At 47.1% G+C, this 142,316-nt stretch overlaps 3 protein-coding genes across 3 annotated transcripts; 2 read left to right on the forward strand and 1 right to left on the reverse strand.

Moving 5' to 3' along the window:
* The first annotated feature begins 13,134 nt into the window (after positions 1 to 13,134).
* On the forward strand, positions 13,135 to 19,237 carry HAUS3 (HAUS augmin like complex subunit 3). Its single transcript, XM_009904244.2, has 4 exons — positions 13,135 to 14,049; positions 14,596 to 15,032; positions 16,288 to 16,516; positions 18,341 to 19,237. The coding sequence occupies exons 1-4, from the start codon at positions 13,135 to 13,137 to the stop codon at positions 18,605 to 18,607; spliced, it is 1,848 nt and encodes a 615-aa protein (XP_009902546.2). The 3' UTR covers positions 18,608 to 19,237.
* Positions 18,712 to 80,191, forward strand: POLN (DNA polymerase nu). Its single transcript, XM_054172088.1, has 25 exons — positions 18,712 to 18,742; positions 20,059 to 20,199; positions 22,950 to 23,011; positions 23,844 to 24,320; positions 25,191 to 25,381; positions 26,251 to 26,363; positions 27,326 to 27,483; positions 29,267 to 29,272; positions 30,683 to 30,745; positions 32,031 to 32,091; positions 32,558 to 32,622; positions 33,973 to 34,056; positions 34,515 to 34,604; positions 34,686 to 34,742; positions 35,720 to 35,773; positions 35,969 to 36,034; positions 40,759 to 40,816; positions 43,751 to 43,828; positions 44,710 to 44,824; positions 60,159 to 60,241; positions 62,955 to 63,086; positions 66,597 to 66,707; positions 68,940 to 69,018; positions 79,942 to 80,009; positions 80,181 to 80,191. The coding sequence occupies exons 1-25, from the start codon at positions 18,712 to 18,714 to the stop codon at positions 80,189 to 80,191; spliced, it is 2,454 nt and encodes an 817-aa protein (XP_054028063.1).
* A 27,902-nt stretch (positions 80,192 to 108,093) lies between these two features.
* NAT8L (N-acetyltransferase 8 like) lies at positions 108,094 to 136,815 on the reverse strand. The gene is made up of 3 exons (XM_009904220.2): positions 136,418 to 136,815; positions 134,826 to 134,990; positions 108,094 to 109,401 (listed from the first exon to the last, which is right to left on the reverse strand). Exons 1-3 carry the CDS (start codon positions 136,752 to 136,754, stop codon positions 109,034 to 109,036), a joined length of 870 nt encoding a protein of 289 aa, XP_009902522.1. The 5' UTR covers positions 136,755 to 136,815; the 3' UTR covers positions 108,094 to 109,033.
* Positions 136,816 to 142,316: the final 5,501 nt, after the last annotated feature.

Genomic DNA, 142,316 nt, shown 5'->3' on the forward strand with positions numbered 1-142,316 from the left:
TTGGGTGAAGCAAGGCAGATCAGTCTTCAAATCTCAGCTGATCTTTAGCAAAGGTCATATTTACAAGTCACTGCTGTACTTCAACACGGGGGAAAAGCCAGCTCTAGTAATGACTTCATGTGGGATGATCTCAACTGTCTTTTGCTTTCTTGTATCCAGTATCCAACCAGCAGCAAATCATCTTCTCCATGTTAACGGGAGCAGCACCGCGAGTTTAACCTGTTACTGTGGAACTGATGGCATCTGAAGCATTTCAGTGGCTTTTTTTGCTTTTGGGTCGTTCCTTTCGTTTCTTTGGCTGAAGAACACAGAACTCCAGTGCTCCACTTGGTGATAGTTAATCTTTTCCTTGCCAGGAACCCAAATCTCTGTTTGCTTGTATTTCTGAGGGTTGTTTGTTGTTGTTTTTTTTTCATTTCTTTCCTTCTATTTACACACATCAATACATTTTTACGCAGGGCATGGCTTACAGTTACAGTATTCAGCTAGGAGAGACTTAATTTTGTTTTCTTTTTGCACACTATAATTGCATTTTCTATTAAAAAAAAAGTGCAAAAAAAGAGAAAAAAAAGAGGAGAAAAAAGAGGAGAAAAGAGGAGAAAAAAGAGGAGAAAAAAGAGAAGGAAAAAGGAAAACAAAAGAGGAGGAAAAAAAGGAGGGAAAACAGAGGGGGAAAAGAGAAAAAAAAAAGGAAAAAAAGAGGGAAAAAAAAGGAGAAGGAAAAAAAGAGGGAAAAAAAAGAGGAAAAAAAAAGAGAAAAAAAAGAGAAAAAAAAAGATTAAAAAAAAAAGATAAATGTAAGCTGTAAAACAGCAAAGTTTATTTAGTCCTCATCAAGCTGTTCAGAACATATTTACCCAAATTGTAGCAATACTCTGAAGATGTATTTTTAATACAACTTCTGCTTAGTGAGGTCATTAGAGCTTGGCTTGCCGGGTAAGAAAAACAATTGGACCAGTTCTTTGCATTCTCTGTTTAAAGAAGGTCTTTTAAACACAAAAACCCTGAATAAAAAAGAAAAAAAAAAGAGAAAAAAAATGTTTAAAAAAAAAAAAGGAAAAAAATAAAATGGAAAAAAAAAAAGAAAAAAATGAAAAAGGAAAAAAAAAAGAAAAGAAAAGGAAAAAAAAAAAGCTCTAAACACTTTTAGGGAAGTGATTTTAGCAAGTGTAGTCTATATTTCCTGTAAGAGATTTTGTATTATATTTTCCTAAATGTTCTCATTTACTTGTATAGGGAGGGGAATGGTACAGACCCAGACCAGAGTCTCAGGGACTCTTCACCTTTGTCATATTGTGCCTTGGTGACCATTTATGTATGCCTCTCCTTTCCATTGTTTAAAGGACAACTAAGCTTTGTTTCTAGACCCCTCTTTTGGTAATGGTCAGTTGTCCACTTCCTTAGGGATGAAGCAGAGAGGTGCATCTGTACCTTCACCCTCTCACAGCTGAGTCAGCGTGGCTTTAAGTCACAGCGTACGATTAGGTTTTGGTGCGAGGGTGAATCGTCTCTGTGCAAACCCTCTCTTGGATTCTTCAGCACCCAAATCTCTATTTTGTTAGCTTATCAAGTCAGGGTCTCTGTGAGACCAGCGCTCAGTGGCTAGGGAAACACAATCGTGCTGTGTAAGGCTATGGGATGTCCAAGTGCGGTGCCATTTTTAGCACTGGGATACAAGACCTCATGACAGACTGACCATGACGATCAAAAACAAAGGTTCAGTTGTTCTTTCAACATCTGACATTCGTGTCCTCCCTTTGGCTCTTACAACACAGAGTAGAAACATGAATCCATTTTGTGGCAGCTTACAGATCCTTGTTTGCACTCTCGCTTTACTGCTTGGAATTTGCCAACAAGGAGAACGTAGACATTTAATTTACATAACCTAGTGGACGGCCACCCCTGCTTTGGCTCTGGGGACAGGCCCAAGGTTATAAACTCTGGCAGCTGAATAAGAAAACATCGAATTAACCTTTCTTTCTTTCTTTCTTTCTTTCTTCCTTTTTTTTTTTTCCCCTGTTTTGTTCTTTTTTTTTTGGTTGTTTCTGTTTGTTTCTGTGATGCAGGTTTTGGTATTACGTTCTGTACACCTTGCATTTACTAAACTCCTCATTGTTGGGGAAAGCACACAGCAATATACTCCTTGTGTGTAGCTGACAAGCAGCAGAAATTACTCGCTCCTTTGGTGCATATGTAACTAATTTCCAAATCATGGAAAACAAGGAAAAAAAAGAGAAAAAAAAAAAAAAAAAGACAAAACCAACACACACAAAAAAAATGAAGAAGTTTACTTTAACACATGACTGTTAACAGGGGGGGGGGAAAACCAACCCAACCCAACCGACGCAAAACCGGGCTTCGTATCTGGCTGTTCATTTATTCTCTAATGAACACGTTCATGAATTGTCAGAGGTGTTTCCTTTCATGACAAGCAGCTCTTGCACAGAACCTCCTAATGAAAAGAGATTTGAAAAAACACACAGGAAGAAAAACCAAACCAAACCGAGATTTGAAGTTGAGCATTCTTGTACCTTAGGTCGACCTGAAATTTTTCCTTTGAAAGATGAATGTGCTAACTTAATGAGTTCTTCCACGCTGGGTATCCATGGCTTTGTAGATCTTATATTTTCAATAAAAATTACTCGAATAATCTTGAGTGGAAATCAAAAGGCTTTATTTGGTGTGGCTTCTTCAGTTCTTACAGCTGATACAGTTCTTCTTATGCTGATAAAGGGTGGGGGGGGGGGGAGTCTCGATGGGCTTAAACAAAAATGGTTCTGTGATTCTATGGCCTCCCAACAGCTGCAGCCCACTTGAAGGTGGGTTTTAGACACAGCCCCTGTTGCACAGCTGGGCCAGGAGCAGCCCAGTTGAAGGCAGCACAACTGTTCCAAGCCTCACTTTGGCAGCTGGGTTGGGTGAGGCTGGAGACAGGTGGGGGTCTCTTCTCCCTAGTAAGCAGGATAAGAGGAAATGGCTCAGTGCTCTATTTTTATTCATTTTAAAAAGCTGGATACTGGTGAGTGTGCCTCGTGTGCGTGCTCCATGGGTGTGTGTTCCGTGGGTGTGCTCCGTGGGTGTGCTCCGTGGTGCATCCGTCTGCACCCTTCGTGGCCAGGTGGCTGCAGAGAGCATCCTGCCTGCTGCGAGATGCAATCTTGCCAGCGCGTGCCAGCTGTGCCAGCTTTGTCATGCCCATGCTTTTAGCAGCTGAGGAGATGCTGCTGCTCTCAGGCTATTTTTTCTGCAATTACCATAGAGGAAAAGAAGGAGTAGGGACAAAATGACAGGGCTGCCAGGTCCCTTCCTCTGTGGAAAAGGCTCCGCAGAGATGAAGTCATCGAGAACTTCTTTTTATGGAGCTGTAGAAGTCTGGCCTGTTTCCTGGTGGGAGAAGAGATGAAGGACTTTCCCTTGCAGCAGGCAGGTGCTGGGAGGGCACAGCCCCCTGCACTGCTCCTGGGTGAGCTCTTCCTCCAGCTCATGAGTGCGTTGTCACCACCGGGGAGAGGCAGAAACAAACAGCCTAAAGCTGCCAGCAGTTGCTGCAGATTCTGCGCCGCATTTGTGATCCTCTCTACATCCATCTTCTCTGCACCCAACAGGTACCTCTGGGCCCACCAGCTGATCTATTTACCTTCTGAAAAGGGCAGGGTTTGGCCAGCAGAAACTCTCCACTACTACTCCAGGCTACCCAGGGCCTGGTTCCTGCATTGTCCTGTGCAAAAGCAAACTCAGTTCAGAGTGAGTTCTACCAGATTAAAGCCAAAATAAAAAGGCTTCCAAAAATCCATGAGAACAGGTTTTTATCTGGTGTTTATAGATGAGTTTCTAGCCTAAATTCTTGGTGTAAGAACTGCAGTGGAAAATCAACCCTTCAAATCAAATACAGCTTGCATCTAACTTAGAGAATTAAGACTCTTTCTGCCCTCAAATGGTCAGAATTCTGCCCTCTGCACAGCTGGGTGTGGGTTCAGCTGTACCACACAGAGCCTAAAGTGATTCTGTGTTCAGAAAGAAGTTAACCCTGTTGATCTACAGCAAAAGGACTGTGAGAAGTGGCAGCCTTCGGAGCACCTGGGTGTGCACTCTGCATGACCCCTTCCAGAGGATGAATTGCAATGCCAGCAGAAGTGGGAAACAGGAAGAGGTGAAGCTGCGTGTGCCTGAGCTCCGCCTGCAGACCTGCTCCCGTTCCAAGCCCCGGGGTGTGTTTAGCTGCAGGATGTTCCTCTGCTTTTCTTGGACAAGTGATTATTTCACCATGTTACCAACTTTCTAACAGACTGGTAATTAGCAGTGACATTTTTCATCCTTGCAAATGAGCCCTTTGGAAAAGAAACACATTTTGGAAAGGAACCACATCATCATTTAATCGAGTCAGATTAATGTCATGCACTTCATTTTCTGATGGGGTTGATAAGAGAATGTCTGCAAAATAGTTTTTTCTTTCAGAAACCGCTTAATTCTTTCTTAACTAGTAGAGGCCATTGGTTGTGTGTGGTTGGAGCCCATCAGTGTTGATATATAATCCTCTAACTTCCACTTGCCAGAATGGAAGGAGAATTGAGTCCTGGAGCAGGGTGTCCAGCGAGGTTGCGGAGTCTCCTTCTCCGGAGAGATTCCAAACCCACCTGGACATTGAGATCCTGGGGGGCAACCTGCTGTGGGTGACGCTGCTGGAGCACGGCAGTTGGACTGCATGATCTCCAAAGGTCCCTTCCAACCCCCACCAGCTGGGATTCAGGAATTCTATGAATCTCTTTAGATGCTCTTTAGAGATTCTGTGATTCAAGGACTCTCTGAATCTTTTTAGATGCTCTAGAAGGGGGAGCTGCACTTCCTACAAATAGTGGTGTAGCAAAAACATCAGAAGTTAATTTCACCAGCAATGAAAGGAGCCTAAAGTTCCTTTAGGGACTGAGTAAATGCACTGTTGTTCATTGGTAGCTGAAAAAAACACCAAAATAAAACTCAAACCAACCAACCAAAAAAAACCAAACCCACAAATCCAAGTGTGTCACAGCCACCTGGAAGGAAAATGCAGGGAATGTGTGAGCTAGAGTAGAGCAGAAACCATTTGGTCACCTTGACTGCTATCTCTACCTGAATTGTTGTGAATTAACCCCAGCAAAGGCTTCCTGGGGAGGCACATCCAGGGAGAGTCTCACCTGATAGCAAAGCAGAGTCCAGGTGCTCCAGTCTCAGAGCTTCCACCTTGCATTTTCTCACAGAATCTCACAGTGGTAGAGGTTGAAAGGGACCTCTGCAGATCATCCAGCCCAACCACCCCTGTTAGAGCAGGATCACCTGGAGTAAATCCGGCTACTATTAGGAATCATTCATGGATATTAGTCAGCAGGAACTCTGCACAGAAGGAACTGTGCAACCCTGAAGTAATTTATTGTTACAGCTCCCTTAGTTTGGAGTCCTGCTGCTCATCCTCACCAGTTACCTCTGGCTTTCCTTCTGCCTTATTTTAAGGGAGCTTCTCACTCCAATGTCACTGCCATGAGGCAGAGCTATGAATCAGAAAGGCAAACTAAAATGTGAGCATAGAATGTGGTTTTGGATGACTCATGTCACTGAAAGGGTCTGTGCAGTATGGACTTTTGATGGAATGTTGGTGCACATGAGGCACTGACAGGCAGCCTGCTGCTTGCTGGGCAAATTGTTAGCTGAAGGTGTCAGTGAGGGTATTCTGTGCCAGGGCCAGAGGAAGGGGTGGGAGCCTGTGAGGTGTGTAGATTCCTTTTTACACGTGCACATTGTGCCTATTGCATTCTGTGGCACACAGAGCCACAGAACAGGAGGGGCTGGAAGGGACCTCTTTGGACTCGATGATCCTCAAGGTCTCTTCCAACGCTAGTTATACCTGTGATACTGTGAAATCATCCAGTCCAACCCCCCATGCCAGAGCCAGATCACCTAGGGCAGGTCACACAGGAACATATCCAAGTGGGTTTTGAGTGTCTCCAGAGAAGAAGACTCTACAACCTCCCTGGGCAGCCTGCTCCAGGGCTCTGGCACCCTCACACCAAAGAAGTTTCTCGTCACATTGAGGTGGAACCTCCTGTGAGTATTTCTGACAGTACTGGAGCAATACTTCACAGTGCATTGTGTTGGAGCATCATCTGCTCATAATATAAACACAACTTTTGATACCTTTTTGTTGTGGTTTTCACTTCTTTTAACTTCTTCATAGTTTGGGGGTTTTTGTGTCTGTAGCAGTTCCAGAACAGGGTCAGAAGAGTAAGCAAACAATTTTCTAGCACAAAAAGTGCTTTTTTCCATCACGTGCCTTGATGCATGAGTTCACCCAAATGTTTAGGTGCCTCTGTTATATTTATGGCATTGAATCCAACAAAGCTGAAGAAAACAAATCCCTTTGGCCTGCTTTTCTGGGAATAAGAGAGCCCAGAATGAAATCTACTGTTCCTCTAGAGAGAAGATAGATGTGCTGGTGAGAGGAAGCAAACTGGTGCCAAATTTCTGTCTTCTGACTTTGTTGTCATAGAAGTTCACACAGCACCTCAATAGCTGTGCTGAGTTCAGACTCACAGAATGCCAGGTTGGAAGGGACCCCAAGGAACATCTGGCCCAACCTTTAAGTTTGCTTAAAGCAGTGAGTTACTCCTTAGGGTGCTTCCAGAGAGTGGGTGCTACTCCAGCAGCTTGCAGCAGGGACCTCAACATCCTGCTGCTGTTTGCAGACGTGCAGCGTGATGCAAAAAGCCTCTACACCGTCACACTTTATCAGCTAAAACCCTTGTTTCTTCTCTGTGTGGTTTTCTTTTTTCACACAACAAAACCAACCCAAACCCTGCAGCAGTGATAAGCAAAACCACTTTCAGAACTGAGAGTTTTTCATCAGGCAGATGCGTCCCAGAGGGAGGGGTGATCCTGGCTAGCCGTGGTGCCGGCATGTTGGCAGCTGCACTCTGTGGCTATTTTCCCCCAGCCTTTGCCAATGGGTAACTGAGGTAGCTTCCCTCTGAGGTATCAGGCTCAACAATGTCATGTTTTGCAGTGGAACAAAGGCAACATGGCCTTGATGGAACAGTGCAGAGCTTGCAGACATCCTTCCAGAAATGTCCATGTCTTAATCTGCTGGAATCCACCATAAAATGGCTTGTGAAAGCAATATACTATCTAAGCAGCCTCGCTGGTTTTCGGACACAAATGCAAAGCAACTGCTCCCAGGATGGAAAAAAAGGGTAAGGTAAGCCTGCAATTATGTTTTGACTGAACACAACCAAGAAAAAATGAATCAGAGAAAAACAATCTTGACCCGTAGGGAGGTGCAAAAGCAAACACTGACACACAGGGCTGCGGCTGGGTGGGGAAAGGGACCATAAGAAATGTTGAAGATGTGTCTGTAACATGTGCAGGGGAAGGCTGGTGTTTAATCTCTGCCCTAAAAGCTGGTCCATGTTCTAGCAAATGAAAATTTGTTCCACATTAGAGGCTTGTTCTTTCAAAATGAGTAATGTAGGTGCATGATGTTCTGACCTAAAACATTTCAGTTCTAGCCTGAATTCCGATGCCAGTGGGGATTATGAGATCATGCTGTCTGCCATCTCCTCTTTTGTCCATCTGTTCCTCTCCTCCTTTCCTTCATAACTTTTGAACCTTCAGGCTAATTTTCACCAAATTTGATAAAAGCAGAGAGGCTGCAATCTAATCCACAGTGAAAACTTCCAGGAACATTCCATGTCTGGGTAGAAAGAGGAATTAATTGTTTCCTGCATTGATCATGCCCCAGGGCTGGTCAAGTTGAGCTCTTCACTCTTTGGAGAAGTGGCTACTGTCCAGCACACATGTAGCTCTAAACCAGCTACAGCCCAGCTAAGCAGATCATAGAATCCTAGAATGGTTTGGGTTGGAAGGGACCTGGAAGATCATCTATTTCCAAACCCCCTGGCATTGGCAAGGACACCCTCCACTAGACTACGTTGCTCAGGGTCTCAGATGGGGATGTCATTTTTGTGGAAGGCCATGAAGGAGGTGGGACATTGCATGTGTGTCTGTGGACAGAGGGAGAGGAAGTGACCATGCAGGGAAAGTGTTAGTTCCAACAATCCAGATAGCTGCTTGGATAGACAAAAGCTAAACAATCTTTTATTAGATGTGTCTTCTTTCATCTCAGATGTGGACTTCAGTTACAGACCTCAGCTCTCTCAGGACAGAAGAGCATTTGGAAGTTTTCTAGGTGTACAAATGTGCTTTTACTCAGGTAGTCTTTACGTGAGTAACACTCATATTTAGGAAACTGACCAGAAAACAATATTGTGAAACACAAGCCTCCAAAATACCCCTGTAGGACCAGCTGATATTAGTGCAAGGAACTGACACACAAGTCTCCAAAATACCCCTGTAGGACCAGCTGATATTAGTGCAAGGAACTGACACACAAGTCTCCAAAATACTCCTGTAGGACCAGCTGATTTTAGTGCAAGGAACTGACACACAAGTCTCCAAAATACCCCTGTAGGACCAGCTGATATTAGTGCAAGGAACTGACACACAAGTCTCCAAAATACCCCTGTAGGACCAGCTGATATTAGTGCAAGGAACTGACACACAACTCTCCAAAATACTCCTGTAGGACAAGCTGATATTAGTGCAAGGAACTGACACACAAGTCTCCAAAATACTCCTGTAGGACAAGCTGATTTTAGTGCAAGGGACTGACACACAAGTCTCCAAAATACTCCTGTAGGACCAGCTGATATTAGTGCAAGGAACTGACACACAACTCTCCAAAATACTCCTGTAGGACCAGCTGATATTAGTGCAAGGAACTGACACACAAGTCTCCAAAATACTCCTGTAGGACAAGCTGATTTTAGTGCAAGGAACTGACACACAAGTCTCCAAAATACTCCTGTAGGACCAGCTGATATTAGTGCAAGGAACTGACTGAAGTGCAGCAGCACAATCCTCTGAAATCAGTTAGTGAATGCTTTTGTTCCTTCCCCGTCAGCAAGGTGCAGTGAACCCTATCTGCAAGATGATTTGAAAACTTGAGCTAGGCTGAACTGCAGCTGCATATCAGGCTGTAATCTGATGGGGAGGAATTCAGCTCTACAGCTCTTTTCACCCCTGAGAACTCACTGCCAGCTCAGGGTTTAATTGAAAAAGGCCTTGCACAGACCATGTTATACCAGCGATCAGCATACTACACTTTGCAGGCCATCGAAGCGCTGGTTTTGATCTAGAACACCTCATGGGAGTTAGTCTTGGCCATGCTGAGCTGCGAGGTTGCTCCTTTCCCTGTGTTGACTTATTTCAACAATTGCATTAAGTCAGATTAGGGAAGCTGCACATTTAGGACTTGTAGTGGGAGGGCTCAGCCACCCACAGAGTGGGTCGGTGCCTCACCAGGGTGAAATGCTGAGACAACATTTCTGGATGCAGTAAGTGACTTAAAAATGAGTGGTCTTAGAAACCACCAGGAAAGAAGAGAGCAAGTCAAATCAAGCAAATGGTGCTAAATTCTAAGAAAATGACCTATGGAAAAATGGGGGGGGGGGGGAAGCCAGGAAACCCTACAAGAGTGTTCTGAAAGCAAGCAGCCCACAAACACCCAGAAGGCTTTAAAAACAGTGCAGTAGAAACCCAGGTAAAATGTCTGACACAAACAGAAAACCATGGCCCAGATGTTCCCCTGGCAAGGCTCAGTGAGAAAGGAGGCTCTGCTGAGGCAAGCAGGGAAGCCCAGAAAGATGTGGCATGTGCAGAGTAAACAGGAAGCAAAGACAGCTAAATGGGAGGAGTGGCTGATGAAGGATGCTCAAAGTGCTAGTGAAGAGTTTACATGATCCAAGCCGACTCCGCTCCAGCCCTCACAATGCAGAAGAGGTCCTGCAGTCACTGCTGAGAGCTTTCTGGTGGCTTCATAGCCAGCAGCAGCCCAAAAGCCAAGCAGACAGAGAGCATGGTCAGGAATGGTGTTGGAAAGAAGGACCTCACAGAAAGCCTTAGTGCAGCCTTGAGGACTTATGTGCAGTCCTGTCTCTGCACCTTCAGCAAGGTGCAGTCATGCTGTAAGAGGCAAAGAAGTGTGAAAAATGGAGGAAATGGAGACTTGCTTTACAGCTCAAGTATTTGAGAGAGGCCAGAGCTGAAAAATAGAATAGAATAGAATTAACCAGCTTGGAAGAGACCTTTGAGATCATCGTGTCCAACCTATCATCCAACACTATCTAATCAACTAAACCATGGCACCAAGCACCCCATCATCTCCTCCTAAACACCTCCAGTGATGGTGACTCCACCACCTCCCTGGGCAGCATATTCCCATAGCCAATCTCTCTTGCTGGACAGAATTTCTTCCTGACAGCCAGCCTAAACATCCCCTGGCACAGCTTGAGACTGTGTCCTCTTGTTCTGGTACTGGTTGCCTGGGAGAAGAGACCAACCCCCTCCTGAGTACAACCTCCCTTCAGGAAGCTGTAGACAGCAGTAAGGTCTCCCCTGAGCCTCCTCTTCTCCAGGCTAAGGAAAGGAAATGTACTGCTGGTTTCTATTGATTTAAAAGTCATAAGTAAGGTAAATGCAGAGGTGGTAGTCAAGAAATCCTGCAGTGCCACAGCACCATTGCTAAGGGCCATTTTATGTGGAGGTGGGTTAAAGAGTTAAGTATTTTGTGTGGACTTTTTTGTTTTGTTTTAAAGCAGTAGTGGAGTTCTGGAATTCGCTCTCTGTGAAGTTCTGGGTTTATTGGCAGGTTCAAAAATGGGATGACACAAATCAACGGGCATAAAGTCCACGAAGAAGAATCCCAGGAGACCTAGGCAGGGGTGATTCGCTGATACAGCAGCCGTGTGCAGAAGGGTGCTGGCCACCATGAGCCTCGCCTCTGGGCTACTGGGCAGTGGCCTGGCACACGCCTCTGAGGCCCGGTCAAAGCTGAGCAGCATCAAATCGCAGTCACATCTTCTCTGACCTCTCCCTCGGCACAGGTTAAAACGGGGAGCGCAGCAGCCGGGCTCAAGGGACCGCCGTGAGGAGCGGGACAACACCGCCCCTGCTCCCTGAGGAGAGACGGGCCATCACCCCCTGACGTCACTGCCCCCTCCGCCCCCGGCCCGAGCCGCCAGGCGCGCGTGCGTGGGCCGCCAGGCGGAAGGAGAGGGCGGGAAGCCGCGCGAGACTGGCGCGTGGCGGGCGTTTCGAGCCCTGATCTCGGCGCTGGTCCTGCCCCCTCTGGGCGCCGCTCTGCTCCGGCTCCCTCTGCTTCTGCCCCGGCTGGCAACCCGGCCTCTGCCTTCCTCCACGCCTTCTTCCTTTGCCCCCGTCCTTCTTCCTCACCCCCCAAGCCTTCTCTTGTCCTTCCCCCCAGACTACCTTTTTCCCACCCTTCCCGTCAGCGTTCCCTTAGCCTTTCCTCAGCCTTCCCGCCATTTTCTGTGTCGCGCTCTTCCTTCTCTCCTCCGCGCAGTGGCTGAGGCGGAGCGCTGCGGTGAGTACCGGGCGGTGTGGGGTCGTGGCTTGCTTGCACCGGGAGGGGAGTAACCGCCGCATCACCCCCACTCCCCTTCTTTTCCTCCTTCTGGCCTGTCACGCTGCGGGACGGCTCCTAGCCACGATCCCCTTGGGGCTGTAGGCAGCCGGCGGCTCATCGAGCGTACGGATGTTGGTAGAAAGCCCCCTGAGGGTCCCAGTCGTGGCGCTTTGTCTTCCCCGGGCTGGGGACGGGGATCGTGGGCAGCTTCCGAAGGGGTGTTTGTGGTGGCGGCTTGAGCCACGGCGTCGGCAGGCCTCACGATCTGCATACACCGACATACGGCTCTGTGCTTTTCCTTGCTTCCTTTTGACAAGGGGCCTCGTTTAAGCGTGGAAGGCTGCCCTGTGGTGTGAAACACCAAACTGTTTCCTATATAGCCTGCAGCTCTTAAGGTAACTTAGATACGCGCAGTATTCTAACGGGATGCTTTCTCATATTCAGCGCTGACGTCCTCCAGGCCGGCTGGCAAAGTGGCTTTTCCTAGTGGCATATGTTCTGAAAGCAAAGTATTAACTAACGTCAGACTCGGGGAAAAAACCCTCTGGATATTGCTAGAGCATTGCAGACAAGGACTCCTGATTTTATTAGTAATTTATCCTACTTTTTAGCTCTCTGTTGAGCTCATGGTGGGATCCCAAACCTGATGGTTTGTTTCCTGGGAAACGGCAAACTTACTTTTCTTGCTTACTTTTCTGACCTTTTTTTTACTTGCTTTTCTTTTCCCTGTTTTGACAAGAGTGTTTACACTGATCTGAAGTCAGTGCAGGCTTCAGACCGGTTACTCTGTTGAGCTATTTTTATGCTAAAGGATTTCTTGTTCCATTTTCAGAGGGAACTTTTAAATGAAGGTTCTGAAGACAAGTTTCTGCTTGCTGCTGAAGTAGGAAAAAAACCAAACGTTTTATGAGCAAGATCTTGGAGTGCAGTGTGGCGAAATGTGGCTCAGTTGGTAGCACATAAGACCCTTAATGGGAAGGTTGTGAGTTCAAGCCTGCAGTGGCCAGTAGTGGCCCCCCTACTCTAGTCATGAGGTCTGTGGTGACAGGTTGGACTCGATGATCTTTGAGGTCTCTTCCAACCTTAGTGATACTGAATACTGAAACTTCACTTTAGTTTTGGTTTTAGGGCAAGCTGAAAGCTGTCATTTTGGAAGAGCCAAAATGTTTGTGGGTGGTTGATGTTATATATTTATTTTTTTTATTAATGTGAGGCAAATTGCTCAATATTTACATCTGTTGATTTTTAATTGATGATAGTATTCCAATTTAATAATAAGTTTGTGTGGATTAAGGAAAAACATAAGTGCTTGCACTTATAAGTGCTTGAGGGACTTAGTTGAAGTAAAAATGTGTCCTGATTTGATGGACAAAACACATTAAGCTATCCCTGAAATAAAAATTGATTTCTAGTCTTTGAGTAGCCACTCAAATCCAGAACAGCATTCTTTTCTTGGCTGTGATCTGACACTTTCTTTTTCCTGTACAGATATTTTTTTGATTAAAATACTAAATACTCAGTTTAAATGACAAAAAGGGAAAATATGTAATGGACATAGTACACCAAATTCTCTTTTTTAAATCTGTTTGGCTCTTTTCTGCTTACAAAGAAAAAAAAATTGAACCATGAGCTGTGGGAAAGATTTTGTGGAAACTCTTAAGAGAATTGGATATCCAGAAGCTGATTCACTTAATGGAGGAGATTTTGATTGGCTTTTTGAGTCTTTGGAAGACAGAGCCTTTGTGGAGTGGTTTTGTGGCAGTGTAAATGAGCAGTGTGTGGTCTCTGAAAAAGAACTGCAAGATTGTGATAACCTTTTGAAGTCTGGGAAGCCCATTTTGGAAGGAAATGCACTGGACGAAGTCCTTAAAACCTTGAATCCTCTGGATTCAAAGAACAGGAGGCAGGAGGAGAAAGATGAGGAAATGAAGGAATTGGAAGATGAGCTTCAAACACTTCAGAAGTTAAAAAACCTTCAAATTTATCGGCATAATAAGCTTCAAGTTATGAGTTCTGCAAACAACCATTTGTTACAAACATTAAAAAGCCAAGAGGAAGAAGCACACAAAGATTTGAAAGGAGGACTGAATGTGTTTACTGTAGCAAATAAGAAGCTTAATAGGGAACTGCTGTCGCTCAAGGAAGCAGCTAAGAAATTTGTCTCTTTCTTCACTGCTCCAGATGCAGAGCAAAGGGCAGGTGTGCATCCAGTATTTTTTTCCCAACTTTCTTTGGATGAGTATTTGGCTGAGGAAGAGCAAAGCACTGCAGCAGTCACCTCTTATGTAAAAAGCCATTTTTGTCAATGTGTTTCTGAATGGCTTGAAAATTCCCCCGAAGGCAGCTGTCAGCTTGCAGATCTAGGCAACCAAGTCACTTGTCATGAGACCGATGAAGTTGGTGAAGAGAGGCAAGAGATAGCCAGGCTCCAGATAGCGCATATCTGTGCTCAACATCAGCTCATCCAGATGCAAGTGAAAGAGGAGAGCAGGAAGTCAGCTACCAAATGTGCGGAGGACATGCTGCAGTCCTTAAACAAGGTAAGCTGCAAAAGGGGGCGGAAAGTCGTGGATTGTTACATGGGCAGGTGTGTTCAGCTGGATCTAGTGAAAGGAATGGCTTTCTAATTCAGTTTGTCATTTCAAACTGTAATTGGCTCTCTGTTGTCTGTACAACAAACAAGAGCTTAATTTTGGTTGAGTTTTGTGGTGTTGTGGAGCTGGTATGAGAAATGTATTCCTGTTTATGTTCGGTAGCAAACTTGAAAAGTTGTGGTTCATGGACTCTTTTGAAACTCAACTATTTGTGCCACTTAAGTGGATCTGATAATTGAATCCTTAGGCTTAGGTTTGAAGGGACCTTAGAGATCATCTACTCCAACCTCCCCAGTCTCAACAAGTGAGTGACAAGCAGGTATGGCTACTGGAATTTAAGAATGTGTCACAACCTTGTATCTTGAGCCACCCCTGGGCAGTGGGGGAGATTGTGCTAAGATTCACTTAAGTACATGAATCTTGTGTGAACTGAAGAAACATCTGACATGAAGGCAGCCATGAGGATATTCACCACTGTTTTGTTTTATGCAGGATCCTAGGAACCAGGAAAACCTGGATGCCAAAATACAGAGTCTAAATGATCAAATCTCCACAATTAAGGAAGACATCACTCGGATAAACAATGAGGAGCTGCTTCCCCTTCTGAAAGAGAAGGCCCAGCTTTTTTGTACACCAGTAGTGAAAGCATGCTTGGATCATCAGATTGCTCAGCAGGAAAGTTGTGCTTCAAGACAGGATGCAGTGTGCAGGCATTTGATCAGACAGATAGCATCGTTTGAACTTCTTGAGCTAGCCTATGAAATAGAGATGAGGAAACTTAAGAAGATCTACTCTCACCTGGAGGGTTTGGTGGAGTCTCTGAAACAAAGCAGCGATGAGTTGGAGCAGAGACTGCAGGTGATGACTGAAAGAGCTCAGCAGGCAAAGCCAAGGAGCACCATCAGTTCAGAGGATGGGTTTCCTTGCAGGTGAGTGTAATAGTCACTGCTGAACTTGGACTGAATTTAAAATAATGCTGGGGAGATACTTTGGCCAGCTCAGCCTTTTCTGTTGCTAAGTCCTTAGCTGTTTGCTTTAATTAGTACCTTGAATTCTCCAGAATGAAACCTTCAAGATCTGAGCCTTGCCTCTTGCTTACCTATTGAAGTTCTTTTTAGGTTTGCCTGAGGAAAAACTATTCAATTTTCAATCTTGTTACTGTTGCTGAAGCATTCCCAAGCAAGATCCAGGAGATACTAAATATTTAAAGCCAAACCTTTCTTACATGATACCTTGATCTAGGACCTCTTGGAAGTTACTTTAGATTAAACACAGACGTAGAGAGCTGTTCTTAACAGTGATTTCCCAGATGGTGTGCACAGCCTTATAAGCTTAGCCTGCAAAAACCCCCGTGTGGTAGAGGAGAGGAACAGCTCCTGGAATATGTGAGCTGTGTTGAGATGATTTTTATTGCTTCATTTGCCATCTGGCTTCAGTGTCCTCTCACCCATGTAGGAGTTAGTTGTTTTTTTCTGTCTAAAAGTCTGCTTGTAGCTCAGGTGGTGCATTAGGAACATGTGCTGTGGTGCTGTCACCTCCAGACTAAATCTTTTGGTGATGTGCATTGGACAAATGGGACCACATGGTGTGTTCATGTCTGGTTTTGCCTCTTCCTTTCCAGTGGTGCTTTAAGTGCTTAAGTGATAGTTGAGTGTGGTCTTGCACAGTGAGTAACTGCAAGGATCAGGCAGCAGTTGTTTTGTTCCCATCGTGTGTTTGGCAACTTGTAATGTTTTTGCTCATGTTTGTTATTAGGTCTCCAAGTCATTAAATGTTGGCTGGTTACTTTTCCACTTTTTTTCCTTTTTTAAAGTTGAAGGAATTAGAATTCTAGGACCAAGTGATTGATCAAAATGAGATGGCCTCAAGATGCACCAGGGGATGTTTAGGTTGAACGTTAGGAAAAATGTCTTCCCTAGAAGTGTTCTCAAAGACTGGAACAGGCTGTGCAGGGAGTTAGCTGAATGCCCATCTCTGGAGGTGTTTCAAAGAAGCAGAGTTGTGGTGCTGAGACACATGGTTTAGCACCAGGCCTGGTAGAGTTATAGAATGATTGGACTGCATGATCTTCAAGGTCTTTCCAATCAAAATAATTCTGTGTTTCTGTGACCTTCTCTTGACTAATAATGACAGGAGTGCTTAGGAGACTCAAAAAGGCTTTGGTGTCCCATTCATGTGTTACAGGCTGTATAAGGCTCTGGAAGGAGACGATGAAAAGCCCCAGTTGTTTAGAGCATATGAAAACCTGGAGCAGATGGCTCGGAAGTTAAAGCAGGACTGTGATGCTGCCCAAGATCAGCTAGAAGCATCTTCTCGGGAGCAGGCTCTCCAGTTGTCCAAGCTAGAAGGTGATGTGGATGCCCTTTGGGATGCTATGTATCATGGAGGGAATCAGCTACAGCTCAGAAGTCCGGTAAGCCTTTGCCTGATCATTAAAATTATCATGTTGATGTGTGTCATGTTCTTTCCCTGAGTAGAATGTAGTATGAAGGCTGGAAGCACGCAAACTGGCTTCCACATCAGCAGCATTCATCAGCATAATGACCATGGGAGCAGTATTTAGATCCTTCATAGCAAATGTTCAGTTCACATTGGCAGGTCATAAGAATCATAGAATCAATAAGGTTGGAAGAGACCTCAAAGATTATCAAGTCCAACCTGTCACCCAAGAACTCATGACTACTAAACCGTGGCACCAAGTGCCACATCCAATCCCCTCTTGAGCACCTTCAGGGATGGCGACTCCATCACCTCCCTGGGTAGCCCATTCCAGCAGCTGACAACTCTCTGTGAGGAACTTTGAGCAGATTGTTGCACCTGACTTAGTTTCTGTCAAAGGTACAGAGTGTCCTGTATTAAGTTTATGGAGTGGAAATGATGTTGCTGGAAAACTCGCTGAAATTTCTCTATTTCAACTGGGTTTGGGTTATTTTTTTTGCCCTGTCACCTGTAATACCTGAAGAGAATGGTTTGACCATAGGACATTTTACCTTAGAGCAGCCTTCCAGTGTTTGAAAGGGGCTTCCAAGAGAGCTGGAGAGGGACTTTTGACAAAGGCATGGAATGATGGGATGAGGGGTAATGGCTTCAAACTGAAAGGATTTAGATGAGACATCAGGAAGAAATTGTTCCCCATGAGGGTGGTGAGGCACCAGAACAGGTTACCCAGAGAAGCTGTGGAGGCTCCAAGCCTGGCAGTGTCCAAAGGCAGGTTGGATGGGATGTTGAGTAACCTGGTTTAGTAGGAGGTCTCTTTGCCCATGGCAGAGGGGCTAGACAGCACTAGATGGTGTTGAAGATCCCTTCCAAACAAAACCATTTTAGCATTATCTGGGTGACTGATCTGGGCAAAGTAAGACCATCAGAATTTTGAAGGACAGATATAGCAGGACAATCCTACAGACCTCCCAGGTGCTGTGCTATAGCCTCTTTTAGATGGGAATAGGGTTGTTAAATGCAGCTTGTTAAATAACTTCAGATATCCCAGAAGTGGATTGAGGGAGGTCTTGTGTTATATAATACAGCCTTGGTTAAATACATAAAAATATATTTAGCACTTCCATCTGTCAAGTTAACTTGCAACATATAGAACAGTTTCTATTTAAAAAGGAAGCTCTGTAATTGGAACAATACTTGTGTAGGGATTCTTCCTTATTAAATCAGTCAAATACCTTTCTGTTGATTCAAGTTGCACCTTAAACCATAGTGACACTTCTTTCTATTGCTACCATTTCTCAAGTAATCCCTTTAATTAGGAAATAATGTGCAAGTAGGTGAGCAGCCTGCTTACCCTGACCTGAGAGTGACAGCTGGGAAAGTTGCAGCTGGTAATTAATGATTCAGCTTTAAAATTGAATTGGCTTTTTAGTTGTGGATTATTTTTGCTCTCTTTTATTGTTTGGCTAGGTCTGAGGACTTGCAATTGATTGAAAATGTCATTCAGCCATCTTGTTGAGGCTGGATTTTTGGTGGTCTGAACTCATCTGGTTTAGTAGCCAAGTAATGGACTCTCACTTTCATAACGTGCTGTCAGTACCATTCTGTGAGCTCAGAAGCTGCATATTGAGTGGAATCCCTTTATCACTGGGGGTTCTGGGGTTTTTGTGATAACACTTCAGTTGCAAACGAAAGTGGATTCCAAAAGGAGGGAAAAAAGTCTATTTCTAGTGAATTGGTGTATTAACAATATAAAGTAATGATTTTTTTTGTTTTATCTTGTGGTTTCTTTTTTTGTCAGGAACTTACTGAGCTGTTTCATCACCTGCAAGCTGATTTAAGTAAACTAAATGAACTCCTTACGGATCTGATTGCTGATGTGAAATCCAAAAGAGACTTTCTGGAGTCCAGCAAGCTCCATCAGATGGAAAGAGACTTGTATTTGTATTTTTTCAAAGATGAAGAGCACTTGAAAGAGATGGTGGAGCAGCTTGAGCAGAAGTCTCGGGTGAAAACCAGTGGTCTGGAAGATCAGAACCTCACAGCCAGTGGTGTTCTTAATGATTAAACTTCCCTGTACTCTTAAAGGAAAACAGATGGATGTGAACTGTCTATGAGTTTATGGAGTGACCAGTGTTGGCTTACCAAGGCTAACATTTGTCTGTCATTGCAATGCATGTTGAACTGGCAGTTACCAGCCTTGGTTTGTGTGCTGCTTTACGGTTCTTGGCATCTGCCTGCTGATTCCAAATCTCAGTTTTGTCAGTTCTTTGCTCTGAAGTAATCCATTAGTTTTTGGAATGAATTGCATTCAGGCTGCTCTCTGCCAGCCTGTGTGTTGATTCCCACTGCACAGCGCATAGTGCAAAAAGGAACATTTCACACCCTTGGGATAAGTTTTCTTGCATGCTAAGAACCTTTGCTATGTGAACTGGAAAATAAAGCAGAGAAGGCATTCCAGATTTTGGAACATGAGGGCATGTGCTCATTCTGAAGAGGGGAGTTTTACAAGACAGATATTCTTTGATTGTTTCCTTTCCAGTTCTCTTAAGAAGACTTGGCTTTGTTAGAAATGTGTTGGAATCTGTACCAGAATCTGTTTCAAGAACCAAGACCATCTGGTTTAAGACCATTCTGATATCTCTTAATGTAACTTGGGGCCTACCTTCTCCATTGAAACCATCCTCAGGCTGGTCTCTGCACAGGAAAAAAAATAATTAAGTTTAGCTTTTGGACTCCTGAGTTTGCTCTGTAATTGATAATGATAAGCATTTCAGTTTCATATTACTGCTTTCTTGGGCTTTGTTAGGCTGCTGATCACCTTTTCTGTGGCTTCTCAATGTACCAATGGCCCTAAAGAGGCTTTTACAGTATGAGAACTTCCAGTCTTTTCTGTTCTGCTGGGATCAGGTGCTTTTGCTTTTGGGCATTGCACATATTGATGAAAGTTACTAAATTAGCTTTAACTTCAATAACTAGTCTGAAAACTATTTTGGTAGCAGACTTTTATGGGAGTATAATTTATTTTTAGATGTTGAATTCACTTACTGGTTGGCTGTAACTCCATACATTCTAACTCTCTACATTGTGTTTATTAAATACCAAACTTTGTCAGCTCAGTGTTGTCAATATTTATGGTGACTCTGTGTGTTGGTTTTAGCCCCATTCTCATGCAAAGCGTTTCCTCTGTTTAGTTGATGGGTTCTGATTTGCAGCTGCCCCTTCAGGCTTTAAGTTTGCTGCTTCCTGCTCAGAGAAGTCAGGAGGGATCTTCACCCCTGTAGGAAAGAAGCATTGCTCTTAATTATTAAAGCTAGGGGGACTTGTTGGAGTTGGGGGGAAAGAAGAATGCTTCTGCTCCTGGAACATCAGGGAGAAGAAAGCCCTTCTGCCTCTCTGCTTTTCCTGAGGAGGGTGAATGGCTTCACTCTATTTTTGCCTTGATTTACAGCAGAGTGTAAGTGGGGATTGTTCTCTGGCCCCGATACAGTGCATGATTTGCATGTGTTCTGTGTTTAGGTTTAATCTTCCAAATGGAACTGGACACATACATAGGATGTGAGGTTTCTAAAGTGCCTTTGTCTGATATCGCTCAGAGGATTATGACAGCTTTGCAGTCTGTTCCTGTAGGAGTTCAGACTAGCAGAGAGAATAACCAGAGTGAGTAAATCTCAATCTATGTAAGTGTTTCTATTTTCAGCTGAAAACCTGAAACCCAAACAAACAAACAGTGTCAAACTCTAGTCCCTGTTTGAATTGCGGGGTGGGGAAAGTGAGAGTTTAGGTTTCCAGGTTTAGAAAAGAAACTAAGCTGAAACTGACATTTCCTGGGACTTTCCTGATTAAATGATGCTATGTGGGTGTGAGGAGTTAGGATATTAACAGCACCCTCAATTCATTGGGCTTTTTCTTCCTGTATCTGGTATAGAAGTAGATGAGGATTTCAGACTGTTAGTTAACTAATACTGTAAAGGAAATGTATGTGTTGACTCGATTAGCTATTTAAGGATCATTAGAGGTACAGGGACCTTGCCTGTGAACTCTCCAGGCTTCTGGATGTTCATTAGCAGCTCACCCCTTGTGAAATTCTAGGGGGAAGAGTGAACAGAGGTCTCACTGGTTGAGCACATTAGGTATTGTTAAAAGTGCCTCAGCAGATTTTGACTGCTGAACAAATCTTGTTCAGAATGTTGTGAGGGTGCCTCAGTCCCAGTTTATTTGTATTTTATTGATAGATCTTTAAAGATTTGTTTTAATTTTAGGTCCACCCACAGCCAAGCCCCATGTGACTGATTAAATTCTACCTCCAGGAAAGCCTTTTTATCTTTAGGAGGTAAATATTAGGTTCAAAGAGGACAAATATCTGCCACATTGAACTACGAGGTGCTCTTACCTCTCCACTCGAGCTTGCAGTGGTCCCATCCACCCTTAAGGAGTTTGAAGGCAAGGATGGCATTGGAATAGGTTGCTCAGGGAGGTGGTGGAGTCACCATCCCTGGAGGTGTTCAAGATATGTGTGAACATGGCAGCTGGGGACGTGGTTTAGTGCCACCATGGTATTATTTTCATGGTCGGACACTGTGATCTTAAAGGTCTGTGCCAACCAGAACAATTCTGTGATGGGTTTCTGCTGCCATCTGGTGATCTGTTTTCATAAACCAGAAATTTGAGGCTGCACAGCACTTAAGATACTGGGTACTGAAAGAGAGAAATGTAACCTTGATCATCATCTCTGGAGGATCAATTTCTCAAGAAGAATTCTCTAGCTGTGAAACAAGTCAAAGCACTGAATGTCAACTTGGTTACTGTCATTCCTAGGTTATAGTTTTATTGTTGTAGGAATTGTCAAGAAACCCAGATTTAAAATGTCTGAAGTTTCCTGGGGAAGGATATGGAAATGTTAGAGCAAGTCCAGAGTAGGCCATGAAGATGACACAAGGACTGGAACATCTCTGCTGTGAATCATAGAATCAATAATGTTGGAAAAGACCTCAGAGATCAAGTCCAACCTGTCACCCAAGACCTCATCACTACTAAACCATGGCACCAAGTGCCACATCCAATCCCTTTTTGAACACCTCCAGGGATGGTGACTCCACCACCTCCCTGGGCAGCACATTCCAATGGTGAATGACTCTCTCTGGGAAGAGGTTTCTCCTCACCTCCAGCCTAAACCTCCCCTGGTGCAGCTTGAGACTGTGTTCTCTTGTTCTGGTGCTGGTTGCCTGGGAGAAGAGACCAACCCTCTCCTGGCTACGACCACCCTTCAGGTAGTTGTAGAGAGCAAGAAGGTCTCCCCTGAGCCTCCTCTTCTGCAGGCTAAGCAACCCCAGCTCCCTCAGCCTCTCCTCACAGGGCTGTGCTCAAGGCCTCTCCCCAGCCTTGTTGCCCTTCTCTGGACATGTTCAAGTGTCTCGATGCCCTTCTTAAACTGAGGACACAGCACTCAAGGTGTGGCCTAACCAGTGCTGAGTACAGGGGCACAATGACCTCCCTGCTCCTGCTGGCCACACTATACCTGATGCAGGCCAGGATGCCATTGGACTTCTTGGTGAGAGCTGGGGCTGTTGGAGAAGGCCCTGGGGAGACTTTAGACCAGCCTTCCATGATTTGAAGGGGGCTACAGGAGGAGAGAGACTGTATAAAGGTATGGAGTGACAGGATGTGTGGTGATGGTTTCAAATTGGAAGAAGCTGCATTGAGATGAGACTTGAGGAAGAAATTCTTCCTGAGGAGGGTGGTGAGGCACTGAACAGCTTACCTAGAGAAGCTGTGCAGGGTCCAAGCCTGGCAGTGTTTAAAGGCAGATTGGATGAGGCCTTGGGCAATCTGGTTTTATAGAAGTGTCTCTGCCCATGGCAGAGGGGTTGGAACTGGATGATCTTGAAGGTCCCTTTCACAAAAGCCTGTCAGGTTTTGTGTGGTCTCACAGTAACAGGGCCAAAGGCTGAAGTTGTATCTGCAAATAGTGTTTTACTATCTAATGGCAGGAAAAGAGTTAAATGGTGAAGTGTCTAGTTTATTTTACATTGTTATTTCTTTTTCTTTCATGTCCATGTTCCCAGCTTTGCTTTGGGCTGTTTTGCCTTGAAAGAAGACCTACCCCTGTTGATGGTATCATAGTACTGCCTCTTCTAAAGACCATGGAAAATGCCTGTGTGCTTTGTGCCTAATTTGAATTAATTTTTACCTGATGAGGACAGAGCATGCTTTTGTATCTGGAAACCTGCAGGGCTCTTTTAAGAACGAGTGATATTGATTTAAGGAACATGGTTGTCATGGAACAGTTTCTTGCTGTTATTTCAGGGTTGGTGAAAGTGTCAGTAAGGTGACAAGGTTTGTCAGCTGAGTAACAGGCTCTGCTCTCAAGTTTTGTGTTGTAAAATGTTTCCCATTCTATTTTTTTAAAGGCCTAGAGAAGACAAAGGAAAACAAACTAGGTGACAAGGAGAAACATCTGAGATATGCAAAGGCAAGCACATTGTAAGACTGAAGATGAATAAGAGCAGTCTTTCTAGCAGATTTGGTCTCTCAGTTTCTTGCACACACTCATGGTTCACATAACTTTCTTGCATCTTATTTTTCACTTGATCTCTATTTACTTTTGAGAGTCTTGGCCCCACTTCTGTTACTCTGTTAGAGGAAGTTTGTCTTTTAAGACAGACTGATCAGAACTCAATAAGGTTGCCATGTTTAGCTGGCAACCAGGGTTTAAAAATGCTCTCAGACCTCTGTCACTGAGACATCACTACCATGTAATCATTGAGTGATCTGTCACATGAAAAACTGCTCTGTATCAGGAAGTTTTGACTTAATCACCTCTTTGAATTTGGCTTTATGTGGCTGCAAGTGAGTGCTAGTGCAAGAATGGGAATGGGTAACTGCAGCAGCCCCAGCTCAGGCTGTGCTTTGTGAGATCTGTGGATTTGACTGAGAAGCTGCAGATGCTGCAAGCATACTCCTGTTTCAGCTGCACACATCAGCAAGTCCACTCAGGCCACTCAAAATACAGAAGACTGCTTTCTCCTGTGGGCTGGGATAGTTTTGTACAAAAAAAGAGTAGCTCATAGCAGCTGGGGGTGCCCATGGAGAGTAGTGGTTCCCCTAAGCTGACTCTGGTTAGTACCAGCATTTTGTTCATAGAATATCATTTCACTCAAAGCTTTCTTGATGGGTTGGACGCGATGATCTTGAAGGTCTCTTCCAACCTGGTTTATTCTATGTATGTATGTATGATTTATCTACATTAACTCCTGTATGTCTCTCTCTCCTAACTGGTGCACTAAAATGCTCCATTTTCCCAGGAGACTCATGATTCCACAATTGCCTTGTTAAAAACATCTGCCAGCCCTGAAAAAGCCACAGCTGGTCAGCTAGTCAGGACAGTCCACACTGATGAAATCCTTTGCTCTCAAGATACCAAAAAAGTGAGCTATCACCAGGATTTAGACTGGACAAGGTGGGGATGTCGAGAAAGAAATCTTTCAGTGGAAGCAAAAAACCTGAAGGCTGGTGAAAAGAAGACAGCTGCTCCCATGAAAAGAAAGCAGGATGTGCCTGCATGTTGTTCAGAGAAAGCAAGGAGATTACCTGCAAAGCCTTCTTCACATGAAAGAAGATACAACAGTGGACAAGCAGTGCCTTCTGAGAAGGATCTTTGTGATACCAGCAAGCTGGGATTTGAGGGGAAAAGAGAATTGCTTGCATCTATAGAGCAGGCAGTGGCTTTTGTAACTGCTATGGTGTACCAAGATGGTTCTTCACAGCTCAGCTCAGAGCAGGTTAGTGAATGATTAGGGAACTGAACATTTCTCTGAGGAAAGGCTGAGAGAACTGGGGCTTTTTAGTCTGGAGAAGAACAGACTGAGGGGGGAATCTAATCAATGCTGATCAATACTTACAAGGTGGGTGGCAGGAGGATGGCACCAGGCTTTTTTTCAGTGGTGCCTGGTGACAGGACAAGGGGTAATGGACACAAACTTGGACATAAGAAGTTCCATCTGAACATGAGGAGGAACTTCTTTAACTGAAGGGTGACAGAGCCCTGGAACAGGCTGCCCAGAGAGATGGTGAAGTCTCTGTCTCTGGAGACATTCCAAACCTGCCTGGGCATGTTCCTGTGTGATCTTCTCTAGATGATCTTGGCAGGGGAGTTGGACTTGATGATCTCCAGAGGTCCCTTCCCACCCCTACCTTTCTGTGATTCTGTGTTGTGCTCTATTTAGAGTGCCATTTGCAGAACCATGTGAACTGTGCATGTAGCTCTGATAAACACAAACCCACGTTCACTGGGAGCTTAGAATCTGGCCCATTTTTGTATGCTATTGCTTGCCAAAATGTAAAATGAGGCAAACCTTAATACTTCTGACTAACCTAAAACATAAACAAAATAAACCCACTTGGGCTAAGTGGGAATTTGTTCCTGAGAGTGAGACTGTTTGCATTAGAATATTTCTCCCCTTCTTTTTGCTCTGTTGCTGTGGATTTCTGTTTCAAGGCTGAAACACTTGCATGCCCCTCTGCTGGGTCAGGGGTGCATCCACTAACTAATGTCTGTCACAGGTTTTATATTGTAAAATAGAAATGTAATTTTCTTCATGGGGTTGCATCAAATCTGTCAGAAGAAACGTTGTTGTGATTCTGCTTAACAGGCCTTAACCTCGGCACTGAAAGGAGTTGTTGTGCTAGTGAAGAACCAGACTGATCACCCTTGCCCTCCCAGTTGCTCCTCAGCTGACTACACTTGGAAAGCTGCTCATGAGAATGATAGATTAATTTATTTAAAAACTGAGTCATCATCCCTTTGGGAAAAAGAACAACAGGCTCACAAGAAATTTGCTTGGTAGGGAAAGATTGTTTGCTTTACAGGAGCTTTTAGCCACAGCGGTGTTGCTTATGTGGCACAGGGTTAATTTTAGACTTCCAGTTCACTGAATTTGGAATTAGCTGGTTCAGTTCTGTGCCAGGCCTGGGCTAATAGAAATCAAATAAGAGTGGAGTATTCCTTTGGGCCCAGTGTGTCACTAACTGCAGCCCTGTAGCTTTGGAGTCCTCAACACAAGAAGGACATGGACCTGATGGAGTGGGTCCAGATGACAGCCACAAAAATGATCAGGGGGCTGGAGCACCCTGGAGAAAGCTCCAGGAAGGCCTAATAGCAGCCTTCAGTACCTGAAGGGGCCTGTAAGAAGGCTGCAGAGGGACTGTTTCCAAAGGCCTGCAATGACAGGTCAAGGGGCAATGGCTAGAAATGACAGAAGAGCAGATTTAGACTGGATGTCAGGAACAAATTCTGCACCAGGAGGGTGATGAAACACAGTAACAGGTTGCCCAGGGAGGTAGCTGGGGCTCCCTCTCTGGAGATATTCAAGGTCAAGCTTAATGGGACTCTGAGCAGCCTGGTCTAGTGGAGATGTTCCTGCTGACTGCAGGGGGCTTAGACTAGATGACCTAGAGCCATGGGAAGGATTTCTTCCCCATGAGGGTGGTGAGGCACTGGAACAGGTTGCATGTCTCCTAGGATGTTTCATTTATTATAGCATGAAGCTTCAGGTATTACTGAACTGAGAAATTAGTATTCAAATACAGTATTCTGTCCTCACAGGGACAAAGAAATGTATTAATTGTTTAGTATTATGTGCTAATTAAAAGTATAAAGTACAGATTCACTACTGAGAGTCTAGTGTTTATTGACAAACTATTTCTGTGCAGGCAAGTGTTGTTTCAAATGCTTCAGTGCAAAGTTCCCATTATTTGCTTCAATGCAAAAGATTTCCTGAGGACTCTGCTTCAAGTTTATGGGGATGAAATTAGCTGGAGACAAGGTAATAATCTAATCTGTCATCTAATCCTGTAATCTCTGTGCTACTGATGTTGCTGTTAAAATCACTGAGTGCAGAAGCAACTAGATTGGTGGTTAAGTGATGTACTTGAATGTGTCCAGAGAAGGGCAACGAGGCTGGGGAGAGGCCTTGAGCACAGCCCTGTGAGGAGAGGCTGAGGGAGCTGGGGTTGTTTAGCTTGGAGAAGAGGAGGCTCGGGGCGACCTCATTGCTCTCTACAACTGCCTGAAAGGTGGTTGTAGCCAGGAAGGGGTTGGTCTCTTCTCCCAGGCAACCAGCACCAGAACAAGGGGACACAGTCTCAAGCTGTGCCAGGGGAAGTTTAGGCTGGAGGTGAGGAGAAAGTTCTTCACAGAGAGAGTTGTTAGCTGTTGGAATGTGCTGCCCAGGGAGGTGGTGGAGTCACCATCCCTGGAGGTGTTCAAGAGGGGACTGGATGTGGCACTTGGTGCCATGGTTTCGTCATGAGGTCTGTGGTGACAGGTTGGACTCAATGATCTTTGAGGTCTCTTCCAACCTTAGTGATACTGTGATACTTAATATTGGAAAAGAGAGTTTCAGTACCATGGAAAAGAACACCCTGTGATAGGACAGGGAGCAATGAGTACAAGCTGGGACACAGGAGGTTCCACCTTGACATGAGGAGACACTTCCTTACTGTGAATGTGACAGAGCACTGGAACAGGCTGCTTAGAGATATTGTGGAGTCTCCTTCTCTGGAGACTTTCAAAGCCCATCTGAATGTGTTCCTGTGTGACCTGCCCTGGGTGATCCTGCTTTAGCAGGGTGGATGGACTCGATTTCTAGAGATCCCTTCCCACCCCTAACATCCTGTGATTCTGAAAATGTCTACAGGAGAAATAGAGGGTAAAACTTTACAGGTCTTTCTCAGTGTGGGAGGTAATTTAAGTATTCTGATTCTCAGGAATAACTTATCCTTGTAGTTGCAGATAGTGTGGTGCTAGATCCCAGGATTGCAGCGTGGCTGATAAACCCCAGCGACACAGTTCCCTCTTTTGAGAGTCTAACACAGAAGTATTTTGAGAAGCCTGTTTCTGTGGGAGGAGTAAACAGAGAGGCAGGCACTCTGAGAAACACTGCAGTAAGTAGTTTGGTTTATATTTCTTCTGGTTGGGTTAAAGGGGGAGGGAAATGATGAAAGAATTGCTTTCACCATGGTGGTGGTGCATGGTTGGACTTGACGATCTTGGAGGTCCTTTCCAGCCCAAACAATTCTCTGATTCTATGATACTTTGGCCACATTAGCCCTCTGAGCTTGTTTGACTGGTAAAAATAAGGTGCAGCAACTTAGATGATGTTTGAAACCTTTCACTTCATCAGACCTGAGTATTGTCACATGGTTACAGAGCTTCTAGGATACAAATCCACAGATGCCAAGTGGGCTTAGCCTCTACAGAGGCCAGTTGTGTCAGCACATACCCACTAGTACAGATATTTCTGAGGAAACCAGAGCCAGTTTGAAACACCATCTGCAAACTGCAGTTGTTGAGAAGCTCCTGCATGAGTTAAGCTGTCAGTGTGGGGAGTGGACAGGGAAAGAGGCAGAAGCTATAAACTTGGTTATTTCTTTGTGATATTCCTCCCTGTGAGTCAGCAGCCTTAATTTTGTCTCTTTCCTTAGCTTGACTCAGCCTTTTGTTCTTCATATATCACATCTATTCTTAGTTGTCATGCTTAAATTTGGCATCCTGATTCCCAGCTTTCAGTTCAATATTGAAGCCTTATTTCCTTCCTGCCCTACTTCAGGTCTGGTTCGTTTCCTTACCCCAGACATTTCCAGTGCCTTTATGCTGACTTGTTCACCCAGGTCCCAGTTAATGCCTCCTCTAATATCCTGTCATTATGCCCCCTCATTCCTCATGCAATTAATTTGTTTGCTGGAGTCTTCCACTTTCTTTTTGTCTTCTCTGTTTCCTGAGTCCAGTTCTTCCTGTGAACAGATTTCTCTCTTCAGCCTTCTTGCTCCAGCTTTACTGGTGGGGTCCTAGCAGCCTTCCTTAAGGGACTCATGCCAACTGATGTCATGGCTTGTGCTATACTTCTTCAGTTTATCTCCTCTGTATTGTGCTAGCCTTGTCCCCCCAGCACAGTACATGGAATGATGCTGGTTTATTCTGTAGCCTGCTGCTCACCCACATACCCCTCTAGCACAGAATCTGAGCTGATTGCTGCTTGTCTCTGTTGGATATTGTGCCAGAAGGCTCAGCAAAAGGAGTCATAGTCCAGATGCCTTGAAACCTTTGCTGAAACAGGTGCTGAACACCATACTGCTCTTGTCCTTGCTGCATTTGCTGATGAGGAATCTCAATGTCAACTGGAACCTCTCATTAGGCTTACTTCTGCCTCCAGAATGGGACTGAGGAAGCTGCCTGTTTCTGAAAGCACAGTTATTTCACAGACAGCTTGTATGTTCCAGAACCAGGAGATGTGGATGGCTGATAGCTTTTCACTGGATTATGGGCCTGCTTAAATTAATCTTTCTGAGGCAGAGAGTCTTCACTGACAGGACACAGGACTAGACTGTTACAAAGCAAGGATGATCACCAGTGGATCTAACTGTTTCATCTGTGAAGAGAGCTCTCTGCATCCTACATTCAAGTGTCTTTTGCTTCTCAGTCTTGCAGTGCTCAAGTCTGCTGTAGGGCAAGAGGAAGCCTTCACAGTGGGTGCCCATGCTGTCTACTCACAGATCATAGAATCACAGAATCATAGAATCAACAAGGTTGGAAAAGACCTCAGAGATCATCAAGTCCAACCTGTCACCCAACACCTCATGACTAACTAAACCATGGCTTCAAGTGCTACATCCAATTATTTTTTGAGCACTTTTTGGACAGTGACTCCACTACCTCCCTGATGACCAGTATGAAGTTGTATGGGCTTGAGCTGAAGATGTATAGCCCTTGAGCAGGTGGGGAGCCTGCATGGGCTGTCAGTGGAATTCATTATCCCATTTTCACTTTGGGACTTTGCTAGGACATGCTTCTCACTAAAAGACACCAGCTTAAGTAGGATCTCTTTAGTTTTATCTGCTGTTATCTTGAGCCATCTGGTCATTGGAAGATAAAAACAGCTATGGCCCAGCAGAAGCATGTTCTGAATGCCTGAAACACTGCTGCCCCTCTGTTTTATGGGATGTGTCTGCAGCAAAGATTACCCCAAAACTTGGATAACTCTGGGTTTAACATGAAACATAGCTTCTTGTAACGAGCAGCTGTCTTCCACACTTCTGTTAGAGCTGATAATTCTCTTAAAGATTAGTTGGAGAACTGTGATAAAGATCCCCTGATGGTTCTTCCCCAGCTATACACCAGAGTGCAGGCCTCTGCAGCAATAATGTGTTATCATTTGTCCTAATAGGAAGTGATTTTCAGTCTGCTCTGGCTCTATTGTGTTTGAGCAGCAACAAGCAATTTGGGTTCCTTCTGCATTCTGTTTGAATCAAATAGTGAATGAAGCATTGCTCTTGTCAGTCTGCATCTGCTGCAATGCTTTGGTACCAGACTTTTGTTTTTCTTCAAATAATAGGGCTGGTTTGCAAACAATAGGCCAGAATCATGAGTTTGGTGTAGAAGGCAGATTTTTGTAGCCTGTTTGGAGGATGGAGTCTGTTTCCTTGATTCGTAGCTGACTCTTGTCCTGGGAGGGCACGGGATAAGGTGTGGAAGATATTCCAGTGTTTCAGTCCATGCCTACCCTCACTCTCTAGAAACAGAACCAGGAGACTCTGAGAGTCATCCTGAAGACAAGGAGGAGATAATGGCAGCTAGTTCAGGGAGTAATTCCTGCAGAAAACCCTATTCAGATGGGAAAAGTTGTCCAGGGGTACCTTCTCATAAACTCAGAGGAGCAGCTGTAGTGAAAGGAGGAAACAAAGGATTTTCTCCTCAGTTTGCAAGTAGTAACAGAATTCTGACTGTAAGGTCAAAGGCAGTGATGCTATTTCTCCAGACTCAGTCTGTGCAAAGTGCACATAAAGGAACAGCTAAATTCTTGAATATCCATGATCTGTACTGCTCTGCTGGTGAATTGTTTGTCAGACATCTGGGGATCTTGTCAAATGTGAAATATAACAGGAGACATGCACAAAAAAAGTATTTGCCTGCTCTAATCCCTCTTAAAATAGACACTATTCCAAATGGAATAGAACAGAATTAACCAGCTTGGAAAAGACCTTTGAGATCATTGAGTCCAACCTATCATCCAACACCATCTATTCAACTAAACCATATTTCTGATGGCATTAAAACTCTTGATTTTTTTAAATGTATTTGTATCAGAACTTAGGTGTGGACTTGGAGAAGCTTTATAATGTCATGATGGATCTTGCTCAGGACTTAAAGGTAAGATATAAAAAGTAGTTACTTGGATATAGCCTTGGATAGGTTATCCTCCATTAAAGAGAGTTAGTGATTCATACATCCATGGAATGGTTTGGGTTGGAAGGGACCTCCAAAGGTCCCATCCAGTCCAACCCCCCTGCAGTCAGCAGGGACATCATCCACTAGATCAGGCTACTCAGAGCCTTGTCAAGCCTGACCTTGAATATCTCCAGAGATGGAGCCTCAACTACCTCTCTGGGCAACCACTTCCAGCGTTCCCTGACCCTCACGGTGCAGAACTTGTTCCTAACATCCAATCTAAATCTGCTTTTCTCTCAATTCATACCATTGCCCCTCATCCTGTCACTGCAGGCCTTTGGAAACAGTCCCTCTGCAGCCTTCTTGTAGCCCTCTTCAGATACTGGAAGGCTGCACTAAGGTCTTACTGGAGCCTTCTCTTCTCCAAGCTGAACAAGTCCAGCTCCCTCAGCCTGTCCTTGTAGCAGAGGTGCTCCAGCCCCCTGATAATTTTTGTGGCCCTCATCTGAACCCACTCCATCAGGTCCACGTCCTTCCTGTGTTGAGGGCAGCAGAGCAGAGGGGCAGAATCACCTCTCTCCATCTGCTGACCATACTTCTTTTGATGCAGTCCAGGATGCCTTTAGCCTTCTGGACTGCAAGTGCACACTGTTGACTCATGTTGGCTTAATCTGGATATCTAAGTGACCCAGCAATACGATGAAACAATCTGAGGAGAGGTAATGGAGAAACACCAAAGGCACTTGCTGAGAGCCAGACTACAGGAGTTGTTTTTGGACAAGTGTTGCTGTCCAGTTGCTTTCAGTGGTTAGAGGGAAAACAGACTTCCTGTTCTTTGTAACTAAATTGGGTACATAACCCTGTCATCTCTTATTTTGTTCCTGATGAAAACCAAGTTATGAGTTCTGAGTGGCTGCTTAATTATTCAAGTGAATGAAGAAAAAGGGGATTGCTGTTTCCTGTTAAAATGGATCTGGCTCTGAGAAGAAACAATGTATAAAGATGAGGGATGTCTATTTCTTTATTCCTGTACCAAAAGATTGCTATTAAAACAATGGTTTCCTATTCCCCACAAAAAGAAGTGCTGATGGGCTGCAGTGTTTAGATATTATAATTTACACTAATTCATAGTTCATTCCACAAGCAATGGAAAAGGGAACTACACTGAAAGTGAGATACTGGAAAACAGGTCCACAGAATGACATTCCTTTGTTTTCACATAAAAATTGGCTGATACTGAGGAATTTGTTTGCATCTTGCTTTCCAGGTTCAAGGTTTGTGGAAATTATATTGCACGTTAGAGCTTCCACTCCTCAAAATTCTGGCAGGTATGAAAGTTCAGTTCAAAATATGGGTTTCACTGTTTAGGATAAGGAAACTGGAAGAAGCTGGATTGAGATGAGACATGAGGAAGAAATTGTTCTTCATGAGGGTGGTGAGGCACTGGAACAAGTTGCCCAGAGAAGCTCCAAGCCTGGCAGGGTTCAAAGGCAGGTTAGATGGAGCCTTGAGCAAGCTGGTCCGGCAGGAGGTGTCCCTGCCCATGGCAAGGGGTTGGAAGTAGATGATTTTTGAGATCCTTTCCAACCCAAACCATTCTAGAATTCCTTGATTCCATTTTCACACAGCTGCTGACTATGCTCCAGTAGAAAGTTACACCTCAGAATCTTAAATGTGATCTTACCCTCCTCCTGACAGCTGTGCAAGGTTGAGTTTCCATTTAGCAGCCTGAGAAGCAAGCAAGAGCAAAACTGTCAGCTGTTAAGCGTTGTCATTGTGCAATTGTATTTACAGTGATGGAGACACACCAAATCCATGTCAACAAACAGGAGCTGAAAAAAACATCAGAGATTCTGGGGGTAAATGTTGTCTTTATTTGTTTCTCTTGGAAATTGTATTGCATCACCTTCCTGCTTTTAGCGAGGGTAGTTGATTAAAGAGCAGAGGAAGCTTTTTGTCTGGTTCCAGCTTACATGACAGCTTGGGGTTTCCAGTGGTTTTTGTGATTTTAAAATGTATTATTGTTGTTTACTGTTATTATCTTAATTACTATTTATTCTATTATCCTGATCATTGTTATTATTGTTTTGTTGACACTTTGTTATTTGATTGATTGTATAATGGCTTCATTATATTATTGTATTGTGATGATGGTCCTCCTTCCTCCTGTATTTTGTAGCATTCTTTCCTATTCTGTAGCATAAAATCATGTGGTGCCATGGTTTAGCAGTCATGAGGTCTTGGGTGACAGGTTGGACTTGATGATCTTTCAGGTCTCTTCCAACCTTATTGGTTCTGTGTGATTCTGTGATAAAATCTGACTAGATATTCACAGAGTATTTCTCACAGCTCTCTATAGACTTTCAGTGCCTGAAGAGGGGCTACAAGAGACCTGGGGAAGGACTTTATACAAGAGCTTGTAGTGATAGGATGAGGGGTGATGGAGGGCACATTTAGGTTGGAGATTAGGACAATATTCTTTACAGTGAGGGTGGTGAGACACTGGAACAGGTTGCCCAAGGAAGTCATGGATGCCCCCTCCCTGGAGATGTTCAAGGCCAGCTTGGATGAGGCCTTGAGCAACTTGGTCTAGTGGGGAGGTGTTCCTGTCCATGGCAGTGGGGTTGGAACTAGATGATCTTGAAGGTCATTTCCAACCTAAACCATTCTAGTATTTTATGATTCAGGAACCTAAATGATTGCTCTACAAAATTAGATGCTTATTACTACAGCAAATCCCCTTCTCAGATGAAGACACTGTCTCAAGCTGGCCTAAACCTCAGGGGAGGTTTAGGCTGGATGTTAGGAAGGAGTTCTTCCCAGAAAGAGAGATTGGCCATTGGAATGTGCTGCCCAGGGAGGTGGTGGAGTCACCATCACTGGAGGTGTTTAGGAAGAGACTGGATGGGGTGCTTGGTGCCATGGTTCAGTTGATTAGGTAGTGTTGGATGATAGGTTGGACTTGATGATCTCAAAGGTCTCTTCCATGCCATTCCATGCCATTCCATGCCATTCCACGCCATTCCACTATAGATTAAAGAGCATACAAGCAATCTGCTAACCCGAATGTTGACAGCCAGCAGTGATTACACATTAATCAAGGACCCTGTTTGTAAATAGAAGTCCAAAATACTTGTTAGGTTAGGAAGCAGCAGATAGTGAAAGAAACAACCATGTAAGCAAAACAATTCTGCTTTACCCATTTCTAGTTACGACTCAAAGAGCTTGAGCAGGAAGCTCATCAGGTTGCTGGAGAGCGATTCCTTTTGACCAGCAGCACTCAGCTCAGAGAGGTAGTATTTATACCACTGTTGGTATGTAAGTCATGTCAATTGTTATTGATACAGAAGAATTACTAAGTATGTAAAATAGTCCTTGCAGTTCAGAATTCTTTTCCTTCCACATTAATGAGCTTGTTTTCTGATTTTTATTGGAGGACCTGTCAGCTTTTCATAACTGTAATGATAGTCAGTGTTTGGGTATATTTATAGCTGAATATGTATAGGATATAAATTGGATATGTATTGGAAATTGTGTATTTCACTTTAGTAAACACCAGTCTTTCAAGAGCTCAAAAATAAAGGCTTGGCCTTCTCCATCCCGTGACAGCTGTCTTTGCCACAGTGTGCTCTATTCTCCTTCAAATCTGCTTTCTAGACTTAAGTCCAGGCCCCACACACATGTTTTTCCTTTCTGTTTCAGCACCTGCCAACACTGGAACGTTTCTCTTCTGTGTGTTTTCTTACTCTAGGTACTATTTGAAAAGCTAAAACTGCACACACTGTGTGAGAAACTTCACAGGACTGAAATACAACAGCTTGTGTCCACCTCAGAAGTTGTGGTGAGATGAGGAGAGGGGCTCCCTCAGCCTGTCCTCATATAAATAAAGAGAAAAATATAATTCACAGTCTTTATTTTGCAGCTACATAAGTTGAAAGATCTTCATCCTTTGCCTAAGATAGTTTTAGAGTACCGACAGGTGAGCTGATATTTTTCATGTGATGTAGTTGCACTGATGCAAAATCAACTCTACCAAGGCTGGTGCTAAACCATGGCCCTCAGCACCACATCTCTGCCTCTTTCAAACACCTCCAAGGATGGGGATTCAACCACCTCCACTGGCAGCCTGTTCCAGTCTTTGAGAACCCTTTCAGGGAAGAAGTTTCTTATATTGTCCAACCTAAACCTCCCCTGATGTAACTCGAGACCATTTCCTCTTGTCCTATCACTTGTTACTAGGGACATGAGGCCAACCCCATCCTGGCTCCAGCCTCCTCTCAGGGGGTTGTAGGGAGTGAGAAGGTCTCCCTCAGCCTCCTTTTCTCCAGAGATGTAAAGGAATAAATTCCAGTAGATTACAAGCCCTACAAGGACAGGCTATGGGGGCTGGGATTATTTAGCCTGGGGAAGAGGAGGCTCAGGGGAGACCTTATTGCTCTCTACAACTACCTGAAGGGTGGTCATAGCCAGGAGAGGGTTGGTCTCTTCTCCCAGGCAACCAGCACCACAACAAGGGGACACAGTCTCAAGCTGTGCCAGGGGAAGTTTAGGCTGGAGGTGAGGAGAAAGTTCTTCACTGAGAGAGTCATTCACCGTTGGAATATGCTGCCCAGGGAGGTGGTGGAGTCACCATCCCTGGAGGTGTTCAAGAGGGGATTGGATGTGGCACTTGGTGCCATGATTTAGTAGTCATAAGGTGTTGGGTGACAGGTTGGACTTGATGATCTTTGAGGTCTTTTCCAACCTTATTGATTCTATGATTCACAAGTATCTGCAAAGAACTGGCTTTATTGCCCAGCCAAGCACTTCACTTATGCTTAAAGAAGACAAGTATACAGCCATTGTTTACTAAGATGAAAGTGTTTTGTAACATGGGTATGCAAAGATCTTTAGCTTGTGAAATCTCTTTATTTTTATAAACAAGCATTTGTCTGAACTACTTTATTTGTAATTCAGGTGCACAAGATGAAATCAACTTATGTGGATGGACTACGAACGTGCATGAGAAAGGTAGAGATAGCAAAAGGAGGATTTAAGTAGGTCCTAGAAAGGTGTGAAGGGATTGTGGTGTTTCCAGTTTAAGAACTTTCTTATATGGACAGTTATGAAGTGTTTCCTTCTGCTTTTGTAGTCCTGATTGCAGTGAGTTTGTATTGCTGATACTTGCATTGCATGAAGTTGTTGTTATCCTTTATTTCACTACAGGGATTTATTTCCTCTACATGGAATCAGACAGGAACTGTAACTGGCAGACTTTCAGCCAAACATCCAGTAAGTGAGCCTGTTAGAGGGTTTGGATTTGAATTAGATTTGAAAACTAATATTATTTATGTAAAATACATCATATTTTTAATACATGAATTGCTTGTGTTCATCTAAGCCTAGCAGTTGCTGTATTATATGCAAATGTGGGAGAGAAGAATCTTGTTAAATAGGTGTAGGAATAGCAGTAGAAAAGTAGTGGCAAACTACCTGTAGGAAGGTTCTGTTTGGTGGAGTCGTGGCATTTCTCAGCCATGGCCTGACCTCTGGCTCTGTGAGAGAGGGGGAATAGAAGCAGAGGTGGGATTTGGCTCGTGGAGGCTAGAGGGAATCCGTGAAGCTGTTGTCCTTTTAACTTGTGCCTGAAAGTCTTGTCACTTCCTTCTGGCTCATGTAGGTTTGAGGGCTGCCTGTCTCTCTGTGCAGGCACTGGCTTTCAGCTTCATGGCTACAAATGGCATTAGAGCCTTTCTGCAGGCTTGGGGAAAAAGGCCACAAAGATGATCAGAGGACTGAAGAACCTCCTCTATGGGGACAGGCTGAGAGAGTTGGGGCTGTTCAGCCTAGAGAAGAGAAGGCTCCACAGAGACCTTAGAGCAGCCTTCAGTACCTGAAAGTGGCTGCAGGAGAGCTGGGGAGGGACTTTTGACAAGATCTTGTCGTGATAAGATGAGGGGAATGGCTTTGAGCTGGTAGAGGGGAGATTTAGACTGGAGATTAGGAAGAAATTCTTTACAGTGAGGGTGGTGAGACACTGGAATAGCTTGTCCAGGCAGGTTGTGAATGCCCCCCTCAAGAGGTACTCAAAGACAGATTGTATGGGGCCTTGAACAACGTGTTGTAGTGTAAGGTGTCCCTGTTCATGGCAGGAGGGGTTGAACTGGATGATCTTTAAGGTCCTTTCCAACCCAAATCATTCTATGAATCTGTTTTCAGAGCTTGGTCCAGGAGCAGAGATGTTAGATTTAATGGTTATATTGTGACCACTTTGCATGGATGGGGTCATATGGCTCCTTGCAAGACCTGACTGGTGTGGTGTCTTTGGGTGTTCCAGCAGAAAGCTGTCCTGGGAGGTTCTCATCCTCACAGTACTGGTGACTTTCTTTGCTCTTCTTTCACCTGTCTTGACAGTTCAGGTTTCATTCATATCTTCCTACCTGTGGTACCTATTTCTGTTCAATTTGTCATCAGCTAATAGGAAGTGCTTCTGCTTTCTGCTGGGTAAAACAGAGTGGCTATAGGACTCTGAATTAACAATGGAAGGGAGGAGTGTTACTGCTGCTCCTGCTTCTCATGCACCCAGATGGGGAAAGTGGTGGGACAGGATGGAACAGATGAGCACAAAGGTCCCAGTTAACTATTCTGCTGTGGTGCATGGGCATTTTTAAGTTGGAGCTGAGCAGACAGCTGTCTTGAACAGCCCCAGCCAGCACAAGGTGACCTCTGGCCCACCATGCTAAAAATGGCACAATATCCACTTTTCTTCAAGGTTGTTTTTCTCCAAAATAATGCTGCTGAAGTTAGCATCCAGGGTTGCCTAAGGCTTTCTTTTCCTTCTAAGGAAAAGCATTGGCATGGCTGCTTTTTGTGTGAAATGTTTGTGGAACTGATACCATCTGTTTCTGAATCACTGATTGATACAGAAGATGCATGGCAGTGCCCAGCCACTTTACAAAGTGTTAAAGGATTGGGAATACTCCTGCCAGCAGTCATAAATATTGTAGCTGTTTCTGCATTGCCTAGCTCGTTATGGCAAATTGGAGCTGAATATCTGCTGAGGTAGTTTCTTTGTAACTGTGTTTTACAATGCTTTAAGGAGTGATTAAAGCAAACAATCAGGGTAAATCAGCTGAAGTGAGAAGTCAAGTACAAAAAGAATAAACCAAAAAAAAAACCCATCATAAGAAGGACACAGAGCTGTTGGAGCACCTCTGCTGTGAGGATAGGCTGAGGGAGCTGGGGTTGTTCAGCCTGGAGAAGAGAAGACTCTGGGGAGACCTTAGAGCTGCCTTCCAATACCTGTAGGGATTCTACAGGAAGGCTGCAGAGGGACTTTTCATAAGGCTGTTTGGAGACAGGACAGGGTGAGAATGGTTTGAAGCTGAGGGAGAGTAGGGTTAGCCTGGATCTTAGGAAGAACTTCAGTATGAGGGTGGTGAGGCACTAGAACAGGTTGCCCAGAGAAGCTGTGGAGGCTGCAAGCCTGGTAGGGTTCAAAGCCAGTTTGGATGAGGCTTTGAGCAAGCTGGTCTATCAGGAGGGGTCCCACTTAGTGCATGAGAGAAAGGCTGTGGATGTTGTTCGCCTGAACTTTTCTAAAGCCTCTGACACCGTGTCCCATAGCATCCTCCTAGTACCAAAACCGAGGGAGCCCTTCAGCAGAAGTTTGTATGATTCTGAAGGAAAATAGATGTCTGGTCTTTCACTAGCCACTAGGTGGCAATTGCAGACAAGTCAAGATTTGAGGAACGGGTGTAGACAGGCACGCAGGCTGCTACTGCTGTGTGACCTTCTTGATCTTCCTATTTCCTCTATTTAGTGAGCCACAAGCTGTGTTTTGAAAATTATCTTTTCAAACCATCCTTTTTGCAAGGTCTGAATGCACCTTCTGCCAGACCAGCTTGCTCAAGGCCCCATCCAGCCTGCCTTTGAACCCTGACAGGCTTGGAGCCTCCACAGCTTCTCTGGGCAACCTGTTCAGTGCCTCACCACCCTCGTGGGGATCAATTTCTTCCTCATGTCCCATCTAGATCAAGCTTCTTCCAGTTTAATTACAGATATATAATGGTGATCCCAAGACTGGAAATGACACTGTTCTGGTTTGGGTGGTTTGCTCTTTTACTTCTGCTCTAAATTTCAATGGCTTTTGCAGTCTGCTTAAGTTTAAGATAACAGTTTTGAGTTGAGAATTACACAGAAAATGATGAATCTGATTTGGACATCAGTTAGCATCGTTCCCATCTCCTGAGTTCACAGCATCCCATAATATTATGGTGTTCATCTTGCTCTTAAACCACTCACAAATCCATTCTGTGGAGCTACAGACATTGAGCTTGATAGCCATTACCTCTTGTCATCTGTTACCTTTCCAGATGAAGAGGCATAATGACATAAAATAACAGAAGGAAGCTCTTGTGTGTCATCTTTCATGCTTTACTGGAGCTGCATGAACCCAGACCTCTAAAGAAAAATCTGCTGGTTTCCCCAGCCCTCTGTGTTTGCTCACAAACTTAGCTGTCCCTTCAACCTTCTCTGATGTGCTGTGGCTAACAAAAATCTCCTTGATTTTATCATGCACCTCAAAAAAAAAAGTGGCAATAGATATTAGAAAAATGGCTTGAGCCTCAGGATCCTGAAATGGGTTGGCTTGGGAGGGAACTTCAAGATCATCTAGTCCAACCCCTGCCATGGGCAGGGACACTTCCCCACTGGCCCAGGTTGCTCAAGGCCCCATCCAAGCTGGCCCTGAACACCTCCAGGGAGGAGGCATCCACAGCCTCCCTGGGCAGCCTGTTCCAGTATCTCACCACCCTCACTGTAAAGAAGCTCCTTCGTTGGTTTAAGGTAGGGTTCACAGCTATTTTTATTCTACAGTAATGCAGCAGATCTAAAAATAGGTGTAAATAAGAAGAAAACAATTTTTATTGGGCTCCTAATAATGTCCTGTGGTGCATCCAGAGAGCAGGGTTTGGGAAGGCTGCCAGAGAGAAATCACAGTATCACAGTACCAGTCAGGGTTGGAAGGCACCACAAGGATCATCTAGTTCCAACCCCCTGCCATGGGCAGGGACACCCCACACTAGATCAGGCTGGCCAGAGCCTCATCCAGTCTGGGCTTAAACACCTCCAGGGACAGGGCCCCAACCACCTCCCTGGACAACCCATTCCAGGGCTTCACCACTCTCACGGTGAAGAACTTCCTCCTCACCTCCAGCCTGAATCTCCCCACCTCCAGCTTCATTCCATTCTCCCTAGTCCTATCACTGCCTGAGATCCTGAGCAGTCCCTCCCCAGCCTTCTTGTAGCCCCCTTCAGATACTGGGAGGCCACAATTAGGTCACCTTGGAGCCTTCTCTTCTCCAGACTGAACAGCCCCAACTCCTTCAGTCTGTCCTCATAGGAGAGGTGCTCCAACCCTCTGCTCATCCTTGTGGCCCTTTTCTGGACACCTTCCAGCACCTCCATATCCCTCTTGTAATAGGGGCCCCAGAACTGGAGGCAGTACTCCAGGTGGGGTCTCACCAGAGCTGAGCAGAGGGGGAGAATCCCCTCCCTTGCCCTGCTGGCCACAGTCCTCTTGCTGCAGCCCAGGATCTGATTGGCTTTCCGGGCTGCAAGTGCACACTGAGAGCTGACGTTGAGCTTCTCCTCCACCAGCACCCCAAGTCTCTCTCCTCAGGGCTGCTTTCCAGCCAGTCCCTGCCCAGCCTGCATTTGTGCCTGGGATTGCCTTGACCCAGATGCAGGACCCTGCACTTGGTCTTGTTGAACCTCATGAGGTTGGCTTGTGCCCACCTCTCCAGCCTGACAGGCTTCCAGTTTCGAAGAAGTATCTGTAGTTACCCAAGTGTGAAGATGCCTCTGAAAGGCAAAGTGCTTTGTCTTATTTATTATATGAGAGAAAAGACTTGTGGTCATCAGTATCACTCATGGTTTTTATGCTGCTTATAAACTGTTCATGCCCATGTTTTCATGAACTCTAACTGACAAAGCATTTCTGTTCTTCTTTGTAGAACATTCAAGGTATCTCTAAACACCCAGTTAACATTGCAAGGAGGCAGTACATAAAAGGTAAGCTGTGTTTTCATTAACATGAAGAGGCAATTTTATCTACTGATGGGACTGAGTTCTGTTTTACAGCAGATCAATAGCTCCAGCACTAAGGAATAGAAGGGATTCTTGATGCTGAGTTACACTTTAGCATTTAAACCAATTGCTTTTTGCTGACAGTTCCTCCACCAAATCTGCTGTTTCAGCACTGATCTAAATAGTCACAAACTATTAGATTTTTTTGTTTGTCTCCCTTGGCTATCTTACTGTTCCTTTCTCCAGATGTAATTCATAGAACCATGAACTGCTGAGGTTGGAAGAGACCTTTGAGGTCATCAAGTCCAAGCAATCGCCCACTACTGCTGCTAAGCTACTGCCAGCAAACCATGTCCCTCAGCACCACATCCATGGCTCTTTTAATCCACTTGAGAGATAGTGGCTCCCCCACTTCCCTGGGCAGGCTGTGCCAGTGCATGAGAACCCTTTCTGTGTACAAGTTTTTCCTAATATCCAGTCTGAACCTCCTCTGGAACAACTTCAGGCCATTTCCTCTTGTTCTATCACTTGTATGTGAGAAGAGACCAACTCCCACCAAACTCCAGCCTCCTTTCAGGGAGTTGCAGAGAGCAATAAGGTCTCCCCCCAGCCTCCTCCAGACTAAACACCCCCAGTTCCCTCAGTCACTCCTCATAAGACTTGTGTTCAAGGCCCTTCACTAGCTTTGTTGTCCTTCTCTGGACATCTCAATGCCTTTCTTGTAATAAGGGGCCCAAAACTGAAGCCAGTGTTCTAGGTGTGGCCTCAACAGTGCTGAACAGAAGGGGCCAATCGCATCCCTAGACCTTCATCTTGACTCCATTAAATAGCCTAGGGATGATTCTTGTGTGCATTCAGCCTATACAGCTTTTCCTGAGGAGAGGTTAAAGTTGGGTCATTTTAATCCAATTTAGAACACCAGTAAGTAGTCAGATCCCAGAATGGTAGGGGTTGGATGTGTTGGTTTTGCTAACAGAAGTGAATTTCAGGCAGATGATTCAGAATCAAAGGGAAGCCTAGAAAAGCATGGCCCAGTGATAAGGACAGCAACATGGAATGGTAGGCTCCTAGAGCAGAGAGATTTGCCAATATCAAGTCTCCTTGAGTGCCTGCAGACAGAGCTGGGAAATGCTGCTCAGCTGTTGCACTTGGTTGTCAGACAAAGGCAGACTTGATTTCACAGCTATTTGCTCTCTGCATTTCAAATAATACAGATCATAAACCAGGAGTCTGTTGCAGACCATGTCAAACTGTGACAGCAGTTTCATTTTTTATCTCCATGATTCATTTTTATAGGTTTTATGTTATAAAGAAAACCAAACTGTGTGAGCAGTGGCTGTGGAAAGCTGAGCTGCTGTGCATCACTGTGGCACAGAGGCCTTTCTGGAGACCACCCAATCTATTTGGTTAATGATCTTAGAATAAGTTTCTTATTCCTGTGTCAAGATACACTTCCCAGGGCTGGGCCAATTCCAGGCACAAATGTAAGCTGGGTGCAGAGTGGGTTGAGAATAGCAGTGAAGAAAGAGCCTTGGGGGTGTTGGCTGCTGAAAAGGTCCCCAGGAGCAAGCAGTGACCTCATGCAGCCCAGAAGGCAGCTGTGTGCAGTGCTGCAAGAGGAGTGTGGCCAGCAGGGCAAGAGAGGGGATTCTGCCCTTTGACTCTGCTCTGCTGAGACCTCACCTCCAATACTGCCTCCAGTTCTGCTGTCCCCAGCATGAGAAGGACACAGAGCTGCTGCAATGAAGAAGGGCCACAAAGATGATCCAAGGGCTGGAGCACCTCTGCTATAAGGATAGGCTGAGGGAGCTGGGATTGTTCAGCCTGGAGAAGGCTTTTCCTAAGGGTGTCTAGCAACAGGGCAAGGGGAATGGTTTGAAGCTGAGGGAGAGCAGGGTTAGCCTGGATCCTAGGGAGAAGTTTTTCAGTATGAGGGTGGTGAGACTCTGGAACAGGCTGCCCAGGGATGTTGTGGATGCTTCTTTCCTGGGGGTGTTCAAGGCCAGCTTGGATGAGACCCTGGGCACTTGAGTCTAGTTGAGAGGCAACCCTGCCCATGGTGTGGGGGCTGGAGTAGATGATCTCTGAGGTCCCTTCCAACCTGAGCCATTCTAGGATTCTATGATTTCCCTCCCCACACACACTTTTATGCTGATCAGATAATTCTGTTGTATTTCAAAGCACCATCTCTTTTTATACCCAGACAAGTGGTATTCTCAGGGTGCACTGAGTTTCTAATCCCTCCTCAATGTAATTTATTTCTCTGTGATATTACAGGGGATTAGAATTTAGATGCCTGTATCAGCTCTGCGTTCTCACTGTAGTATTCCCCTACCACCTGTAACTCAGAATTTGGTTATTAACACTTTGCTGCTGCATACTCTAAGATAAGAAAATGTATTTTTAGTTCATCTCTATAGACCCTTCCCTATCTGGATGCCTCCTTTATTAAGTGGTCTGTGAGAACTGTTAGCTGTTGTAGATGTTAGATAGTGTTTTGGGAAGGGTTTAGTCCAAACTTCAATCTAAGACCACCATGGCCATGTCCCAGAGTGCCATGTCCACACATTTCTTGAACACCTCCAGGCATGATGACTCCACCATCTCCCTGGACAGCCTCTTCCAAAGCCTGACCATTCTTGCAGGAAAGAAAATCTTTCCTAATACCCAACCTAAACCTCCCCTGGCACAATTTCAGGCTGCTTCCTCTCAGTCTAGCTCTTCCTCTCTATACTGCAAGCATGGCAGAGATAGAGGTGTTGTACATGACCCAGAGAGTAAAGCCATTGTGATGCTGGCAGTGCTCTGCTAAATTGTTTGCCTTGCCATTTGTGGCCATGGTTTGTGGGTGCAGTAGCCTCCTGTGGCTTGAATCACAATATTTTGGGCTTGGGACTTAAATGTCTATCTCCTCTCCAGGAAAAGAAGAGGAAATAGTAACAATTTCCCCAAGAACACTGTTTGTTTCCAAAAAAGGCTGCACATTTTTAGCAGCAGGTAAGACAGCATGCATTGTCATTCTCATGCATGTTAATGTTCAAAGTTCTGTCATCTCTTTTTCCCCCTCTCCTTTAGAATGTGTATTTTACCAGGCTGTCATACCCCTTTGTATCAGTTCATATTGTTGTATGATGTGTACTGATAGAGTCATAAAATCATTTTGCTTTCCTTTAAGATCATCCAGTCCAACCATTCTCTAGCTCCACCAAGGCTGGGGCTAAGCCATGTCCCTCAGCACCACATCTCTGCCTCTGAAACACTTCAAGGGATGGGGATTTGACCACCTCCCCAGGCAGCCTGTTCCAGCCTTTGAGAAGACTCTCTGGGAAGAATTTTCTTCCAATGTCCAATCTAAACCTCCCCTGCTGCAACCTGAGACCATATTCCCTCATCCTGTCTCTTGTTAATAACTAGTAGAAACCATGACCCACCTTTCAGGGAGGCTTCAGCCTCCTTTCAGGGAATTGTAGAGAGCCAGAAGGTCTCCCCTCAGCCTTCTTATCATAGAATCAGTCAGGGTTGGAAGGGACCACAAGGATCATCTAGTTCCAACCCCCCTGCCATGGGCAGGGACACCCCACACCTCCTTAGTGTGCTTTGGAAGTGGCTGATACATAAACCTTATCAAGTAGTAACAAAGAGCTAATAAGATTAATTCACCTCTGGATGCAGCGAAGGAATCAGACACTTTTTGATCTTGTGGCTGGAATCTAACATCTTCAGGATGAGCTTTTTACAGTCATCTGGGTGTGTTCTTTTTTGAGCATGAGGAAATGACTGTAGAGCCCAGGCTTGCATTTTAATCTCTGACAGTTTGGATAAAATGCAGATATGTTTTTATTTTAGAACAATAGATTTATTTGAACACTGTTTTCTAGATTTTTCACACATTGAGTTAAGGATCCTTGCTGACTTATCCTCTGAACCAGAGCTTTTGAAGCTGTTCCAAGAGCCTGAAACCACTGATATCTTTTCCACGCTGGCTGCTCAGTGGTAAGAGTAAATGGTGCATTTTGGGGGATAATAATTAGACAAAACAGTAAGAATAACTTCAACTCTTGTGGCCCAGTGTTTACAAAAGGCAGCATTTGCTGTGGTTAATACTGCTTTAACACCATGAACAACAACTCCTTTCTGTCTTTCTCAGCTTTGTCTTCTCCACTGTGATAATCACCACATGCCAGTGGTAACGGCCCTGTCGCCAGTGCTGCGATCCCACTGACCAGTATGAGCCTTGTGACTAAAGCTGGTGTAATAATGTGCATGCTGAGAACTCTCTCACTGTGTTCTTGTTCACCAATTCCTTTTAAAAAGCCAGAGCAGCAGTTCAGTAGATTATCCAGCTGAAAAAAGGTGCAGAGCAAAGTTGGTTATTTTAGTATATGTTCAAGCATTTTTGAACACTGCTTGGTAACCACAGAATGGCTCAGGTTGGAAGGGACCTCAGAGATCATCTGCTCCAACCCCCCTGCCAGGGGCAGAGTTGCCTCTCAACTGGACTCAGCTGCTCAAGGCCTCATCCAACCTGGCATTCAATACCCTCAGGGAGGAGGCATCCACAGCTTCCCTGGGCAACCTATTCCAGAGTCTCACCACCCTTGTACTGAAGAACTTCTTCCTAGGATCCAGTCTAACCCTGCTCCGCCTCAGCTTCAAACCATTCCCCTTTGTCCTGTTACTAGACACCTTTAGGAAAAGTCCTTCCCCAGCCTTTCCTGTAGGATCCCTTTGGGTATTGGAAGGCAGCTCTAAAGTCCCCCTGGAGTCTTCTCTTCTGCAGGCTGAACAAGCCCAGTTCCCTCAGCCTATCCTCACAGCAGAGGCATTCCTTGGATGATCTTTGTGGCCCTCCTCTGGACTTGCCCGAGCAGCTCTGTGTCTTTCTTATGAAGCCATAGGGTTTAGTGCTTCCACCTTCTGATGGATGATGTGATAGCTGGGGGAAAAAATGGTACTTCAGTAATTAAACCCCAAAACTATTTCTGATCATCAAGATTACTGATGTGGTGATACCAATCTGTGTGCTGCTGGAGGGAGGGATGTCATTCAAAGGGACATGGACAGGCTGGAGGGGTGGGCCAATGCCACTCTTTAAGTTCAACAAAGCCAAGTTCACCTGGGTTGGGGCAGTCCAAAGCAGAAATCCAGGCTGGGTGGAAAAAGGGTAGAGAGAGCAGTGCTGAGGAGAAGGACTTGGGGGTGCTGGTGATGAGCAGCTCACCATGAGCTGGCACCGTGTGCTGGCTGAAGTGTACAAAGAACCAAAATCATAGAATAATAGAATCAACAAGGTTGGAAAAGACCTCAGAGATCATAAAGTCCAAGCTATCACCCAACACCTCATGACTAACTAAACCATGGCTTCAAGTACCACATCCAATCCTCTTTTGAACACCTCCAGGGATGGTGACTCTACCACCTCCCTGGGCAGCACACCCCAATGGCCAATAACTTTTTCTGTGAAGAGCTTTCTCGCCTCCAGCCTAAACTTCCCCTGGCAGAGCTTGAGACTGTGTCCTCTTGTTCTGGTGCTGGTTGCCTGGGAGAAGAGACCAACCCCTTCCTGGCTGCAACCTCCTTTCAGGTAGTTGTAGAGAGCAAGAAGGTCTCCCCTGAGCCTCCTCTTCTCCAGGCTAAGCAACCCCAGCTCCCTCAGCCTCTCATTGGGCTTGTAAAATGGAGCTCAAGGTATACTCATTCTGAATCAGCACCTGAGGCATGTGAGAGTACAGGACTCAGGGTCACAGACATCCCAATAAATGTAGCTATGGAGAGAGCACCTTTCTCTTTAGAGTCACTTAGCAGCTCCGGATATTCTCTGGGTATTCTAATAAATTCTTAGCTTTAAGATGATATCACTGAAACCTCGTGATGGAGTTAGATCCTTATTTTAGTTTGGAGGTATGTTGCAAATGTATGCATGAAGATGAGTCAAATTTTGTCTCAACTCTGGGCAAGGCTCCAGAAATACCATTCTATTCAGCAACCTCACAGCTCCTGGCAGCCGTCAAGCTCTTAGAGTTGCTACACAGGAACTTTAAATTTAATGAAATATTACAGGCAAATATTTTTATCAGACAGAAGTGTCATGGTGTGTCTACAAAATCATTACATAATGATTCTGCTGACTCTTCCTTTGAGCTTCAGGAAAGCTGATGTGTTGAAGTAACTTTCTGCTGAATCTGTGTTAGAATTACAGAATGGTTTGGGTTGGAAGACCATCTAGTTCCATGAGAATAGAATAGAATTAACTAGGTGGGAAAAGACCTTTGAGATCATCGAGTCCAACCTGTCTCCCAACACCATCTAATCAACTAAACCATGGCACCAAGCACCCCATCCAGTCTCTTCCTAAACACCTCCAGGGATGGTGACTCCACCACCTCCCTGGGCAGCACATTCCAATGGGCAATCTCTCTTTCTATGAAGAACTTCTTCCTAACATCCAGCCTAAACTGCCCCTGGCACAGCTTGAGACTGTGTCCTCTTGTTCTGGTGCTGGTTGCCTGGGAGAAGAGACCAACCCCCACCTGGCTACAACCTCCCTTCAGGTAGTTGTAGAGAGCAAGAAGGTCTCCCCTGAGCCTCCTCTTCTCCAGGCTAAGCAACCCCAGCTCCCTCAGCCTCTCCTCATAGGGCAGGGACACCTGCAGCTTGCTCAAGGTGCCATCCAACCTGGCTTTGAACATTGCCAGGCTTGAGACCTCCACAGCTTTTCTGAGCAACCTGTTCCAGTGCCTTCTTCCAAGTATTGAGTTTACCTTCTAGTAAGTACTGGACACCTTAACTGTTCATCTGAGTCTCTCTGGCTTTCAGAGGCTTACCAAAGATGGCTGCAGAATAGAGGGCATAGCTCATTATTTCTTTGTAGCAATGACAATTGCTATCTCAAATAAGGACATGTGTGGCTATTATGGAATCCCAAGGGACTGATAAATTCTTTACCACTGCTAATCATTTTGAAAGAAGTTTCTGGCTGTTTTTATAGTACAAACTTGGCTGGCTGCCACTTGAAGACAGGCAAGAACCTTTAGCTTACACTGTCCCTGCCAGAATCAGAGCAGCCTGAGCTCTTGATTTCCAATCATCTCGAGCACTGCAGGCTGCTTGTAAAATGTGCTGACCATAAACATCCATCTTTCCTCAGCTGATGTCAGTGTGGGCTCATGGTAATACCTGTTGTGACCGATTTTGGTGAGAGGCAGACATGCTGATTTTGGAAATTGCTCAAGAAAAAGCCTAGAGAGGAGCAAAGCACAGAACTGCTTGGGATTGTCCTGTCAGAAGGACAAAAGCATTTTGTTTTCAATAAGTTAAACCAGACCTGAATGGGAAGCCCACGGTGCAGAAAGGTTTGTTTTGCTCTTTGCAGGCTGTCTTCCTCCAGGAAGTGAGGAGATTTTATTCCTTTACCACTTGCCAAGCAGGGGACCCACAGAACTGATGATATCTAATAATGGCAAGGGGGGCCAAACTGTTGCTGACTGGCAGTTGGTCTAGCAGGAACTAGGGCAAAATAGGGACTCTTGTTTATCCAGCCACTTGGCAGTTGGGGATACTTCCTGACAATAGCTCTATCTGTTGATATCCTGCTGAGTTCTGAAGAACACAGGAAATAAGCAGAGGTATTTTGGCTGTTCCTGAAATAAATCAAAAGAAGTCCTTGTGGGCTAAATGATCCCAAAAGATAGACAAAAATGATACAAGAGGTGAGTGCTCTGGGTCTGTTGGGAAAAGATAAGGTCAGGTGTGCACACATGCTTGGTCTTGGGGCTGAGTAAATACACAGGCATTTGCCCATAGGTGTTTGATACATCCCTGTTTCAAATGCATTCTTGATCAAATAGGTTTTTGATACATCCCTGTTTCAAATTCATTCTTGATCAAATAGGTTAAAGCTTCAGCCTCAGCCAAACACTGTCTTTTTGTTTAGGATACTTCATGTCACTGGAATAGGTTGGGTATTTTTAAGGCCAGGCTGGATGTGGCTCTGGGCAGCCTGGTCTAGTGGAAAGTGTTGCTGTGAATGGCAGAGGGGTTGGAACTAGATGATCCTTGAGGTCCCTTCCAACCCTGACAATTCTGTGACATATGCAGCTGGTGGCCAGTCACAAGTGGTGTCCCCCAGGGCTCAGTGTTGGGGCCAGTTCTGTTTAACCTATGTCAGTGATTTGGATGAGGGACTGGAGGGCACCATCAGCAAGTTTGCAGGCCACACCAAGTTAAGCAGCAGTGCTGATCTGCTCGGGAGGAGGAAGGCTCTGCAGAGAGATCAGGACAGGTTAAATCCATGGGCTCAAAGGAATGAGGCTCAACAAGACCAAGTGCTGGGCTGAGATTTTTATCCCTCTCTCCATAAGCATCACTTGTGAAATGTGTCTGGTTCCTGATGAATGATTGTAGTAGCTGTTACAGTTCTGCATTAAGATTTGTACTGATGGGTGCTCCTCAGAGGACTCTGACAGGAGGCACTTGAAAACTGTGGCATTTACAAATACAGCCTGTGTGAGAGCTGTGATAATTCTTGCTTTGCCTTTGGAATAGCTTTCTTAGGTAGCTCTGCCTCCACACATGGGGGTTTCAATGTATTTCTGTAGATGTGTTTGAACTTTCTCTTGAGATACAGGAATCAGATCTAGGTTTGAGCTTGTGGTGTTTTAATTATTGCACTGTGCTCTTCCAGAGAGCATTCATGTAGTGGTTTCATTTGGTAGCACTTTCTCCACCTACTCCTTTCTACTCCCTTGTCCCAAACTCCCACACACCTTCCCCCCACCCTGCACCCCCTAAAATAAAAATCCTGTAAATGCTGATGTGTAGTAAGAGAGGATGCTCAGTTTGCCTTCTCAGAACCAGGGTTTTAAAACACTCTAAGCTCCAAGTGCAGCACCTCATGGGGGTTGGTGTGGAATATTTTAACAGTTTTACTTCTGCAGCACAGCAATTTCTCTCTGTTTTGAATGCTCCCTTGCAATAGTTGGTATTAATGAAATTTAACACTCTGGCTGTGTGGCAGCTGGGGGAAATTTCACCTTATAGTTTACAGTCCCTTGGAGAAGCGCAGCTGTGACATTTGTTTAGACTAGCAGATAATAAGGCAGAGGGAATAAAGTCTTCAGGAAGCTTCGTGGCCTTTGTTTTCAGAAGAGCTAAACAACAGCTTTAAATAAACCAGATTGTTAACAACAAGTTTAACCAGAGAGCTTAACTTTCTGACACCTTGGCAGCTGATTATTGCACATTAAATGCTTTCTTAGCATTCTGGAATAGATGTAAAACAGTGTTAGAATTGTCACCACCACAACTAACACACAAAGGGGGGGAAGGCAAGCTCAGAGGAGACTGGGCAGTCTTCACTTGTTTCCTGGTGTCTGTTAACATTTGGCTTTGCTAATTTGGCTTGTGTATGAAAAGCCACCCCAGAATACTCATCTTCTTCTAGGCTGACCTTGACAAAATGCTTCATTTTATGACTCCAGAGCTTTGTAAAATATTTGTGTTTATTTCATTCAACTCAATTAACTTTAGATTTAGTGTCAAGCTATATCTTGATGAAATCAGGAAAGCAAAAGCTATTGCTTGAACACCTCCAGGGATGGTGACTCCACCACCTCCCTGGGCAGCCTGTTCCAGTGCCTCACCACTCTCTCAGTAAAGAAGTTCTTCCTAATGTCCAGTCTAAACCTCTCCTGGAACAACTCAGACCCAATTCCTGTCATCCTGTTGCTGATTACATGGGAGAAGAGCCCAACACCAGTCTCACTCCAGCCTCTTTTCAGGGAGCTGTGGAGAGCAATAAGATCTCCCCTCGGCCTTCTCCTCTTCAGACTAAACAATCACCTCTCCCTCAGCTGCTCCTGATATGATGCCCTCCAAACCCCTCACCAGCCTTGTTGCTCTTCTCTGGACATGCTCCAGGCACCTCAATGTCTTTCTTATACCCAGAACTAAACACAGTACTAAAGCTTTGGCCTCACCAGGGTGGCATACAGGGGCACAGACCCTTGTCCATGTTATTCACTAGGCAAGAGAGACTACAAAGGTGGGAAGAAAGCCCTTTCTTTTTGTGTGCTCCTGCAGGAGGGAAGGTGAGAACAGCTGAAGGTTGCAGGGTAGGATGACATTCATCAGTGTCAGGGACTCTCTTTTCTAACTGAAAGCTGCTCAGAATTGTGCATTTTTAAAGGGAAAAATCTCTATGTGGCCTTTTCTTTGCCAAGAGCACTGAAAATGAATGCTCTCTAATTTCACTTCAAAATCCAATATCTGGCACATCAACATGCAGGTAAATATCTTAACAGACAGAATGGATCACTTTGCTCCCAAATGCATCTCACAACAGATTGTAACTGATGACAGCTGCAATTTGCAATATGACCTTGCTGCAATTTCTTCCTCTGATTGTTTGCTCCTTCAGCCTATAGCATGAGGAGACTTCTGGCCCACAGAGCCAACTGCAGAGATGTGACTCTGTCTCTCTAAAGTGCCAGAGAGCTGGATCTCAGGCTCTTTAAAAGAAGGTTGAAGACTAATCAAATAAATCTTCATGCAATGGACTATAGAGGCTGCTCAGACAGAGTAAATTATTTTATGATTAACCATTGGAAGGACTTTCAAAATCCTAAAGTGTCTCTGGAGTCTTGAAAAAAAGAGTTTTAGAGGGGTTAGAAAAGCTTTCTCCTGGCATGAAATAGAGATTAAAACCCCCTAAAATGCTGTTTGTTTGGGTGGCAAACAATGAGGGAGAAGAGAGACAATGACAGAAGTGTGACATGGGAAGGATGCTCTTAGTGCTGCAGTCTTTCATTCAATGAAGCTGAACACAACTAAGAGCTTTTATAAAATCATCTAAACTAATTAACACAAATTTGAGCTCCCTGAGTGGGAGACTGTGACCCCCCTCTCCCCTCTGTGCTGAAGTCCATGACCCCTGTAATTACATGGGAGACCCATGCCAGAGATTTTCCAGCTCTGCCTCTCATAATGCCAGAGAGGGAATAAACAGATCTAAAATAGGGGGGTGGGGGGTGTGTCCCACCCTGTGTATTGCCCTTTAGACAAGGAGGTGTGAGGCATCTGGTGTACTAATGAAGACATCCCAATGCCCCGGGTCACTGATTCATTTATTGGTGCATGTCCTTGGGTGAGTGGTTTCTTGGTGATATTCTGTAATCTTACATGTCACTTATGCAAACCAGGAAAGACTGATTGGGTCTTTCCTCATAGGAGGGATGCTCCTCAGCATCTCTGTAGCCTTCTCCAGCAAGTCCCTGTCTTTCTTGAACCCAGGAGCCCAGGACTGGACCTGGTACTCTGATGTGGCCTCACCAGGGCAGAGTAGAGTGGGAAGAGAACCTCTGTCATCAGCAGCTCACAGCTGGGATCTGGATTAATTTGCAGATGCAGAAGAGTGGCTAAGAGCTTTGTGGCTGTTATGCCTGAGCTTGGCTTGTCTGGAATGTGACCCAGATCAAGGCAATGTGTGTCTGTCTGCCAGATATTGTGTTGGAGGAGTTTGCTCTGCCTTTTCCTGCACATAAACAGACGACTTCCGTCACCCTGCAGCCTTTCCCAGAAAGGCTGAAATGTCTTGGCACATTCCTGTGGAGGCTGATTTCCTTCCACTGCTACCTGTTCTCAAAGTTTTATTTTGGCATTGCCCACACTTTGTGCCCTGTGGCCTCTTGGATGTGTGTTGTGGTCATATGCTTTATGCTGTCTGTGCTCATTTCCCTGCATTAGTATTTGTGTTAATTCTTTCATTTCAGGGCTGTAGAGGTTAAAAAGAAAACCATCCACAGCTCAGCTCTGTATTGGATTTGGTTTTCTAGTTTGTAATTAAGCTTTGTTAAAACTATAGATAAGATTGCCATATTTTTCTTGGGTATAAAGAAACCTAGTATTCATTCATTTTAAGGTCTTCATAGAATCACAGACTGGTTTGGGTTGGAAGGGACCGTGTCCAGAGAAGGGCAACAAAGCTGGGGAGGGGTTTGGAGCACAGCTCTGTGAGGAGAGGCTGAGGGAGCTGGGGTTGCTTAGCCTGGAGAAGAGGAGGCTCAGGGGAGACCTTATTGCTCTCTGCAACTACCTGAAGGGAGGTTGTAGCCAGGTGGGGGTTGGTCTCTTCTCCCAGGCAGCCACCAACAGAACAAGAGGACACAGTCTCAAGCTGTGCCAGGGGAGGTTTAGGCTGGATGTTAGGAGGAAGTTCTTCACAGAAAGAGTAATTGGCCATTGGGATGTGCTGTCCAGGGAGGTGGTGGAGTCACCATCCCTGGAGGTGTTTAGGAAGAGACTGGATGGGGTGCTTGGTGCCATGGTTTAGTTGATTAGATAAGTTGGACTCAATGATCTCAAAGGTCTTTTCCAACCTGGTTAATCCTATCCTATCCTATCCTATCCTATCCTATCCTATCCTAAGATAATTTAGTACCAACCCCCTTGCCATAGCCAAGGACACCTTCTGAGCTGTCCTTGAACATCCCCAGGGAGGAGGCATACATAATCTCCCTGGATAACCTGTTCCAGAGTCTTACGACCCTCATACTGAGGAACTTCATCTTAAGATCCAGTCTAAGCCTACTTTCCCTCAGCTTCAAACCATTCCCCTCTGTCCTCTTGCTAGACCCTTTCTCCAGCCTTTCTGTAGGATCCTTTCAGGTATTGGAAGGCAGCTCAAAGTGAAACTTTTGACTTGAAATTAATTCTCACAGTACCCATTAAAACCAATTAATTATCAGAAATATCAATTTATTTGCAGAGGAAGCAGGCTGAAGAAGAAAGCCCACTGGGGATTTCTAATGTGGCTCATGTGTCTCTGAGAAATTGCCTTCCCCCTCCTCATTTTGTTGCTCAAAGGCTAAATAGCCTTCACCTCAGACTGCAGCAATGCCACTCTGTATTTCAGAAGGAATCAAACACCCTGAGCAGAAGGAAATCATTGTCCATGCAAACAGAAAAAAGCCCACATTTTTATTATTGGGGGGGGGGGGGGAAATGGATCATTTTGATTAATGACTTCTGTTTGCTCAAGCACTTGTGATTTATATGGCAATTTCACACTTTATTATTCCAGAATCCCAAGAATCTGAATGTGGAACATAAATTAACAGACTTGCAGTGCTAGATGTAATGCCTCTCTGCTCACATTGCCCATCCCAGGAGGGGCTGACTAACCATTTTGGGTGTGGGGATACATTAAAAGACACACAAAGCTCTGAAATTTGACTTGCTTCTCATGTATTTTGTGATCAGGAGGTGCTAAGTGACTGTTGTGATGCCATCATCACCTCAGCCAGGGATATCTGATGACTGTACCAGGCAAGGTTTTGTTTGGGTTGCTCCCAGCTGAAGCATGGGATTCTCCTCGTGGAGGTGCCTACCATGGGTGCAACCATGAGTCTGTTTCTGGTTTTCCCAGTCAGTGCTTTCAAGTTGAGGCTTGGATAATGCACAAACGTCCAGTTTAGCCTGGAGAAGAGAAGGATCAGAGGCGACCTCATTGCCCTCTACAACTACCTGAAGGGTGGTTGTAGCCAGGTGGGGGTTGGTCTCTTCTCCCAGGCAACCAGCACCAGAACAAGGGGACACAGTCTCAAGTTGTGTCAGGGGAGGTTTAGACTCGAGGTGAGGAAAAAGTTCTTCACTGAGCGAGTCATTCGTCATTGGAATGGGCTGCCCAGGGAGGTGGTGGAGTCGCCGTCCCTGGAGGTGTTCAAGGGGAGATTGGATGTGGCACTTGGTGCCATGGTCTAGTTGTGAGGTCTGTTGGAACAGGTTGGACTTGATGATCCTTGGGGTCTCTTCCAACCTTAGTTACTGTGATACTGTGATACTGTGTGAAAATCCTAACCCTTGGTTATGTGCACAGATTGGAGTTCTAGTTTCTTCTGTCACTGCTCAGGTTTCTCCAGAACCATCAGCCCCTCCCAGCAAGACTCTTGTCTAGTGTCTTCCTCAGTACCATGATCTGGTAAGTATGTGTCTTCCTCTGCAGATCTCTGTGGCTTCTTACTCATGGTGCCCTGTCTGTCATAACCCTTTGTGGTAGGTTGAGAGAGGGCTTAGCTCTCCCTCCTCCACAGAGTAAGAAACCACAGCTAACTCAGTCGAAGAGCAAAAGCTATATATTTACAAGCATATATGGAAAGCAGGTTATATATAACACAATATATACAGGTATTTACAATATATACACAGAAATACACAGCAAAGACAAATAACACAACAAAAATCCCTCCCTCAGGGAGGGATCCCCTCTTTGGAACCCCCTCTCTCCCCCCCTTACCTCCCTTTTTCCCCAAAAAGGGGTTAGAGAGAGAGAAAGGCAAGTTACTAAGGAAAAGAGTTGTTAGCAAGCTTCAAAAGCCCATGCAGGATTAGTGTTTGCTTATCTGAAGGCCAAGTCCAGCAGTTTGCAGAAGAAGCAGGCAGGGAGAACAGGCTGAAACACCAAACTCCCCCAACTCCCAAACCCAACTGAACTGAGGAAAAAATTTTCCAACCGCTTCACAATCTAAAGCTGAATTTTTGTTTATCAACCAATGAAATTCGTTTAGAATATCAGAATGTTTTGGTTCTAGTACCAAAAACATTAGCCAGTGTGTTCCAGCAGTGTTTGTTCTTAAAGGCACAGCCTCAAACGACCACAGTCCACCCCTTTCTAAACAATTTCATTGGCTGTTCGTACTGTCCATCCAATCCAGAACAATATTTACAGTTCGTAAGTTAAGTTCATCGTCCATTCCGGCTATACTCAGATGTAGATGATTCAGAAGTCCAAGAAAATCCAAAATCAAGAAAATGGAAAACAGTTTGTCTCTCCGCAGACGAAGCGAAGAAAAAGGGAAACAGGGACTCAGGGACTCTCAGTTGACTCAGGGCTCTCAGGGTTCTCAGGGTTCGTGCACCGTAGATTCCTCAGGGACTCTTTCCTTTGGACGCGCTGTAGCTGTACAACATTCTGAAATTAAACTCTCTCAGCTAAAGTTAAATCTCTTTGTGGAATACACTGAATTTCACCATTCTCTTGCATTACCCAATAAGTGTGACCCGGACCTTCTGCTGAAACCACCCCTCGGACAGGTTTAGCCTCTCCTGAGGGCGAAAATACCCAAACAGTTTTACCTAACAGATTCTTTTCCCTAACAACAGGAACTCTATCACCTTCTACTTTCTGTAGCAGATCAGAATGTGCAGGTCCAGCTCGGTTCACTGAACCTCTACTGTTCACCAGCCAGGTTGCTTGTGCTAAATGTTTCTCCCAGTTTTTCAAAGATCCACCTCCCATGGCTTTGAGAGTGGTCTTCAACAAACCGTTGTAGCGTTCGATCTTCCCTGCAGCTGGTGCATAGTAAGGAATGTGGAAAATCCACTCAATACCGTGCTCTTTTGCCCAGCTCTTTACAAGGTTGTTCTTGAAGTGAGTTCCGTTGTCTGACTCAATCCTCTCTGGAGTTCCGTGTCTCCACAGGATCTGTCTCTCCAGACCGAGAATGGTGTTGCGTGCAGTTGCATGTGGGACTGCGTAAGTTTCCAGCCATCCAGTGTTTGCCTCTACCATAGTAAGCACGTACTGCTTACCAGAACGAGAACGTGGTAGAGTGATGTAGTCAATCTGCCAAGCTTCACCATACCTGTATTTGGACCATCTGTCACCATACCACAAGGGCTTAATTCTCTTTGCCTGCTTAATAGCAGCACAAATGTCACAGTCATGGATGACTTGTGTGATGGCATCCATGGAAATGTCTATGGATCTGTCACGAGCCCATTGGTATGTTGCATCTCTGCCTTGATGTCCTGACGAATCGTGAGCCCACCGAGCTAAGAATATCTCACCTCGGTGTTTCCAGTCGAGATCAAGTTCAGAGTCCTTGTCTACTTGAGAAACTCTTGCAGCTAGATCTGCCTGATGGTTGTGCTGCTGTTCCTCAGTAGCTTTGCTCTTAGGAATGTGAGCATCAATGTGTCTCACTTTCACTGGAATTCTCTCGATTCGATCAGCAATGTCTTGCCACAGTTCAGCTGCCCAGATGGGTTTTCCTTTCCTCTGCCAGCCATTCTTTTTCCATTTCTTTAGCCAACCCCATAGAGCATTGGCTACCATCCATGAGTCGGTGTAGAGATAAAGCTTTGGCCATCTCTCCCGTTCAGCTACGTCGAGAGCTAGCTGGACAGCTTTTACCTCTGCAAACTGACTGGATTCTCCTTCTCCATCCTTCGCCTCTGCAACTCGGCGTGTTGGACTCCACACGGCAGACTTCCACCTTCGCTTGTTCCCGACGAGACGACAGGAACCGTCTGTGAACAAAGCATATTTCTTTTCATCATCAGAAAGGTCATTGTAAGGAGGAGCTTCCTCAGCACGAGTTACTCTCTCCTCTGGAGGTTTAGCACAGTTGGTATCTTCAGGCCAACTTGAGATCACCTCCACCAGACCAGGTCTTTCAAGATTTCCCATTCGAGCTCTCTGTGTTATCAGGGCCATCCACTTAGACCAGGTGGAATCTGTGGCATGATGTGGTGTGGAACCTTTGCCTTTGAACATCCAATTCAAAACTGGCAATCTGGGAGCTAAGAGAAGTTGTGACTCAGTTCCAATTACTTCAGAAGCTGCTTTCACTCCTTCATAGGCAGCTAGAATCTCTTTCTCTGTTGGAGTGTAATTAGCCTCTGAACCTCTGTAACCTCGACTCCAGAAACCAAGAGGTCGTCCACGTGTCTCACCTGGAGCTTTTTGCCACAAGCACCAGGTTGGACCATTGTCACCTGCAGCCGTGTACAAAATGTTCTTAATGTCTGGACCATCTCGCACAGGTCCCAGACCCACTGCTTGGACTACTTCTTGCTTTATCTGGTCAAAGGCTGCTTGTTGTTCAGGTCCCCAGTGGAAACTGTTCCTCTTTCGAGTCACATCATACAGAGGTTTCACAATCTGACTGTATCCAGGAATGTGTAGTCTCCAAAATCCCACTATCCCCAAGAAACGTAGAGTTTCTTGCTTGTTCGTGGGATTTGCCATGGTAGAGACTCTATTTACCACATCCACTGGAATGTGTCGGCGTCCATCCTGCCACTGCACTCCCAGAAACTGGATCTCTGTGGTAGGACCTTTCACTTTGTCTCTCTTGATGGCAAAACCTGCATTCAGGAGAATGTCCATGATTTTGTTACCTTTCTCGAAGACTTCCTCAGCAGTTTTACCCCAGACGATGATATCATCGATGAACTGGATGTGTTCTGGAGCACCACCTTCCTCCAGAGCATCATGGATTACTGCATGACAGATGCTGGAGCTGTGGATCCAGCCCATTGGCAGTCTGTTGAAAGTGTACTGGATTCCTCTCCAGGTGAAAGCAAACTGAGGCCTGCATTCCTCTGCTATGGGAATAGAGAAGAAGGCATTAGCAATGTCTATGGTAGCATACCATTTGGCCTCTTTGGATTCCAGCTCATACTGGAGTTCCATCATGTCTGGTACTGCTGCACTCATAGGCGGAGTTACTTCATTCAGGGCTCGGTAGTCCACTGTCAGACGCCAGTCTCCATTCGGCTTTCGCACAGGCCACACTGGGCTGTTGAAAGGTGAATGAGTTTTGCTGATGACTTTCTGACTCTCCAACTGACGAATCAGATTCTGAATGGGCAACAAAGAGTCACGGTTGGTTCTGTATTGTCTGTGATGCACAGTCCGAGAAGCAACCGGCAACTTAATGTCCTGAATCTTGTGTTGTCCCACAACTGCAGATTCATCAGAAAGCTCAGGTCTAGCAGACAGCTTCAGTTTTTGTCCATCAATTTCTACAGAAGCTACTCCAACTTCTTTTCAGAGAAGTGAGCAGCTAACAGACCCTCTGGTGACCCCTTGCCTCTCAGTGTCTCTAGCCTCAGATGTCAGTAAATCTGCAAGCAAACACTTGCTGTTCTCTCATCTCTTGCCTTCTCCAGGCCTCTAGTTTGAGTCGTGCAGCAGCAGCAAGGCAGTGTTGCCTTTTGTATTTTCTCCCTGGTTTCTGCATTCTTCAGTCTTAGTTCTGCAGCTCAGGAAGGTCCTCAGGTAAAATCTGCTCTCTTATCAGATTCTCTTTTCCCTCCTGGTTCTGGATAGGTGCTTTCTCAAATGTATGGATAGCTTTCTGCCAGGTTCTTCAGGAATTTCCTGCAGGTATTCTGCCAGAGGTTGCTTCAGGAAATCCTTTATGATGTCCAGCTTCCTAATTCTGAATTTATCATCTCCAGTTCCCACTTTGTCCTCTTACTTGGGTACATTCAGGAATCTTAACCTACTTGATTCAAAAGAGCCATGAACTTTTGACCTGGCATAACTAAGAAGGCAAGTTCTGAAAGTCTTCAATGACCAGAGTGATTGAATTAAGTGGGAACAGTCTTCATTACTAGGTATTAGGTTATCCAATTTTTCCCCTGTTTCTTATCCTATAATAAGCAGTGCAAAGTCCATGTTGTCCAAAGGGACAATCTGAGCTTCTACAAACTCAAAGACTGTGCTCACTGAAGGTTTGAAACCATATTCCATTGCATTTTTCCTCTTCCAAACTCCTGTGCTGCAATAAGGGCTTGCTTAAATCAGATTGCACTCAAGGTCTATTTGTTTGTCATTCAGAGTATCATATCTGTTACACCAGCACTCTGCATAGGCTTGGCTAAAATTAGTGTATGGGGCAAGCAAGGAAAAATCTGTGCCTCTGCTGATTCTCAGGGTGTTTGAATATCATCATTATGGTGAAAGGCTCTTCTCCAAGAAATACAGAGAAATATGCCATGTTCTCAAACATTGTCAATCAAATCATCTTCCATGGCTAAAAACGTCCTTGTTGCTCTCCACCACTCCCTGCAAGGAGGTTGGAACCCAGTGGGGGTTGGTCTCTTCTCCCTAGTAACAAGTGATGGGAGTAGAGGAAGTGGCCTCAAGTTGCACCAGGGGAGGTTTAGGTTGGATATTAGAAGAAAATTCTTCTCTGAAAGGGTTCTCAAAAGCGGAGCAGGCTGCCCAGGGAGGTGGTTGAATCCCCATCCCTGGAGGTGTTTCAAAGAGGCAGAGATGTGGTGCTGAGGGCCATGGTTTAGCACCAGCCTTGGCAGAGGTAGAGAGTGGTTGAACTGGATGATCTTAAAGGTCTTTTCCAACCAAAGCCATTCTGAGTCTGTGATTCCTGGCCGAAGATGAAATCCCTTAAGTGCTTCTGTTCCTACCTTACAAGTCTGTAGTTATTAAATGATTATTGACTTCAAATACAGTGTTTGTGGGGATGACAACTGACATAAGTTGTAACTGAAAGTATGTGATTCTTGTTTGTTTGCTCAGGAAAGAGATTCCACCTGAAGAAGTGAAACACTCAGACAGAGAGCAGGCAAAGCGAATCGTGTACTCCGTGGTTTATGGAGCAGGTAAGCATTTTCAGACCAAAAAAAAAACCCCAACCAGCTACCACAGATTCAAACTTTCTGCATAATTTATATCAGCAAAGTGAATTTGCAAAGGTGAATACAAGTTGGACAGAATATTGCATCTTTCTTTTCCTCAGGGATTATGAAATGATCCAAAATGATCCAATTAGCACAACCACACTGACACAGACAAAGCTGACTCTGATGTTTGGCTTTATTTGCTTCTGGTGTCACTGAAGCAGTTGTATTTGTCTCAAATTAATTTCATTTTGAGTGGATTTTGCAGTAGATACACATAGTTGAGAATAACTGAGATTTAATGCACTGGAATGAAGTTACAAATGCTGATACAGTCTCAAAACATGTTTATAGAATCACAGAATGGCTGAGGTTGGAAGTGACCTTTGAAGGTTGTCAGATCCAATCCTCCTGCTCAAGGAGGGACATCTAGAGCCACTTGCCCAGCACCCATTCAGACAGCTTCTGAATGTCTCCAAGGGTGGAGACTAAGTCACTATTCCTGGAGGTGTTCAAGAGGGGATTGGATGTGGCACTTGGTGCCGTGGTTTAGTCATGAGGTCTGTGGTGACAGGTTGGACTCGATGATCTTTGAGGTCTCTTCCAACCTTGGTGATTCTGTGATTTCGTGATTCTGTGACTCCACAATCCCCACCATTCTATGATTCTTTGTTAAAAACCAAGGAAGAGTCTCATTGTGTCTAGGAGTTGATACTTTACAGCAATTACTGAGAGGAGCTGCTGTGTTTTGCTTTGTTTGGAGCAATTCAATTCACCTTTTCTAATTGCCTCAGTCAGCTTGCAGAACTAAGGCAACCTAAACATCTGGAAGGGGGAACTGTCTTTAGAAACATGCATAAGGAATCAATTCCATTTAATAGCAGTATGTCCAAGCCCTAAACTGGCACAGAGGGATGTCAAGGTGTTGAAATGAAAAGCAGAAGAAGCAATTATATTTCTGGTTTTGGAAGATGACATTATAGAGTGGAGAACACTGAAACTCCCAGGCTGCACCTAATGATTCCCCTGGCACAGATAGCTCCAGGAGAGTGCTCAGGGAAGCTTTAAGCCACTCCTGAGCTCCTGTCTTGTGGAACATGATCTGGTGTAATTAGAAGGCTGTACATTCCTCACTTTTTGCTTTCCAGGAACTGCATTTCCCTGGAACCTTTCAGACTTTCTTACTGATGTGGTAGCTTCATTTTCCTAATATTTTATGCAATACTTTGCTCAGCATATGAACAGTTCCTTAAATGGCTGACATGGTCAAACCTGGATGTTACAGTTCTCCAAGGAAGCCACAGCCATCACAGTATCACTAAGGTTGGAAGAGACCTCAAAGATCATCAAGTCCAACCTGTCACCACAGACCTCATGACTAAACCATGGCACCAAGTGCCACGTCTAATCTCCTCTTGAACACCTCCAGGGATGGTGACTCCACCACCTCCCTGGGCAGCCCATCCCAATGATGAATGACTCTGACTCCTCACCTCCAGCCTAAACTTCCCCTGGCACAGCTTGAGACTGTGTCCCCTTGTTCTGGTGCTGGTTGCCTGGGAGAAGAGACCAACCCCCACCTGGCTACAACCACCTTTCAGGTAGTTGTAGAGAGCAATGAGGTCATCTCCTAGCTGTTACCAATATGTGCTTTAGCAGATAGATTTGTCATCTGCTGACCCAGGAAGAAGATCCAAATTAATTGGATGTCAAATAAAACTACAGACCTATTCTAGTTCAGCAAGAGTCACCCTGGATGTCTTTTGAATTCTTTCATCTAGTACTTTGTCCAGACTGGTGTTCCTGCAAACCCTGGCATGAGTGAGAACAAAATGCTCCAGAATTGTTCTGCAGTGCACATCAGAGTGACAGTGATGGCATTTAGGTGGCTGAAACCTCTTGTTCGAATATGCTGGGGAATTTTTCTTGACAGGTTTGCTGTGACAATAACTCTTCTGTGCCTTGGTGCCTCGAGACGTCGCCCCTCAGCTTATGTTCTTGTGCAGACACAGTGCAGGGCTTGTGTTGCTGTGCAGCTGACATAAATATCTCTGTCTTTCAAACCTCCTATGACTAATGTTGACGCGTGTTTTATTTTTGCTAGAGCTGTTTGGTTCATAAATGGGTTTGAAGAGTACCTCTTAGGTGAAGTTTCACACTCTGGAAAACTGCCTTCAGCTTTTCTTCCACCTTTTCCCATCAATACTCTTAGATCCAACATAGAATCACAGAATGGCTGAGGTTAGAAGGGACCTCAGAGATAGAGTAGAGTAGAATAGAGTAGAATAGAATAGAATAGATCATCTACTCCAACCTCCCCATCAGGTGCAGGGACACCTCTCAACTGGACTCAGCTGCTCAAGACCTCATGCCTTGAACACTCCAGGCATCCAGAGCCTCCCTGGGCAGCCTGTTCCACAATCTCACCACCCTTGTGCTGAAGAACTTCTTCCTAAGATCCAGTCTAAACTTACTCTCCCACAGCTTCAAACCAATCACCCTTGTCCTGCCCTGATGAAAAGTCCCTCTGCATCTTTCCTGTAGGATCCCTTCAGGTACTGGACAGCAGCTCTAAGGTCCCCCTGGAGTCTTCTCTTCTCCCCAGGCTAAGCCATTCTATGAACCTATGATTTCTATGATTCTGTGGTTTCTGTTCTGCTTTATTACCTTGTAAAGCTAATTTCTTTGCCACCAGGTAAGGAATGTCTTGCTGACCGCCTGGGAATTACTCCTCTTCAAGCCAGCCAATTTATAGAGAGCTTTATGCAGAAATACAAGAAACTGCATGAATTTACAAAGAGAACCATTGAAGAATGCAGAAACAAAGGTAAGCCAGAGTCTGTAAGCATGTTTTTGTTTACTCATCAGTGGGGGAGACAGAGATTTACCTTAACCCAAATTCAATTACAGGAGAAGAAAAAAAAAAGAAGAGGACTTTATTTCGTGGTGAATCAGGGTTTTTCTCTTTTTTAACCCTAAGCTGGTTAAACCTGTCTGCCTGTTCTCAGAAAGATGCTAACAGAATAAGACATCTGTTCTCAGAGTGAACCTGACCTTAAGTCAGACTGCATCATTTTGACATATGATGTACTCCAACAGAAAAAAGCCCAAGGAATCTTTTCCTGAATAAATATCCTACGTGGCTGCTGGACCATGGAAGTTAGAATGGAATGGAATGGGATAGAATAGAATTAACCAGGTTGGAAGAGACCTTCGAGATCATTGAGTCCAACCTATCATCCAACACCATCTAATCAACTAAACCATGGCACCAAGCACCCCATCCAGTCTCTTCCTAAACACCTCCAATGATGGTGACTCCACCACCACCCTGGGCAGCACATTCCAATGGGCAATCTCTCTTTCTATGAAGAACTTCTTCCTAACATCCAGCCTCAACCTCCCCTGGTGCAGCCTGAGACTGTGTCCTCTTGTTCTGGTGCTGGTTGCCTGGGAGAAGAGACCAACCCCCACCTGGCTACAACCTCCCTTCAGGTAGTTGTAGACAGCAAGAAGGTCTCCCCTGAGCCTCCTCTTCTCCAGGCTAAGCAACCCCAGCTCCCTCAGCCTCTCCTCACAGGGCTGTGCTCCAAACCCCTCCCCAGCTTTGTTGCCCTTCTCTGGACACCTTCCAGCAAGTCAACATCTTTGCTAAACTGAGGGGCCCAGAACTGGACACAGGACTCAAGGTGTGGCCTAACCAGTGCTGAGCACAGGGCACAATGACCTCCCTGCTCCTGCTGGCCACACTGTTCCTGATCCAGGCCAGGATGCCATTGGCCTTCTTGGCCACCTGGGCACACTGCTGGCTCATGTTCAGCCTACTATCAACCAGTCCCCCCCAGGTCCCTTTCTGCCTGGCCCAGCCAGTCAAAGAGTCAATGTACAGAGCCCTTTTCTTTTTTTTGTTTTTTAAACACATTTTCTTTTTGCATCAGTCAGAGTTTATGTTCTTGAAATTCAGGTGGTATCTGTGCTGACAGATGTGTGCAGAGTGCTTCTTGGAGCCAGCAGCTGCAAACTCTTCTTGCATCCAATTTGTTGGTAGTCTACATATTCATTTATATTTAGGGAATCCTGGGAGTGTAGTAATTAGTGGAGAGAAAAATATAGCTGCTTGAAATATTGTCTTTTAACAGCTAATTAGCAGAACTGTCAGAATCTTTTGTTGTTGTTGTTGTTATTTCTTAATAAGGGTAGACAGTTCTAAGGCATTTTGTAGAAACAGTAAGTTTCCAATATATTATTACCCATCATGGTATGTGTTGTAATAGAAATATGTAACTTTCAGTCATGAAAATGGGTAATATGCCTACTTTGTAGGTGTTAAAAATCTCCTGGAAGCATGACCAGTTGTCATGCAGTTGCATTCTTTTGCTCATTAATATTACTGAAGAAAAATTCAATGACTGAAAAGCTGCTTTTCAGCTACAATTAAGCTCAACAAATCTAGTAAGGTATGACACAGAATCCTAGAATGGCTCAGGTTGGAACCTGCAACCCCCCTGCCATGGGCAGGGACACCTTCCACTAGTCCAGGTTGCTCAAGGCCTCATCTAACCTGACCTTGGAAACCCCCCAGAGAGGTGGCATCCACAGCCTCCCTGGGCAACCTGTTCTGAGTCTCACCACCCTTGTACTGAAGAACCTCTTCCTAACACATCTGTGGAATGGTTTTGGTCTGCTGACAATCACAATAGTAATTTGGGATGAAGGCACTTCTGTTAGTGTGTTGGGATACATGTTCGGGAGGATTCTGGAGCTGGATTCAGGATTACATGGATCAGAATCAATAGCAGAAGGAGCAGAGTCCTCCTGAGACACAGACCAGTGAAGAGGAGGTTTGACACTGCTGGTCCATCAGCTTGATCCTGAATCACAGAATCATGACAGTTGGAAAAGACCCCTCAGATCCCCAAGTCCAACCGTAACCCGACCTCCATGGCCACTAAACTAAATCCTCAAGCACCACATTTATACACTACTTGGACACCTCCAGGGGTGGTGACTCCACCACCTCCCTGGGCAGCCTGTTCCAATGCCTGACCACTCTCTCAATAAAGAAGCTTTCCTTAATGTCCAATCTAAACCTCCCCTGGCACAATTTAAACCCATTTCCTCTCAACGGTTCAACTCGATGATCTCTGGAGGTCCCTTCCAACCCATACCATTCTGTGATTCTGTGGTCTCTAATGACAGCTCCTGGGTAGTCAAGGTGGTCAGAAGTCTAATGAAAGATTTTGTAATGCTATATTTTTAACAATGGTTAATTTTTCTTAGAGTAGATGTTGAGTTTTGAAGGCAAGCTGGGATAAAGCTTTGCCTGTGTTATTCTCACATCTCTTTCCCCCGCTTGACTCCTCTCACTTGCCATCCAAAATAGTTGCAAAATACATCCTAAAGCTCTACCTGTGTTTTCATGTGTTCTTTCCAAACTAAAACCCCCACCACTCTAGGGCTGAGGAGGTTTGGCTGTGAGAGGGACATAAAAATACTCCATATAGAAGATGGGGGGAGAAAAAAAGTGTTAGAACTTCCCCCCCCCCCCCCCCCAACCTATTTGATCATTTGGGGAAATATTCATTAATGATATAATCACTCTACAAATTGATTTTTTTTTTCCCCCCTCTTCTATTCCCAAGTAAACTGGAAATCTCTAATTATGGCTGCTAATAGATAGTTAATTCTGCTAGGTATTTATAGTTCCAGCTCCCACAGAAAGAGTTTGCTGGTGTTTCAAGCAGGCCTTCCTGCTGGAACTAGAGCTTTAATGAACACAAGATTTCCTTGTCTTGCATGTACCAGTTCTCTGAAGGAAATAAGTCACAGCCCAAAAATACAATAAGAATTGAAGGTTTAAATACAAGAAGCTCTGAATGTTTTCAGAGGGCTCTACAGCTCCCTGAAAGGAGGCTGGAGTGAGGTGGGGGGTTGGTCTCTTCTCTCTAGTATCAGGTGATACGAGGAGAGGAAATGGCCTGAAATTGTGCCAGAGCTGGTTTGGATTGGAGATTAGGAAAAATTTCTTCACAGAATGACTGTTCAGGCATTGGAACAGGCTGCCCAAGGAGGTGGTGGAGTCACCATCCCTGGGGATATTCAAGAGACCTGTGGACATGGCACTTTGGGACATGGTTTAGTGGCCGTGATGGTGTTGGGTTGGACTTGATGACCTTAGAGGGCTTTTCCAACCCAAACAGTTCCATGATTCTGTATTCCATGGACTCAGGCAGCACATAATTACTAAACTCCATGCTATCTTCAGAGAGAAATGTGGAGGTTTTCCCTTATCTTAGATGACTCTAAGAACACTGATTTCTCTTTACAACCCTGCAAGGCTACGTGGTTTCCATCATGGGACGCAGAAGACCCCTGGCTAATATCAATGCCCAGGATTACAAACTACGCACTCAAGCAGAGAGGCAGGCTGTCAATTTTGTTGTTCAAGGTAAAGAAATCTTCCTCCCTGCCTTCCTCCTTACCTCCCTGGCTCTTTGTGCTTGGCTTTACTGGTAATCTCAAAAGAATGAATATTCTAGGTGTCCACTGTAGGGGATCACTGAGGCAGGAGTTGGATGTGAAAGAGAAGTTAGTATATGTTCTATAGAAATAATAGAATGGAATAGACTAGAATATTTATAGCTATTGTATATTTTATCTATCACCCTCACTGGAAGGAATTTCATCCTAATCTCCAGTCTAAATTTCTCCTCTTCAAGCTTCAATCCATTCACTCTCATCCCATCACTACAAGCCCTCGTAAAAAGTCCCTCCCCATCTCTCCTGTAGCCCCCTTCGGGTACTGGAAGGCTGCTCTAAGATCTCCCTGGAGCCTTCTCTTCTCCAGGCTGAACAGCCCCAACTCTCTCATCTTATCCCCATAGGGGAGGTTCTCCTTCCCTCTGATTATCTTTTTGGCCCCCTCTGGACCTGCTCCAACAGTTCCACATCCTTCTTAGGCTGGGGGTGCCAGAACTGGAGGCAGTGCAGCATGTGGGGGTCTCAGTAGAGCAGAAGGGCAGGATCCCCTCCCTCTGCTGCTTCTCTCACTGCTTTTGATGCAGCCCAGCCTTTTGGGCTGCCAGTGATCGTTGCTGGCTCATGGGGAGTTTTTATCAGCTGACACCCTAAGTCCTCCTCCTCCAGACTGCTCCTGAGCCACCCCTTGTCCAGCCTGGATTTGTGCTTGGGGTTGCTTGACTAACAGTTGTGCTCAAGTGATGGCTGCCTTGGTGTTGTAGGCACCCAACTGTAGAATTGGAAAAAATCCTTCTAACATTTGCAGCAGATTGCTTGGAGCACTGGGCTTGTCTGCACAACCTCATCCAGAGCCTTGTGTCCAGGTCATCTGGGTTTCCATCCAGCTGGCCAGCAGCCCTCTCCAGTTGAAGGCACAATGCTTGAACCCTGCTGAGTGTACAGTGCAGCATTAATAAAACCACACAGGCTTCTGAGCAGCACTTGCTTGTGTCCATCTGTCCAGAGAGCTTGGAGCTGAGGCAGAGATATCAGAGGACTGTCCACCAAACACTTCCATGTACCTACAATCATAAGATGATCCTATTTCATTATCAGTTCTAATAGCAGTGGAGGACAGATCTGCTGAAAACCAGTGAAACTCTTACTCCAAACATGTCATATTAGAAGGTGTGATGAAGCAAGGATTAAACAAACCCCCAAAACTCTGAAAGATTCAGTATTCCCAGATTAAAATGAATTGCAATTTCATTCTAGACTACAATGAGCTTTGAATTTCAGGATTTCAGCTATAAGAGATAATGCTTTATGACTGGAAAAAACTTTCTAAATTAGGCTAAAACATTTTATCACAGTCTGCTAAACTGGATTCAATAAATGTGCTTTATAATTGCATCTAATGTATTGTTATTTCCCAGCAGAGGATCCTTACCCTTTGCCTACCTGGCTGGTTTTTATCCCTACTCTGGAAAGTGAAAGAAGTCAGAGTCCATTGAGTCTATGGGCTAGGAAATGGAGGATATCTGATGGGGCAGGAGGATTATGGCTTCCAATGCTTACTTAAAAGATTGTGTCTGCATTTCATCCAATAAATCTTTATGTAAGATACATTAAGCCCCTGCTGCATGGCTCAGAGCAGAGCCCCTCACCAAACTGCCAGCCTGGGGAATCATTTTGCCTCTTGATCACCAGGAATACGTCATCTCCTCTGTAACATGACACTGCTTTCTGCACCACTGCCCTTAACACTGGGGTGTAATGAATATACATTACCTACACATGGAAATGAAGAAGCATAAAATTAGGTTTCCAAAGGGAAGTGCAGCACTGAAACAATGTTCTAACCTTTTGTGACATGTGAAACTTTAATGGATTCTGAGGTAATTTTTAATTCCTCTGTAGATAATTTCAGACTTGTTAAGACAAAGACATTTGTCAACTCGTGACCAATGACTGACAAATTCACCTTTAATTAACACATCATTTCATGTGGTTGTTTTCTGGGTTTAATTACTGTTTTCTGGCTTTACTTACTGTTTATGGCTCTTATGACCTGGTTCATCGATGACATGAATCCAGTCCCCTAGTTTTGCAGATTACAATCCAGGATCTCCAGGTATTTGTCATTGCTCTGCCATATTTCCAAGAACAGACTGTTCCATTCACATGCTTTAAATTAAAAGCAGATTGCTTTCTCTTCTAGGCTCTGCAGCTGATCTCTGTAAGATGGCTATGGTGGAGATTTTTACCTCTGTTGTAGGTTCTCTGACTTTAACAGCCAGGTTAGTAGTGAAAGACTTACTCTGCTCTGGTGAGATCCCACCTGGAGTACTGCCTCCAGCTCTGGAAATCTCACCCTAGGAAGGACATGCATCTGATGGAGTGGGTCCAGAGGAGGCCATGAAGATGATCAGGGGGCTGGAGCACTTCTGAGCACAGCTGAGGGAGTTGGGGTTGTTCAGCCTGGAGAAGAGAAGGCTCCAGGGAGACCTTAGAGCAGCCTTCCAGTACCTGAAGGGGGCTGTTCCCAAAGGCCTGCAGTGATAGGATGAGAGGCAATGGTTTGAAATGAGAGAAGAGAAGATTTAGATTGGATGTTAGGAACAAGTTCTGCACCATGATGGTGGTGGAACACTGCACCAGGTTTTCCAGGGAGGTAGCTGAGGCCCCATCCCTGGAGATAGTCAAGGTCAGCCTTGACCAGGCACTGAGCAACCCGATCTCGTGCAGGATGTCCCTGCTGATTGCAGGGGGGTGGGACTAGATGACCTTTGGAGGTCCCTTCCAACCCAAGCCATTCTATGTTTCTATGACTGCAAAACTCTTTCCTTTTAAACCACCATCATTGCAAGGAATGTTTCTGGCATTTTAAGCAGCTATAGGAATATCATGTGTGCCTCTGAATCTTTTAACAAGCAAGGACTTGTGGGATGGTTTTATGCATTCAAAGTTTTGTGCTGAAATGGTTGGCTCTGTAAAACTATCCCAAGGCAATGAAGTGCCCTGGGGCCACTGAATCTCAGTCAGATGCAGTTCAGTGGCACTTCCACATCTTTGAAATCAAGCCCTCTGATCATATCCTTCCTCTATTTTGAGTGCATTGTATAATGGGAATTGAACATTCAGTGGGCTGGGAAAAACCCAGGGATCAGGAAACCAGTGCTCAAGCAAAATAAATGAACTGGGGTTTTTTTGTTCTTGTGTAGATGGCTTTCCTTTGCCAAAGCAAAGCTAGGTCATCATGATTTTGTTCTGGTGTGACTGCTCATAGTTGGGTAGGAGATCACAGACTGTCCTCAAGATTTTTATGCCACTGGCAGAAACAAACCCAAACAACTGGATTCTCATCTTTTGTGATGCTGTAGTCAACAATCCAGCAGAACATCAATTTTTGCAGTAGAAGGTCAGATAAAAACAGAGTTAGCAGGCAGTGCAGAGCATCAGTGTTTCTGAGGAGAGAAATGATGAAAACTTAGCTGTAGCAGCCATGGCTTGAGGACTTCAGTGGGAGTTTAGGTCAGTGCAAAGTAACAGCCTTTCAAACAGTCCATGCCATGAGGTGTAACATCTCACCCAGCCAATCCCCTGTGTGTGTTTGTGTTGGTATTTTTTTTGACCAGGGCTTCAAAATGTCATTTCTAGTTGCAAATATAAATTGCAGGTGCTGAATTCAAAGGTGGACTCACTCCTGTGCCCAAAATAAAGCCTTTTCTAAGTGTTCTTGGAAGGTTTTGGGCAAAATGCTTTGAACTATTACAAAACAGCCCGGGAAATGAGTGGTCTGCTAGTGTAAATCTGAAATGGGAAATGGTTCTTTGGTGGAGATACTGCAGGCATTCAACCATCCATTTCTGCCTGAAATGTTGGATCATGGCCTGTAGCATACTGCAGGCTATGTTTTGGGGAGATTGTCTCACTGAAAAGGAGGCTGAGGGGAGACCTTCTCACTTGACAATTCCCTGAAAGGAGGTTGGAACCAAGTGGCATTTGATCTCTTCTCTCTATTAACAAGTGATAGGATGAAAGGAAATGGCCTCAAGCTGCAGCAGGGGAGATCTGGTTGGACATTAGAAGAAGCTTCTTCCCAGAAAGGGTTCTCAAAGACTGGAGCAGGCTGCCCAGGGAGGTGGTTGAATCCCCATTCCTGGAGGTGTTTCAGAGAGGCAAATACGTGATGCTGAGGGCCATGGTTTAGCCCCAGCCTTGGTAGAGTTAGAGAATGGTTGGACTCAATGATCCTAGAGGGCTTTTTCAACCAAAAGAATTCTTTGAGTTCATGATTTCAACTCTTTGTGCTGCCTGAGTTGTGCAAAGAGACCAGAATCTGGCAGCTGGGGCCTGCTTGAAAGTTTCTTTAGCGAGTTGAACGTTGAGTGAAGTCAGTGACAGAGCATCAGCCTAATGAGCTGCCAACAGCATGGGGGCATGTGGAAGTGGTGAGAGGGCAAAGGATGTTCTCCCTTCTGCAGCTCCTACCTAGCACACACATCTTTAGGTTCAGTAACTGGCTGGTTGTTGTAAGTCTGAGAGCCCCACACTTTCATGACTGATGCTGTGTCTCCTAAAGCTTGTGAATGTTCTCTTCTCTCAGCAGAAAAGTTTCCTTGGGTTGTCCTTTCTCAAAATGATCTCTTTTAAAGAAGCAGTGTCACTAAATAGCCAAGGGGGAAACATGGGGAAGTGTTGAAGTTTTTACACATTGAATTTCCTTGTGTTGTGAAAGCAGACTGCCTCTGTGCTCAGCACTGGTTAGGCCACACCTTGAGTCCTGTGTCCAGTTCTGGGCCCCTCAGTTTAAGAAAGATGTTGAGTTGCTGGAAGGTGTCCAGAGAAGGGCAAGAAAGTTGGTGAGGGGTTTGGAACACAAGCCCTGTGAGGAGAGGCTGAGGGAGCTGGGGTTGCTTAGCCTGGAGAAGAGGAGGCTCAGGGGTGACCACCTTGCTCTCTACAACTACCTGAAGGGAGGTTGTAGACAGGCAGAGGTTGGTCTCTTCTCCCAGGCAGCCAGCACCAGAACAAGAGGACACAGTCTCAGGCTGCACCAGGAGAGGTTTAGGCTGCTGGTTAGGAAGAAATTCTACACAGAGAGAGTGATTGCCCATTGGAATGTGCTGCCTGGGAGGTGGTGGAGTCACCATCATTAGAGGTGTTCAGGAGGAGAATTGTTAGGGTGCTTGGTTGCATGGTTTAGTTGATTAGATGGTGTTGGATGATAGGTTGGACTCGATGATCTCGAAGGTCTCTTCCAACTTGGTTTGGTCTGGTCTGGTCTGGTCTATTCTATTCTATTCTATTCTATTCTATTCTATTCTATTCTATTCTATTCTATTCTATTCTATTCTATTCTATTCTATTCTATTCTATGGGAAATGGCTAGACCAGACATCAGGGAAGTGTCACTGCCTGGCCTTAACTCCTATCATAAATGTCACAGCTGGGAAGGACAACGCCTGCAAAGACATCTATAAGAGACAGACTGTTTTAAACTGGAGTGTTGAACTCCTGCCAGCCATTAACAGCTGGATGGCTTTGCTAAAGGAGAGAGCTTTTTCATAGTCACTAATGGCTCCTTGCTGTAATATTTAGCAGGTACTTAGAAGCCAAGCTTCTCTGGAAGGCACCATCAGTGCCTTTATGCACTCTGTGAACTTGGATGGATGATGGCATTTGAAAGCATCACTGTGGTCCTGCCAAAAGAGTATGGGACTGAAACTTGTCTGCCAGGTGACACTCAGTTATTTTTGCAGTGGTCTGTTCCCTGATTTCCTTATCAGTCAAGTCAGGATAATCCTTTGTACAGTGCTTTGACAAATATTGTTCAAAGGAAGCATGTACACAAGTGGTGCTGTTGTGGTAACAGTAGGAATGCACAGCAGCTCTTCCAGAATAAGAAATACAATCAGTCTCTTGTTGCCAGCACATCAGATCATGTTCATTCCAAAGACAGCACACTACTATCTTTGCTTGCATCTTCATCCCCTGGTTAAGTTGTTAAGTTTGGGTTGGTTTGGTTTTTTCTTTTGGTTTGTGGAGGGGTTTTTTTCCCCCCTTTTTGAACTTCTAATTTGGGAAGCAGAATTTTCACTGTGAACAGCATAGCAAAGCGAAATGTCTTTTGTGTGTGCTTTAGAAGCAATTTGGAACCCCAGATTTACACAGGGAGACAGGGTGCTCTTAGCCACAGCCAAGCAGTGCCTAACAGTCAGCATTCTGCCTTCCTTACCTTCAAAATAAAGTTTTTAAGAAAGGAGGAAATTCTGGATAAGATCACACAGGTTTTAGTCTCAATGTGCAGGTGTGTTTGTAATCTTGGCTACTGACAGCCCTGCATCCATGTTTCACACTCTGAAAGCTCTTCAGCTGTGAGCAAGCCCTGACCCAACAGTGTGAGGCTTTGTTTTTGTAGAACTAGTGGTCAGGGGGTTTTCAGTCATTGTAGTGGTCAGGAGATTTCCAACGATTGTTGGCACATCTGATACTGCCTTTGGAAGTCAGGGACAGGTACTCAAGTTACTTTTTCATGACTCTTCAGCAGAGTCTCCCTCTTGATGAAATGGTATAGTCCACTTTGACTAGTAGCAGGAGATGGGATGAGATGAAATGACCTCAAGTTGCACCAGGGCAGGTTTAGGATGGATATTAGAATAGAATAGAATAGAATAGAATAGAATTAACCAGGTTGGAAGAGACCTTCGAGATCATCGTGTCCAACCTATCATCCGACACCACCTAATCAACTAAACCATACAACCAAGCATCCTGTCAAGCCTCGCCCTGAACACCCCCAGCGTCGGCGACCCCACCACCTCCTCAGGCAGCCCATTCCAATGGGCAATCATTAGAGGAAAAACTCTTCCCTGAAAGGGTTCTGAATGACTTGAACAGGCTGCCCAGGGAGGTGGTTGAATCCCCATCTGTGGTGGTGTTTCAAAGTGGCAGAGATGTGGTGCTAAGTGACATGGTTTAGCCCCAGCCTTGATAGAGTTAGAGAATTATTGGACTCAGTGGTATTAGAGTTCTTTTCCAACCCAAGTGATTCTATGAAATGCAATACATGTGATAAGGATCTGACATTAGTGTGGCTTATCTGCTGGCATCACTGTTACCATCTCTGCATTTTGTGTGGCACTGACAAGCAATCAATGTGATTTCTTCAGACTTCTTCCATATTAGCCAGGGTTTTAAGATGCTGCTCTGCTGCTGATGGCCTAGCAGCTTGCTGAAAATGTGCTGCTGATGTAAATTATCCAAGTGCTAGCTTTTACCTGTCTGCTCCAATTTACAGAACCTCCACACAATTTTTCCTGCCAGGCAGATGACAGCAAAAAGAAAACCCCAACAAACCCAGAACCCAACCACAAAACTTCTGCAGTGAAATCAAGGCACAGAGTAGGAGCTGAAGGAAAAGTTTGTGGAATTGATGAGAGTGGAAAGGTACTTGGTGAACTCAGTTGTAGTTACAGTCAGTATTAAAAACATCAGTGGCAGACACAGAAACTTGGTAAGAAAGAACTTTGGTGCTGGAAAAATGTGGAAGAATTGCTGCCTGTAGCAGTTCTTGTAAAATTATCACTTTGCAAGCTGAGAATGCACTGATGTTTCCCAAAGCCTACCTGGCACTACATGGACTTCTCAGAGAGTCACTAGGGGTTATAACATCCCAACCACATGCAAATTAAGTTTAACAAGTCCAAAGAACTGTTGAGTAATTTGGTGTGAATCCAACAATTCAGCTTTCTCACCAATTTATTGTTCTTCCAGCACTGGACCTGTGCCACAAACACACAGCTTTAGTTCTCAGCATGTCTGGAGCCTTCTTAAAGGGACAAGCTCAGCAAAAGGCCATATATAAAGGAATGATCCAAAATGGATCTTTCAGTGCTTTTCAATAGCTGCAGATGTTGGAGGTTTTCAGAGAATCCTGGAATGGCTCAGGTTGGAAGGGATCTCAGAGGACATCTACTCCAACCTCCCCAATATGGGCAGGGACACCTCTCAGCTAGACTCAGCTGCTCAAGGCCTCATCCAACCTGGCCTTCAACACCTCCAGGGAGGGGGCATCCACAGCCTCCCTGAGCAGTCTATTCCAGAGTCTCACCACCCTTGTACTTAAGAACTTCTCCCTAGGATCCAGTCTAAACCTCATCTCCCTCAGCTTCAAACCATTCCCCCTTGTCCTGTCTCTAGACACCCTCAGGAAAAGTCCCTCTGCAGCCTTCCTGTAGGATCCCTTCAGGTACTGGAAGGCAGCTCCAAGGTTCCCCCAAGAGTCTTCTCTTCTCCAGGCTGAACAAACCCAGGTCCCTCAGCCTATCCTCATAAGCAGAGGTGCTCCAGCCCTTGGATCATCTTTGTGGCCTCCTCTGGACTTGCTCCATCAGCTCTGTGTCCTTTTGAACACCTCTACTATGAGGAGGGGTGGTGCAGATGATCTCTAAGGTCCCTTCCAACCTAAGCCATTGTGTGATTCTATGACTAGTAGTACCAGCAAAAGATTAATACAGTTTTAGTGTAGGATCATTGAGATTTCTAAGAAGAATCAGATCCAACATCCATCTGGTCCATTATGGCTGAGTGTGGCCAGTAGCAGATGCTTCAGGAGGAAGGTGTAAGATTCGTAGTAGGAGAGCAGTCTGCAGATTTTCATCTTCTGGGGATGAGCCTTAAGTTCTGTCACAGAAGATTTAAAAGTCTTCCCTCCCAAATCATTTAATGTCATAATTGCTGAATGTTCTTGCAATCCATACAAGTGTTTGTCACAGGAGCAACCATTCTGGCTGTTGCTGTTGAAGCACTTCATTAGATGACTTAAACCCCAATGTTGTATTAAATGTTACTTTATTAAGTACCAATTTGTTAAATATTACTTTATTAAGTATCTATTTGTTCAATATTAGATTATGAAGTACCCATTTCTCAAATTTTCAAGTCATTAAGTTCTTAGTTTTCCATTGCAAAACTTTCTATTTGCTGTGGTGCTGTTTGTTTATTTGTTTGGTTGGGTTTTTTTGACCTTTTTTCCCCATATTACCCTATTTATATGATTATTTTTTTTTAGTGTATTTCCTTGTAAACCCTTACCAGCTTTTATGCTCTTTGGGGAATTGTTTGTAACTTCCTATACACAAAGCTTTAAACATCTGCTCTCCTAACTGCAATTTTGAAGTCTCTCCTTGTCATAGGATTACAGGATGCTTTGGTTTGAAAGGGACCTGTAGAGATCATCTGGATGACAGAGTCATAGAATGATAGGGGCTGGAAGGGACCTTGAAAGATCATCCAGGCCAAGTCCTCTGCCAGAGCAGGGTCACCTAGAGCAGGTCTCACAGGAACACATCCAGATGGGTTTTGATTGTCTCCAGAGAAGGAGACTCCACAACCTCTCTGGGCAGCCTGCTCCAGTGTGTTGTCACCCTCACAGTGAAAATATTTTTCCTTCTGTGCCCATGGAACCTCCTCTGCTCCAGCTTGCACCCATTGCCCCTTGTCCTATCACTGGACATCACTGAATAGAACCTGGCTCCATCCTCCGAATGCTGCTCTGCACCCTCAGTTTAGGAAGGACATTGAGACACTTGAACGTGTCTAGAGAAGGGCAACAAGGCTGGGGAGAGGTCTTGAGCACAGCCCTACGAGGAGAGGCTGAGGGAGCTGGGGTTGCTTAGCCTGGAGAAAAGGAGGCTCAGGGGAGACCTTATTGCTGTCTACAACTACCTGAAGGGAGGTTGTAGCCAGGAAGGGGTTGGTCTCTTCTCTCCGGTAACCAGCACCAGAACAAGGGGACACAGTCTCAAGCTGTGCCAGGGGAAGTTCAGGCTGGAGGTGAGGAGAAAGTTCTTCACTGAGAGAGTCATTCGCCATTGGGATGTGCTGCCCAGGGAGATGGTGGAGTCACCATCCCTGGAGGTGTTCAAGAGGGGATTGGACGTAGCACTTGGTGCCATGGTCTAGTCCTGAGGTCTGTGGTGACAGGTTGGACTCGATGATCTTTGAGGTCTCTTCCAACCTTAGTGATACTGTGAGGTCACCCCTCAGGCTCCTCTGCTCCAAGCTAAAGAGCCCTCAGCCTTTCCTCAGCAGGGAGATGTTCCACTGCCTTCAGCATCTTTGTGGCTCTGTGATGGACTCTTTAAAGCACTTCCCTGAGGTTCTTCTTGAACTGAGGTGCCCAGAACTGGACACAATATTTCAGATGCAACCTCACCAGGGCAGCAGAGATCCTACCTCCCGTTATTATCCAATTAGAAGTTTCAAATTCAAAGTGAACCATAATGTTATCAATTGGATGATTATTTTACTCATTAAAAAAAGGGATGACAGAAAAGGAGAATATTTGGGATGTAGAAGCTGATGATGGTGCATCAGAGCATGGGATGAATTTCAATGATCAGGGACATGGTGCTGTTTTAAATAAGAAACCCATGTGTGAATGCAAAATGAGGGATTCTTTATTGCTAGATGTTTGTTGTGCTGCCAAGGGATCATTAATAGCCTTTTAAAAAGCAAAGTGCTTTCAGTAACTTTTAAAATGTTTATACTTTTAGAATTCTTACTATACCTGCAGAAAAATGTAACTATTCTCACTGCCTTCTGCTCCCAAGTCATGCATGGTAGCACTGCTTTTTTGAACTAGAGTTTTTACTCAAACTAATGAGCTCTGATGGATTTCACATAACTCAGCTTTTTCACTCATTCTCCAAAGAGAATCCTTTCCCTCTGCTTCAGCTACAATTTCATTCTCATCACTGCCAACAAGCTTTCTGCTTTGTATCAGGAACAGCGTGACCAGGGAAGGGATTGTCCCCTCTTGGTGAGGCCACACCAGAAATTGATGATGAATTTTTTAATGTATATTGTAAATTATTCTAAGAAGGACTTTGATGTTAGGAAGAAATTCTTGACAGTGAGGGTGGTGAGATACTGGAACAGGGTTTTGGATGCCCCCTCCTTGGAGGTGTTCACGGCCAGGCTGGATGAGTCCTGGAGCAACCCGGGCCAGTGGAAGGTGTCCTTGCCCATGACAGGGAGGTTGTAACTAGATGATCTTTGAGGTGCCTTCCAACCCAGCCCATTCCATGAATCTATGAAATAGTCAGAGTCCATAGTGCTCTGATCCTGTCTGAAGGCATGAGGCATTACTCTGCTGTGAGCAATCACCAGTCTATCGCTGTTTTATTGCACTGGTTTGATCAATGCAATTATTTTCACTTACTCCTCTGGCTCACAGTATATTCATATTTAATGTCCCCAGTTCTTTCTGATTTTTATCTTCTTCCATGTCATTTCAATGATTACAAGGAATCCCTTGCTTTAATTAATTTACTTGCATTAGAAAGAAACTTTTCATGTAGATTTTTTTTTCCCCCTCTTGCTACATCTGATCCTGGTCTTTTCATCTCTTTCTTTTTTGTATCCTGTGTCCCAATTTCCTATTAGGAATATGTTAATCTGTTTCACTCTGCTGCTGACTGTGTTGTAAGTGACTAATAATTTAAGATCTATTATTAGAGCTCACCACACTGTTAGTCAATGTCACATTGTAATTTCAGGCAGCGTGAAACTATCTTAGGATGTTTCCCTGAAAGCTGTGAACAGTTATAAGTAGTAACCAGCTGGATGTTGCAGCCCTTTGTAAGGAGTTATTTACTGGAATAACTGGCAGGTATTAAGCAAAGCCTGCACTGGGCATTTAATTTAAATGTTAGACACAAACTGCACAGCAATTTGGAAATAGATGGTACTGCTTCATGATTTAGGCTCCTACCTACAGTAATTAAAGAAGCAATAGATTAATCCTAGTAGGAATGCAGTCTAATCAGACATGCACTGAGTGAGAGCTACGCTCAGGGATTCTGTGTGCTAGATTCTATCTCTTCTGCTGTGGGTCTGATTCACCCCAGCACATTTGGTGTGGGAAGAGGTTGTTTTCAGATAGCTTTGGAAGGCTATAGGGAAGATTTGCCTTTGCTCAAATTAGAGAAAGCTATGTTTTGTCTTTGACTCTGAGGGGAATGTAAACACCTTGTGACTGAAGGAGAGAAACTGGGCAGAATTTGGTTGGATGTGTTAAAATAATTGTTTTGTTATTTTGACCTATTTTATGCCTTAATTACACACATGCCAGTAGAAAATGACCAATTAAGATGTGACACATGTGCCTGCTGATAGACTAGAGAACTTTGCTCTATAATGTAATGCCTGCTTACATCTTGTCCTGGAAGCGTTGCTCTGGGTGATTAGAACATCTACAGAACAACAATTTGGAGTGCTGCATCCAGCTCTGGGGCCCCCAGCACAAGAAAGACAACAGGCTGCTGGAGTGGGTCCAGAGGAGGTCACAAAGATGATCAGAGGGCTGGAGCATCTCTGCTGTGAGGACAGGCTGGGAGAGTTGGAACTGTTCAGCCCAGAGAAGAGAAGGTGCCCGGGAGACCTTAGAACAGCCTTCCAGTACCTGAAGGGAGCCTACAAGAAAGCTGGGAAGGGACTTTTTACAAGGGCTGGTAGTGATAGTATGAGGGGGAATGGATTGAAGCTGGAAGAGGGTAGATTTAGACTGGAAATTAGGAAGACATTCTTTATAGTGAGAGGGGTGAGACACTGGACCAGGTTGTCCAGAGAGGCTGTGAATGTCCAACCTTTCCAGGTGATAGTGTAGTTGACATTAGCTGGCCCAGCACCCTGTCAGGCTGAGTCTTAAAAGTGTTCCATGTCAGCATGAGGCCACCAGCTTTGCCCTGAACTGAAAAGATTCTTTCCTGGGAAGGATTCTACCTGCTGACCAACTAGGAGTTACTGTTGGTATAGCAGTGAGCCAACTACTCTTACTACTGACTTAGTTTGCATTAGTAAACCCACCCATTTGCAACCACATTTATTCCAGCTCAACCTGCATCAACCAACAGCCTGTCTCCATGATTTCTTGCCATTTTCTGCACATTCCATTGGCTTTAGGTAACATCCTGTCACATCAAATTCCTGGATGATCTTTAGGAGCTGGCAAGCACGCTGGTTCTGACTTTATGTTTTCACTCTGTGTGGAGTGGCAGTCTTTCTAACTGCATTCATGATGTTTTCATGTGCTTAGGGTGGTCATTTTACTTCTTCATAGCCATTGTGTGTGTGACACTTATTTGATGATGTGAATTGAAAAGGCTTTCAGAAATTTCTTGCATGTGGCATCTAAAGTCTCTGAAATTTTTCAGGTTAATTGCCCAGATTCATGATGAGTTGTTGTTTGAAGTAGAAGATTCTCAAATCCAGGAGTTTGCAGGTAAATACAATCTCTTGTTCTTTTTTTCCCCTACCCCATTTTTTTTTCTCCCTATAACCTCAGAGGATAACTAAATAGTGTAGCAATAAGAAGCACATTGATTCTCATCATTAAGAAAATGTGTGCTAAGCAGATTTCTCTGACTGTTTTCCACCACTGGCTCTTATGTAGATAAAACATGATGCACTCCTCATCTGGAGTTCATCACCATGCTGATTTGTATGTATTTTTCTTATCAAGGTTCCTTCATCCAATGTGTGAATCATGTGAAGTTCAATTGCAAAGCTTTCTCCAAGGTTTCAAAGGGTATTAGAGGGAAATAAACCAGTTTAAAAAGAAGAGCTTGGAAAGGAACTTCATAGAATCTTAGAATGGCAGGGAGGTTGGAAGGGACCTCAGAGATCATCTACTCCAACCTCACTGCCATGGGCAGGGACACCTCTGAACTAGACTTGACTGCTCATCCAGCCTGGCCTTGAACACCGCCAAGGAGGAGGCATCCACAACCTCCCTGGGCAGCCTATTCCAGAGTCTCAACACCCTCGTACTGAAGAACTTCTTCCTAGGATGCAGTCTAACCCTGCTCTCCCTCAGCTTCAAACCATTCCCTCTCGTCCCGTCTCTAGACACCCTTACGAAAAGTCCCTCTGCAGCTTTCCTGTAGGATCCCTTCAGTAACTGGAAGGCAGCTCTAAGGTCCCCCTGAAGTCTTCTCCAGGCTGAGCAACCCCAGCTCCCTCAGCCTCTCCTCATAGCAGAGGTGCTCCAGCCCTTGGATTATCTCTGTGGTCCTCCTCTGGACTTACTCTAACATCTCTGTATGGGGACACGAGAACTAGACACAGTATTCAAGGTAGGGTCTCACAGGAACTGAATAAAGGGGCAGAATCGCCTCTCTTGTCCTGATGGCAACACTCCTCGTGCTGCAGCTCAGGATATAATTTGCCTTAATATTCATAAGCTTCCTAAACACTGAGGCTGGCTACATAAAAAAGTATGACTTTCTTAAGAGTATAAAGCACTGTCACTTTTTAAGCTATTTTATTGCTTTTTTAAATATTAAGAGAACCTTACGATGGACCTTTCAAGGTTAAGGGTTAGTAAAAGTTGCTGCCCACATTTTTATCCTGTCATCTGGCTTGCTTTCAGACATTATTTCCTAAACCAGAGGCTGTCTCAGCATCTGGTACAAATTTAGTTAGGAAACGAGGGCACACAGGAGGCTGTTGGGTTTGTTCTCCAGGATTTGCTCCTGTAGGTATTAAATGTTTATTCACAAGCTTTGGTCTTGAGTGCAGCTCAGAAATACCTTTGGCTAAACCATTTAGCACAGTGGCACAAACATTGTAACTGAACCAGTGAAAAGAAATATTCTCTTCCATCCTAACCTCACCAGCTAAGAAAATAGTTAATTTTACCTTTCTGCCTTGCTTTCATTTAAACAGCACAATTTGCCACCTTAGTCTCATTTCATCACTGCTCCCTCTTGTGAGTATTAGTTCATCATGAGAACATTAAACCTCCATCTAATCAAAACAAAGAGCCTGGGAAATACTGAAGTTGCAGTATATTAGGGGCATTGCAATGAATTAGGTTAATACATTAACATTTGACCTCTAAATGCAGGGGGTCAAATCTGGTTTAAATTCAAGCCCCCTCCATACAGTTTATCAGAGACTGCACTGTCAGCTTAGAAAAGACCACTCTCTAAAAGTGCCACAGCTTTAGAGTCAGAAAGTGCAATGAGATCTGGAGTAGAGCAGAGAAGGATTTTTATTATCTTGTTCTACATCACTTTGCATCAACCCTTGGCAGCCCTGCACTGGACCTGGGCAATCTACAGGCCTGAGATGCCTTGGAAGTTGCCATTGCACTTGCCATAGGCTGCCCAGCTGGAGTGTTCAGGGTGGAAGTTTGTATCACTCTGCTGGTTGAAGATTGCTTTTCAGATTTATCTCTACTTTGCCCTAAGAGAGAAATTCTGCATGACAGCACCTCTCAGCTAAACTCCTTTACCTTAGAACAGAGGAGTGATAAAATGTCTTTTCCTTAATGCTAAAGACCAACCTAAGTCATTTATTTCCTTAATTTCTTCATTCATTAGTTTCCTTCCCCTTTATTCATCACTGGTGAGGCCACACTTGGAGTCCTGCATCCAGTTTTGGGCTCCCCAGTACGACAGAGACATGGATAGACTGGGGAGAGTCCAGTGAAGGGCCCCAAAGATGATGGAGGAGCTGCAGCATTTCTCTGTTGATGATCTCAAAGGTCTTTTCCAACCTGGTTTGGTCTATCCTATCCTACCCTATCCTATCCTATCCTATCCTACCCTATCCTATCCTACCCTATCCTATCCTACCCTATCCTATCCTATCCTATCTTATCTTATCCTATGCTATCCTATGAAGAAAGGCTGAGAGAGCTGGGACTGTTCAGCCTGGAGAAGAGAAGGCCATGAGGGATCTTATGAATGTATGGAGGGAGGAGGTCCCTAACAATTCTATGATTCTGTGAAACTCAGTCATTCTGTGTTTTGCAAATAGCTCTGCTGCTGGTAAAATAACTAATCCAAGTTGTCTTAAAAGTGGTTGTCTGAGGCTGGTTCTTTTTTCAGTCTCATTAATGAGGATTTGTTTGAAGTGAACAGGCAGCAAAGGGTGCTTCTGCACTGGCATGGGACTTCCAGTCAGAAGTATGATGATGGAGCACATCTCCCTATTGTCCCTAGCCCATGGTTCACATTACAGAGCAGTCTGAGAGCTGGTTGACCTAGATTCCTTTCAGATGAAGCTAAACTTGAAGACTCTTTTTCCTCCTAATCTTTTCCAATTAATTCAGGAGCTGCTAAGTGAGCTAACAAATCAGGTATGTGAGTTTGAAACCAGAGGATGTGTGTTCCTACAACACTTGAATGCTTTGAAACTCCAAATACAGATTTCATCCCTTGACCCAAAGATCTTTCTCCCTCTTTTAAGCCTCTACTCTTCTTAGTTTTATTTGCTGATATTCTTTAGCTGTCAGCTTTGTCTTTACATGTCTAATGAGCTTTTGCCCATTCAGAAACTTTACATTAGAGAATCTGCTGACTTGCAGTTTCCAGCCTGCAGCTTAATGATCCAGAGAGAAATCTCAGTTGTCCAGTCACAAAGCTCGGTAAAGGGAGAGATGTGGACTCAAAGCTAGTGTGGTGTTTGATGGCTTTAATGGACTCAGTTTGGTGTTGGGTTAGTCTCCTGCATTTAGTGTGATCCAAGCAGCAGTGGCCTCCCATTCAGCATGTTTGCATTCTGATTCCAGTCATGCTTCTGATCTGCCTTTTCAGGGAAGCAACAACAAATGTGTGTGTCTCAGATTTCTCATTTTCAGAATGGATAGAAAGCCTCTAAATACTTCTAAGATCTATAAATGAAGACTATGAAGCTAAACAGGATCATTTCAATTAGAGCCCAGCACAGAACATAAGCCTTCTCAGCAGCATTTTCCTTATGGAAGTGTGTCTTTTGTGCTGCTTTACAACATGCAGCCCAGAAAGCCAACCACATCCTGGGCTGATGCTCAGCAGCGTGCTTCAGCTCTTGGATCATCTTTGTGGCCCTCCTCTGGACTTGCTCCAACAGCTCTGTGTCCTTCTTATGATGGGGACAGCAGAACTCAACACAGTATTCAAGGTGGGGTCTTACAAGAGCAGAGTAAAGGGGAAGGATCACCTTGACTTGATCCATTCATAGAATCCTAGAATGGCTTGGGTAGGAAGGGACCAGTTCCAACCCCCTGCCGTGGGCAGGGACACCTCCTACTGGACCAGGTTGCTGAAGGGCCTGTCCAACCTGCCTTTGGACACTGCCAGGGCACACTTCCAGATTGTTCCTACCTAAAGAGCAGTATCTTAGGTATTTTTTAATCTACTGATACACATTTTTTGGCTCATGTACAAATTCTATGAAATTCTGCTGCAATTTTCCACTTAATGTGTCCTGAGGTGGCTGCATAAAAGAAGTGGTCATGTCCAAAAGGAGACTCAAGTGACCACGAGGCAGTGGCATTTTCTGTCCTCTGAGCTGCCTTTCTCCACCCTGTGAAACACTGGTGCCTAAACTAAAGATGCCTCCAGACAGCTTTCAACATGCAAAACCCCCTCTTCCACAGCTCATCTGTCTGGCCAGCTTTGACATGTTTCTGGAGTCATCATTTCATAGGTGAGTGAGCTGGAAAAATGTCTTCAGTGTGGTAGGGACAAATGAGCTTTTGTTCCCCAGCAGGCAGGCATGGCCTTGCTTTGCTCCTGTTTACAACACTTTCAATGAGCATATTTATTCTGGCCAGTAACAAGAAAATCTGATATATGTTAAAACATATGTTCACATTTCCCTCCCTCTCTGATCTCTTCACTGTGCTGTCACCAGGGGTTATTTTTAATACCTAATATTTTAACACTTAGCACTTTACAAAGCATTCCAGGATGAGGATAATCAACAAATCTCAGCATTGCTGACTCTGGGTTTTGAGAGAGAAGTTGCAGAGGTTAGGAGAAGAGCATTTTACAGATGCCATTGCAGTAGATGGCTGGCTGCAAAGGAACATTTCCAAATTAATAATTGATGTGCCCTAGATAGACTTCAGTGAACAGAAATAATCATTATCCCCAAAGCCTCCAGTCTAAATCTTAGGAAAGAAACAAGAAAGTAAGAGTGGTAGGGCCACAGAGATGAGGGATTCTGCATGAGGTGTGCAAGATCATCAGCATCACAGAATCATCATACAATGGCTTGAGCTGGAAGGGACCTTCAAGATCATCTAGTTCCAACCCCCCTCTCATGGGCAGGGACACTTCCTACTAGATCAAGCTGACAAAAGCCTCATCCAACCTGGTTTTGAGCACTGCCAGGCTTGGAGCCTCCACAGCTTCTCTGGGCAACATGTACCAGTGCCTCAGCACCCTCATGGGGAAAAATTTCTTTCTACTTTTCTTCCTACTTTCCTCTCCTACTCTTCCTGGGGGGTACTTTTGAGCCAATCTACCCTGCTCTAGTTTAAAATCAATGCCCCTTGTCCTAGCACAAGAAACCCTTATAAAAAGTCCCTCTCCAGCTGTCTTGTAGCCCCCTTTCAAATCCTGAAAGGCTTCTGTGAAGTCTCCCCAGAGCCTTCTCCTCTCCAGGCTGAACAGACCCAACTTGCTCAGCCTGTCCTTGTAGAAGTGCTCCATCCCTGTGATGATCTTTGTGGCCTGCTCTGGCCCTTCTCCAACTGACTCACGTTCTTGGGTGTTGGGAGCTGGTAGCATCCAGATGTTATGTTTGCAGAAAAGCTTTGTGCAGTCATAGCCTGGTAAGGAACTTACAAACAGGAAAAAATGTTTACCCAGGGCCTGCCTGGCAATCCCCTCAGCCTTCTGAAGCCATGCCACCTGGTTGGAGTGCCCCGACGCCTGCTGCAGTGCTGACCGCCGGGAGCTGGCAGCTTGTTTCAGCTCAGAGTGGGCTTCTCGAGATGGAGGCTGTCCAACACTTGTCTATGAACAGCCATGTTGACTTGGACTGGATTTTAAATGGATAATTATTTAGGTCAGCACTTCCCCTTCCACAGTCTGTGGTTGCAATGTTTGTTTCTGCTCTCCGAAAATGATGCTGTCCCCTACGCTGGACCATACACTCCCTCCAGTCTTAACTGAAGCAGGTATAAAGCTGTGGCTGTGCATAGGTGTGTCAACAAACCTCAGTTTCTCCAGCCTTGGCACTTCAGCTGCTGATCTTGGGAGTTACTCCAGACTTTGGACTTCATAAAATCATAGCGTCGCAGAATGGCTCGTGTTGGAAGGGAGCTCAAAGATCCTCTGCTCCAATCTCCCCCACCACAGGCAGGGACACCTCTCAACTAGACTCAGTTGCTCAAGGCCTCATCCAACCTGACCCTGAACAACCCCAGGGAGAAGGCAGCCACAACATCCTTGGGCAACATACTCCAGAGTCTCACCACCTTCATACTGAAGCACTAGGATCCAGTCTAACCCTGCTCTCCCTCAGCCTCAAACCATTGCCCCTTGTCCTGTTGCTAGACACCCTTATGAAAAGTCCCTCTGCAGCTTTTCTGGGGGTGTTCAAGGCCAGGCTGGATGAAGCCTTGAGCAGCTGAGAGGTGTCCATGCTGGCCATGGTGGAGAGGTTGGAGCAGGTGATCTCTGAGGTCCCTTCCAACCTGAGCCATTCTAGGATTCTCTGATTCTATGATTTGGACTAATAATAGATGCTGTCTCTCAGTAGCAGTGCCCATGGTGTTATGGCATGGTGAGTTGTTGAGTTCCATAAATCACTCTGAAGTTTAATTGTTTAGATTCTTGGTAACCTCTCTGTCCCATGGGGAAAAAATTCATTTTCAGTTTGGCTCTGCTCTTTTCACTTTGAAGAATAATGCATTTTAGACAATCCACACTCCTAGGATATTTTATTTCCTTGCTTATTTTAATTTTTAGATGGAGTTTTATGGCTGCAGAAGGAAGTTAAGAAAGATCTGAAACATATAGTTAAGAGCACTGACCCTGAGAGCTGAGAAACAGAAATACAGCACTCAGAGATGCTGTGCCTCTCTGTAAAACATGTTAGTGCTGTGCTTCTGTATTTATGGGATGTAGGACTGAAGTAATCCTCCACGTTTCACTCTAAAATTCATTCTAAACTATGGATTTGACCCTTCCTCAAGGGATAATATTGAACTTAAAATAAATCTGAAGAAATTGTAAATGTTGGAGTTTCTTTCATGTGGAAATGAAGGCATTGTATAACAGAGTGACCTGGGGCTGTTCAGTCAGGAGAAGAGAAGACTGAGAGGGGAATGCTTATCAATGCTTTTCAATATCTGAATCAATGCTTATCGATATCTGAGGGGTGAGTGTCAAGAAGAAGGGGCCAGGCTCTTTTCACTGTTGCTCTGTGACAGAACAGGGACACAATGGAACCCAGAAAGTTCCACCTCAACATGAGGAGAAACTCTTTGCTGTGAGGGTGCTGGAGCCCTGGAGCAGGCTGCCCAGAGAGGTTGTAAATGGAGACTTTCAAGACCCATCTGGATGTGTGCTTGGGTGACCTGCCATGCGTGACCCTGCTCTGGCAGCGGGGGTGAACTGGGTGATCTCTGGAGGTCCCTTCCAACCCCTCCCATTCTGTGATTCAGTGAATGGAAAGCATGTGACTGTTTATTTTCTATCTAACAATTCTAACATGGAAAATAAAGCTGAAGGGTTTCAATGTTACCTTGCAGCCCTGGTAAAAAGAACAATGGAGTCCCTGCAGCACACCACAGCCATGGAGGTGCCATTGAAGGTAGGGATGACTCTGGATACCCATTCCTGTCTCAGCCATACTTAGCTTTGTACATCATGGCAGGAGAGCGGCCAGGCAGAAAGGGACCTGGAGGCTGAACATGAACCAGCAGTGTGCCCAGGTGGCCAAGAAGGCCAATGGCATCCTGGTCTGTATCAGGAATAGTGTGGCCAGCAGGAGCAGGGAGGTTGTTCTGCCCCTGTACTCAGCACTGGTTAGGCCACACCTTGAGTCCTGTGTCCAGTTCTGGGCCCCTCAGTTTAGCAAAGATGTTGACTTGCTGGAATGTGTCCAGAGAAGGGCAACAAGGCTGGGGAGGGGTTTGGAGCACAGCCCTGTGAGGAGAGGCTGAGGGAGCTGGGGTTGTTTAGCCTGAAGAAGAGGAGGCTCAGAGGTGACCTTATTGCTGTCTACAACTACCTGAAGGGAGGTTGTAGCCAGGTGGGGGTTGGTCTCTTCTCCCAGGCAACCAGCACCAGAACAAGAGGACACAGTCTCAAGCTGTGCCAGGGGAGGTTCAGGCTGGATGCTAGGAACAAGTTCTTCACAGAAAGAGTGATTGCCCATTGGAATGTGCTGCCCAGGGAGGTGGTGGAGTCACCATCCCTGGAGGTGTTTAGGAAGAGATTGGATGGGGTGCTTGGTGCCATGGTTTAGTTGATTAGATGGTGTTGGACGATAGGTTGGACTTGATGATCTCAAAGGTCTTTTCCAGCCTGGTCTGGTCTATTCCATTCCATTCCATTCCATTCCATTCCATTCCATTCCATTCCATTCCATTCCATTCCATTCCATTCCATTCCATTCCATTCATCATATTAACAACCTAGAGGCAACTTCTTTTGCCTTTCACTTCAATAGTTTCATTTTAATATTTGCACGTAGTAATTCCCCTCCCCCCTTTTTTTCCCACCCCCCAATGACTATAAAAATCCTAAAGGAAAATAATTAAAGGAAACTGAGCTTCCACTTTGGAAAGTGTGGCTGGCTTCTGCTCTTTGTCTCAGCAATGCCATGTGGGGCTTTCAAAATCTATTTCATTCATTGCCATGAAGTTTCTCTCGGGTGTGGTAGAGTGAGAAATATGTGCCCCTAAGAGGCTGCCTAAATGTGCCAGGCATTCATTACTGCTGAAAAATTATTGCAGAAGATCTTTCTTCAGTAATTTTCACTTAGGAAATTGGTCTTTTTAATGTTTTCATGTGGGTGCCTGAGATACAGAGCAGACAAGGAAAAATCATTGGTCACCGTTTAAAGTGTAGGACATCATCTGCCAGAACATCATGTGTAAAAAGTGAGTGGGTGATAGCTCCCCAGCTGTTGGCTCTCTCTGTGCATTGGACCTAGCTGTAATTATTGTATGAAATAATTGTATTTCTCTGCCTCTGAAGATAGGCTGAGAGAGTTGGAGTTGTTCAGTCTGGAGAAGAGAAGGCTCCAGTCACACCTTAGAGCAACCTTCCAGGGGCTACAGGAGAGTTGGGGAGGGACTTTTTGCAGGGGCATGGGGTGACAGGATAAGGGGTAATGGCTTCAAACTGGAAGAAGCTGGACTGAGATGAGACATCAGAAGAAATTGTTCCCCATGAGGGTGGTGAGGCACTGGAACAGGTTACCCAGAGAAGCTGTGGAAGCTCCAAGCCTGGCAGTGCTCAGAGACAGGTTGGATGAGGTCTTGAGCAAGCTGGTCTAACAGGAGGTGTCCCTGGCCATGGCAGGGGTTTGGAACTAGATGGTCTTGAAGGTCCCTTCAAACCCAAACAACTCTTCATTGTCTGATTTCCTGATCCTACAAGGCTGGTACCCTTCACCCTAGCCAATTGCTCAGCTTTTGTGGCTTAATAAAGGATTCCTGGGACTCCCTATCTTATCAAATGAGCAACAGTCCAAGGGTTCCCAGTTTTCTGAGAAATGGAGTACTTGGTGTTGCCAGATCACTCCTTCAGCAGTGTCACAGGGACAGAAAGGAGTTAGTTTATTTCAGACATGGTTACACCACCCAGACCTGCACTAATGGAAACAGCTGGAAAAGAAAACTACTAGATCTGTAGTAAGGACTTGGAATAGGCAATGGAAGTATCTGGAGATCCATCTTTTACTAGCCTTGGTTTGTTCTCCTTTTCCTGAGCAAATTGCTGTAGGAGTCCTGACATACTTTCACTCCTACTGCACATCAGAACACATGCATCATGAAGATACTTCATCTTCCTCTCAAGCATCACAAGTTGATTGATGGCAGAGGCCAAACAGAAAAGATGAAGAACCAACAGCTTGATCTCAGGGAAGAAGTCGAGAGTGATGCTTAAAACCCCCCAAAATCAGTGTATTTGTGGATGTTGTTTACCTTTCTGACCAGTGAGGATGTGTCTTTTAGCAGTGAAGATCGAAAGCTTTCTGTGAAATGTGGCCAGCAGGAGTAGGGCAGGGATTGTCCCCCTCTATTCAGCACTGGGAAGCCACAATGTCCAAGAAGGACATTGAGGGGCTGGAGCATGTCCAGAGAAGGGCAACAAAGCTGGTGAAGCATCTGCAGAATGGGTCTGGTGAGGAGCAGCTGAGGGAATTGGGGTTGTTCAGCCTGGAGAAAGGGAGGCTGAGAGGAGACCTCATTGCTTTCTACAACTCCCTGAAAGGAGGTTGGAGTGAGGTGAGGGTTAGTTGTCTTCTACTACTTTTACTACTTCTTCTATTTCTCCCTAGTAACAAGTGATAGGACAAGAAGAAATGGCCTTAAATTGTGCCAGGGGATGTTTAGGTTGGAGATGATTAGGAAAAATTTCTTTGCTGCAACAGTGGTCAGGCACTGGAAGAGGCTGCCCAGGGAGGTGGTGGAGTCCCCATCCCTGGAGGTGTTTAGGAAATGTGTGGACATGGCACTTGGGAACACATTTGAATGGCCATGGTGGTGGTGGGTTGATGCTTGGACTGGATGATCCTGGAGGTATTTTTCCACCTGAAAATTGATTCCATGATTCTATAAAATGTTCCTGTTCCCCTTCAGCACAATTGCTTCAACCCCATCTGTACCGTGTGCTATGAATGTTATCTTTTAAATACATTTAATACAAATGTCACTAAAGTAGAGCACACACAGAGGCTTAATGGGGAGAGATTTCTTTTTCTTCTTTGAGGAGAAGGAGGCCTTATCTTTGAAGTTGCTTCTTTTCCAAAACACGGTCCTTGCTAATGAGGCAGCTTTCATGTCAGAAAGTCTACTGTGTAACAGAGCAGCTGTAACTGCAAGCCAAACTGAAACGCAACCAAAGCCACAACAAAACTGGCAACCCCCTCCCCCCTGGTTTCTTTGTGTTCCTGACAGAGTTGCTGGCTAGAAACACTCTGGTTTTGCAGCTCTTCTGAAAAGTGTGGCGAGATGCATTGTGCTTTGCACTGGAGGTGGGGAGATTCAGGTTGGACGTGAGGAGGAAGTTCTTCACCATGAGAGTGGTGAAGCCCTGGAACAAGTTGTCCAGGGAGGTGGCTGAGGCCCCATCCCTGGAGGTGTTTAAGCCCAGGCTGGATGAGGCTCGGGCCAACCTGATCTAGTGTGGGGTGTCCCTGCCCATGGCAGGGGGGTTGGAACTGCCTGATCCTTGTGGTCCCTTCCAACCCTGACTGCTACTATGATACTAACTCAGCAGCCCGTACTTGCAGTTGCAGAACCGAAGGTCAGCCTTAATTGTTCAGGTATTTTAATCAACATTGTGGTGCTAATGAAGTATTAGCAGGCATGCCAAACATTTCACATTGGGCAGGCCTGTAATCTAGAGCAGCATCCAAAGGGAAAAAGCAAAAATAGGGACTGAGCTGTATGGGATGTGTGTGTGTGTTTGTTTGTTTAAATTTTTATGGGTTGCTTTCTTCCTTTTGCTGGTCTTGTCTTTTCTTTTTTTTTTTCTTTTCTCTTTTCTGACAGGTTCCCTTGAAAGTGATTCTCACCACTGGGAAATCATGGGGGTGTATGACAGAATTGCAGGAGCTGTAAAGCAGTCATCGGGGATGTTATTCAGTCCCCATCCACCACATTGGCCTGTGCCGATTCCTCCCCCAATCGCTAGGCAACAGCGCTGCTGGATCTTTCATAAGCACCTAATACTCTGCATGTGAATTTTTTTACTTCATTTTGTCTGTAGCCCTAGGCAACAGCAGTGAGATAAAACTGGTTTTTACCAGTTCATTGTGTTTCCTTTAGCCAAGGTAACCAGCAGGGAGCTGCTTTTGTTCTGAGCTAAATTACTACAAGTAAGAAATGAAGCAAGACGAGATTAACCCTTTGGGAACGTGACACATACAGATGTTTACACTTGCATCTGAAATATTTTGTGAAGTGCCTGGGTAAAACCACCTCTGATCTGGCAGGGTTTGAACTGCAGCAAGTGCCTAATTGTGGTGCTCAGCTACTCTGTGCTTGGTGAGCAGAGGGCAGCTGCTTGCTGTGTGTCACCTATTAAATGTCACCTTCCACAGAGTTATTTGGAAACAAAAGAGTTTCCACATGAATTTCTGTTCAGGATTTTGGAGCAAAACAGGTGAACACAGCTGTTGTTTATAATGCTTTCAGTGCCTAAATGACTTAAAAATAACCAGATTGTAGTCAGTTCAACACATTTCAAGCTCACTTTGAACTCAGCATGCGTTAGAGGAAGCGTTATAGTTTTGCCTACTCTCTTATTTGATTGCTGATGTCATGTTAAATGCTGTTTAGCTAAATGTGAGGATTCAGCCTCATCCTTTGCAAGATTCAGGCTTAATGTCTGGATTTGTTATAGATATTTTGGGGTTGTGCTGAATTTGCTCTTTAAATGAGTTTGTTTCACAACATTGCTGGTTGCCAAATTCTGCCTCTTTGCTTGTGAAAGATGAAACTGTCCTCAAAGTCTACTAATTATTTAGAAGTCAAGCATAAAACTTTTAAGAGGTGTTCATTATCTTTCAGTGTTAGACCTCAAAGGATCAAAGTAATGACATTTAAAGTTTAGAACTGTGTAGTTACAGAGGTTTTGCCGCAGTTTTAACTTGTATCATTAAACAATTTTCCTAAAGGCATTAAACTATCAAACCTTGTTCTCTTATGGTGCATATTAATCATAGGTCACCTGTCATAGGAACATGGAATGGGTTGGGTTGGAGGGGACCTTGAAGGTGATCTGTCAGCTGAAGTGAGTCAGTCCTGATAGTAATAAAACCAGCAGTGGTCATGTAAGCAAAGTCAGAACCTTCTACATATTAACTGGGGGGGGCAGCTCCTGGGCTGGGGGAGAGTCCAGCCTGCAGGGCTGTGACCTTGCCCCAGGCAGTGCAAGCAGAAGGTCTGATTCCACCTTTCCAGATGAGAAGAGGTTATATGAATTTCCTTCTGGATTTGGCCATTTTCAAGGCTTCTGTTTGCAAGGGCAGTGGGTAAGTGTGGAACGTTCTGCTCTCTCCTGTTTCACTCCTACTGTTTTCAAGAAGCCTGTGCTAATATATGGAGGAAGTCAACATTTTTTTGTACATGTCCCATCTGATTTCCACCTTGGGTATTTACCTCAAGAGGCATAATTTTGAAGTGAAATAGACAATGTGGGGTTTTTTTAAAGCCTTTAGCAACCCTTCAGCCTAACAAATAACAATCACGCACTTAAGAATGTAAAGAATCATAGCTTGGATTGGAAAGGACCTTAAAGATCATCTAGTTCCAACCCTCCTGCCATGGAGGGAAGAAATTCTTTGCTGTGAGAGTGGTGAGGTATTGGAACAAGTTGTCCAGAGAAGTTGAGGAGGTTCCAAGCCTGGCTGTGCTCAGCCTGGTCTAGTAGGAGGTGTCCCTGCCGTGGCAGGGTGATGGGAACTAGATGATCTTGAAAGTCCCTTCCCACACAAACCATTCTGTGATTCTGTGTAGACAGCAAAAGCTGAAGAAGAAAGCATCTAAAATTTATCTGACTAATAAGCCTTGAGAGGAGAAGGTGTCATGGAAAAATGCACCAGAAATGTGTAAACTTTGGCTGGAAGCTGGACCTCCAGAACTCCAAACACAAGCAGAGAGGACAGCAAATTACCTGAACTTGCAGTGGGTAATGAAGACAGCCTGGATAGCACCACAGGGTCTCACCAAAGTGTGGGGTAGAAGTGCATCCCAAAGAAGTCTCAAGAGAACCAGCTGATTGTAGGCTGCTGTTCTCAGCAGAGATGAGCTGAGCAAGCTGGGGAAGTTTCCCAGGAAGGCAAAAGCAGGACATGGTTGAAACACCAATCCCAGATGCCTGCCTGCTAAAGCTGCTGCAGAGGAGCCGGTTCCTTTCTGCTCCTGGAATGTCTCTGACAACCTGCTAATACCAACAGGAAGCATGCCAGGGAGCCAGGGGATGTAGTAAATGCTGGCACTGAGTGAGGCAACACAGGTGGGAAGGAGGAATCCAATCCCAAAACATTTCTGGGGCTGCTTCTGGTGCAGCACTCTGTGGTTTAATGTGGAACAGCAGAACACTGGGAGGGAATTTCTGGTTTGTCTTTCAACCAGGCAGCTGCTGTTGTCCAGCTGAAGAACGACATAGGATCATAGGACAATTCAGGTTGGATGGGACCTCAGGAGGCCTCTAGTCCAACCTCCTGCTCAAAGATAATTCTGGTCACTGAGGGATTTATCCAGACTGGTTGTCCAGTGGTGAAGTGAAGAGAGATGAGTTATAGTAGAGGAAATATATCAGGATGGCATCATAGAACCTTCAGCCCATTCCTTGGCCTCCTTTTTGAAGCAGAGTAAACAAGGAAATGACCCAAACAGGGTCTGTTGACATCCAAAACTGAGATGAGCTTACTTGTGAGGGCTTTTTTAAACCAGAAGCAAATGATGTCCTGGATCTGCTCTAGCTGATTAATTCTCTTCAGCTCCTCTCAGTGTTCAGAGCCCAAAAGGTTTTTATTTCCCCTTACAATTGCAGGATCTTGCTCATGTAAGATCTGAGCCCAGTGTTTGAACTACAGCTCTTATCCATTTGGGCCAGCATCTAAGATCAGAGTCCTGCTATTCCACAGTGGTGTGTGGACATTAAAAGATTATAGTCTTGAGCAGATGAGGGTTGGTCATGCCATGCCCATGCAAGTGCCATCAAACAGCTGTGCTGTTCCATTTCTCACAGACACTGAGTTCAAGTGTTTCCCAATACTGTTCCTTCCCCACTGCTCCATGTGGCAGGTGATCTAAGGGAAGGCCCAGGCCACCAAAGGCACAACTGAAATGAAACTCAAAGACACAAATCAGTTCAAAAAGGGGTTTTACTGCCTTCAGAGAATTAGTGAGTGAAAGACAACTGAAGCCCAGCAGAGCCAGCTGTTCCCCTCTCCCCATCTACTCTGCCTTCTCCCACACTCACTGATCAGGACTCTTGCAGGGTTCTGCACTGCAAAGAGGACTTTTGCTTCTTACTCTCCCAGAACCTCTTCATAGGTTGTGAGAAAAAGGGATATATTTTAAAGACCCAACTATCATAGAATTGTTTTGGTTGGACAAGACCTCTAATATCATCCAGTCCAACCATCAACCTAACACCACCATGGCCATCAAACCATCTCCCAGAGTGCCATGGCCACAGGTTTCTTGAACACTTCCAGGGATGGTGACTCCACCACCTCCCTGGGCAGCCTGTTCCATTGGCTGACCACTCCTGCAGCAAAGACTTTTTACCTAATATCCAATCCAAACCTCCTACCTCTGTGCCCTCAGCTTGCTTCCATTTGGGCATCTCCTGTCTGACTACATTTCCACTGTAGTTGCTCATCTCAGGCTCCATTTTTCCATGGTATCAAACCTTGCCTGTAGAAATTATCCCTTCTTCCCCCCAGCAGCTCCCTTCTTTTTTCTTTTGGCAGATTCCTCTGCTGTGCACACTGAATCTCTCACTTCTAATTATTCAGCAGTGTCATGCATCAGATTACAATCCCATTTTCCAATTTGTGTGTCAAGCAGAGAAGTAAACTCCTGAGAATCAGCCTTCCTCCCTCCCTGCCCCCCCAGCTGCTACTGCCTGTTCCACTGCACTTCTCTACAGAATAATTGGCTGAGGCAAAATTAAACATCTCTCTGGATTCCCTTGGCCTCCTTGCACCCATCCATCAGTCCACATCCAGCTGAGTCCAAAAATCAGTTAATTGCTGATTTATCCTCAATGTCTTGTTGGTGTCTGGTTAGCTGAAGTTTCCTCAGGGCTTCTGCCAGAAGTTTGGGGCTTTCCTTCCTTTATTTTTTTAACTCTAAGCTGTGCCCCAAAGCCAGCTCAGAGTGGTGACTGACTCCAGACTGCCTGTGAAGGACACCTCCAAGACCATCACTTCTCCAAGAGGAATGAATAGTGCATCATGTTGAAAGCTGGGGCACCCAAATCTCCTGCCAGCAATTCCACTGCTGTTTACCTTCCCATCCACCCCCTTCAGCTGTGGGGTTAAATTAAATCAGCTTCCCTGGGAGGTTTCCCTTTAGATATAATGAGCTTTTGTAACACATGAGCTGGGAGAAGTCAGCACCTTCTCTTGGGGCCTCTGTGGGTCACAGTTGAGGTTAGAAAAGCTTTGTAGTTGTTGGGTGTTGGTCAGATTTTCTGGCAGTGTTGTGCTGCTTCTGCTGCTGTGGTTTGTGGTAGAGTAGATTTTGCTTTGAAGCAGATTTGTTTGAGTCCTTTCACTTCTGACATGTGCCCTAAACCTTAACCTCCTCCTGGCATCCTCCTTACCCCCTAGCACTTTCCATTCCCTGGCAATCAGGTTGGTAGCCACCTCTTTAATTCATCTGAGCCCTCCAGCCTGGGCCACTCATTGCTCAGATATTGATAACTGCACAATAAAACAAATGTTTTCCTGATTCTTCTCTGGGGACCTTCTCAGTCTGGTTTACATTGCTCTTGTAGAGCTTAAATCTTGCTTTAAGTGCTTCTGCCCAACTGGTTGATGATTCAAAGGGATTTAAACACAGTAGGATAATGTGGAGAAAAGATGTTCACTTAGGATGTGAGTGCAAAGCTTCACACCTAAGCAAAACCAGTTGGTAGGGAGCAGCTGGTTTAGGCACCAGGTTCAGGAGAAGACCTGGAGAGTGTAGGTGTTTGCATAGTGCTCAAGAATGGTGCATTCAACCCTTCCACTCTCTTCAGCCCCAGAGAGGGCTCAGCTGAATGCTCTGCCCAGTTTCCAGCACTGCCTTTCAGAAATTATGTAGAGCAAGAGGAATCCATAGGAGAGCAGCAGGGGTGAGCAGAGCTGCAGATAAAATCACCTGTGAGGAAAGACTGAAGGAATTGCAGTCGTTTAACCTTGAGGAGAGATCTAAAAGCAGTCATCCAGGATGAGATGGGCTGCCATAAAGATGGCAATAAACTGCTCTGTAGGTGCTCTGGAGATAGAATGAGGAGATAGAGGCTTACAATGCAGCTTTTCAGCAGAGGGAAGATGTTAAGCAAGTCTTCTAAAGACTGCTAGTGGTAATGAAGCATTTGAATGGACTCGAGTAGAGCTTTTTGGATCTTGATTACTCTATATTTCTAGCCCAGGACAGACAAATGTGTGTCACAATATACTTATGCTTAGTTGATCCTGCTTCAAGACACTGACGGTGGCTGAGCAGCCCTTTGAGACCTTTTCCTTATCCTTATGGATAATGTGTTGCCTGTAGCACTGTGTTGCTGAGCAAGATATATGGGGACCTTGGGAATGGGGCACATCTTGGTCAAAAAGCTCTTGGACAGGATGGGTGGTCACTGGCTGAGGGTGATAGGACTTCCCCTCTGCAGGTCTCAAGGAAGCCATCTTCAGCTGGGTGAGTTGAAACTCCCACAGACACCTGCCCTAGAAACCTTCATCTCTGTCTTTGTGTGTGCCTTGCTCTTCAGCTGGCTGAGGCTTTGGCACCTTTCCTTACCCAGTGTCACTGGGTCAAACAACTACACACCTGTGACTTACTCAAAGTTGAGCATGAGGGTGGATCCTTTGAAAGCCATCAGGACCTGGCAAGCACAATCCAAAATGATAAGCAAATAAATACTAATCAATGTGGTGTGTATGTGCAATACACCAACACACCTTACACTCCTAGCTGGCCATGAGCTGCAATTCTGTGTCCCACCCAGCCCCTCCACCCCACTGCCTGATCACGCACTTGGTGCGTGCAGCCTTGCCATGCAGGGAGCTACTCCAGTTTGTGAACGACCTACTGAGCTGGGCAATTTATCTTTGCTTATCTAGAAGCCCAGCCTGGGTCAGATGAACTACTGAGGCCTTGTTTTACCAGCTGTTAATATCAGGATTGCTGAGTGTGCCTCAGCCTGGCAGGAGAAGCAGGAGCTGGCAGACAGTTGATGCCACGTCATGTTTTCAGGCTCAGATATGCGCTTAGCACTCCATAAAATGCCTGAGCCTTGCCGTGTGCTGGCCAGCCCTCTGAATGCCTAAGTGCACAGAAAGACTGCACAGGGAGGTGTGATTGATTCTGTCCCTCTGGGATTTAAGTGCTGCCTTCTGGGATTCACCTCCCAACAAGCGACACTCGTGGCTTTTCCTGCTGACGCCGAGGAGGTGATTCCTTCCTGCAAAGGGCAGCCAGAGTAGTGGATGTTGCTGCTGCTGTTCTACTTTTATCTGCAAAGCATAGGGAACCTTTCACCCTGAAAGGCTTTCAACATCCATCATCCACAGGAACACATGAACCACCAGATTACAGGATGTTCTGCCCAGGAGCTTTCTCTGCTGCCTCTTGGGGCTGGCCTCTCTAGATCAGCTAATCAATATTTCCTCTGCCAGGCAGAGAGATGAAGGGAAAAAAGGGAAAGAGCACAACTGTCCAGCCCCCAAGTGACCATATCCCACAGGAGAGCCCAGACTCTGTCTCCGGTCTCCAATTCAGCATGGTTTGAAACACGTCACTGTTTAAAGGCCATTGGAGATAATGATGTGCTTGAGTTGTACTTCTCAGCCAGCTGGAGTGTAGGGAGAGAAGCAATCCCTTAGGTTGAAAGGAGATTTATTTTATAGGCTACATAACCTCTGAGTGCTCAAGCTGCCTGTTTGTCTGGCTCCTGTGCCACTGTGTGGAAACCAGAAGAAAGCAAAATTAAGTCCCTGTTGTGTGGTTGCCCCTAGGTAGGACTCAGTGCACATCTTTTGTGCTTCAGATGAAGGCTTTTCCCATTTAGCATCACTCCTGCACTCTGCACCCTTCATGGCCTTCTTCCTGCACAGAGACAGGGCAGCACCTTCTTCTCCTTGCTTCCATTTTGTCACCTTCTGACTCAAAAGTGATCTTTTGGCCTTAAAATTTATTTCTAGTTCCCTTACACTTCAGTTCTTTCAGTGATGAGCTTTGCAGTAGGTGTTGTTCACTCCCCAACCCACTCCACCTGCTTTTTTTTGCTCATTGATACCTCTGTGCTTCACAGTTGCCAGGGACAGGTTTTTATTTCCTAGAATCACAGAGTGGTTTGGGTTGGAAGAGACCTTCAAGATCACCTAGTTCCAACCCCTGCCACTGGCAGGGACAGCTCCTGCTAGAGCAGCTTGCTCAAGGCTCTATCCAACCTGGCTTTGAACACTGGCAGGCTTGGAGCTTCCACAGCTTCTCTGCTCAAGGACATTCTTTCCCCAGCAGCAGCAAAATCTCTTTTTATAGTTGCTTGTTTGTTTGTCTGTTTTCCAAATCTGCCACCTCAGAGAATTGTCCTGCTTGTGATGCAGTTAAACACATTAGTAATAGTGAGGCAACTGTGGAACTGAAATCCTTTCACTGCCTACATCAACCTCACATTGCAGAAGGCAGCTGTCTGCTGGGCTGCAAGAGGAGTGTGGCCAGCAGGGCAAGAGAGGCGATTCTGCCCTTTGCCTCTGCTCTGCTGAGACCTCACCTCCAATACTGCCTCCAGTTCTGCTGTCCCCAGCATGAGAAGGACACAGAGCTGCTGCAATGAGTCCAGAAGAGGGCCACAAAGATGATCCAAGGGCTGCAGCACCTCTGCTGTGAGGATAGGCTGGGGGAGCTGGGGTTGTTCAGCCTGGAGAAGGCTTTTCCTAAGGATGTCTAGCAACAGGACAAGGGGAATGGTTTGAAGCTGAGGGAGAGCAGGGTTAGCCTGGATCCTAGGGAGAAGTTCTTCTGTATGAGGGTGGTGAGACTCTGGAACAGGCTGCCCGGGGATGTTGTGGATGCGTTCTCTTCTTCTGGGGATGTTCAGGGCCAGGTTGGATGAGGCCTTGAACACCAGTCTGGTTCAGAGTTGTCCTTGCCCATGGTGGGGAGGTTGGAGTAGATGATCTCTGAGATTCCTTCCACCCTGAGCCATTCTAGACTCTATGAAGAGACTGAGTTGTGCTTCTCAGCCAGCCAGAGTTTGGGGAGAGAAGCAATCCCTTAGGTTGAAAGGAGTATAGGCCTCATAGCGTGCAAGAGCTCAAGCTGCCTGTTTGACTGGCTCCCATTTGCTATGCAAACATAACATAGAATAAACCTAAATGACTCAGCGTGAGAGTAAAGGAGAAGACAACAACATTGCTTCCCTCTCCAGCTTATTAGCTCTCCCAGAGCAATGCACACAGTCTGCCTGGGCTCGCTTCAAGGCGACTAAACATAGGGTGTCTCAAATGATTCTAGGTCCTTGTGTTTAGCCAGCTGAATCATGTCCTTTGTATTTCTAGAGACTGTTGCTATTCAGATCAAAATCCATTGTGTTGCTGTTAGAATGAGAGGCAAAAATCAGCATCTGCCTCCACGAAATGCAGCATTTCTGCAAGTCACAGCCAGGGAATCTTGCCAGGATGCCCCAAATCCAAAAGTGCTGCCTTTAACCACTGCATAGCCCTGAAGCAGAAGGGGAACTGCAGTCCTCCTCCCCTTGGCCACACTCAAGAGGTTTGTGTGTGATAATCTTGGGTATGAGCTGACATTTAGGAAACTATTATTGCGCTGACAAAAAGTTCAGAGCAAGCATCAGCGAGAAACACCTCAGCCTTCTGAAAATGCAATAGCACATCAAGGGCATTTTTGCTGCAGTTTAACGTGCCCAGGTGCCAGCCATGCAAGATTTTGTGCACAAAACAGCTGCTGGAGGTTTTCACACTGTGGCATTTGTAGACATTAGTTTTCAGTGTGGTGATTTTTTGGCTTTCCTCTCCTTTTTCCTCTCCCTTTATTCTCCTTTATCCTCTCCCCCCTCCTCTCCCTTTCCCTCTCCTCTCCTCTTTCCTCTCCCTTTCCCTCTCCTCTCCTCTCTCCTCTCCCTTTCCCTCTCCTCTCCTCTTTCCCCTCCCTTTCCCTCTCCTCTCCTCTTTCCCCTCCCTTTCCCTCTCCTCTCCTCTTTCCTCTCCCTTTCCCTCTCCTCTTTCCTCTCCCTTTCCCTCTCCTCTCCTTTCCTCTCCCTTTCCCTCTCCTCTCCTCTTTCCTCTCCCTTTCCCTCTCCTCTCCTCTTTCCTCTCCCTTTCCCTCTCCTCTCCTCTTTCCTCTCCCTTTCCCTCTCCTCTCCTCTTTCCTCTCCCTTTCCCTCTCCTCTCCTCTTTCCTCTCCCTTTTCCTCTCCCCACCTTTTTTTTTCCTCCCCAAGGTTTTTCAGTTTCATATTTGCTCACCCTTGTTTCAGCTCTCTACCCCTCCCAGGACACTTAATACATCATCTCAAAGAGAACCTGATGAACGGAGCTGATTTAGGGGTTGGTGTGGGGGTCTTGTTTCTTCATCTCCATGTTAACAGCTACAAAACTGAATGGCAGTCACAGCAGGTAGGTTTGGTTTGCCCTCCGCTCCAACAGGACATTTCTGAGGGCTATCTCTGATCACAGGTGGGATTTTGAGTGTGAGCTCTCAATGGGCAAACAGAGGCACATGGCCTGAGAGAGCGCTGTGCTGAGTGGCAAGGGCCATCATGAGCAGCCTGGTCTAGTGATAGACATCCCTGCCCATGGCAGAGGGGTTGGAACTAGATGGCCTTTAAGGTCCCTTCCAACCCCAACCGTTCTATGACTCTATGGGGCAGCGCCAGCAATGCAAGACCCAGAGATGGCTCCACGCTTGCTGCAGCACTCTGAGCCTGTCAGCATTAGCCAGGGAGCTGGAACAGCATGACAGTGCAATCCAGGGCCATGCACGACACAGCCATAAGGCCATCCCAGTTCATCCCTGAGCAGAGGAAGGGTGGTGCTTGCCCGTGCCGAGTGGGAGCAGGGGGAGATGCAGCACCGCCTGCGCCGCGGCGTCAGAAACTTGACAGCGATGCAGGTTAGGAAAAAAAGGACATAAGTTTGAGATTTTATTGGTACATTATTTACAGCAGTTGCTCTCATATTACAATTCTCTTTCATCTTTTCAGTTTTCACTTATAAAAAATTAACCAAATAAACCTTATATAACCAAATTTATCACAGCAGGTCTGGTTAATTTTCACAGTTACAGCGGCCATCAGGAACAGAACTGAAGTACCTACAAGTCAGCTGTCCTCGCCTGACCCTGCCCGAGGACACCCTGCTGGCCCTCAGGAGCTGGCTGGCTCCTGTTGGAAACTGGAAGAGTCCAGGCTGCAGCAGGATAAACCCTCCAGGCTGGAGCTCACCTGCCTCAAGCACACCAAGGGCCACCTCACACATGTCCTGCCACGCTGGAGGAACTGCTTTGTTCCTTGACGGCACCCATCAGCTTTCCACCAGAGCTGGCTCCTGCTTCCCTCCCTAAGAAAATTCCTCAGTTATTTTATTTTCTGCCATTGTCAAGCCCCAGCAGTGCAGCAGCAGAGCACACTGGGGTATGAGACTGCAGGAATGAGCATGCACCTTCCTGTGTGATGCTGACAGCTCCTCTGGTGTCTGTCTCTCCCACTAGGAACAGTCAGTTTCAGTAACTCACCCTTCAAACCACAGCGAGAAACCTGCACTGCCTGAGGCCCTACAGTGCCCAAGAGGGAAGGATCCTACATGGGCAAGTCTCTGCCAAGCTGAAGTCCAGTCCCAGGGACCAATGGCCTTTCATGGCACTCAAATCTGCTCCCCAGGTGCAGCGGCAGAACTGACACCAGCATGCTCCTGCTGGAATCACCTTCACTCCCTCCACCTGCTCATCTCTTTCCAGTGGTTAATTATTGCTGTTTTAGAGTAGGATGGGTTTTCTTTGAGGACTTGTAGCCACTTCCCATGACAGAGTACAGTACACACTGTGCTGAAAACAGAAAACACAAGACTCATCTCACATCGGTCTTGCACAAGGGTGAAGAGATGCAGAGCAAGAGGCTGTCTGGGGAAATCTGAGTTTATTGTAGCCCATGAACTAAAAAGCCACTGCCTTGAACAGGAGCAGGTCTGGTTAGCAATTTAGCCCCGAGTTGTTGGGAGTTTTTCTTTGTTTGTTGTGGCTGAACTGACATTGGACATTTGCCAAATGCATACACCACATCTGCTTAGCACTACCAACAGAAAAATAGTGTTGGGTTTTGGTTTTTTATTCCTTTCCCATTACCTCATTTGTCTCAAGTAGATTTCTATTTGCTGCTTTTTTTTTTTTTGCTGTAATAAAATAACACAAGCACACAAACTGCTTCGAGCTAACAACCCAGCACGATCCTAAGTACAGCTGACAAAGCACCAGAGGCTTTGTTAAAACCCTAATTGTAGTTTGTTTGGTTGGTTTTTCTTTAAACAAAGCAAACAACCAACCAAAAAAGGGCAAGAGGTACCTATTACAAGTCAGAGGGACTGAACTCTGGAGGAAAAGAAACTTGAAAGCAAGGTTAGCTCTATGCTCGGCACACTTATGTAGCTGTAGCTGCTTCTGCACCCAGCTGTGTTACTCATAAATGAACCTACAGCTGCACCATGCATTTGCTATAGAATCACAGAATCAACAAGGTTGGAAAAGACCTCAGAGATCATCAAGTCCAACCTGTCACCCAGCAACTCATGACTACTAGACCATGGCACCAAGTGCCACGTCCAGTCCCCTCTTGAACACCTCCAGGGATGGTGACTCCACCACCTCCCTGGGCAGCACATTCCAATGGCTAACAACTCTCTCAGTGAAGAACTTTCTCCTCACTTTCAGCCTAAACTTCCCCTGGTGCAGCTTGAGACTGTGTCCTCTTGTTCTGGTGCTGGTTGCCTGGGAGAAGAGACCAACCCCCACCTGGCTACAACCTTCCTTCAGGTAGGTGTAGAGAGCAATAAGGTCTCCCCTGAGCCTCCTCTTCTCCAGGCTAAACAATCCCAGCTCCCTCAGCCTCTCCTCACAGGGCTGTGCTCAAGGCCTCTCACCAGCCTCTTGCTCTCAACAAGACCATCTTCTGCTATGTGGATGCTGGCCACCTGCTCTCTCCCCCAGCTCACCATTGTGTCACAGAATGGTTTGGGTTGGAAGAGACTTTCAGGATCATCCAGTTCCAACCCCCCTGCTATGGACAGGGACACCTCCTGCTAGCCCAGGTTGCTCAAGGCCTCAGGCGACCTGGTCTTAAACACTTCCAGGAGTGAGGCATCCACAACTCTGGGCAGCTTGTTCCAGTGTCTCACTTTCCTCACTGTAAAGAACTCCCTCCTAATGTCCAGTCTCAATCAACCCTCAAAACAGTGACCAAGCTCCAAATGCTGACTTGCAGCTTGTTGGTTTAACTGAGTTTTAGCTAAACAACCTGTTCCAGTTGTTGTTCCATGTTTTTTAATGCCAGGCTCTCCAAATGATCACTCAGGCAGCAGCATTTTGATGGGACAGAAGCATAACCTCTGTGCAGAGGCTCTGTTACTGAGGCCTGCAGGAGCACACCATTGTACTCTGTCAATGTTCTGGGTGGGGGGGGAAGAGAGAAAACTACCTTTCTGCATTTTAAAGCTGATCTAACAGTTGCATCCCTCCATTTTCTTCACATGGGACAACATAGAATCATTAAGATTAGGAAGGACCTCTAAGATCATCAAGTCCAACCTTCCACCCACATCCATGACTACTAGAGACCAAGTGACACATCTACTTGGTTCCTGAACACCTCCAGGGGTGGTGACTCCACCACCACCCTGGGCAGTCTGTTCCAGTGCCTGATCACTCTCTCTGTAAATAAATTGTTCCTTATATCCAACCTAACTCTCCCCTAGAACAATTTCAGGCCATTTCCTCTTGTCCTGCCATTAATTACTTGGGAGAAGAGGCCAACACTGGCCTCACTCCAACCCCTTTTCAAGTAGCTGTAGAGAGCAGTAAGGTCTCCTCTCAGCCTCCTCTTCAGGCTAAACAAACCCAGCTCCCTTAGCATCCATGGGGATGAACACAGTGGGGAGAAATGACTGTCCAGGTCCCCGCCCTGGGGACAGATGTCCCTAGGGTTCTTTACCCCTTGCATCTGCTGCTGGGTGCTGCTGGATCACATCAAGCTGTGGAGCTGTCCCACAGTACAGCCAGAAGTGTCCTTGGAAGGGAGAAAACCAAAAAAAAGCAAAAGAAATGAGGAGCATCTCCTCCCATCTCACACTGCTGCTGGAATTAAGAGTCAGCAACTGGAAAGAAGATCTTAAGGGGGTGGGTTCTGGCAGTAGGTCTAGATCACCAGCTCTTCCACTTGGGATCAAACCAACAATCATCTCAGGCTGCTCTGCATCCATCCAGCCCCTGAGCTAGGATAGGAAGGGTCAGGAGGTGATGCTCAAGCTTGGAGACAAGGTGATGGGGATGGCCCCAACTGACCATGGCTAGGTGCAGGAGAAGCAAGAAGCTCCCAAAGGGAGCAAAGCCACTAGGGAGGGGGCACAAGCGATGAGCTGTGGGATCTTTTCCATGCAGCACAAGCAGGCCCTGAAGAGACAGAGCAGACACATGGGTCTGCCAAAGGCTGTCCAACCTCAGCATGCCACCCTGCGAGCTGAGGCCATGCAGAGCAGTGGCCTTTGAGCTCCAGAGCTGAGCCACCACATTTAGGGACACCTCACAGGATCACAGGACATTAGGGGTTGGAAGGGACCCCCAAAGATCATTGAGTCAAAACCCCCTGCCAGAGCAAGACCATTGAATCCAGCACAGGTCGCACAGGAACACAACATCCCAAAAGTCTCCAGAGAAGGAGACTCCACAACCCCCCTGGAAAGCCTGTTCCAATGCTTTGTGACCCTTACAGCCAAGAAGTTCCTCCTCATGTTGAGGTGGAACCTCCTGTGCTGTAGTTTACATCCACTGCCCCTTGTCCTGTCACAGGGTGCACTTCCCATGAGTGCAGATGAACCAGCAGCATCACTTTTAAGCCTGACCTTATCCAGTCCTATTCAGAACAGCTTGTGGGGGAAGCAGCAATAACAAAGGTTCTGTACCTCCACTACTGCTACCAGGGAAGCTCTGGCCACCACCTGGGCTTCCCAACAAAAAATCAGGCTGGGGTCAGTGATGTTTCACCCTGCCAAGCCCCCTCCTTCTGAGGAAGGCAAAACACAGCCGCTTTGGCAGGCAGCCCTTTCCTTCAGAAATGAGCTGTCCTGGCTGGAGAGCTGGGAGCAAGCAGCTGGGTGCTTTCCAAGGAGCCTGGTCACAAACTGGCAGAAGCCTTCAGGGAAGAAATTTGCTCAGCAGCTACCAGCCAAGTGGCAATGACTCAACCCTTATCGGTGCATTGCTGGCATCCGGCCTGCCCGGGGAGGAACGCAGACAGCACCCCAAGAGCTGCACCCCTCCAAACCCCAGGAACAAAACAGGCAGCACAAGCAGACACTTGCAACATCATCAGTTGAGGTTTACATAGCTTAAAAAAAACAAACAACCCAAAATCCTGGTAACCTGATGGTACTTCTGCAGCTGTGGGATCTGGTGGGCTTGATTCCAGGTTTAGCTTTTCTGACAGGAGGTGGAGTTTTGATTACAAAGGCACAGGTTGCAAATAAAACCCAGCAACATTCTTTCAATTAAAATACCCCTAATCATTAATAATAAAAAAAACCCAATTAAAATGCTCAATTTAGGCTTTACCTATTCCTAGTTTCTGTGGTGGTTTTGTTTCTTGGTGGTTTTTCCCCCCTCTATTTCTGTGGCGGTTTTGTTTGGTTCGGTGTGTGGTTGGTTTGTTTTTACCCCTCTGGAAAGGTTTTAGTGCAGTGATTATATAGCAACAGAAAAAGAAAATAAACTAAAAAAAGGCACAAACTGTTTTGTGGTTTGGTTTTTTTTGTGGTTTTTTTTTTTTTTCTCTTTTAGCTTTTGCTAACACTTTATACTTTATGTCTATTTTGCTTCGGTTAATAAATCACTGAACGCAGCAAGAAAATATTCTGCCAATTTCTGTACACTATACAAAGCCCCCACCCCCTCCCCCCCACCCCCTCCCAACAGTACATGGTTTCAGCTTCAGGACAAATGTACAGCATAGAAAGACTTCTTAAAAATAGAGTGCCCCAATACACAAATTTTGTTAATTAAACTCAAGGTCTCTTGCTACAGTGCCCTTCGCCATCCTCATCTTCCCCCCACCCTCCCCCACCCCTTATTGCTGGGACACACGCGGGCGTTCTGTCCCCACCCCTGCTCCTAAAAGGTTGGACCAAGGCTTAGCCCAGCACTGAGAGACCTGCTGGGGTTGTGCCAAACGGCTCCTGCATCCCTGGCATCGCTGCCTGCTCCACAGCCCTGGCAGGGATGAGGCGACCCCCTCCCTTGCTGCTCACATTCAGCATCGCCGCGGCTCAGTGCTGGGAAAGCTTTAGGCTGGAAAGGGGACAGCTCAGTCCCAGTGAGGCACAGGTGACATCCCATGTGTGGGTCCATGCCATCTGCCTCCAGTCCAGCCCACAGCTCCTCTCCCCACACCCAGCCCACCTCCCTGCTGGGGCTCTCCCATTGACGCTCCCATTGTGTTTGGTTAACACGTGCTCTACCCTTTCATCAAGCTCAGCATGAGAGAGGTGGTGCTTGTCATCCCCCCCACCCCCATATAATACTTCATAAAATAGTAACTTTCCCCCCCCTACCCTCCCCAGGAACTAAATTAAAGGAGTTTTCCCTTTCCATGTATTAACAGAGCTGAACCCCTCCACCCACCCCCAATTAAGTGCAGCCAGAAACGGTTCTCTCTATACCTCCGATACCACGCTTCACAAATTGCAAACCTACCAGTCTTCTCTCTCTCTCTCTCCTCTCTTTTTTTTTTTCTCCCCCAAGACTTAATTCATGCAAAGTTGCTATTTTGTTTAAATAAGTTATAAAAGTTGATATCTCAGGCTAGAAGAAGCTTGTAGTCTTGGTTATTCTTTAGTTGGCAGGCACTGTACAGACATACCGGGTACAGACACATGCCGAATCTGCTTTGCATTGCTTTTTGCATTGTACAATTCACAAATCTGACATCATTAAAGCAGTTAATTACCTTTGATGGCAGGCTGCAGTGAGGCCATCTACATTGATCAGACAAGCAGCTGGTTAAGATAGTGAGTACGCTCCCCCCCACCCCCACCCCGCCCCGTCCCCACCCCAAACCCCTCGGAGCTCCTCCCCCCTCCCATCCCACCCCCCCCCACCCCCCCTCCCAGAAATGCTAAGTATCTGTCACAGGTTGCTTCTCTGAAGCGGTTGGGTTTGGTGTGCACATGAATTTTGTGCAGAATGTGTTGCCATAGGAACTGCAGCCTCCATTACGCCTCGACGACACCATTCAGCTAAAGCCAAAACCAAAACCAAGGAACAGCGACGACGACAACAACAAAAAGCCCTTAAAATATCAAACAAAACAAACAGGGGGGAAAAGAAACAAACCCAACCCAAACCCAACCCCCCTCCCTCCCCCCCAAAAAAAACCCCAACCAAACAAACAAGAAAACCCCAACAAAAAAAAAACCCAAACCAAACCCAAACCCCAAAAAGGCAGCAAAGAGAAAGTCCCAACGCACATGCGGAGTCTGGCCCAGGGCTGCAGGTTTAACACGTGGCTACGGAACAGCGCAGGAGATGGTTGGGGATTGATCTCAACTTCACACTATGGTACAACGGGGCTCAGAGTTTGGAGTCTGTGCTGGCTTCAGGAAGGAGGTGGAGAGGGGCAGGATGGAGCTGTGGTTACTCGGATGCACCCAGGGTCTCTCGGAGGTTTGGCAGAACGAGGCACATCCCAAAAAGAACGAACAACCCAGGAAGTGCTGTGTCAGAGGGCGTGCAGCGCGCTGTCCTCTTCATGCAGGGGAGCAAGCAGGCTGGGGACGGGGAGGCTTGTCCCCCGCCACACCTCTTCTTTGAAGACTACTGACCAGTAAGTAAGGGTGAGACGAGTGTGAATTCTACTTCACCGGCACGTGGAATACTGCAGACCGCGTTTCAAGTAAGATTTCTGCGCTATGGTGGATGCATCGCTACGTTATCTCGCCCCTGGAGAAGGAGAGGGCTATGTACACCAGAGCGGTGGCACTACGACTTTGCAGTGAGGTCTCTGTGCTTTATGGAGGTACCTGGGACGGAGAGGTCGCCGCGGGTCACGGGCAGGACTCCCAGCACCACCACCTGCAGCATGCGAGGGAGGAGCGCTGCGCCCAGCCAGCCAAGAGAGGACGTCAGGGAACCAAAACCAAACCAAACTCAAAACCCCAACTCAACCCTACACTGGCAAATCAGCAGTGGTGAGAAAGAGAAAAGGGGCTTCGTTATTTTTTGAGGGGGACGAGGAGGAGTTGGGGGAGAAAAAAAACAGAACAACAACAACAACAAAACGAAAACAAGAAAGAAAAGAGAGAGGAAATCAACTTTTGTTGTTGCTGCTTGGTTGGGTGGTTTTCATTCCTCCCGCAGCTGCAGGCGGTAGCGGTGGTAGCGGACCTGGAAAAACATCCTCTCCAGCCAGGAGCGCGTCATCCCCGGCAGCGCGTAATGTTCCACCACCCCCACGTGCTTGAAGCCCAAGGACTCGTACAGCTTGTGGGCGGCCATCTTGACGGCCGTGGTCCCCAGCACCACCGAGGAGTAGTTGTTGAGCACGGCGAACTCCAGCACCTTGCGGCCCAGGGCCTTGGCGATGCCTTTGCCGCGGTAGTTGGAGTCGACGGACATGCGGCGCAGCTCCACGGTGTTGTCCTCCTCGTTGCCGCGCGCCGCCACGATCCCCACCACGTTGCCGTCCAGGACGGCCACCCAGAAGCAGGAGCCTGCGGGGGAGAAAGCAGCACATGGAGCCACCCCAGATGGACAAGGCAGGCAAAGCACTCCCTGAGGAACACCTGGGGATGTTCAGTCTGGAGAGGAGAAGACTGAGAGGGGATTTAATAGGTATCTATAAATATCTGAGGGCTGGGGGTCAAGAGGGAGGGCACAGGCTCTGCTCAGTTGCACCCTGTGAGAGACAAAGGGTAATGGATATAAACTACAGCACAGGAGGTTCCACCTCAACATGAGGAGGAGCTTCTTCACTGTGAGGGTCACAGAGCACTGCAACAGGCTCTGCAGGGGGGTTGTGGAGACTCCTCCTCTGGAGACTTTCAAGACCCATCTGGGTGTGTTCCTGTGTGACCTGCCCTAGGTGACCCTGCTTTGGCAAGGGGTACTGACCTAGATGACCTCCAGAGGTCCCTTCCAACCCCTAGCATCCTGTGAATACACCTATGGGGTCAGGAAGCACCTCTCTGTCATAACCTCCATGAATAAAGACCAAACTTGCTTTTCCTCTAACACTGTGAAGGGGATGTTGTTCTCCCAAGGAAGACACACAGAGAAGTCACTACAAACTCTAAGGGTGGTGAGACACTGGAACAGGTTTCCCAGGGAGACTGTGGATGTCCCCTCCCTGCAGGTGTTCAAGGCCAGGCTGGATGAGGCTTTGAGCAACCCGGTCTGATGGGAGGCGTCCCTGCCCATGGCAGAGGGGTTGGTCTCTTCCAAGCCTGACCTTTCTATGAATCTATGACCTTGTTGGAGAGAGGCACCCAGACCATCCCATTCCACTGCTTACACTGGCCAAACATGAAAGCTGATTCGATTAGCAACTGCTGTAACTCTGGAGTAGTGCAGCAGCACCTTGTGACTTGGCAAAGCCATCAGAAAGCGATGGCCAAGGCTTTCTGTGCTTCTGTATGACAGAGCCCAGCTGCAGAGGAATCATGGAGCAGTGGCAGTTGGAAGGAACCTCTGAAGATCGAGTCTGACTTCCCTGCCAAGGCAGGCTCACCTACAGAAAGTCACACAGGAACACATCCAGGTGGGTTTTGAATGTCTCCAGAGATGGAGACTCTACCACCAGGTATAAAGTGCAGGGAACCAACCCAGGTTCAACCCTGGCTCATCCCCAGCATCAGTGACACACAGCTCAGTGATGCCCACTGCTGTCCCCACTGCAAGGCACTCCACTGGCACTATCTAGGTCAGCTGCTAATTTTTAAAACACTGGGGCCTATCCTGACCCACTTCTCAGGAGCAGTTAAGATGTCTCTCCTCTGCTGCTGCGCTGGCAGTGACTGCATTCACCTGCATCTCCAAGCGTCGGTTGTTCGGACGTGACCCCAGATGAAGACCTGCAAGAGCTGAACCCCAGCAGCCAGCCTCCCTCTGAACAGGAGTCCCAGGGCTCAGCTGGCTGCTCTCTATGCTGACTTTAAACAGCTCATCACGTTAGGGCTCTGCTCAACAACCCCCAGCTCCTGTGGTGCAGTCTAAAAATTGGGGTGCCTGAGTCTCCTCCGTGCTTGGAGACCAGAGGTGGGGTAGTCCCATGGAGGTACACACTCACATCTCCCCAGCACCCACTCAGTCCGGAAGCAACCTCAAACAAATGCCACAAAGCAGGCATCAGCTGGTGGCTGCTAAGCTGCAGCTGGTGGCACAGGCACCACATCCTTCTCATGCAGCCCTACATGCAGCATCTCCTCCTGGAGCTGCTTCTCCAGCTTTTTTTTCCCCTCAAACCACAGATACCAACCAAGGGTTTCCCCCCAGGGAGTGGTCGAATCCCCATCCCTGGAGGTGTTTCAAAGAGGCAGAGATGTGCTGCTGAGGGCCATGGTTTAGCATCAGCCTTGGTAGAGCTAGAGAATGGTTGGACTGGATGATCCTAAAGGGATTTTCTAACCAAAATGATTCTGTGATTTCTCTCAGCCCCAGGTTCCTGATTTCCCCTTCTCAGCAAGCACCTCTTGCCCTGGGCCCACCAAGCCCAGGAGGCTGCTAAAGCTCCCTCAGCAGCACTGCCCACATTTAGAAAACGAGGACAATTTCCAGTATTTTGGGATTTGGTGCCTATTTAAGACCCAAATCTGGGCATGACCACCACAAGGGAGCCCACATGGCCCTTCACACCTTCACTGGGGTCAGCCCTTTCTGACTACCCACCCCAGGCCAGGAGCTTCACACTCATTCACCACAGAAGGGATTGTCCAAGGTCGCAAGGAACATGACAACAACCCCACACACACTCCTTGTTAGCTTCCACTTACAACTTCAAAGCTTAATTACAAGGATTTTGGGTTCCATGTGAACAGACATCGTATCTGGCACGTCTGCCAGCATCTGCTGTGCACACAACGCTCAGGGTTAGCAGCAGACAGGACACAGCTGCTCAAACAATGCCACTGGTACTCAGCTCTCACACCAGCAACCCCCAATGCTGTCACCCTGCCTCCCACCTTCTGTCTGCATCTGCTCTCAGGATCATCAGTAGCCACTTCAGCCTCCTAGAGACACCTCAAGCTTCCAAAGGTGGCCAGATCCTTCAGCCTCCTAGAGACACCTCAAGCTTCCAAAGGTGGCCAGATCCTTCAGCCTCCTAGAGACACCTCAAGCTTCCAAAGGTGGCCAGATCCTTCAGCCTCCTAGAGACACCTCAAGCTTCCAAAGGTGGCCAGATCCTTCAGCCTCCTAAAGACACCTCAAGCTTCCGAAGGTGGCCAGATCCTTCAGCCTCCTAAAGACACCTCAAGCTTCCAAAGGTGGCCAGATCCTTCAGCCTCCTAGAGACACCTCAAGCTTCCGAAGGTGGCCAGATCCTTCAGCCTCCTAGAGACACCTCAAGCTTCCAAAGGTGGCCAGATCCTTCAGCCTCCTAGAGACACCTCAAGCTTCCGAAGGTGGCCAGATCCTTCAGCCTCCTAAAGACACCTCAAGCTTCCGAAGGTGGCCAGATCCTTCAGCCTCCTAAAGACACCACACAGAGCCTTAACTTCAGAAACTCACAGGCAAAAGTCACAACAAAGGAAGACTATTTCTTTATGATGAGAGGGCTGTGAGAGGCTGGAACAGGTTTCCCAGAGAAGCTGTGGATGCTCCATCTCTGGAAGCATCCATAGGCAGGTTGGACAGCACTTTGAGCAACCTGATCTGTTCAAAGATGTTCCTGCCTGTGGCACAGGGGTGGACTAGATGATCTTTCAAGGTCTCTTCCAACTCAAACCATTCTACAACCACCTGGGATGCATGCACCTGTGTGATGTGCACAACAAGGAAGGTGATTTTGGGCTGTTCATGCTTCACAGCAAGGTCACCCACAGCTCCTGAGCTGAGGGTACCCAGGACCTGAAAGCACCCACGATGGCAGTGTCTTTCTGCTCTAAATTTAAGGATGGTTCCCAGCTTTTGAGGCCCAAAAGAGAGCATTCAGCTAATCCACCCACTCCGCTCCTGCCCTCAGGCTCCACACACCACTGCCAGCCCCACGCCTTGAGGACTTCCCCGGAGCACCATGCCTGATAGCTTACTCTCAAACCAAAGCACCCACCAGCCCTGCCCAAGGAGGACACACCGTGTGAGCCCCTAGCTGTGCTCGCAAGCCCTCCTCTCCTGCTCTCCCCCAGCACCGTGAGCTGCACAGCTCTCCCCCGCGCAGCCGACGAGGCTGCTGGGTGAAAATAAATTCATTTATTTTTGCTGCAAACTCTCCTCTCCCCCCTTTGGTGAATAAAAGGCTGGTGGGTGGATGGGTGGAAAGGCTGGAGCCAAAAGCAAGAGCATAGAGTACTGCTAGCAAAAGAAGGGGGGAAATGAGATCCCAGCCTTCCCCACCAACGTGAGTCCTACGTGACTGACTCCAGCAGGTTCTCAGAGCTTTCCCAAGTCCTTCAGCACCTGAGGAATGCTACCTCAAAAAGCAGAGCTGCTCAGAAAAAGCAACACTCTGACTGCCAGGTGCTGCTAAAATCCATTGTTTTCTAGTAAATTCCAGTACTTCCACAGGAACAAGCAGAGCTCTGCCTCCCCAAAACATTCTGAAGTCACACTGGGGTGCAGCACTCACAGGTTGATGGCTGGACTTGATGACCTTAGAGCTCTTTTCCAACCAAAACAATTATATGAGCCTATGATTCATGCATTAAGGGGTGAAGGGCTGAGCCAGACAAAACCTGTCCCTGCTTCCCACAGGGCTGGAGAGAGGACAGAGCAGCTCCTGTGGTCACCACTACCTGCTGGTGCTGATTTTGCCTGGGTGAGGTTGTTGATCCCTGTGGGAGCTCAGCAGAGGGCAAGAATGGAAACCTTATGCAGAGAAGGTCTTCTCCCTCTTTTTTTCACGGGTGGCACTGCTACCTCCCCCAGCTGAGCTCTCATCATCTCCTTGAGAGTCATTTGTGGAATACAATTTCCAGACCTGCAACTTCCCCAGGCAATGTCCCTTCCAGCACTGTGATTTTCAGTTCTGCTCCAGCATGTCACACCGATGCAAACATGAGCAATTCCCCTCCTGCCTCCAAGCTGTCCCAGCTGACATCCTCAGCGCATCATCCAGATCAGGAGACCAGGAGAGCTGCTCTGCAGCTACCACCAGCACTGCTGGGAACCTACCAGGTGAACACTGGCTCCTCTGCATCATGCTTACAGCTGAGCCAGGAAAGCATCTGAGGACTGGCCACCAGGAAAGAAGGAAGCTGATATTAACAGAACCTTCTGGGCAGGCTCTAAATGAAAGCAAGGAAGCTGCAGAGGTGTGACATGCAGGTGAGAGCTCTGGGAGCAGGGAGGCTGCCCACAGCCTGAAGGAGAAGCAGCAACCCCCCCATCCCAGCTGGCTGAGCAGTTGCAGCCAGCAGCAGGTACAGCTGTTGCCTGTCCTTGGTTAGTGTCCCTGTGCCCAAACTGACTGTGTCTGTGTGGCAGCTGATGTGCCCTAAACTCCTCCTGAGGCACCATTTCTGTCAGCTGTTCCCAGAAGAGCCTCGTTTCTTCCTTGACATTAATGTGACTCAGATAGGCTGCCCCATGCTTCACCCAGGAGGAGGGAAGGGTGTCTGGAGTGCTGAGTCCCTCTGCTCCTTTCCAGACCCAGACAGGGATAAGGGCAGGGACTGAAATAGCATCGACAGTGCACAGCCAGCTCTGTGCTGGAGCCTGTCCCTTTGCTGCCATGTACAACCTGTCTCACTTGAAGTGACGTGAGCACCGTGCTGGCAGGAGGAGAAGGGAGACACCAAGAAGGCTACCAGCATCCTGTCCTGGATCAGGAAGAATCTGACCAGCAGGACCAGGGAAGGGATTGCCCCCCTGCACTCAGCATTGCTGAAGACACACCTCAGTTTTAGCCCCTCACTCCAAGAAGGACATTGAGGTGCTGGAGCAGGTCCAGAGGAGGGCAACAAAGCTGGTGAAGGGTCTGGAGAACAGGGCTGGTGAGGAGCAGCTGAGGGACCTGGGGTTGCTTAATCTGGAGAAAATCTTCTCCCTTTCTACAATTCCCTGAAAGGAGATAGGAGCCAGGTGGGGCTTGGTCTCTTCTCTCCAGTAGCTAGCAACAGGACAAGAGCAAACAGCCTCAAGTTGCACCAGGGAAGGTTCAGGTTGGATGTTAGGAAAAATTAGTAGTCAGGCACTGGAGCAGGCTGCCCAGGGAGGTGGTGGAGTCACCACCCCTGGAGGGGTTCAAGAAATGTGTGGACATGGCACTGGGGACATGGTTTAATGGTGGTGGTGTCTGAAGGACTTGATGATCTTGAGGGTCTTTTCCAACCTTAATGATTCTAGGAGTCTCCTTTCCACATTTCTAGTTTCCCTTGGCTTCAAACAGGGCTGTGCAGCAGCCCCCACAGCTTGTGCTGACAACACTGCGCCTGACCTCAGTTAAAAGCCATTCCCACAGAATAGTGACACTGCAGAGTAGTTTATGGCCATGGAAACTTGTTTAGATGTGATGGACCCTGACTGAACACCCCTGACAATGCCTCTACACCAGACAAAGCCCAGGCACAGGGGAAACAAGAAATGTCAGGGACACACAAGAATTATTCACACATGAAATTAGAAATGCTGTGGGACCTCTTCCTTCCCATAAATAACTCCACAGAAGCTACCAGCACAAGATTCATAGCCCTGTGATAAATAACTCCCTGCTGGAAGAGCACAGGGCAGCAGATCTATATGCCAAGGGTGGGTGACACCTCTTGATTCATGGCACATCTGGGCAGCAGGCAATGAGCTCACCCCCAGAGCACAAAAAGAGATGGATGATTTGGTCCTAAGCAACCAGCTCAGCCATTTCTCCATCTGCCTCCTTTTCCAACATTGCTACCTTCCACCTTGGTTCTTACCAGAGGCTGATGCTACCTGCAGTCATCTCTAAGCTCAGGCAAAGCCTCCAGAGCTGCAGTCAGCTCTGGATGTCACTGTGGGATCATAGAATCAACTGTTGGAAAAGATCTCAGAGGTCAAGTCCAACCTGTCACCCAAGACCTCATGACTACTAGACCATGGCACCCAGTGCCACATCCAATCCCTTCTTGAACACCTCCAGGGATGGTGACTCCACCACCTCCCTGGGCAGCACATTCCAATAGCTAACAACTCTCTCAGTGAAGAGCTTTCTCCTCACCTCCAGCCTAAACCTCCCCTGGTGCAGCTTGAGACTGTGTCCTCTTGTTCTGGTGCTGGTTGCCTGGGAGAAGAGACCAACCCCCAGCTGGCTACAACCTCCCTTCAGGTAGGTGTAGAGAGCAATAAGGTCTCCCCTGAGCCTCCTCTTCTCCAGGCTGAACAGCCCCAGCTCCCTCAGCCTCTTCTCATAGGGCTGTGCTCAAGGCCTCTCCCCAGCCTCATTGCCCTTCTCTGGACATGTTCAAGAGTCTCAATGTCCTTCTTAAACTGTGGGGCCCAGAACTCAAGGTGGATGACATACAGCATCTGACCTGGAACACAGCCACAGCACTGTTCCATGCACTTTTACCACCAGAAACACTGTCACTATCACCCTCAAGAGCAGTGGGTTTCAAACTGACTCAGGAGCCAGGAATTCAGAGGTGCCCTCTAAAACCTGAGCATAAAATGAGACATGGGGGGGGTGGGGGTGGGTGATGGGGTTTAGACTGCAGGCAACAGCTGGCCTAAGCATCTGTGCAAGCCCAAGAGCACATTTGGATTCAGACTGGCGCGTGCCCTGACGTGTCACTGCTGATAAACCTGGGCAGGTGATGGTCCCACCAGGAGGCTTTGCTGCAGCCCAGCTTTACCTTCACCTGGGGATGGGAAGGGTGGTGGGCTTGCAACTCACAGTAACAGCACAAGAACTGATTTCCACCAGTGTCTGCCCCACACCTGCCGATGGAGCTGGTCCATCCTCAAAAGCACCCAGCTACTTCCTCACAGGTTTTTCAGGGGCTGTCCAAACCCCTCAAAAAGAGGTTGACAGCCAGCTGTGGTTTACTTCCTATCTTGACTGGAGAAAAGAACAACATTCTGCAGCAAATGGACTTCAGAACCTGGCCACATCTGGTCCTAAACAGCATCTCCTGCTGTTGCTGCTGGGGGTGTAAGCCTGCAGGCAGTTCTGAGCCTAAAACCTTTGCACTCCCGCTCTGAAGCACCCAGGTGACAGCTCCTACCCATACACCTTGCTCCTCCAAAGCAACACAAGCTGTTAGCAGCCATAGCCCCACATCAGCACTTCACAGGCTGGTTTTTCCAGCAGGCTTCAGTCCCACAGGACCCAGAGTGTCACCAGGCACGACAGCACCCGGGGAGCTCATCAAAGGCCCGGGAAGCGCTTGGCACATCTCGGGAACAGGCTTTTGATGAGACAGCTAGAAATGTGCCACCAGCAGGGCACAGAAAGCCCTTCCTGCACAGTTCAGAGGGTGCTATATTAAGAACTGCAACAGCAGGGCTTGGAAAAAAAAAATCTTCTCTCTGGCTTTTTCTGTTGGCTGTGATGCGCTTTGAAAAGCAAAGACTGTAATAAAGCCAACGAGCAACAACCGCTCGAGGAAAAGCTGCAGGAGCAGTTGTGGGGAGGTGAGAGGCACCCTGGTTATCATAGAATCAGTCAGGGTTGGAAGGGACCACAAGGATCATCTAGTTCCAACCCCCCTGCCATGGGCAGGGACACCCCACACTAGATCAGGCTGGCCAGAGCCAGCCAGCCAGATGTGTCTATCTGATCTTCCTCTGCGGTGAACTATCCCTTCGCCCACCCCCCAACTCCCATTCATCCCAAGTTCCCTCTTTGACTTCCTATCATATGTCACAAATTCAAGGCTTTTATTCTTGACTTCCAGGTTACTACACAATCACCTCTGTCTCCAGATCAACTTTCACATGTTTTTCATTTTCCTCTCCTGCTCCTTTTGCAGCTGGTTTCCTTTCCCTGCTGTGTTTTGCACTGTGCCTCTTCTAGGCTGCTCCACTTTGCCTCGTCTGTCATGAGTGACACCAGGCATTGCTTGTGATGGCCTGGGGTAGTGGAAGAGAATAGGAAGAGAGAGAATAGGAAGAGAATAGGAAGAGAATAGGAAGAGAATAGGAAGAGAATAGGAAGAGAATAGGAAGAGAATAGGAAGAGAATAGGAAGAGAATAGGAAGAGAATAGGAAGAGAATAGGAAGAGAATAGGAAGAGAATAGGAAGAGAATAGGAAGAGAATAGGAAGAGAATAGGAAGAGAATAGGAAGAGAATAGGAAGAGAATAGGAAGAGAATAGGAAGAGAATAGGAAGAGAATAGGAAGAGAATAGGAAGAGAATAGACCAGACTGGAAAAGACCTTTGAGATCTAGTCCAACCTATCGTCCAACATCATCTAATCAACTAAACCATGGCACCAAGTGCTCCATCCAGTCTCTTCCTAAACACCTCCAATGATGGTGACTCCACCACCTCCCTGGGCAGCACATTCCAATGGGCAATCACTCTCTCTGGGTAGAATTTCTTCCTAACATCCAGCCTAAACCTCCCCTGGTGCAGCTTGAGACTGTTTGTCTTGTTCTGGTGCTGGCTGCCTGGGAGAAGAGACCAACCCCCACCTGGCTACAACCTCCCATCAGGGAGTTGTAGAGAGCAAGAAGGTCTCCCCTGAGCCTCCTCTTCTCCAGGCTAAGCAACCCCAGCTCCCTCAGCCTCTCCTCACAGGGCTATGCTCCAAACCCCTCCCCAGCTTTGTTGCCCTTCTCTGGACACCTTCCAGCATCTCAACATCTTTCCTAAACTGAGGGGCCCAGACCTGGACACAGGACTCAAGGTGTGGCCTAACCAGTGCAGTGTACAGGGGCAGAATGACCTCCCTGCTCCTGCTGGCCACACTGTTCCTGATGCAGGCCAGGATGCCATCAGGGAATATTTAGCCTGGTCCATTGGTCTGCTCCCTACTGATGAAAAGAAGGACACTCCTGAGCAATTGTCATTGATAAGCAAAGCATTAAACAGCTTAAAGGAGTGGATAAAGCCTAGAAGATGTGATGCTGGCCTGGCATTGTCCTCAGGACTAGCTGGATGACAATTCCCAGCTCAGTGGAGCTGGCTCAGCAGAATAGACCATTCTGCACAAATGGACAAGCACAGGGAAAAGTATTTAAAGTCCTTTCACAGAGGATGTTCCCTGTGCATCCCAAAGCCACACTAAGCTGATCAGCTGCAGAGTCAGACCTTAAGCAAAAAAAGAAAAGTTAATCTTCAGAAAAAGAGGCTGAGGGGAGACCTCACTGCCCTCCACAACTCCCTGTAAGGAGGTTGGAACCAGGTGGGGGCTGGTCTCTTATCACATGCAACAAGAGACAGAACAAGAAGTGGCCTCAAGTTGTATCAAGGGAGGTCCAGGTTGGATATTAGGGAAAAAAATTCTTCACAGAAAGGGTTCTCAGGCTTTGGACAGGCTGCCCAGGGAGGTGGTGGAGCCACCATCCATGGAGTTGCTCAAGAGAGAGGTGGATGTGGTGCTGAGGGATGCAGTTTAGTGGCAGGATTGTGAGCTCAACGTGAGCAGTTGGACTTGATCTGAAAAGGTCTCTTCCAGCCTCAACAGTTCACTGATTCCAGAGCAGCAGTTCAGAATTCAGACTGCTTCTTAGCAGCTTAAAGGGAAAAAAACCCCACAACACACCAAGAAATCAAGCCCTTCTGGCAGCTTTGCTGGCCAGTGTCCTCCTAGCAGCTGCTCCAAAAGACAAGACTGATGTGACAATTAGCTCCTTGTTAGTTAAATTAGTTGACAAGATTAAATGTGCTGGTGGTGGTGGTTTAAGCCAGCTCCTGAAAAGGACATCCTTAAGGCTCAGTCTCCATCTTCTACATCAATCTTTCCCTCCACAGCTTGATTGCTTTCAGAAAGGTACTGAATTTACATGGCAGCACTTTCCACTTCCAACTCCTGGGAAAACCAGGAAAAATACTCTCCAGTTACTGGATGTCTGAGAATTATTTGCTGGCTGACTTTTGCTTCATGTGCATTACTGTAAAAAGGCACCAAGCAATCACCACCAAATGACTTCCTTTTAGCAGCTGGCCCAGCCATAAATCAACACAGGGAAACCAGATAGAATTGATCTTATTTCCACCATCCATCATTACTTGTCTGGTCTAAATTTAGCCCAAATCCCCTTTATTTCCACAGAAGTGTCTGTATCTACTGCACCAAACAGCGCAGCAAGGAGAGAAACTAACAGATCAGTCCAGGCTGGAGGCTGATCTGCTGGAGAGCAGCTCTGGGAAGAAGGACCTGGAAGTGCTGGTGGACAGCAGGATGATCACGAGGCAGCTATGTGCCATTCTGGCCAAGAAGGCCGATGGCATCCTGGGGTGCATCAGGAATGGTGTGACCAGCAGGTCAAGGGAGGTTCTCCTTCCCCTCTGCTCTGCCCTGGTGAGGCCCCAGATGCAGTATTGTGTCCAGTTCTGGGCTCCCCAGTTCAAGGAGGAGAGTGGTTTCTGGAGTAGGTGCAGAAAAGGTGCTGAGGGGACTGGAACATGGAACCATAGAATCATCAAGCTTGGAAGAAGACCTCTAAGAACATCTCTTTTATGAGGAAAAATTGGTTCAGGGCACAGATTTTGTCCAAGCCACAGGCTGAAGGCAGTTGGCCTCCTTGAAGCTATTCCAAGCCATAGATACTTCTTTCTCTTTCTAGCACAGTAGCTTGAAATGGTGCTGCACACACAGCCTTCCCAGAGCTCAGGTAGCCAACAAGGACACCAGGTGTAACCAGCTGAGACCAACCCACACTCTCAACATCGCAGCAGGTGAACAGCCGCCATCTGCCACACCAAGATGAGCCCCTAGAATCCATTGCAATGGAATGGAAAGAGCTCAGGAGGTGAGGAGTGAGGGTGGCTTCAGTACTCTATCCTCCCCAGCTGCTCACCAAGGATGCTTCTTTGGGTGCCTCTCACCAGGACCAACCCTGCTTGACCTCTCAGTAAAAGCCCTTCAACCCATGGGTCAAACCTGTTCCCCTAACCTCTGGGTAAGGAGTAGATGACTAAGTAACAGGGGAACTGAAATGATAGCATAGAATAGCATAGAATAGCATAGAATAGCATAGAATAGCATAGAATAGCATAGAATAGCATAGAATAGCATAGACCAGACCAGGTTGGAAGAGACCTTCAAGATCATCGTGTACAACCCATCACCCAACACCATGTAATCAACTAACCCATGACACCAAGCACCCCATCAAGTCTCCTCCTAAACACCTCCAATGATAGTGACTCCACCACATCCCTGGGCAGCACACTCCAATGGGCAATTGCTCTCTCTATGAAGAAATTCTTCCTAACATCCAGCCTAAACCTCCCCTGACACACCTTGAGACTGTGTCCTCTTGTTCTGGTGCTGGTTGATGATAAAGCTGATTAAGGATAATCAGGCTTGGGTCAGCCAGGCAACCCTACTACTGCTCTGCCCTGCTGCCATGGAGGTGGAACAGCATCTCTATGGAGATGTTCATCCTGGCATGGGAGGTGATGGAACCAACCAAGCAGTTTGTACCTGCAGCACAGCAAGAAACAAGACCTTTCCCTTGGGGAGGGGGTCTGCTGGGTACTTCTGACATCCAAGGCCAGGGGGAGCTACAGGAGCAACCCTTTGGTTTGTAGAGATGCACCTTGGGTGTAGAATCATAGAACAGCTTCAGGCCTTTGGACATGACCTTTCACAGTGAGTCCAACCATTATCTGCCTCTTCAATTAGTGGAATTCCACTGAACTCTACCACAGCAGTCAGCAAATAGCCCATTAATAAATGGGGCAGCCAAAGAAAACTCAAACCATGAACATCTGTGGGGCTGGGCACAGACAATGGACCTCTTGTGGATGATGCACTAAAAGGAAAATGACATCTGTAAACCTCTGTACCTCTAAAATTACTTTGCCAGTTCAGACTACCCTGGCAGAAAGTCCCTGCAGAAGCCTAATGCAGGGATTCCCAGCTCTCCTGTGATGACCATCCACCACCACCTTACACCCCCCACCCAGGTGAGCAGGGTTCTTTGAGCCCCAGCCTCAAGAGGAGAGCTGGGGATTTGAAAGAGATTTGCTAAATCCAAGATGATTTATTTGGGGCCAGGTCTCGCTCCACGGAGGAGGCACTTGGGAAATGAAGGGCAGCCAGCTCAGAGCTGGTGAAAGCAGATACCTTCAGGGCATGTACCATCACCTGTGGCACACCAGATACCTTCACAGCAGACACCATCAGCCTGTGGCAGGCTCCTTCACCAAGTGTCTGCAGAAAGGGGATCAGCTTATAAATATGAACAGCACCTACAGCAATCAGAGCCAGGAGAGGAGCAAATCCACACCAGCCTGAGCAGAAAAGCTGTATTGTGAGGAGCTGCTGGGGTCTGCCAACCACAAAGGCAACACTGAACACCCCCACACCCCATGCTGAGACAGGACAGAATGAGGATCACTGAGTGGTGAGGGCTGGAAGGGACCTCTGGAGATCATCCAGACCAACCCTCCAGCTAAAACAGGACACCCACAGCAGCTTGCCCAGGATCACAATGTCCAGGTGGCTTTGGAATCTCTCCAGAGAAGGAGACTCCACAACCTCTCTGGGCAGCCTGCTCCAGGGCTCCAGCACCCTCACAGCAAAGAATTTTCTCCTCGTGTTTGGGTGGAACCTCCTGGGTTCTAGTTTGTGCCCAGAGCCCCATGTCCTGTCACTAGGCACCACTGAGAAGAGCTCAGTCCCATTCTCTTCTTTGGCTTTGGGGGGCAGGTTGGGGCTTTTTTTGTTTGTTTATTGGGGCTTTTTGGTTTGGGGTTGCTTTGGTTTGGGGGGCTTGGGGTGGCCTTGATTTGGTGGGGGCTTGGGGTGGCCTTGGTTTGGCAGGGGGCTTGGGGGTGGTTTTGATTTGGTGGGGGCTTGGGGTGGCTTTGATTTGGTGGGGGCTTGGGGTAGCTTTGATTTGGTGGGGGGCTTGGTTGTTTGGAGGGTTAGAGTTTTTCTAAGCATTTTACTGAAATCCTCTTTAGCTGCTTGAACTCTCCATGAAAATGAATAAATAAATAAATAAATAAATGTCCCCACGTCTCAAGGAATCCTTGCAGATGCTTTGATGCTGTTCAGACTCCTGATGGCTCAGAACAGAGCCCTGTAAAGCCTGCTGATGGCTTACTCCCAAAGGAAAAACAAATAAACAAATAAATCACTGCCCAAGAGGCACAGCTTGATGTTATCCTCTCAGCGTTTGCAGGTTCCAAAAAGCACACCAGATGTGTATTTTCATAGCCATTAAGTGAATCTAATTGACTTTACAGGCAGCAAAAGCTTGAAGAGGTGCCTTACAAAGGCCCCTCTTGAACAGCTGGGACCTTAAAAACATCTCTCATTAGCTCCACTTTCCTACAATGTCCTCCCCTCAAGCTCCTTTTCTCTCCCCCCACAACTAGAGATGGGATTCTGTCAAGGAGGACTTCACCAAGATGCTCTGTGGACAGCAGCTGGGTTCCTGCCCTGCCCTTCAACTCACCATCATCATCTGGAACTGCTTACAAATGGATGATCTCGAAGGTCTTTGCCAACCTGGTTAATTCTACCCTAAATAGTCTAAATGGCAGGAGCTCCCAGCCAGGCTGTTCTCAAACGCTGCTCTCTGCAGCTCTACTATTTAACAGCATTCTCAATTGAAAGACTACAGATTTAGGTCTTCCCTGGCTTCCCACTAGAAGTGTTACACAGTGTTTCTGATGCTGTTAGCTAGTTCCAGAGAGGATGAACAGATTTGGCACCTCCAAAAAAAGAACAAAAAGCCCTGATCTCAGCAAAGGGAATGTTGATTTGTTGGGGGTGGCGTTTTGTTGATTATTGTTCTGGCTTCCCTCCCCACCCCACCCCCCACCCCCTTTTTCTCCCCTGCACTCTGACTGCAATAACAATTTTATATATTCTATTAAAAAGGGAAGAAGGAGGCTTATAGGGATAAAAATAACAGAAAAGATCAATAGGCCATGCCCAGATACACCTGGGAGAGAGGCACGCCAGATGCTCTCAGGAAGGTGTAAGAAATCCTGTTGTTGGCAGTTCATTTGCCTTTAGGCAGAGTGTTCTCTCCCCACCATGGCTGACACGCTCTGCCTTCAGCTTAGCAGACACAACCTCCTCATGCTGCTGACTTGGATTTATTTGCTCATCTTTGTTATTCTCAGTATTCTGCTGAGGGGAAAAAAAGCACATAAAAACAACCCCAAACCAAACCAAGTTACCCAAAGAAAACTTGTGCTCACCGTGCAACAAACAGCTGAACGTCAAACTAAGGGCTTAGAGGGTGAAAATAACCCAAGGGACATAATGGAAGGGAAAGGAAGATCAGAGAGAGACAAAGAGGGAGGCTGTGTGGGGGAATGATCACTCTTGGGAGACAGCAGAAGTGCTGAGTGAAGAACCAGGCCAAAGCCACCAGAAAATTCAACACAGGGAAGGTTTAGCACCAGACTTGGTAGAGCTAGAGAAAGATCTTAAAGGTCTTTGATCTTCAAGGTCTTTTCCAAGCAAAACAGTTCTCTGATTCTGTGGACAAGAGAGCCAAGCAGAACTCAAAGGATAAAAACCCAGAAAAGGCAAATGTTGCAGTGTGACACAAGTGCAGAAAGCACAGAAGTGCTGTGGCAGGGGAAGGAAGAGGGCAAAAGAATGGAGGGAAAAAAGTAATTCAAAGCCCCAGTATTGGTTGCCAATAGTAGGATGTCCTTCTGTGGGAGCTGCTGAAATGGGTGTTGTGTGTGAGGTGCACTGAGGAGCCATTCATGGCTGGACAGCTGGTCCATCACACACCCCACACCCCCCCATTTCAATTAGCAGAGACCAAGAGCTGCAACTGTACAAAGCAAACAAACTTGGGTCTCTGAGGCCAGTTTCCAAGTCAGGATTCAAGCACACTGGCAAGAGGGAGTGGGAGCAGCTTGTACAGCCATTACTGGCAAGCCAGGGCAAAGGCAGGCAAGCAGCTCTCTTAAAAATGCAGCTTTTTGTCAATTCAAAACAATTTCCACATCTGACCTGAATTCCCCAAAGATCTCCAGCCGGGAAAGAGAAGGCAGAGGAAAGTCAGGCTGGCACTAATCCTGGCACAGCTCATCCCCAGCGCTGCTGGCCCAGGCACCTGCACATGGCTCGGTCCTCCCTGGCATCACAGGGGATGTCCTGGCTGCCAAGACCTCAGAGATGGTCTCTGTCAACAGCACCTCCTCAACTGCTGCCTCAATAGATATTGTAACCAGGGTCTGGGATCCAGGCAATCCCAGCACTGGCTCAGTGTAGGTTTCATAGTGTCACAACCAAGAACACAGGGACCTGCCTGGAAGGCAACAAACATTAACCCTGTCACAGCTCTACCACAATCAGTACTTTCTAAAAGTAGGGACCTCCAAAGGTCATTCAGTCCAACCCCCCTGCAGTCAGCAGGGACATCCTCCACTCAGAGGTTGCTCAGAGCCTTGTCAAGCCTGACCTTGAATATCTCCAGGGATGGGGCCTCAACTACCTCCCTGTTGCAGTGTTCCACCACCCTCATGGTGCAGAACTTGTTCCTAACATCCAATCTAAATCTGCTCTTCTCTCATTTCAAACCATTGCCCCTTGTCCTGTCACTGCAGGTCTTTGGGAGCAGTCCTCTGCAGCTTTCTTGTAGCCCCCTTCAGGTACTGGAAGGCTGCCATTAGGTCTCCCTGGAGACTTCTCTTCTCCAGGCTGAACAATCCCAGCTCCCTCAGCCTGTCCTTATAGCAGAGGTGCTCCAGCCCCCCAGTAATCTTCATGGCCCTCCCCTGGACCAGCTCCATCACCTCCACGTCCTTCCTGTGCTGAGGGCTCCAGAGCCAGCTGCAATACTGCAGGTGAGGTCTCACCAGAGCAGAATAGAGTGGCAGAATCAAGGTGATCAAAACTATCCTCCCTTTTATCTTACAGCTCCTGGACTGCAGAGATAATTGTTTTATAAAGCCTCTGGTTTTCAGTGTTGGCACCTGGATGAATCCTAGAAGCAGCAGATGAATTTGAAAGTGACAGCTACTGCTCACAAGCCATCATTTCCAGCAGCACCCAATAACCTGCTGCTAATGGGGTTTGTTTCTCTATTAGCTGCACATCCCATTTTGAAGAGCAATAAATCGCTCATGCAGCCACTTTAAAAAAACCCCAACCCTCTGGAATTCTTGTTTGCTGTTACCTATTTTGAGTAGCCTCCTTTCACACTCTCAGAATCCCATTTGAAAGCAGAATCCCAGCTTGGCCCCAAGCCAAGCCAAGTCTCAGGTCTGAGTTTGAGAATTCTCCTGGCAGAGATAAAATTTGCAACTCTTGAAAGACATAAGCAGTTGTAGAGGACAGCAAATGACACCCATCTATAATCAGTTAATTGATTGCTGGGGGCCCATGGGTCGAGAGATGACTGCAAATAACCGCTCAAAGCCATCTGTGGCAGATGACCATGGCTTGCACCTAACTCTAACCAGACCTCTACAAACTCATTTGGGATGCAACCTTCACAGAATGCCTGAAGTTTCTTGGTGATTCCACTTGGCCCTCGGAAAACGACAGCAGCAAACCAACCAACCCCACAACCCCCAAATGAAAAGGCAACCCCCAAACTTCAGTATGTGTTTACAAGGAATAGATCCTTACAAGCAAATAGAACCTAAAACACGCCTCTAATCTCTGGATTCTCTGGCAGACTGCTCTCATTAGCTACCTGTCAGGAAAAAGAAATGATTCCTCAGCTTCCTACAAGGGGGGAACAAAAATAAAAGGGGGGAAAAGAAACTATCTTAAAATACCCTTTGAAGCTCCCTGTTTCACTGGTGCAGGAAGCAATAACAAAGACCAGTGCATCCCTCAGCCCCTCAGAGAAGGAGAAACCAGCAGAACACTCCAGGTCTCTCTTTTTGCTTGGGACTGGAAGGGAGCAGCAGCATCAAATGTGATTATTTGCAACAGATCCCCAGCACACCAAAATATAAATGTGTGCTCTGCAGCATCCTGGTAACCAACACACACACACAAACAACCCACAAAGCCAGAAAAAAGCCCCTGAACACCTGATGTTTCTGCACCCTTCATGTTCATCATCATTAAGGTTAGGAAAGGCCTCCAAAGTCATCAAATCCAACCATCAACTAACACCACCATGACCATTAAACCATGCCCCGAAGAGCCATGGCCACGCACTTCTTGAGCACCATCCAGGGATGGTGACTCCATCTCCCTGGGCAGCCTGTTCCAATGCCTGACCACTCAGGAAAGAAATTTTAACTAACATCCAACCTAAAGCTCCCTGGCACAATTTCAGGCCATTTCCTCTTTTTCTATCACTTGTTCTTAAGGAGACCAACCCCCACCTCACCCCAGCCTCCTTTCAGGGAGCTGCGGAGAGCAACGAGGTCTCCCCTCAGCCTCCTTTCCTCTAGGCTAACCTCCAGCTCCCTCAGCTGCTCCTCACCAGACCTGCTTCTCCAGATCCCCATGCTTGCATTTGACACTCATGAGGAGTTAACTGTGCCTAAAAAACCTAATGATGTTCAATTTACACAACTTATTACTTCTTGTACTGAAGATTAATGAACAGCACTTGCATGTACCAGGGGTTTTCATACCTGCAGGCAGAACACACTTCTAGAACCATCACAGAACAGTTTAGGTTGGAAGGAACCTTTAAGATCATCTAGTTCCCACCCCATGACATCCACCCAGTCATGGCTGCAACTCAGAGACTGCTGGATCAACTGATGGTCATGGCAGAATTTTACCCACAGGGAGAAATTCTGAGTGCACAGGAGGGGGAAAACAAAAAGGGGGTGTGGGGGAGGGGAAGTTCTGCTGCTCTGCACAATTTACTATAAAATCTATTTCCCTCTAATTTTGACATGGGAGTGTGCCAAAGCTGGTAGATCTGAAGGCAAAGCTATTTTTGTCTTATGGAGATGCATGTTGAGGAATGGGTCTGGGCATATGTTGCTACTCCAGTGATAAATAAATATGAGGGGGGAAGGCTGCAGCAGCTTGCCCATGAATGTGTTTATCCCATCTGTGGGGGATGACATAGCCCTCCACCCTCCTCCAACCATCAAACTTCAGTTTTGCCATGTGCCAGCTCCTGGCTGGCAGCACTGCTCTTCCCTGCACTACCTGGACCTTCCAAAAGTGGGGAAAAAAAGACTTTGAAGGATCAAGATTTTGCAGGGTAGAAAGACCCTGCAGGCCCTCGGGTGGGTTGAGCAGAGCTGACCCCTGTGGCATGGCATTGCAAGAGACCCAGGCTGTCACCTCCAGAGCTACCCAGAGCTTATCAGCAGGGCTGCAGGGTTGGGCTGGGGCTCAGCAGAGCTGCAGCCCAGCAGAGCTGCCTTCAGATGAGCCTTGCCACTGGGACCCAGCAAAGTTGTCTTCAGCTTGCCCTTGCTGTTGGGACCAGGAAAAGCCTTTGGTCAGCTCTGGGAGGGCAAGGGGGAGGTTAGGAGCTCTGTTGCTCGCTGTGCCCATGCTGAGTGCCTGCAGGATGGAGCTGCCTTCAGATGCAAAAGCCAAGGCTCCTCCAGGGCAAGGTGGGTTTTGGGAGAGGCACCCTGACTTTAAAGATGTTATCCATGATTCAGTTAAACCCAAAATATCTCAGTCCACTACCAATGCTGGACAAAGCACATCCCTCACACTTGGAAACACGAGTTGCTTTTCCTATTGCTTCCCAACAAACTCCACCCTGGAGACAACAAAAATGCCACAGCAGGCAGTTCAGTGCTGGTAAGATGCATAAACCCAAAAGCAACAATGGGAATTGGTAAGCAGCAGCATCCCTGGCTGTCCCCTTCCCAAGGGGTCTCAGCTTTCAGATGTAATCCTTCCCACTACAAAATACACTGAAGGTCTCTAATCCTAATCTGGTAGGATCTCTCTGATATGGAGATCACATCCCCTGGAGCAGCCTCATTGAATTGCAGAGAGATGCCAGCAGTGAAAGGCTCACTGGGCAGACCCTCCATTGCCTGAGGATAAGACCTGAGCTCAGTTCCCAGGAGAAGAGCTGGGCAAAGAGGGAGGCAGGGTAAGCACACAGCCTCTCCCTCACGTTTCCATCTCCAAGCCCCACACTGGTCTCCTCCACACACTGTGCAGTGCATGAAGAGAGGTACATCCCAACATCTCCATGCAGGACTCCCAGTTCAGGGGTCTGGCAGATACCTGAGGTGAGGACACTGCATAGGCCAGCAGGAAATGCTGAGGATAGGGATGCTTCAGATTCCAGCTGCCTCTGGGGCACCTCACAGGGTAGGGCTCTCCAAAACCAGGTTCCTCCACTGGGAAGCAGCAGCCCTGAGCCCTTGCCCTGTGTCAGGTAACTAAGCCCCCCCTTTGCAAAGCAAGGGCTGCCCTGCTCTCGACAAACAATGTTATCACCTGGCAGTGGAGCTCCTGCTTATCTGGCAGCTTGAGCATTACCCAGAATGTGGAGGAACTGGGCTCCAGGGTTGCCCCTCCACCCTGGGGGCTCTGATGGGGAGAAACTCCTGCCCTGGCTTGCAAAGGGTCTGGGCATGGCAGAGCAACCACAGCTCCCAGGGTGAGGATCTCCTCCAGAGGTGGCCCCTGAGTTTTCCCTGCATCCCTAACTCCCTGCTGCTCACCCCACAGCCCCCTGGGGCTCAGCACCTGCTGAGCTGGGTTAGCAGGAACCACACCATTCAAACCCTGCTGCTTTCCTCCTTGCAAACATCTGGGTTCACCTCCTCTGGTATCAGCTCTGTCCCCCTGGCATCAAAGCCACTGGGAATAGCCTGACACAAGAGCACAACTGAAATACTTTGTTTCCCAAACATCTCACTGAAGGTGAGGACTATCTCAAGAGAAACAAACAACAAACAGGATCTCACCTCCTCACAACCCAGCTCTGGCCCCACTTCAACTGGGGTCCTTCTGGCAGAAGGATATGATCCCAAAACCTCAGCCAAGAGCAGCAGGACATCCCCACTTGGGTGGCACACTCCTTAGGTGGGCACAGAGAGCTGCAGGAACTGAACCCTAATGAACTACCCTCCGGTGACCTCTCTTCCTTAGGGCCCTGTCCCCCACGGAGGTTGGGATATCACTGCAGGCTCTTCCTTTGCACCCTCACGTACCAGAGGACAAAGGACAGCAGCACAGGGAGGCTCTGCTGACCCCTGGATGGGTGGAGGCAGGGGAGCAGAGGCACACATCCCCTCCCAGCATGAGGAAACCAGAGGCACCAGTTTGGCCAAGAGCCACAGATGTGCAGCCACTGCCAAAAGCCCCAGCTCTCAGCCTGGCGTGGCTAATGTGACCAGACACCTCCTGCAGCAACCACTTCAGCTTCATCTGCTGCGTTATGCAAGGCAGATGCCCTCAAGACTCCACCCGGTCCCACGGCCACAGCGCTCCAGGTCGCCCCTCCGCTGCCTGCCCGTCCTGCCCTGCGGCACCGAGCACTGCAATGCAGCCACCCAGCTCATCACTGGCGCCCAAAACCGCTGGCACAGGCCGGCTCCCACCGCCACACGTACGCACACCCCTCAGCAGACCCTGCCAGGAGGGCCAGCAGCGGGAGACAGCACTTCAAGCCACCACAGCACGACGCGTTAGCTCCCAAGCCCTGGCTCAGCTCGACGCCGGAGAGCAGAGCTTTAGCACCGGAGGCAGAGTCCAGGTTTCCAGCAGCTCTCCAGCAGAGATCTCACAACCTTAACAAGCATCTCTTCAACACACCAACCACTGCAAAAAAAACCAACCCACAAACCAACCCATCAACAAACCCAAAACACACAACACAAGCAGCAGGGACAGAAGCTTGAAGAGACACTGTAAAACTGATTAGTCGTCAAAATCATCAGCCCATAAAAGAAGCCCCAGCTGTGCTCCTCTTATTTGCGTAGAGGAGGAGGCAGAGTTCTATTTTAAATTAATTCCTGCTTTTTCTGTCATTTACTAGAGCCTGAGTTACTCTGGTTGACAATTAAGCTCAATTATCCAACTCCTTTCTTACCCACCACCCCAGCGCCTTTTTTCCATGCCCTGTGAAGAAGGGGAGGGGGGAAAGGCAGTAAGTGCTATTTATGAAACGAGAAAGACAAGTTTACAAATAGCTCTGGAAGGTGTAGGAACCATTCACCCTTTTGCTTTAAGACCCCCAGCACAGGACTTGACACACTTCCCCTCCAATCAGCAGCAATTTCAAGTCACTCCACTGCGTGTGAGCTCCAAGCACGAGCTTCTCCCCAGGATCAGGTGAAGTACCATGAAGGCCACCAGCATCCTGGCCTGGATCAGGAAGAATGTGACCAGCAGGACCAGGGAAGGGATCGCCCCCCTGCCCTCAGCATTGCTGAAGACACACCTCAAGGACTGGCTTCAGTTTTGGCCCCTCACTCCAAGACATGGAGTGCTGGAGCAGGTCCAGAGGAGGGCAACAAAGCTGGTGAAGGGTCTGGAGAACAGGGCTGGTGAGGAGCAGCTGAGGGACCTGGGGTTGCTTAGCCTGGAGAAAACTTTCTTCCTTTCTACAATTCCCTGAAAGGAGATTGGAGCCAGGTGGGGGTTGGTCTCTTCTCTCTAGTAACTAGCAATAGGACAAGGGGAAATGGCCTCAGGTTGTGTCAGGGCAGGTTTGGGTTGGAGATTAGGAAAAAATTCTGCGCTGCCAAGCGTGGTCAGGGATTGGAACAGGCTGCCCAGGGAGGTGGTGGAGGCACCATCCCTGGAGGTGCTCAAGAAACCTGGCACTTCAGGACATGGTTTAATGGCCATGGTGGTCTTAAGTTGATGGTTGGACTTGATGATCTTGGAGGTCTTTTCCAACCAAAACAATTCTATGAGTCCAAGTCAAGTGCTGGCCCAAATGTTCTGCCAGATTCTTGGCATAAATGTAGGTGGGCAAGAGAAACCAAAGATGGAAATTCTGGCTACTGAGCTTCTGCAGAAGGTGTTTTTCAGTTCACACTGAAATTCAGACAACCACCAGCATGTAGGTGAGTGGTTCAGGAAAACTGCAGAAGCAAAACAACAACATGATGTAACTGATGGAATTGTCCCACACTAATCATTAAGCTGGGTGCTCGTGGGGTATCCCACTGCAAACTGGGTCCTTTCAGTTCCATTTTTGCAGCTGCTTAGGGAAATCCCCCAGGAATGACCTGTTTTGATAGCTAAAATATTCCCTCATTGTAGACCCTTGCCTCACCAGAGGCCATTTGCTGTAGACTCTCTGCTACAGCGGCCCCAGACACCACAGAGCCCGCTGCCAACAACAGGTTTTTATGCCTGGCTACCAGGCATGCCAAGAGCAAAACCTTAGCAAAGCCACAACCAACATCATCTGAGTCCTCAAGACCACATTCCAGTCCCACCTTTGCATTCATCACCCTAAGAAGAAAGAATCCATAAACCCACCACAGGAACACTCCGCTTCCTCTGTTTTCCCATGGTGGGGAAAACCAAAACAAAACATTGAAGCAGGTAAAGAAGGATTCTCCAAGAAGGAGCAAAAAGTTGCTTGGTCATACTCCCAGCCAAAGCCAGGCCAACCTGCAGTTCCATCAGGTTGGGATTTGTTAACTCATCCAGTCAAGCTCCAACCACCTCCAGCCTCTCTGGGCAGTTGCTCTCACATCTGATTACCCTTCTTGTGACCATTTCTTCTCCAACACCTCAATGAGGACCTAATCCCCCAGCCAGAGCAATGCAGAAGACAAGGAGCCCTTCTCCCTCCCACTGCAATCATTTCTGCCTGGGTGCTCATCGGCAAAGCAGCCAAACAAAAGACAAGCTTGGGGCTGGAAGTTGTTTCCTTGCCATTTTTCTGTCCTTTGGGTGGGCTGGGCAGCCCCAACACGGTGATGTGCCTTTTTCCATACCTTCAGGCAGACAATGCAGTTCAGACAGATGGCCTCTGAAGCCCACAGAGCTCTGGGCTTTTCCCAGGTGACTATTTCCCAGGTGTCATCCTACAGGGAGGAGATCCAGCAGCTCTTATTTTGGGGGGAAACAGGAGCCAAACACGGGATTCATGTCCTGTCCACGGTGCCACCAAATAGCACCAGACAGCTTCATGGCACAGGGACAGGCACCACCGGGGGGGGGGGGGTGTCAGTCCCCATCCATGGACACCCTTCTCCTCTCCAGCTTCCAAAGCCTCTTTGGTCTTTACCTAATTACAATTCCAGTCAATCTGCTTAACACCACTATCATCATTGAGGAACTCCAGCAAGCACCAACATTCCCATAAATCTGCTTTTTCATGGCATGGCAGAAGCCTAATGACACAATTAAATCCTGTCAGAAAGCAAAGCCCCCACACTTGCTCTGTCACTGAAATCAGCCCTTTTAGGTACCAAATAAAAGCACTGTGACTGCCTCAAAGCCATGGTGGCCACACAGCTGAAGCAGATGACATTGCTGACCCTAAACAAACCCAGGGCAGTCCTCTGAGCCCCTTCCCTTTGTTGTCTCCCTGTGTTAGCATGATCAAAACAGGCACTTTGGTCCACATCACGAATCCCAACCATGAGTGACGCAGCTCAACCATCCTGCTGGAGTCTCCTGCTTCTTTCTCCAGCACAACAACGCAGTTGAACCCCACCACAGAGGTTCAGAGAGAGTTTTGCCAGCAGCCCTTTTATTTTTGTGCCATCACCCTTAAAAAAGATTGAGCTCTTTAAATGCAAGTCACACATTACTGAATTGTTACAGACCAAGGACACTGTGGAAGTGCAGCACAACCTCTGTGTGAGGTGGGACAAGATCTGGACGAGAGACACACTGTGATGGGAAACAAAATCTAAAGCAAGCACATCTGAAGTGTTTGGGGGGTTCTTATTAGAGGAGCAGCAGCATCTTAGCAATAATCATTGTGCATCAGAAGTCAAAGAAAGTTTGTGGCTATGGCACCTCCTATGAGTCTTCTAAAAGCACCCAGGAAGGGGTTTGTCACACCTGAAGGACTGCAATGATACAGCAAAAACATGGGCAGAGAGATAAACACCCCTGAGAAGATGGAGCTATGGTGGGATATGGGCATTGCCTTGCTCTCCCAGCTTACCACCACTACTAAGCAACCACCAAATGCACACCTCAGACCCCAAAGGGCTGCCCAGACAGCCCCCTTGCTTTGGTCCTCAACATGGACTGTCTGCCTACAAAAAGGGAAACAGCAGCTGTGAAGTTCTAAAGGCTCTTTAAAACAATCACATCAGGGATCATTAAGAGCACCGCAAGGAAATGTTATCATCAGATACTCTGTTTCTAATTACATGCATGTGTGTCACAAATAGAGGAAGGCATCACATCAAAGTCAGGCAGCATCCCTCTGCATACCTGATCTGTGCCTCTTCCAAAGCACTAGCATCAAATAATGTTGCTCTTGAATAACATGGAAAATCAGTGCAATTAAACAGGTTCCTTGATGTGTTTTGGACTAAAAGAGCTTTCCTCTCCCACTCCTCCTGCTCTCAGAGCTAATGCCAAGTCGAGGAGCAATGAAATCATAAGCTCAAGAAGTCAGGGCTGGGGTGGACCTAGCCTGCAGTGAATAACCCCCATCATCCATCCCCTGTGTCCCCAGGCACTCAGCACCTCAGTCAGCAGGCAGACCATGGGACCCAGGAGTGCTGCACTCAGGGGGTGGATGGAAGCTGCCTTGGATGACTAGACATTTTAGGGGAAAAAAGGCCAAAAAGCATAACCAAACCCTACCAAAAAACAACCCTCAAGTAAAGCCAGATTAAAAGCAAAGCAGAGATAGGTTTGTGCCTGGAGCGGCTAAAAGAGCTGCATTGTGGCGACTCCGGAGCTTGCTCAGGGCTGCTGACAGGAGGGTAAAGGCTCCGGGAGCAAGGAGCAGGGAGCAGCCATGTTCCCCCAGCAGGGCTGGGGGGAGGCTGCCTCCGGGGAGTGGACACTCACCTGGTGGTTTCATGTAATATTGCTCAATATCAGACATGTCCGTGTGCAGGGCGCAATCGAGATAGTGGAGGATAACTTTTCTACTGAAGTAGTACCTCATGCCCATCAGAAAGATGGGCAAGCAGCAGGTCAGCAGGAAGGACTTGGTCACAACAAAGCATATTACTATGGAGATAAGGAAGAGAAATAAACGACACCTGTCAGAAAAGAGAATTTAGTGTTGATTTCGGAGTACAAACTCATTAAAAAGAAATGAAATAAAAGCAAACAAAACCAGCAGAACAAAAACACCCCACAAAACCAAGCAAAACACAACAAAACAGAACAGACAAAATACACATTTGCAGCACACAGAAAATTCACCCTCTCGAGATGATCGCGCTGAGGTAACTTTATGGGGGTGCTTGAAGGGAGCCAGTGGAGAAGCTGCAGCAGAGCCCACCAAACTCCCTCAGGAAAGAGGCTGGTGGGGAACCACTGGGGGCCAGGTGCTTTCCTCAAGGGGCTGCTTTGCTTTCCTTGGTGAAGCCAAAAGGCAGGCAGGGTGGAAAAGCCATGCTGCAGGCACGCCGCTCCGCAGCCACGCGTGTGGCACTGCGGCATTGCTGCTCCCATCACGGGGAGCACCTGCTCCCGGCGCGGGGGGGAAATACCCTGCCTGCCACGATGCTGCTGGAGACCTGGGGGAACTTCTACAGATGCCCCCCGAGATGTTAGCTTCCCCCAGCACGGTCCCAGCCTCCGAGATCAAGCCACATGTCTGCTTGGGGAGGGGGGACGACTCTCCTCCAACACAGGGCCCTGTCCTCCCTTCTTGCTGGGGCACTGGGGGCAACCTGCTTGCACCCACCAAGGGCATGAGAAACCAGCCCAGATCTTGCTCCAAGGGGTGGTGGGCGCATAGCAGGGGAAGGGGACATGCACGTTATCAATAACGTGGCCTCACTTGTGTGCAATTATTTGCACCGGGGGGAGGGGGTGCGTTATTATTTGCACTGGGAAGAGGGCACCTTGCGGATGCTGTTTGGGGCACGAAGCTCTAAGAGGTGACGCCCCCCGACCCTGTATCAGGGGTCACCCTCCCTCCCCATGGCTTTGGGGGGAGGCTTAAAGGGAGGAACTCTCCGCTGGCGGGCCCGGCCGTCTCCAGGCAACGCCGAAACGCAGCAACCCCCCCCCTCAAATCACAGTGCTGCGCGGGGGCGGCGAGTTCCTCTTCCCCGCAACTCCCCCCGCACCCAGGCCTGCGGGAACAGAAGGACGGCTCCACCTTCCCCCCCCCCCCCCCGCGTAACCTGCGCGGCGTACCCCAAACACACACAGCATTCCCCTCCCTTCAAACCCGCGCAGGGTCGCGCATCCACCACACACGGCGCCGGCGCTCCAGGCTCCCCACGCCTGCCTGCTCCCGCCGCAGCGCTGCGGCTCCGCGGCCGCTCCGCACCGCACAATGCTGCGGCGAGCCCGGGGCTGCGGGGCCGCGGCTGCTCCCGCCTCTCCGACCATTTTGTGAAGACCCAGGAGACAAGGGGAGGGGGAGGGGGGAGAAAAAAGCCACCCACCGCCCCCCCAAAAAGAGAGCAGGTACTCACCGGCCAGCAGCCCGTAGAGCAGCTGGGTGCGGGGCTGCTGCCGCAGCCCCCTGAAGGCCGTGTTGGGGATCCGTTCCATGATCCCCTCGTAAAAGATGCGGCGCACAACCTCCTGCTCCGAGGGGTGGAACTCGCGGATATAGACATTGTCGCGCCTAGGGTCCTCTTTTGGGGGGGTGAGGGGAGGTGGAGGGGGTGATGAAGGAGAACCCGCCAAAGAGGGCCACATTTGGGAGGAGGAAACAATGATCGTGTCCTTTTTAGAGCCCGGGATTGATTCATGATCTTCTGCCACAATCTTGGTCTCACAAACCATCTTGGGAGACAGACAATGCATGCAAACCGGCCGCGGGGAGGGGAGCAGGAGAAAAACGGGATGAGGGGGTGGGAGGGGAAAGAATAAAAAAATACAAAAATAAATTAAAAAAAGGAAATTTAAAAAATAAAATTAATTTAAAAAAAAAAAAAAAGGAAAGGGGGAGGGGAAGGAACGGGGCGCGGAGCAGGGACGGAGACCCGCCGGGCAGCGGCTACGCGGGGCGCGGAGCAGCGCGGCCGGGCGGGACGGGAGAAAGGACCCTCGCTGCATTTTGGAGAAGCATTTATAGTGCGGGGGGAGGACGGCCCGCAGGTCCCCGGGGTCCTAGAGCCCCCCGCATTGGCTGCGCAGGGTCGCCATGTGATCGGAGGGGGGACGGCTCCCTCCTTTCCACCCACCCCCTCCACCATCCCTGCACCGCCCCTTGCAAATTACTACGGCGCGTCCCTACGCGGGGCTGCGCGGTGGGCTCCTCCCGGGGCGGTCGCACATCGCTACCGCATACACCCGTGTGTGGCCGGTGTGTGCGCCTGCGGTTATTTATTTATATACAGCTAAAGCACCCTACGGTTTCTGGAACAGTCGCTGCGGGAGCCTGCGGACCACGCTGGGGAGGCTTGGGGGTGTCCCGGTATCCTTGGACCCGCACCGTCCCCGTATCCCGGCGGGCTGCGGCGTGGGCTGCTCCGCAGGGAGTCATCCACCACCCTCCGCGAGGTGTGGAGGAGCAACCCCAGCCCACCCAGCGAGGGAACACTGTAGGAGGGGTACGAGGGTGTGTGTGTGTGCAGTCGCGGTACTCCTCAAGCCCAAATAAAGCCCCCTCCCCACCGATCAGCCCTCCGGCCGGTAACTTTTCTTTCCGTGGCCGGCTCCGCGCCCCTACGCGAGGCGGAGAGAAGAGGCGGAAGGATGCGCAGGGAGGAGCGTGGGCTCTTCTTCACAGCACCCGAAAAGCTTCGGCCTCTCCCGGTTGGAACCGGCCGGCATCTGCCCGAGACATGCGCCGTGCACGGCCGGTGCGGGGACGGGGCGGAGCGGGGGGATGCTCCAGACCATCCCTACCACCCCTCAACCCGGTTTCCTCCGCCGGCCCGGGGCTGAAGAGCTGTGCTGACCCCCCCCAACCCCTGCGGGGTACATCCCCCGAAAGCTTCCTCCTGGGGTGTGCAGCCGCGACTCCCCACATACACTTCGTCTGTGTGCGTCCTTCCCCCGCAAGCTTTAGCTGTGCCTCTGCCTGCAAGGTGCACCGCTCCACCCCCCGGAAAGTTTCATCTATGTCTCTTCTTCTTGCAAGGTGCATCCCCCTAGCAGGAGGCACCCCGGCTCCCACGCCTCTTTGAGTTACATCCCTGCACCCCTCCAGAAGCTGCTCACTCTGTCCCTGGCATCCCGCAAGACTTGCTGTCCCTGAGGAGCTCACAAGGCACACTTCCGTCCTTCAAAGAAGACACAGCCACGGGTCTTCGCTTCAAGCTGAAGCTTGCTGTCACTGCGTTGATTTTCATTGTGGTTTCTTTGCTTCACTTTGCTATTAAAAGTCGTTCAGGAGTACGAGAGATGGGAGAGGAGGAAGCATTAGATAAGGGCTTGGAAACCTTCCCATCCGGAGGAGTGATGCCAGCCCCCCACAGGGCTGTGCTGCATCGGATGTCACTGGTGAGAAGCTCCTTTTGGGCAGCTGTGGGATCTAGGCATGGTCAGAAGCTGCAGCACTGCCAGGCTGCTTGGAGGAGCAAGCAGAGCATGGACTTGCTAGCAGCCGAGTTCCCATTTCAAAGCAGCATCTTCTCAGCTGCAGCCAAAACAACCCCCAGCTCCCAAAGCCTGCAACTGTCTGCACTGGAGAGCAAAATGTAGGGTTAGAAAAGATGGCACAGCGTGGGTACAATGGAGGTCTTGCTGCTTTGTGGATGGGTTAGCCAAAAGAGCAACATAGAATGGTAGGGGCTGGAGATCATCCAGTCCAACCCTCCTGCCAAAGCAGGGTTACCTAGGGGAGGTCACCCAGGAACACATCCAGGTGGGTCTAGAAAATCTCCAGAGGACACTCAACAACCTCTGTGGGCAGCCTGTTTCAGTGCTCCATCACCTTTTCAGTGAAGTTTTTCCTTTTGCTCAAGAATGAAGCACAGCAAGGAGCTCCCCCACGGCACCCCTGTGCCCCCCCCTGTCACATCTCACCTCAGTGAGGATCAGATGGACTCTGTACTCGGGAGATACCTGGCAGCCCCACGTTCACCAATGCGAAGGCAAAGACTCTGTGGATGGGGAGAATAAACACTAAAATAAACCAGGGCAGTGTTTGGCTCTGAATTCTGGAATCTTGGGGCTGAAGATAGGAGGCTGCTGTTTCAAAAATATCATTAAAGTGCTGCTTAGTTTCCATATGCCTGAGTTAAGCAGGCATTTATTTTGGTTTGATCCTTTCTAGTCAGATGTGTTGCTTATTGATGAAACAACCAACAGTAATAAAATCTACCCATTGCTTAAAAAAAACCCCCATAAAACCAACTCACCCCAGCCCACTGCAGTTACATAACAGCCAGGGGAGCTCCCAGTTCCAGACCCAGGCTACAGACTGGAGTGTTTGCAGAGAGATATCTTTAGAAAGGCACTAAATCCTTGTTTACTATTTATGCTGCTGCAGTTGAGCGTCTCCTGAGTAACCTCTGCTCCCCCGAGGAGAGCAGGTACCGTCACCCACCCCCCCCCCACATGGGGGCGAGGGACCTGAGGCACAGAGGGACGTGGTGATTTGTGCACCATCATGCAGTGACTCGAAGAAGAAGACCAGATTTCCCGAGTCCCTCCTGGCTGTCTGAATGCCAAACTTTGCCTTTCTCATTGCCAAGCCAAGATTTCAGCTTTCCTCTGTAAACTGGGCTGGCGAGGAGGCTCTGGGGGTGCTGCTGTGTGATGAGGAGGAGGAGGGGTGGTGATGGAGCAGGTGGCTGTGACTGAGTGAAGCAAATGTCAGTGAGAATCAAGGGCCTGGCTGAAATCAATTGCAGAAGCCAGTCAGGTTTGCAGAGGGCAGGTTTGGGCCCCTGGAATGAAAAGGACATTGTTAGCAGCTTGCTGGCACGGCAACTGCTTTGCCAGGAGCTCTCAGTCTTTAAGAACACAGTTGTCATCCCAAGTCACCGAGGATTTTGCTCTTGGGTTTACTCCTGTTCCTCCAGGACCTGAGGGGAGGTCTCCCACATGCCCTGACCTACTGCTGAACCTCGTGGATCGAGCCAATTTAATTAAGATGGACAGCTTAGAGCTGGAATGTCGTGCCAGTGTGCTCAGCAGCTCTCATTGCTGGGTGTAAAGAAGGAGCTTGTATAGATGCTTGCTCATTGGTATGGCTGGGAAGGAGCCCTGGGGTAAGCAGGGCAGATCGTGTGGCTCTGGGGGCTGGGCATGTTTGAATATTTCAGTAAGAGCCATGCTTTGCCTTCAGCATGTCTGCTTTAGGCTGACTTTGCTTTGGATTAGCACATCAAACCAGTAAGCCTCAGAGATGACATTATTCATCCTTCCCAAAGCAGCAGCTCTCTTCTTGGGTTTGGGGAATCGCTCCTGCTGGGAAGCTCACACTCTGCTCTTGGTCTGAAACTTTAGGGTCTCTTGTCCAACCCTGGGCTTTGAAACCTCTTCCAGCTAGACTTTGCTGTACCTCTTGAAGCAATGACATCTGTGTGACTGCAAGTGTGGTGGGATTGCAAGCTCCAAGCAAGTGGTTGGACTCGATGATCTCAAAGGTCTCTTCCAACCTCAGCAGTCTAAATGCAGCTAACCATTTGGGATGAGCAGTCACTCCTGCAGAGCGTCTGCGCTTAAGGAGCTGGGAACAGCAAGGCAGGTCCCCTGCAAACCTCCTTGACCCACTGCTCACTGTCTGCTGGGCAAGGAGAGACGTGCTGCTGTGCTCTTTCTTCTGCAAAAGCCTCAAGCAGCTACAAGCCTTTGCTCATCAGGAGCTGTATCAATCAACCTCAGCAATTAACTGGTTGACAGCAAAAGCTGCCCCAGGTTATGTGAATGCAGTGGTTCCGGAACAGCTCATCCCAGCAGGATGAGGCTGTCTGGCAGGGATGGCTCCCACCCTGGCCTTTCTGAAGTCTCCATCACTGAGCAAGTGAGGAAGGTGTCCAGCTTTTAACCTCTTCTTCTGAACTACCTCCAGGTTCTCCTCCAACCTGGCGCTTGAATTGGCTTTTCATGCTTGACCCGAGACACCCAGCATGGACTGAACTCCCCCAGCACTGCCAGCTGCTAGGCCCCTGCAGCCTTCCACCTCCTGCTCTGCTGGGCTGGGAGAAAGTAAAAGCCTCTCTGTCGGCTGCAGATGTGCATATGAATGTGAGGCATTTGCCTAATAAATATCTTCCTGAAGGGGGATTAATTAGCATCCCCAGATTTGCTCTCACTGCACTCCCTCTGACGGCAGCATCTTCTCTTAGGGCCACTTCTTTCCCGCTGGGAGCTGCCGGCCCCTTTCCCAGCGCAGAGACCCCTGAGGATTTGCTGAGGGTTTGCACATCTTTTGCTCAGGAGCTGTCACTGCAGCAGCACCCACGCCATGGGAGCCAGTAACCGTGCACACAGCCCAGTTTCCCCAGTCCTGCTGTAAGCTGTGACATATCACAGCAGTGGTCATGGAATCGTAGAATCCATGAATGGTTTGGGTTGGAAGAGGCCATAAGGATCATCCAGTTCCAACCCCCTGTCATGGGCACGGACATCTTCCGCTAGCCCAGCTTGCTCAAGGCCTCATCCAACCTGGCCATGAGCCCCTCCAAGGAGGGGGCATCCACAACCTCCCTGGGCAACCTGTTCCAGTGTCTCACCACCCGCACTGGAAAGAATTTCTTCCTAAGCTCCAGTCTGAATCTCCCCTCTTCCATCTTCAACCCATTGCCCCTCATCCCATCACTAAAAGCCCTCGTAAAATGTCCCTCCCCAGCTCTCCTGCAGCCCCCTTCAGGTACTGAAGTCTGCTCTAAGGTCTCCCCAGAGCCTTCACTTCTCCAGGCTGACCAGCTCCAACTCTCTCAGCCTGTCCCCACACAGGAGTTTCTCCAGCCCTCTCATCATTCTCATGGCCTCCTCTGGACTCACTCCAACAGTGCAATGTCCTTCTTGTGCTGGGGGCCTCAGAGGTGATGCAGGCTCCCTCCTTCTGCTGTTTTCCTGGTGCCATGAGTAATGAGTCACTACAAGCCCCTCTGTGCCAAAATACTTCCAACTTGTAAAATGCCATGAACTAGTAACCAGAGGTGAGATCTGCTGATGGACATAGACCTCTGCCAGGTGGACCTTGGCATTGGAGCTGGCAGCCCTCTACTCCAGCCAGGGGGGAGGCATGGAGTTTCTTTGGAGGCATGGAGCTTCCTGATCCAATGTGGACCTCTAAAATAGGCAGGATGACTCATGTGCAGAAAGTGGTTGGGTTTGTCACCAAAGGAAGTGCAGGGTGACTAGCTCGGCTCTGGAAGTCTCCCCTGAGGGATATCTGAGGATGGATATCCTCCTACAACTTTTTTTCAGGCTGCAAGAATTTTGTGGGTTGTGAATATAAGACAA

The sequence above is a fragment of the Dryobates pubescens genome, chromosome 23, assembly GCF_014839835.1.
Source record: "Dryobates pubescens isolate bDryPub1 chromosome 23, bDryPub1.pri, whole genome shotgun sequence".
NCBI lineage: Eukaryota > Metazoa > Chordata > Aves > Piciformes > Picidae > Dryobates > Dryobates pubescens.

Bases quoted from the DNA above. Each gene is read 5' to 3' on its own strand.
- HAUS3 (XM_009904244.2), top strand. From the start codon at position 13,135: ATGAGCTGTGGGAAAGATTTTGTGGAAACTCTTAAGAGAATTGGATAT. The intron at 14,050-14,595 runs GTAAGCTGCAAA...TGTTTTATGCAG, and splicing joins TGCTGCAGTCCTTAAACAAG to GATCCTAGGAACCAGGAAAA. The intron at 16,517-18,340 runs GTAAGCCTTTGC...TTTTTTTGTCAG, and splicing joins AGCTACAGCTCAGAAGTCCG to GAACTTACTGAGCTGTTTCA.
- POLN (XM_054172088.1), top strand. From the start codon at position 18,712: ATGCATGTTGAACTGGCAGTTACCAGCCTTG. The intron at 30,746-32,030 runs GTAAGATATAAA...CTTGCTTTCCAG, and splicing joins ATCTTGCTCAGGACTTAAAG to GTTCAAGGTTTGTGGAAATT. The intron at 32,092-32,557 runs GTATGAAAGTTC...TTGTATTTACAG, and splicing joins ACTCCTCAAAATTCTGGCAG to TGATGGAGACACACCAAATC.
- NAT8L (XM_009904220.2), bottom strand. From the start codon at position 136,754: ATGCATTGTCTGTCTCCCAAGATGGTTTGTGAGACCAAGATTGTGGCA. The intron at 134,991-136,417 runs GTGAGTACCTGC...TTATCTCCATAG, and splicing joins GCTCTACGGGCTGCTGGCCG to TAATATGCTTTGTTGTGACC. The intron at 109,402-134,825 runs GTGAGTGTCCAC...TCTCCCCCGCAG, and splicing joins ATATTACATGAAACCACCAG to GCTCCTGCTTCTGGGTGGCC.